The sequence below is a fragment of the Oncorhynchus masou genome, chromosome 12, assembly GCF_036934945.1.
Source record: "Oncorhynchus masou masou isolate Uvic2021 chromosome 12, UVic_Omas_1.1, whole genome shotgun sequence".
Taxonomy (NCBI): domain Eukaryota; kingdom Metazoa; phylum Chordata; class Actinopteri; order Salmoniformes; family Salmonidae; genus Oncorhynchus; species Oncorhynchus masou.
The window spans coordinates 84,166,978-84,311,156 of NC_088223.1; the positions used below are offsets into that span (position 1 = coordinate 84,166,978).

The 144,179-nt window shown below is 42.6% G+C and overlaps 2 protein-coding genes and 1 pseudogene across 6 annotated transcripts; all 3 read left to right on the top strand.

The window, feature by feature from the left end:
* Nucleotides 1-7,157: 7,157 nt before the first annotated feature.
* p4ha2 (procollagen-proline, 2-oxoglutarate 4-dioxygenase (proline 4-hydroxylase), alpha polypeptide 2) lies at nucleotides 7,158-49,439 on the top strand. Of its 2 annotated transcripts, none has more exons than XM_064982264.1 (15): nucleotides 7,158-7,247; nucleotides 18,526-18,625; nucleotides 23,605-23,701; nucleotides 24,072-24,223; nucleotides 26,361-26,498; nucleotides 27,261-27,500; nucleotides 30,072-30,271; nucleotides 37,199-37,375; nucleotides 37,561-37,631; nucleotides 37,726-37,825; nucleotides 38,362-38,415; nucleotides 39,766-39,819; nucleotides 47,529-47,597; nucleotides 47,825-47,921; nucleotides 48,869-49,439. In XM_064982264.1, the coding sequence occupies exons 2-15, from the start codon at nucleotides 18,544-18,546 to the stop codon at nucleotides 48,937-48,939; spliced, it is 1,602 nt and encodes a 533-aa protein (XP_064838336.1). In that variant the 5' UTR covers nucleotides 7,158-7,247; nucleotides 18,526-18,543; the 3' UTR covers nucleotides 48,940-49,439. The 2 variants fall into 2 exon arrangements, with proteins under 2 accessions (XP_064838336.1, XP_064838335.1); XM_064982263.1 differs by lacking the exon at nucleotides 39,766-39,819 and adding an exon at nucleotides 39,867-39,932.
* A 9,234-nt stretch (nucleotides 49,440-58,673) lies between these two features.
* On the top strand, nucleotides 58,674-98,395 carry jakmip2 (janus kinase and microtubule interacting protein 2). Of its 4 annotated transcripts, none has more exons than XM_064982267.1 (22): nucleotides 58,674-58,745; nucleotides 73,375-73,619; nucleotides 74,336-74,833; nucleotides 77,418-77,663; nucleotides 78,810-78,908; nucleotides 79,437-79,583; nucleotides 80,753-80,899; nucleotides 84,870-84,926; nucleotides 85,040-85,162; nucleotides 85,388-85,516; nucleotides 86,460-86,543; nucleotides 87,974-88,036; nucleotides 88,294-88,392; nucleotides 89,675-89,776; nucleotides 90,059-90,112; nucleotides 90,243-90,308; nucleotides 90,439-90,507; nucleotides 91,188-91,265; nucleotides 91,505-91,708; nucleotides 96,234-96,299; nucleotides 97,126-97,202; nucleotides 97,718-97,803. In XM_064982267.1, exons 2-21 carry the CDS (start codon nucleotides 73,491-73,493, stop codon nucleotides 97,174-97,176), a joined length of 2,511 nt encoding a protein of 836 aa, XP_064838339.1. In that variant the 5' UTR covers nucleotides 58,674-58,745; nucleotides 73,375-73,490; the 3' UTR covers nucleotides 97,177-97,202; nucleotides 97,718-97,803. The 4 variants fall into 4 exon arrangements, with proteins under 4 accessions (XP_064838339.1, XP_064838340.1, XP_064838337.1 ...); XM_064982268.1 differs by having other exon boundaries at nucleotides 77,418-77,627; XM_064982265.1 differs by lacking the exon at nucleotides 97,126-97,202 and having other exon boundaries at nucleotides 97,718-98,395.
* Nucleotides 98,396-132,146: 33,751 nt separating this feature from the next.
* LOC135550962 (dihydropyrimidinase-related protein 3-like) overlaps nucleotides 132,147-144,179 on the top strand; it is a 66,973-nt pseudogene continuing 54,940 nt past the window's right edge.

A 144,179-nucleotide genomic window follows, 5' to 3' on the forward strand; every position in this document is an offset into this window, starting at 1 on the left:
GATGTATTTCAAGGCATACCTTCGAAATTAGTGCCTCTTTGCTTGACATCATGGGATTATCAAAAGAAATCAGCCAAAACCTCAAGAAAATAAATTGTAGACCTCAACAAGTCTGGTTCATCCTTGGGAGCAATTTCCAAACGCCTGAAGGTACCACATTTATCTGTACAAACAATAGTACGCAAGTATAAACACCATGGGACGAGTCCTATATTGACATAACCTGAAAGTCCGCTCAGCAAGGAAGAAGTCACTGCTCCAAACCACCATAAAAAAAAGCCAGACTATGGTTTGCAACTGCCCGTGGGGACAAAGATAGTACTTTTTGGAGAAATGTCCTCTGGTCTGATGAAATAAAAATAGAACTGTTTAGCCACAATGACCATCGTTATTTTTGGAGGAAAAAGGGTGATGCTTGCAAGCCGAAGAACACCATCCCAACCTTGAAGCACGGGGGTGGCAGCATCATGTTGTGGGGGTGCTTTGCTGCAGGAGGGACTGGTGCACTTCACAAAATAAATGTCATCACGAGGCAGGAAAATTAAGTGGATATATTGAAGCAACAGCTCAAGACATCAGTCAGGAAGTTAAAACTTGGTCGCAAATGGGTCTTCCAAATGGACAATGACCCCAAGCATGTTTCCAAAGTTGTAGCAAAATGGCTTAAGGACAACAAAGTCAAGGTATTGGAGTGACCATCACAAAGCCCTGACCTCAATCCTATTGAAAATTTGTGGGCAGAACTGAAAAAGAGTGTGCGAGCAAGGAGGCCAACTAACCTGACTCAGTTACACCAGCTCTGTCAGGAGGAATGGGCCAAAATTCACCCAACTTAGTGTGGGAAGCTTGTGGAATGCTACCCGAAATGTTTGACCCAAGATAAACAATTTAAAGGCAATACTAACAAATACAATGCTACCCACTGGGTATGTGATGAAAGTCATTCTCTTTACTATTATTCTGACATTTCACATTCTTAAAATAAAGTGGTGATCCTAACTGACCCAAGTCAGTTAAGAACAAATTCTTATTTTCAATGACAGCGGGTTAACTGTCTGTTCAGGGGCAGAACAAATGATTTGTACCTTGTCAGCTCAGGGGTTTGAACTTATAACCTTCCAGTTACTAGTCCAATGCTCTAACCACTAGGCTACCCTGCCACCCCATCCAACAATCCATCTATCCATCAATCCATCCATCCATCAATGTATGTATGTATGTATGTATGTATGTATGTATGTATGTATGTATGTATGTATGTATGTATGTATGTATGTATGTATGTATATTTTTTTCTGCTTTAAATTTCCAACATTTTGGTAAGCTATTTGTTACTAAACTTGTCTATAATTAGAAACATGCAGCTTATCTTCTGTCATTATATGTTGCCCTAGAAGACTAAATAAACCCTTGCTCACCAGAATAATGTCATACATCGATAGAATGAATGCTTCAATCTAGTTAAAGTTCTTTGGGATCTCTGCTTCTTTCAAGGAGCAAAGACGTTTAAGGACCAGGGAGAAAATGCAATAACAAACAAAAAAAGTAATATTTTCTGTGCAAAATTTCCAAATGACATCATTCTGACCTGTTGTAAGGAAATAGGAATCAGTGAAAACAACCCAACATGTTTCTGATAAGATTTTAGTTTGGCTTGGATGCACATTTTATCTGGTGGAAATACTATCAGCTTTCATGATGCTGATAAAGATAGCACCTCTACAGATGATATCTAATTCTCTCAAGATGCTGAAAGAAAGAAATAATATTTCTCCATGTAGCCTATATTTGGTGTATCATGTTACTGCAAAAAAATGCTTAATTCTGCTGGAGTTCATATTAGGATATGTCAGAGATTATGGTCCTACAGTCAGTGTCCAGATTTCAGTTTCCATTTAACCCATCTGAACAGTCGGCAACAGTTCCCTTGAAGTGCCATAGGCCTATTTTAAGTCCCCGTCATGTGACTGTCAAATTTGTATAGTACCTCACTATCATCACACATAACATAGTCGGCACTGCTATCATCCTCTTATACCACAAACATTCCTTTTCTGTCCCTCCCTTCTCTTTATTTTCAACTCTCCATTTCACAGCTTTTGTCTTATTGAATTAAACTCTGACATTGTCCTTTTTCTGTGGATCGAAGGTAACTTGTTTTCCATGTGTTTGACACTATTCCATTCCTTCCTTTCCAATCATTATTATGAGCTGTCCTCACCTCAGCAGCCTCCACTGGCACACACACTTTTTAACTCTGCATTGTTGGGAAAGGGCTCGTAAGTAAGCATTTCATGGTAACATGTACACCCTTGTATTTGGTGCAAATTTGTAACAAATACAATTTGATTTGAGAAAAATTACTTAGTTGTGACTGTTGTTCACACCTGTATCTGCCCTCTCATTGGCTAGAATGGTCCCACCTGATCTGGCCTGCGTTCAATCATTAAGGACATTTCCATTCTTCGAGCAGTCACTCGGCTATCTTGTCAATATACTAGATAATCTTTGATTTCTCTCAAAAATAGAGTTTGACCCCTCAATTCCATGGTGAACTGTTGAAGAGTTGATTTACGTTCAGAAACAATACTGTGGTTCATAAAATAGAAAATAATGAAAATATAATATACTCATCAAAAAGTGGAGTTTGACGTATCCATAAATAAGGATAGTATTTGACAACAACCCTTTTTCAAAGGGTAAGTAGTTCAGGAGACAACATATCTTTAAATTCAGATTTAAATTATATATTAATTACATTCACATTTGAGTAATTTAGCAGACACTCTTATCCAGAGCCATTTACTCATCCCAAGTAAGTGTTTATAAGGAAATAACCTAACCTGCGCCAGAACCCTAAGCTTGGCAACACTTAATTTGAGTCTACTTTCAAATAATCTTTCTATAAACATTATAGTGTAGTTCATTTAATGCTTAATTAAATAAACATACATGCGTAAGGGCTATTGCTCATGATTAGTAGATGATTACAGGCTCTTGTAATTAATATTAACATGCGCAGAGCATGCGCAGACCAGCTGGCTGGTGTGTTTACGGAGATATTCAATCAATCCCTATACCAGTCTGCTGTTCACACATGCTTCAAGAGGGCCACCATTGTTCCTGTTCCCAAGAAAGCTAAGGTAACTGAGCTAAACGACTACCGCCCCGTAGCACTCACTTCCGTCATCATGAAGTGCTTTGAGAGACTAGTCAAGGACCATATCACCTCCACCCTACCTGACACCCTAGACCCACTCCAATTTGCTTACCGCCCAAATAGGTCCACAGACGATGCAATCTCAACCACACTGCACACTGCCCTAACCCATCTGGACAAGAGGAATACCTATGTGAGAATGCTGTTCATCGACTACAGCTCGGCATTTAACACCATAGTACCCTCCAAGCTCGTCATCAAGCTCGAGACCCTGGGTCTCGACCCCGCCCTGTGCAACTGGGTACTGGACTTCCTGACGGGCCGCCCCCAGGTGGTGAGGGTAGGTAACAACATCTCCTCCCCGCTGATCCTCAACACTGGGGCCCCACAAGGGTGTGTTCTGAGCCCTCTCCTGTACTCCCTGTTCACCCACGACTGCGTGGCCACGCACGCCTCCAACTCAATCATCAAGTTTGGTAGGCTTGATTACCAACAACGACGAGACGGCCTACAGGGAGGAGGTGAGGGCCCTCGGAGTGTGGTGTCAGGAAAATAACTTCACACTCAATGTCAACAAAACTAAGGAGATGATTGTGGACTTTGGAAACAGCAGAGGGAACACCCCCCTATCCACATCGATGGAACAGTAGTGGAGAGGGTAGTAAGTTTTATGTTCCTCGGCATACACATCACAGACAAACTGAATTGGTCCACCCACACAGACAGCATCGTGAAGAAGAGAAGGCGCAGCAGCGTCTCTTCAACCTCAGGAGGCTGAAGAAATTCGGCTTGTCACCAAAAGCACTCACAAACTTCTACAGATGCACAATCGAGAGCATCCTGGCGGGCTGTATCACCGCCTGGTACGGCAACTGCTCCGCCCACAACCATAATGCTCTCCAGAGGGTAGTGAGGTCTGCACAACGCATCACCGGGGGCAAACTACCTGCCCTCCAGGACACCTACACCACCCAATGTTACCGGAAGGCCATAAAGATCATCAAGGACAACAACCACCCGAGCCACTGCCTGTTCACCCCGCTATCATCCAGAAGGCGAGGTCAGTACAGGTGCATGAAAGCTGGGACGAGAGACTGAAAAACAGCTTCTATCTCAAGGCCATCGGACTGTTAAACAGCAACCACTAACATTGAGTGGCTGCTGCCAACACACTGACTCAACTCCAGCCACTTTAATAATGGGAATTGATGGGAAATGATGTAAAATATATCACTATAATGCTACCTAATATAATGTTTACATACCCTACATTATTCATCTCATATGTATACGTATATACTGTACTCTATATCATCTACTGCATCCTTATGTAATACATGTATCACTAGCCACTTTAACTATGCCACTTTGTTTACATACTCATCTCATATGTATATACTGTACTCGATACCATCTACTGTATCTTGCCTATGCTGCTCTGTACCATCACTCATTCATATATCTTTATGTACATATTCTTTATCCCCTTACACTTGTGTATAAGACAGTAGTTTTGGAATTGTTAGTTAGATTACTTGTTGGTTATTACTGCATTGTCGGAACTAGAAGCACAAGCATTTCGCTACACTCGAATTAACATCTGCTAACCATGTGTATGTGACAAATAAAATTTGATTTTTAACATATAGACCTATTTACTGATGTATAAGGCCTAATGTCAATATAATGAGTATGGAAACAGTCTACTAGTTTGTATGCAATTTATAGTTAGACAGATTATATGTAACAGTGTTGCATTTTCCTTTATGGTTTCATTCAAAATTGATCAATAGGCTTGTTTCTTGTAAGCATACAGGCTGTAGCTGCATGCACAAAACTGACCTCAAAATCGGAATCAGTTCTTTGTTACCTAATTGTTAACTTCATTACTGAGTGGCCAGCAATTAATCATGAATAACCAAATTACCTAAAAGATTGGCATTTTACAGGTCCAAAATGCAAACTAGGCCGGGTGAAGCAGGAGTTCTGGTGGAATGTCTTGAGTATCCAGAAAGATGTAGAACTTTAGTGCTTTAGAAAAAAAACTGGACTGTGTAAACGTGCAGCTGGGCATGTATTATATTACCGTAATTAATTGCTCGTTTTTGCGCATTTGTTTGCTTTACGTACCTTGTTGGCAACTGTTGCATAATGCAGCAAAAATGTAACATGACTTGCAGAGAAAGTTTTAAAAGTTTTAGCCAATATTGCAGAATGCCATTATAACTTCAGGTTTTTGAGGGGTAGGTAAACTATAGGTATTTATAACATTACATATACATTCACCTTTCTCTCAACATAAAAAATAGAGCGATTTCAGAACAATTTTACATTCACGAGACCCAGAAGTGTTCCAGTGACGGGGATTTCTAGAAAAGTCGGTGTCTTGGCTTACGTCACTGGCATTGTCACGGCGTGAAGTAGCAAGAAGATGTGATTTCCAGACGTTGAGACAGCCGGTCTGGGTTATTTTTGTTCTTATGCTGGGAAGTGTTATTGGATACGTTACTTTACTTTGATCCGTGAATCAATATATACACATATCTAATGTATCTGTTTAACAGGGAAACAATAGAAAGATCCGCAATAGGCTAAGTAGCCTAGTTATAAAGGTACTACAATGCATATTTGATATTGCCATAGGTGGAACCTCTTACTTTCACTACATCTTTGTGCATTCTGGCTGCAGATATGGCAAGCAGCCATGCAGGTTACAACTTTAGTGCTTTAGAAAAAAAAACTGGACTGTGTAAACGTGCAGCTGGGCATGTATTATATTACCGTAATTAACTTCAGTCCAGACAGCAGTATGAATGTTGGTTGCATCTGTAGCCTAGTCTATATCCCAAAATGTTTTTTCTCTTCCAAGACGTGTCGAACGGCTCGAACCAACTCATTATTTACATAACATTCCACTGGCTTCAGACATGTGCTGGAAAGTAGCCTACAAGAAGGAATTTTGACCATTCCACAGATGGCGTCATTTTGTGTAGGTTGTAGGTGTGCTACCTTTTTATAATGTATAATTTTGGTAATAAGGACCTTCCTTCCATTAAGTGCGCCATGGTATCCACAGCCCTTCTATGACGGTTTGTCATCAGTAGCCAACTATTCGAGTCTGATTTAATGCTAATACCACCGGTGGGTTAGAAGTGTCCCAGAATGAAGTGCGCATTTTGTAGGAGGTCTTTGACCTTCTCTAGGATGAGAGGAGGTTCTGTACGTGGCAGGGATAACGTCTCTGCTCGTCACACTACCGTTCTCCTGGCAGCAGGATATTATTGCTCGCATTATCATCGTGGATTATAAAAAGAACAAGAGTCCCCCTGCAAAGACATGTTAAACTTTGTAATATCACAATTGTTTTGCACTCTAGTGTAGTACAACTGTTTTTCACAGCATTGAAAACACATGAAACAATTTAAAAGGATAAATTGACGTATTTAAAAATATATATTGTAGTATTTATGCCAGCATTTGAACGTTTACTCAAATACTGGTATGTTGAAAGCTATTCTTTAATTTACATATATTTTTAAATACACTTTTAATCAAATACAAATATAAGGTATTTGAATTACTCAATAGAGTCTGCAAAATTTAAGGGGTCTCTTGTGCTGCGTAACGGCGTTAATACAGAGTACTGGTGACTCCTTAATCCACCCACTCCATTCACTTCAATACACAGTATACGAGATGCTTATTGGCTTGTAAAGAGATAACTATTCTACCTGCCTCAGCTAAAGTAGGGTGGGAAATACTCAGTAGGGTCTCTACTAACCAAATAGTTATTTTTGGAGGGGGACTGTGTCATACATACCCAGCAGCACTTCGTTCTCCACCACCCCTGTGGCCATTGATTAAAAAAGCCCTCCTAAAAATGTATACAAATTCAATATAATCTGAATGAGTTGCACTGTTTTGAAATGAGGGCGTTTTATTTTGAAGGTGTCATTATCACATAAAACTGACGTCATCATTTGTGCTGCTGCCAGAATACTCGTGCTAATCACCTATCCCGGGCAGTCTTGAATATATGTTCTGATGCGGTTAAAGGTGTAGGATAGTCTTGCAAGGGAAAGAAACGGTAAGATTTCATATACATTTTCATGTTCCAAATGCATACTGTCATGATATCTTACTTGATCTAATATCCACACAGAGGCGCGCATCATGTTATTACTTTAACATGCTGTGTATGGTTGTCAATAACAACTGCCCCGTTTTATGGGACATTCTTGATGCTAAACTTGGGATTTCTGCCGAATTATTTAATGAAATCGTGAATTGCTCGTTTTTGCGGATTTGTTTGCTTTACGTACCTTGTTGGCAACTGTTGCATAATGCAGCAAAAATTTAACATGACTTGCAGAGAAAGTTTTAAAAGTTTTAGCCAATATTGCAGAATGCCATTATAACTTCAGGTTTTTGAGGGGTAGGTAAACTATAGGTATTTATAACATTACATATACATTCACCTTTCTCTCAACATAAAAAATAGAGCGATTTCAGAACAATTTTACATTCACGAGACCCAGAAGTGTTCCAGTGACGGGGATTTCTAGAAAAGTCGGTGTCTTGGCTTACGTCACTGGCATTGTCACGGCGTGAAGTAGCAAGAAGATGTGATTTCCAGACGTTGAGACAGCCGGTCTGGGTTATTTTTGTCCTTATGCTGGGAAGTGTTATTGGATACGTTACTTTACTTTGATCCGTGAATCAATATATACACATATCTAATGTATCTGTTTAACAGGGAAACAATAGAAAGATCCGCAATAGGCTAAGTAGCCTAGTTATAAAGGTACTACAATGCATATTTGATATTGCCATAGGTGGAACCTCTTACTTTTAGTACATCTTTGTGCATTCTGGCTGCAGATATGGCAAGCAGCCATGCAGGTTACAGAACTGAGAAATGACATTGACAAGTCGTCATTGAAGTCATTTACTCCTCTATAACCCTACTGTCAGAGAGAACTGCTCAAATAAGACAAAGGAACAAAGTCATCATTCCCCAGAAACAAATTCGATTTAATTGAGGGAAGACATTTCTTATTTGCAATGTCAATGTGTACTTCCGGCGCCGACAGAGATGGCCGCCTCTCTTCACGTTCCTAGGAAACTATGCAGTTTTTTTTTTTTACGTGTTATTTCTTACATTAGTACCTCAGTTCATCTTAGGTTTCATTACATACAGTCGAGAAGAACTACTGTAAATAAGATCAGCGTCAACTCGCCATCAGTACGACCAAGAATATGTTTTTCGCGACGCGGATCCTGTGTTCTGCCTTACAAACAGGACAACGGAATGGATCGCATGCAGCGACCCAGAAAAAAAAAGACTCAGAAAAAGAGGGAAACGAGGCGGTCTTCTGGTCACTACGGAGACGGGCACATCGTGCCCCACTTCCTAGCATTCTTCTTGCCAATGTCCAGTCTCTTGACAACAAGGTTGATGAAATCAGAGCAAGGGTAGCATTCCAGAGGGACATCAGAGACTGTAACGTTCTGTGCTTCACGGAAACATGGCTCACTGGAGAAACGCTATCCAAAGCGGTGCAGCCAACGGGTTTCTCCACGCATCGCGCCGACAGAAACAAACACCTTTCTGGTAAGAAGAGGGGTGGGGGTGTATGCCTTATGGCTAACGAGGCATGGTGCGATGAAAGAAACATACAGGAACTCAAATCCTTCTGTTCACCTGATTTAGAATTCCTCACAATCAAATGTAGACCGCATTATCTACCAAGAGAATTCTCTTCGATTATAATCACAGCCGTATATACCCCCCCCCCCCAAGCAGACACATCGATGGCTCTGAACGAACTTTATTTAACTCTTTGCAAACTGGAAACCATTTATCCGGAGGCTGCATTCATTGTTGCTGGGGATTTTAACAAGGCTAATCTGAAAACAAGACTCCCTAAATTTTATCAGCATATCGATTGCGCAACCAGGGGTGGAAAAACCTTGGATCACTGTTACTCTAACTTCAGCGACGCATATAAGGCCCTGCCCCGCCCCCTTTCGGAAAAGCTGACCACGACTCCATTTTGCTGATACCTGCCTACAGACAAAAACTAAAAAAGAAGCTCCCACGCTGAGGTCTGTCCAACGCTGGTCCGACCAAGCTGACTCCACACTCCAAGACTGCTTCCATCACGTGGACTGGGACATGTTTCGTATTGCGTCAGATAACAACATTGACGAATACGCTGATTCGGTGTGCGAGTTCATTAGAACGTGCGTGGAAGATGTCGTTCCCATAGCAACGATTAAAACATTCCCTAACCAGAAACCGTGGATTGATGGCAGCATTCGCGTGAAACTGAAAGCGCGAACCACTGCTTTCAATCAGGGCAAGGTGTCTGGTAACATGACTGAATACAAACAGTGCAGCTATTCCCTCCGTAAGGCTATCAAACAAGCTAAGCGTCAGTACAGAGACAAAGTAGAATCTCAATTCAACGGCTCAGACACAAGAGGCATGTGGCAGGGTCTACAGTCAATCACGGACTACAGGAAGAAATCCAGCCCAGTCACGGACCATGATGTCTTGATCCCAGGCAGACTAAATAACTTTTTTGCCCGCTTTGAGGACAATACAGTGCCACTGACACGGCCTGCAACGGAAACATGCGGTCTCTCCTTCCCTGCAGCCGAGGTGAGTAAAACATTTAAACGTGTTAACCCTCGCAAGGCTGCAGGCCTAGACGGGTGCGGGTGCGTTCTGAGCCCTCTCCTGTACTCCCTGTTCACCCACGACTGCGTGGCCACGCACGCCTCCAACTCAATCATCAAGTTTGCGGACGACACAACAGTGGTAGGCTTGATTACCAACAACGACGAGACGGCCTACAGGGAGGAGGTGAGGGCCCTCGGAGTGTGGTGTCAGGAAAATAACCTCACACTCAACGTCAACAAAACTAAGGAGATGATTGTGGACTTTGGAAACAGCAGAGGGAACACCCCCCTATCCACATCGATGGAACAGTAGTGGAGAGGGTAGTAAGTTTTATGTTCCTCGGCATACACATCACAGACAAACTGAATTGGTCCACCCACACAGACAGCATCGTGAAGAAGGCGCAGCAGCGCCTCTTCAACCTCAGGAGGCTGAAGAAATTCGGCTTGTCACCAAAAGCACTCACAAACTTCTACAGATGCACAATCGAGAGCATCCTGGCGGGCTGTATCACCGCCTGGTACGGCAACTGCTCCGCCCTCAACCGTAAGGCTCTCCAGAGGGTAGTGAGGTCTGCACAACGCATCACCGGGGGCAAACTACCTGCCCTCCAGGACACCTACACCACCCGATGTTACAGGAAGGCCATAAAGATCATCAAGGACATCAACCACTCGAGCCACTGCCTGTTCACCCCGCTATCATCCAGAAGGCGAGGTCAGTACAGGTGCATCAAAGCTGGGACCGAGAGACTGAAAAACAGCTTCTATCTCAAGGCCATCAGACTGTTAAACAGCCACCACTAACATTGAGTGGCTGCTGCCAACACACTGACACTGACTCAACTCCAGCCACTTTAATAATGGGAATTGATGGGAAATGATGTAAATATATCACTAGCCACTTTAAACAATGCTACCTTATATAATGTTACTTACCCTACATTATTCATCTCATATGCATACGTATATACTGTACTCTATATCATCGACTGCATCCTTATGTAATACATGTATCACTAGCCACTTTAACTATTCCACTTTGTTTACATACTCATCTCATATGTATATACTGTACTCGATACCATCTACTGTATCTTGCCTATGCTGCTCTGTACCATCACTCATTCATATATCCTTATGTACATATTCTTTATCCCCTTACACTGTGTATAAGACAGTAGTTTAGGAATTGTTAGTTAGATTACTTGTTGGTTATTACTGCATTGTCGGAACTAGAAGCACAAGCATTTCGCTACACTCGCATTAACATCTGCTAACCATGTGTATGTGACAAATAAAATTTGATTTGATTATCTGTGCACAGATACTCTACTACAATGTAGGTTTACATCTCAATATTCTGTTTAAAGAACATCATTACTTGTGGGAGCGTGTGAGTTTGTGAGTCTGTGTGCGTGTGCGTACGTCTGTGTGTGGTGTTAGTGTTTGCAAATGTTACTGCAATATAACACCGGAATTATATGAGCCCATATGTGTACACAGCCAGGAGGGAGCTTGGTGTTAGATCAAGTTTGTGTAATGAGTGCCTGCACTGCTTGAGTCAAACTGTATAAACAGATATCCAGATAAATGCCAAAATAGAGGTGCGCTAGCAGTGACATCATGAGGCTCAATGCTGAACAGTGTTGCTGCGTCCTTGATTGGATGCTTTGCAGTTCATTGTGGAGCTCACGTCAAAGGTTGCTCAGGCTGACAAACAACAAACAGTTGCAGTAAGACCTGGACTGTATTGAGGATCTTGATCACTTAGCCCTGACCTTGTGTCAACTCTGAATCCTTATCAAACTTACTGGATCTCAGCTCATCATACATATTGGAGAGGTCTATTCTTGAACACATCTCCTTCTTTCAACTCAAGTAACACAGAGAAAACATTTTTTACTAGTGTGCTGCCGAGATGGAAGGGAGTGAGTGGGTTGGCCTCCTGTTCCCTCTAAGCTTTGCGGGGGCGTGCAGCTCCCTGGAGACTGCCGCCCAGAAGAATTATCAGCCTGCACAGAGAAGCACAATATTCAACTTTTCCCCCATAGGTAACACTATCAACATTTGCTTTACTGTCGGAATTGTAATCGAATCAATGCAATTTGAGCCGCTTTCAATGCAACATGCCCAAAACAACAATGCAAGACTTAGTATGCAAAATACATCGGAGTAGGTTTCTATTGCATTGACAGGCACGACTCAGGCTTGTACTCGACACAGACCGGTGCACCATAACCAATCAGAGCTGCAGCACGCCTATATGCAAATATAGATCTGTGCCATTCACTTTGAACTGGACTGTGTTAACAGTATGAGCGGTCGTGAGTGGATGTGCTTGAGCCTTCTAAACAGCTTCTACCCCCAAGCCATAAGACTCCTGAACAGCTAATCAAATGGCATCCCAGACCTGTTGTATTTGGCGCATGTGACAAATAAAATTTGATTTGATTAGAGATCAAAGCGAGAGCTGCATGTAGCCATGTGTGCACATTTGTTCATATCCTTTGCTAGTTTGTGAGTAATTAGCCCAGTTATAGATAATTTGCAGTCAGCAATGGGGGAGTGATTGCTTCTTACAAGAACACAAAACGTGTACATTTCTAGACAACTTTGAAAGGCAAGTGGGGTAAAGAGCTTGTTTTTGTCTTAAAGGGGCAGTGTTGAGTTTTGAGACAGGTTTGAAAAAGCTAAGTAGCCAATAGGCAGGGTTGCATGATTTGTCTGATTCTCTGTAATAATGGTATGGGAAATGTATAAACAGACCTGCATGTTTTTTTCAGTCTCATGGGATGTAGAACTACATTGAACACCACACATTGGCTGCTGCTTTAGGCTGAATGATTGAACAGCTATTTCCATGTTAAGGGATGCATTTTCTCCATTGTTTTTGATGGTAGGCCACTCTGGGAGGTCTACATTATTATCATCCACAGTAATCTACTTGACCACTGTCTGAAACAGTAAAGGGGGTACAGCCTCAGTTTTCACAGTAAACACACAGAATTTTCACAACGTTGCAGTTCGCTCAGCGCCCCAAAAAATTAGAGGAAAATTTTACTCCTGAGGTGAAAGGTGTTGTGGGATGAATGTTTTAGCAGTGTGTTGTGAGTAATGAGTTAATGTTAGGAAATGACATATATCTGGAAAGGTGAAGTCTGAGGCTTGGGTGGGTTGTCTCAGCATGTTCTCAGCCTGGGGAGGGTGTGTGTGTTTATGCTTGATCAGGTCATTTATCCAGATTAACTAGAGCATATCTATTTTTACACAGCAACAGTTTCACTGTGAGTTCATCCCAGCCTCTGGTCAATGTTAAGCAAAAATAAATATAATGTACAATCAGTCAGTAGCTAGATTGGAATACAAATTAGAGCCCTACCGATATGTTTTTTTTGGGGGTCCGATACCAATTCCGTTATTTGGGGGGGACAAAACTTACCCATGGTGATATTTTGTCATTATTTATTTTATTTAACCTTTATTTAACTAGGCAAGTCAGTTAAGAACAAATTCTTATTTACAATGACCGTATACCCCGGCCAAACCTGGACGACGCTGGGCCAATTGTGCTCCGTTCTATGGGACTCCCAATCACAGCCGGATGTGATACAACCTATATCACAGATATACAGTGCTTTTGGAAAATATTCAGACCCCTTGACTTTCCACATTTTGTTACGTTACAGCCTTATTCTAAAATGTATGAAATTGTTTTTTTCCCCCTCATAAATCTACACACAATACCCCATAATGACAAAGCACAACAGGTTTTTAGAAATGTTTGCTAGTAAAAAATAATAATAAACAGAAATATCACAGTTACATAAGTATTCAGACGCTTTACTCAGTACTTTGTTGATGCACCTTTGGCAGTGATTACAGCATCGAGTCTTCTTGGGTATGATGCTACAAGCTTGGCACACTGGTATTTGGTGAGTTTCTCCCAATCTTCTCTGCAGATCCTCTCAAGCTCTGTCAGGTTGGATGGGGAGTGTTGGTGCACAGGCATTTTCAGGTCTCTCCAGAGATGTTCGATTGGGTTCAAGTCCGGGCTCTTTCGGCCAATTAAGGACAATTCAGAGACTTTTCAAATCAAATCAAATTTTATTTGTCACATACACATGGTTAGCAGATGTTAATGCGAGTGTAGCGAAATGCTTGTGCTTCTAGTTCCGACAATGCAGTAATAACCAACAAGTAATCTAACTAACAATTCCAAAACTACTGTCTTATACACAAGTGTAAGGGGATAAAGAATATGTACATAAAGATATATGAATGAGTGATGGTACAGAGCAGCATAGGCAAGATACAGTAGATGGTATCGAGTACAGTATATACATATGAGATGAGTATGTAAACAAAGTGGCATAGTTAAAGTGGCTAGTGATACATGTATTACATAAGGATGCAGTAGATGATATAGAGTACAGTATATACGTATACATATGAGATGAATAATGTAGGGTATGTAAACATTATATTAGGTAGCATTATAGTGATATATTTTACATCATTTCCCATCAATTCCCATTATTAAAGTGGCTGGAGTTGAGTCAGTGTGTTGGCAGCAGCCACTCAATGTTAGTGGTTGCTGTTTAACAGTCCGATGGCCTTGAGATAGAAGCTGTTTTTCAGTCTCTCGGTCCCAGCTTTGATGCACCTGTACTGACCTCGCCTTCTGGATGATAGCGGGGTGAACAGGCAGTGGCTCGGGTGGTTGTTGTCCTTGATGATCTTTATGGCCTTCCGGGAACATCCGGGTGGTGTAGGTGTCCTGGAGTGCAGGTAGTTTGCCCCCGGTGATGTGTTGTGCAGACCTCACTACCCTCTGGAGAGCATTATGGTTGTGGGCGGAGCAGTTGCCGTACCAGGCGGTGATACAGCCCGCCAGGATGCTCTCGATTGTGCATCTGTAGAAGTTTGTGAGTGCTTTTGGTGACAAGCCGAATTTCTTCAGCCTCCTGAGGTTGAAGAGACGCTGCTGCGCCTTCTCTTCTTCACGATGCTGTCTGTGTGGGTGGACCAATTCAGTTTGTCTGTGATGTGTATGCCGAGGAACATAAAACTTACTACCCTCTCCACTACTGTTCCATCGATGTGGATAGGGGGGTGTTCCCTCTGCTGTTTCCAAAGTCCACAATCATCTCCTTAGTTTTGTTGACATTGAGTGTGAAGTTATTTTCCTGACACCACACTCCGAGGGCCCTCACCTCCTCCCTGTAGGCCGTCTCGTCGTTGTTGGTAATCAAGCCTACCAAACTTGATGATTGAGTTGGAGGCGTGCGTGGCCACGCAGTCGTGGGTGAACAGGGAGTACAGGAGAGGGCTCAGAACGCACCTTGTGGGGCCCCAGTGTTGAGGATCAGCGGGGAGGAGATGTTGTTGCCTACCCTCACCACCTGGGGGCGGCCCGTCAGGAAGTCCAGTACCCAGTTGCACAGGGCGGGGTCGAGACCCAGGGTCTTGAGCTTGATGACGAGCTTGGAGGGTACTATGGTGTTAAATGCCGAGCTGTAGTCGATGAACAGCATTCTCACATAGGTATTCCTCTTGTCCAGATGGGTTAGGGCAGTGTGCAGTGTGGTTGAGATTGCATCGTCTGTGGACCTATTTGGGCGGTAAGCAAATTGGAGTGGGTCTAGAGTGTCAGGTAGGGTGGAGGTGATATGGTCCTTGACTAGTCTCTCAAAGCACTTCATGATGACGGAAGTGAGTGCTACGGGGCGGTAGTCATTTAGCTCAGTTACCTTAGCTTTCTTGGGAACAGGAACAATGGTGGCCCTCTTGAAGCATGTGGGAATAGCAGACTGGTATAGGGATTGATTGAATATGTCCGTAAACACACCAGCCAGCTGGTCTGCGCATGCTCTGAGGGTGCGGCTGGGGATGCCGTCTGGGCCTGCAGCCTTGCGAGGGTTAACACGTTTAAATGTTTTACTCACCTCGGCTGCAGTGAAGGAGAGTCCGCATGTTTTCGTTGCAGGCCGTGTCAGTGGCACTGTATTGTCCTCAAAGCGGGCAAAAAAGTTATTTAGTCTGCCTGGGAGCAAGACATCCTGGTCCGTGACTGGGCTGGTTTTCTTTTTGTTGTCCGTGATTGACTGTAGACCATGCCACATACCTCTTGTGTCTGAGCCGTTGAATTGAGATTCTACTTTGTCTCTATACTGACGCTAAGCTTGTTTGATAGCCTTGCGGAGGGAATAGCTGCACTGTTTGTATTCGGTCATGTTTCCAGTCACCTTGCCCTGATTAAATGCAGTGGTTCGCGCTTTCAGTTTCACGCGCTTCCAGTTTCCCGAAGCCACTTCTGCGTTGTCTTGGCTGTGTGCTTAGGGTCGTTGTCCTGTTGGAAGGTGAACCTTCACCCCAGTCTGAGCACTCTGGAGCAAGTTTCCATCAAGGTTCTCTCTGTAATTTGCTTCATTCATCTTTGCCTCGTTCCTGACTAGTCTTCTAGTCCCTGCGACTGAAAAACATCCCCACAGCATGATGCTGCCACCACTATGTTTCATTGTAGGGATGGTGCTAGGTTTCCTCCAGACGTCCTTGGTATTCAGGCTAAGAGCTCAATCTTAAGAATTTGTTCTTAACTGACTTGCCTAGTTAAATTAATGTTAAATATTTTTTTTAATCGTGGTTTCGTCAGAACAAAGAATCTTGTTTCTCATGGTCTGAGAGTCTTTAGGTGCTTTTTGGCAAACTCCAAGTGGGCTGTAATGTGCCTTTTACTGAGGAGTGGCTTCTGACTGGCCACTCTACCATACAGGCCTGATTGGTCGAGTGCTGCAGAGATGGTTGTCCTTCTGGAACGTTCTCCCATCTCCACAGAGGAACTCTAGAGCTCTGTCAGAGTGACCATCAGGGTCGTTGTCACCTCTCTGACCAAGGACCTTCTCCCCCGGTTGCTCAATTTGGCCGGGCGGCCAGCTCTGGGAAGAGTTTAGGAGGTTCCAAACATCTTTCATTTAAGAATGATGGAGGCCACTGTGTTCTTGTGAACTTTCAATGCTGCAGAAACGTTTTGGTACCCTTCCCCAGATCTGTGCTTCAACACAACCCTGTCGACCTCATGGCTTGGTTTTTGCTCTGACATGCACTGTCAACTGTGGGACCTTATATATATCAGGATAAGGTAAGACCCAGATGCAGACCGTGTCGAAGTAACAATGTTTATTACAGCAACAGAGGCAAAGGTACAGGACGGCAGGCAGGCTCAGGGTCAAATTATTTCCACGATGTGGAAAAAGTCAAGGGGGTCAATACTTTCCGAAGGCACTGTAGGTAGTGCTTTAGCTCGAAGCCATCTCTGCTCCTCCACCTCTCCCTCTGCTCATAACATCACACAAATGATTATTGGACTCATCATCTGGAAAGACTCAAGGGATTGGTATAATGTTGATGAAAACAATTAACTGCAAAATGATGGCATATACTGTACATATAAATCTATCAATTCTGCCCTCCTTTTTCAGTGTTTCACTTTTAAAAATATAGCATAGTAATAAACAATTGGAAGCATAATGTAGGAATAGTCACAAATATTTAAGAATTTTAAATCCGTTGTCATAGCTTTCACGGTTCAATCAAAACTAGACACAAACAGTTATTGATTAAGCTAGTTTTTTTCCCACTCCATAGAACACCTTTAGCATGCTTCAGATTCATCAGCTCTGTTTGACAATTAGATATCACACTGTATTTTACTAGACGTTGTTGGTGGTGGTAATCCCAAATTTGAGCTGGATTAAGGAGAAGAAAGGGGTCCAGACAGTTTGGAGTGAGCTGGGATTTATTAGACAAACTGTCAGTAAACAGTCATAACAGGAATTATATGGTGAAGCAGCTGGAGAGAGTTTAGAAGCGCTCTGCTGGAAACTCTGGAAACTCTATCTCTCTCTCTGAAGTATATATTTTGTGTGTCTATGTCAACAGTATTTGGGGTTTTATATAGGAGAGAGAAAGTGGAAAATGTTGTTTTGTCTTTGGTCGAATGAGTACTTCTTTCAACCAAGTAATTCCTCTGTATTTGTTAGCCAGACAGGTTTTTGGGATTCTTAACCATTAGGGAAGCAAATGAAGCAGCAGTCTAGTACACTCTGCCTGTCCCCTAACCCCATGACCCCATGAACCCAAGTTCCAGACATACTGTAGTTGGTTACCAGACCTTTTAGCAGTCTTCTACTCCAAAGCTCCACTAGCTTCCCTCTGATGTGTTATAGGAGGCGAGGAGAGCATATATGATGAGTCAAGGGAAATTATTTTGAGATTCACTCTATTAGTCATCCTTTTTCATCAGGCACGTGACGGCCCAGCCCCAATGAAGGCCCTTGTTTTGCAGCCATTTTAGACTCAGATGACAAGACGCCAGACAGCACAGGGCCTACCAAGTAACAACTGGCCAGTAATGGCTCACATATTAGGAAAAGGCCTGTTGGAAACTATTAACACACAGTATTATTGCACAGACAACTTTGAAATAATGGAAACATTGCCACTTAAACAATTTTTCTCATATTGCGTCTCTGAAAGCCTAATGTAATTTGTTGTGTGGATAATGGAAAGGGTATGCCTGATTGACTAACTGACATGCCTTTCTTAATCACCCCTGAGGGGATACATAACGTTGAATTGAATTGAATGACTGACGTGATTGTGTGACGTCATTGCAGGTCTTGTCTACCAGTACAATGAGAAAATACCCGTCCCTCCTCTCCCTGGCTCTGGTCTGCTGCTGTTGTAGCATACAGGCTGAAGTCTTCACCTCTATAGGTAAGCCTATATGTACTGTATACCTATAGCATCACGCCTCTGTAGTGTATGCCTGTACCACTACAAGTCTATAAGTAGGCCTATAGCATTACGCCTCTGTAGTGTATGCCTGTACCACTACAAATCTATAAGTAGGCCTATAGCATTACGCCTCTGTAGTGTATGCCTGTACCACTACAAGTCTATAAGTAGGCCTATACCATTACGCCTCTGTAGTGTATGTCTGTACCACTACAAATCTATAAGTAGGCCTATAGCATTACGCCTCTGTAGTGTATGCCTGTACCACTACAAGTCTATAAGTAGGCCTATAGCATTACGCCTCTGTAGTGTATGCCTGTACCACTACAAATCTATAAGTAGGCCTATAGCATTACGCCTCTGTAGTGTATGCCTGTACCACTACAAATCTATAAGTAGGCCTATAGCATTACGCCTCTGTAGTGTATGCCTGTACCACTACAAGTCTATAAGTAGGCCTATACCATTACGCCTCTGTAGTGTATGTCTGTACCACTACAAATCTATAAGTAGGCCTATAGCATTACGCCTCTGTAGTGTATGCCTGTACCACTACAAATCTATAAGTAGGCCTATAGCATTACGCCTCTGTAGTGTATGTCTGTACCACTACAAATCTATAAGTAGGCCTATAGCATTACGCCTCTGTAGTGTATGCCTGTACCACTACAAGTCTATAAGTAGGCCTATAGCATTACGCCTCTGTAGTGTATGCCTGTACCACTACAAATCTATAAGTAGGCCTATAGCATTACGCCTCTGTAGTGTATGCCTGTACCACTACAAATCTATAAGTAGGCCTATAGCATTACGCCTCTGTAGTGTATGCCTGTACCACTACAAATCTATAAGTAGGCCTATAGCATTATTACCCTTATATGTATGACATAACATCAGGGTTTTGTGTGTAGAAAAGTATTGAGTGGGCTGCCTAAATGTTTTTTTCTGACCACCTAAGTCCAAACAATAAAATCAAAATGATAATACAACTTTTCCAGTGTAAACTTAAACAACTTAAACCAGATATAAAGTATGCAAAAAAGATAATGGTCCTATATAGTATTTAAATAAAGAATCTTTGAGAACTAACAATCACCAAATTAAAGCTAGACTGTCAGGGAGAATCTAAAATGCCAAAGATGATGCATTCAGGAGTATTTTGTCATGGCATGGGACCCACATTGATTTTGTTATAATGTTTGAGTCACTCAGATAGCATAAGAACATGGCATAAGTCAATAAAATAATTATCTCGATCACATTTTCGAAGTCTCTGAACTCTTCTCAAATCTGACCCGCATAAAAGCAGCATAAAAGCAGCAAAGCTATCAACGGAAGGAAACGCCTGCATCAGACAAAGCTTAGGAGAGTTTACATCGTTTAAAGCAGCAAAGCTATCAACGGAAGGAAACGCCTGCATCAGACAAAGCTTAGGAGAGTTTACATCGTTTAAAGCAGCAAAGCTATCAACGGAAGGAAACGCCTGCATCAGACAAAGCTTAGGAGAGTTTACATCGTTTAAAGCAGCAAAGCTATCAACGGAAGGAAACGCCTGCATCAGACAAAGCTTAGGAGAGTTTACATCGTTTAAAGCATCAGCAAAGCTTATCAAAAGCGGAAGGAAACGCCTGCATCAGACAAAGCTTAGGAGAGTTTACATCGTTTAAAGCAGCAAAGCTATCAACGGAAGGAAACGCCTGCATCAGACAAAGCTTAGGAGAGTTTACATCGTTTAAAGCAGCAAAGCTATCAACGAAGGAAACAAACAAAGCTTAGGAGAGTTTACATCGTTTAAAGCAGCAAAGCTATCATCGTTTAAAGCAGCAAAGCTATCAACGGAAGGAAACGCCTGCATCAGACAAAGCTTAGGAGAGTTTACATCGTTTAAAGCAGCAAAGCTATCAACGGAAGGAAACATCAGACAAAGCTTAGGAGAGTTTACATCGTTTAAAGCAGCAAAGCTATCAACGGAAGGAAACGCCTGCATCAGACAAAGCTTAGGAGAGTTTACATCGTTTAAAGCAGCAAAGCTATCAACGGAAGGAAACGCCTGCATCAGACAAAGCTTAGGAGAGTTTACATCGTTTAAAGCAGCAAAGCTATCAACGGAAGGAAACGCCTGCATCAGACAAAGCTTAGGAGAGTTTACATCGTTTAAAGCAGCAAAGCTATCAACGGAAGGAAACATCAGACAAAGCTTAGGAGAGTTTACATCGTTTAAAGCAGCAAAGCTATCAACGGAAGGAAACGCCTGCATCAGACAAAGCTTAGGAGAGTTTACATCGTTTAAAGCAGCAAAGCTATCAACGGAAGGAAACGCCTGCATCAGACAAAGCTTAGGAGAGTTTACATCGTTTAAAGCAGCAAAGCTATCAACGGAAGGAAACGCCTGCATCAGACAAAGCTTAGGAGAGTTTACATCGTTTAAAGCAGCAAAGCTATCAACGGAAGGAAACGCTATCAGACAAAGCTTAGGAGAGTTTACATCGTTTAAAGCAGCAAAGCTATCAACGGAAGGAAACGCCTGCATCAGACAAAGCTTAGGAGAGTTTACATCGTTTAAAGCAGCAAAGCTATCAACGGAAGGAAACGCCTGCATCAGACAAAGCTTAGGAGAGTTTACATCGTTTAAAGCAGCAAAGCTATCAACGGAAGGAAACGCCTGCATCAGACAAAGCTTAGGAGAGTTTACATCGCAAAGCAGCAAAGCTATCAACGGAAGGAAACGCCTGCATCAGACAAAGCTTAGGAGAGTTTACATCGTTTAAAGCAGCAAAGCTATCAACGGAAGGAAACGCCTGCATCAGACAAAGCTTAGGAGAGTTTACATCGTTTAAAGCAGCAAAGCTATCAACGGAAGGAAACGCCTGCATCATCAGACAAAGCTTAGGAGAGTTTACATCGTTTAAAGCAGCAAAGCTATCAACGGAAGGAAACAAAGCGGAGAGTTTACCTGCATCAACGGAAGGAAACGCCTGCAGACAAAGCTTAGGAGAGTTTACATCGTTTAAAGCAGCAAAGCTATCAACGGAAGGAAACGCCTGCATCAGACAAAGCTTAGGAGAGTTTACATCGTTTAAAGCAGCAAAGCTATCAACGGAAGGAAACGCCTGCATCAGACAAAGCTTAGGAGAGTTTACATCGTTTAAAGCAGCAAAGCTATCAACGGAAGGAAACGCCTGCATCAGACAAAGCTTAGGAGAGTTTACATCGTTTAAAGCAGCAAAGCTATCAACGGAAGGAAACGCCTGCATCAGACAAAGCTTAGGAGAGTTTACATCGTTTAAAAGGAAACGCCTGCATCAGACAAAGCTTAAACATCTAAAGCTATCAACGGAAGGAAACGCCTGCATCAGACAAAGCTTAGGAGAGTTTACATCGTTTAAAGCAGCAAAGCTATCAACGGAAGGAAACGCCTGCATCAGACAAAGCTTAGGAGAGTTTACATCGTTTAAAGCAGCAAAGCTATCAACGGAAGGAAACGCCTGCATCAGACAAAGCTTAGGAGAGTTTACATCGTTTAAAGCAGCAAAGCTATCAACGGAAGGAAACGCCTGCATCAGACAAAGCTTAGGAGAGTTTACATCGTTTAAAGCAGCAAAGCTATCAACGGAAGGAAACGCCTGCATCAGACAAAGCTTAGGAGAGTTTACATCGTTTAAAGCAGCAAAGCTATCAACGGAAGGAAACGCCTGCATCAGACAAAGCTTAGGAGAGTTTACATCGTTTAAAGCAGCAAAGCTATCAACGGAAGGAAACGCCTGCATCAGACAAAGCTTAGGAGAGTTTACATCGTTTAAAGCAGCAAAGCTATCAACGGAAGGAAACGCCTGCATCAGACAAAGCTTAGGAGAGTTTACATCGTTTAAAGCAGCAAAGCTATCAACGGAAGGAAACGCCTGCATCAGACAAAGCTTAGGAGAGTTTACATCGTTTAAAGCAGCAAAGCTATCAACGGAAGGAAACGCCTGCATCAGACAAAGCTTAGGAGAGTTTACATCGTTTAAAGCAGCAAAGCTATCAACGGAAGGAAACGCCTGCATCAGACAAAGCTTAGGAGAGTTTACATCGTTTAAAGCAGCAAAGCTATCAACGGAAGGAAACGCCTGCATCAGACAAAGCTTAGGAGAGTTTACATCGTTTAAAGCAGCAAAGCTATCAACGGAAGGAAACGCCTGCATCAGACAAAGCTTAGGAGAGTTTACATCGTTTAAAGCAGCAAAGCTATCAACGGAAGGAAACGCCTGCATCAGACAAAGCTTAGGAGAGTTTACATCGTTTAAAGCAGACTTATTAACAGATTTTCTCAATGCAACAAATATTAGTAACTAAGCAAGTAGAAGTTGTTCTTATTCAGTCCAATTTCTGAAATAACATTTTGAACTTAATTTCACTCCAAGGGGCACCAGCAGCCTGTATAATGTTAGTTGAAGTAGTAATTTACTTTACTTTGCTTAGTTTGGCAGCCATTAGACTAAGATACAAATGTGCCGTGAAGCTGTTTCACTGTCCTCCTGGCAACCGCATTGAGCTCACTCCTAACTGTCCAGCGTTGCTATGGAATTGTTTTCCGCATACATCGGCAGCCACACCCCCTTACCTCAAAGACACATGGGTATTTATAATGTGGTGTGGTTGGACACATAATACTACACAATCTCAGCAGAGGAGGCTACGTGTTGAGCATTTTTTTGCGTTTTCACTTACTAAAGTCTGTGTCGGAAACTGTTCAGAAAATAGCTTAAATATTTCACGGACCATTAAACCGAAGCACATTCTGCATCCACTTTCTCTCAGGAAATGATGATCATGGGAAATGACTCAACCTGGTTGCCTAACACGTTTATAACATAGGTGTACAGTAGTCTGTTATAACACAAAAGATTCAGGATATTGAATGAGTCGTCTTCAGTTTTCAACTTCACAGAATTGCTTTTTTCCCTTAAACCTTCTATTAGGTCAAATGACAGACCTGATATACACAGAGAAGGAGTTGGTTCAGTCCTTGAAAGAATACATCAAAGCAGAGGAATCCAAACTAGATGCTGTGAAAAGGTGAACACTACAATCTGTAACCATAGACTCTGTAACCATAGACTCTGTAACCATAGACTCTGTAACCATAGACTCTGTATCCATAGAATCTTTAACCATAGAACCTGTAACCATAGAACCTGTAACCATAGAACCTGTAACCATAGAACCTGTAACCATAGACTCTGTAACCATAGAATCTGTAACCATAGAATCTGTAACCATAGAATCCTTTTAGCTTTTTTTTCCCAATGATGTTCATTTGCCAGAATATGCCTAACTGACAGATGGAATAGGTCAGTTTGTGAGATGATCAATGATCGGATTGTAGCACGACTGGAGATACTTTTCTACTAGCCTGAACCTGACTCTTTCCCTCCATGTGCTGTAGCTGGGCCAACAAGCTGGACGTGCTGACGCGTGCCTCCACCTTAGACCCGGAGGGCTACCTGGCCCACCCCGTCAACGCCTACAAGCTGATGAAGAGGCTCAACACGGAGTGGTCCGAGCTGGAGAGCCTGGTGCTGCAGGACCCTTCAGACGGTACGATAGGGATGGAGGGAGGGAGAGGTTACAGCTTCTATATAGCTTCTCTTTGTGTGGGTGTGTGAAGGCTTATGGAGAAAGGGGTGTGGGGCCAATTGTGATCCATCCTGCTCCAACCCCACATCTGCAGAGTAGAGTGGAGCTGAGAGATAACACTGGCTGTGCAGCTGTATCTGTTTACATTGGTCACGTCTTCCGTGTGTGCGTGTGTGTAATTGTCTTCTGTCTTCTGTCTTACTTATATGTTTGTCTTTGCATGCTGTATGCACAGCCATGCTACTGAGCGTAAATGTGGACCCACCAACTTGGTGTTGTCAGATGTCTGGAAGGAGGCTAAATGGAAGGTCCAGTGTATTTGTTGATATTAGGGCTGGATCGTAACACACTGTGTGTTTGTTATCTAGCAATCACTAGAGGCAACAAAAATACCTGTAGATACCGTTATTATATCAGCTAGTCTCCCTTAGCCTATACGTCAGTGGTTCTCAAACCTCTCCTCAGTGACCCCAAGCCGTTCCATGTATTTGATATATTCCAGAGCTAGCACACCTGATTCATCTTGTCAACTAATCAGCAAACCCTTGATTAGGTGTATCAGGTGAGTCAACAAAATATTAAAATGTCTTGGGTTCCCTGAGGAGAGGTTTGAGAACCACTGCTATACGTGACTAGAACCACAGTGTACATTCTCTAGTTATCTGAACCTCACACACTAGATCACATATTATATCATTGCACACCAGGCAGCTCCACTGCAGATGTTCTGTGCTTGGTGCCTTTGACTATTTGTATGTATCCCAAATAGCACCTTATTATTGCTGAGCGATTAGTGCTGTTTGAGGTCGGTTCGGTTTCATTTCAAATTTACTTAAAATGTTTTTGATTTCAGTCATTCTTTTAGACAGTAAATGCACAATGCGTTATGTGGGGGAATGCTCTAACAACACAGAATAAAACAATTATAAAAGTCCCATGATGCTCGTGACTGCCCATTACTGCTTATCACTTATTAACCATGTCAGGATTTGGCCAGGGTTGTTCCGGGTTTTGGTCACTAGATGCCCCCATTGTGCTTTTTGACCTTATGTTTTTTCCCTTGTTCCCCATTATTATTTGCACCTGTGCCTCGTTTTCCCCTGATTGTATTTAAACCCTTAATTTCCCTCAGTTCTGTGCTCTGTGTTTGTATGTTAGCACCCAGCCCTAGTGTTCTGTGTATTCTTGTCAATTCCGGTGGATGCTCTTGTGGAATTCTGTTTTTGTTTTTGAGTATCTCTTAAGGCTTTTTTGTGCTATTCCTACCACCTTTTGGATTTGCCAATTTTGTATTGAAGGACTTCTCCTTTTTACTTTATTAAATACACCGTCTTAAGTACTGCTGTGTCTGCCTCATCTTCTGGGTTCTGCTGACTATTCGTGGCTCAGTTGGTTAAGTGACTGTTTCTCACTCCGGAGACCCAGGTTCGTAACCGGGTCCTGACAAACCATCATTTCTTCATATGACTTTACTTTAATAAAATATTTGTTTTATTTAATGACTTTATTCCAAGTCATCATCTCATCTCTATAGAGCTGCTGCCTATGCTGTCTGACAAAATAACATTTTTAGTCGTTGTTTTAAAGTAAATAAGGCATCATTTTATGATCGCTGAAGAGCAACTATCAATCACTTATATTTTCAGGTAGAGATACCTTGCGAAGCAACTGCTTTCTATCCCTCTCGCACATTCTCTCTTCTCTCCGTCTCCGTGTCTGCTCCACACAGAATGGACAAGTAAGCGGCCATGCAAAGGATTATGGTCATTGTAGTTAATTGTCGTGTTTTCTGCTCTAAACTATGTAGAATATTGGCCTGTTTGAAACTACAACTCCCTACTACATCACACAGTTCAGGCTTGATCTGATTTATTTCTACAGAAACTTTGTATTGAGCTCACTGTCAATGTTATTATTTATGTGCCCTGGTCAATTTGTTATTTATGTGCCCTGGTCAATTTGTTATTTATGTGCCCTGGTCAAAAGTAGTCCACTATAAAATGAATAGAGTGGTACTTGGGAGAAAGCTTTCTATGACTCAAGATTTGAATCATTTTAAACCGTTTCACTCTGTGTATATATCACTGTGGTTCCTCAGGGTTTATCTCCAACATGACAGTACACAGGCAGTACTTCCCTGACCAGGAGGATGAGAAAGGTGCTGCCAAGGCACTGATGCGTCTCCAGGACACGTACAAACTGGACTCTGAGAGTTTTGCCAGGGGAAAACTGCCAGGTAAAGAAGGAGTGTTGTTATTCTCTCTCTGACTCCCTGCAGACACCGATAAAATCACTCCAACGCTGCCAAGGAAGATTCTAGAAGTCTCCATATGTGTTATCACAGTATGTGAGCTGAGCGTATCTCAACCTGGCCCTTCCAGAACGCTTCGAACAAGCTAAGTGCTACTGCAGAGTGGTTTCTATTTCTTCCAGACAGATCTCTAACCTCTCCAGAAATGCAAGCTAAAACAGAACAGCCTTGACACCAAGAGCAGATGCTTTGGCCACACATTCACTGTGTATATTTGTTTTACGACAAATGTGCATCCTTTCTTAGTATTCTACACCACCAAGTCTGACAACTCTGTCAGAAAAAGGATAAAAAGCAAAGTGTTTTGATATTCTCCTCTTATTGTTGCAATAGAAACATAATCTACAGTATCACAGCACCATTATGTATTTATGGAGCAATTTTATTTAGTAAACCTCATAAACAGTTCATTAACTGGTTATAGATAGTCTTATTCATGGAAGTTGTTATGAAGTGCTAAGAACAGAATGGTGCATTAATACTATACTGTACTACACTATACTAAGGGTGGCAACATTTCCCCAAATTCCAATACTTTGCAGAAATCCTGTTTGGAGGATTCACGGATTTCCTGCGAATTCCCTCCGGATTCCAGGAATCTTCCAACTGGGAATTCTGGAAAACCTGGTAATTTTGGGAAAGTTACTGTAATTTTGCAACCCTAACTATACTATACTATAACTGCAGGGATGCACCACAACGCCATCCTGACAGTGGATGACTGTTACGACATGGGGAAGACGGCGTACAACGATGCAGACTACTACCACGCGGTGCTGTGGATGCAGCAGGCCCTCAGGCAGATGGATGCAGAGGAGGAGCACGTGGTGTCCAAGGCCGATGTCCTGGACTATCTCAGCTACTCCGTCTACCAGATGGGAGACCTGCCCCGCGCCATCGAGTTGACACGCCGCCTAGTGGCCATCGGTAGGACACACGCGACATACCACTGAAACATCTTCAGAACTTGTTTAATATCCAGGAGCTTATTTTTAGGGGTGTTTGAGAACACGAGAGACATCTTTCTCTCTCACTTTCTCAATCTCAACCTCTTATACTCTCACTATCTCAATCTCTTATTATCTTACTCTCTCTCACACAATGTCACTATCTCAATCTCTTATACTCTCACTCTCTGTTACAATTTCTCACTATCTCAATTACTTATACTCTCACTCTCCCTCACACATTCTCACTATCTCAATCTCTTATACTCTCACTCTCTCACACAGATTCCTCACATAATCTAATATTCTCATGCATTCTCACATAATCACCATCTTCCCAACTCTCATATACATCTTCCATAGTTCCAGGGTGGAACCAAGAGAGTGGTAATGGTTTACTATTTTGAACTGCATCAGTGATGTTGTGTGCTGAAGGCTGCAATTATGGCGATCTGGTTGCTTTGTTTGAATGTGAAGTTAAGTGGACCAAACCCAAAGGCGAACAGCTTGGAAAATCTACCAGCGCTGCCATATTTACCAAGGAAAGAATCAGATTTAAAAGAGTAACATTAGCTACTGTAGTTAGCTAGAATAACATATTGCCGGGTAGTTTTTCCTAGTTTTGGTATGTTTTTTTTGTGTTTGTGGCAGGAAAAGGGCAGGATAAGTGGCTGGAAAAGTGCTACTTTTAACCCTTTAAAGCGTTTGAAGTATATTAAGGGAAATACAGTACTAGGGAGTTGTCAGTAGATTGTTTTTGTCAAGGTAACTGTAACTGACCCAACTAAAATACAGTGCATTCGGAAAGTATTCAGACTCCTTGACTTTCTCCACATTTTGTTACGTTACAGCCTTATTCTAAAATTGATTCAAAAATTTTTTTCCCTCATCAATCTACACACAATACTGTATGGGGTGCATACTGGAGGCAGAGAAGTCAGGCACAGGAGAAGACCAGCTAGAAGACCGGTGACGTCGACCGCCGAACGCCACCCGAACAAGGAGAGGGGCCAACTTCAGCGGAAGTCGTGACAAATACCCCATAATGACAAATCAAAAACAGTTTTTTTTAATGTTTGCAAAAAAAACAGAAATACCTTATTTGCATAAGTATTCAGACGCTTTTCTATGAGACTGGAAATTGAGCTCAGGATGATCCTGTTTCCATTGATAATCCTTGAGATGTTTCTACAACTTGATTGGAGTCCACCTATTCAATTGATTGGACATGATTTGGAAAGACACACAACTGTCTATGTAAGGTCCCACAGTTAAAAGTGCATGTCAGAGCAAAAACCAAGTCAAAGGAATTGTCCGTAGAGCTCCGAGAATGGATTGTGTCGAGGCACAGATCTGGGGAAGGGTACCAAAACATTTCTGCAGTATTGAAGGTCCCCAAGAACACAGTGGCCTCCATCATTCTTAAATGGAAGAAGTTTGAAACCACTAAGATTCTTCCTAGAGCTAGCCGCCCGGCCAAAATGACCAATTGGGGGAGAAGGGCCTTGATCAGGGAGGTGACCAAGAACCCGATGATCACTCTGACAGAGCTCCAGAGTTCCTCTGTGGAGATGGTAGAACTTTTCAGAAGGACAATCATCTCTGTAGCACTCTACCAATCAGGTCTTTATGGTAGAGTTGCCAGACGGAAGCCACTCCTCAGTAAAAGGCACATGACAGCCCGCAAAAGGCACCTAAACGACTCTCAGACCATGAGAAACAAGATTCTCTGGTCTGATGAAACCAAGATTGAACTCTTTGGCCTGAATGCCAAGTGTCATGTCTGGAGGAAACCTGGCACCATCCCTATGGTGAAACATGGTGGTGGCAGCATCATGCTGTGGGGATGTTTTTCAGTGACAGGGACTAGGAGACTAGTAAGGAAAGATGAACGGAGTAGAGTACAGAGAGATCCTTGATGAAAACCCATTCCAGAGTGCTCAGGACCTCAGACTGGGGGGTGAAGGTTAATCTTCCAACAGGAGAACGACCCTAAGCGCATAGCCAAGACAAGTACTGAGTAAAGGGTCTTTACTGAGTAAAGGGTCTGAATACTTAAGTAAATGTGATATTTCAGTTTTTTTTGCTTTGTCATTATGCTGTATTGATGAGGAAAAAACAATTCAATTAATTTTAGAATAAGGCTGTAATGTAACAAAATGGAAAAAGTCAAGGGGTCTGAATACTTTCCGAATGCACTTTAACTGAATGCAATGTTGCCATATAATCCCTAGTATTGCCCCTCATCTCATAACACGTAATGGCAATTATGAAATAACTGCAGTTGACTGACTCTAAAGACCACAAGAGGGCATCTTATTTCAGACATTCAATGCAAGTGTTTTTATCCTTGAAAATAAAATGTAAAAAATACATGTTTTAGTAGCATGTAGAGAGAGACAGTTGTTATTCACTCAAACCAGTGATAAGAGTTACACATTGTCGAATTGTGCAATCACACAATTAATTAATGCTGACTCTAATATATTTCCCTCATATTCCCCATGTCCTGTTACTCTGCGTAACTGCATGACCCGTGGTGTCCTTACAGACTCTAGCCACCAGAGGGCAGGAGGAAACCTGCGTTACTTTGAGAAGCTGCTGTCCAAGCAGCTGAACGAGCTGAACCAGGAGGGCCAGGAGCCAGCCACCGAGGAGCCCATCCAGCTGGGGACCTACAACAGACCCAAAGACTACCTGCCTGAAAGGGAGATCTACGAGGCCCTGTGCAGGGGAGAGGGAGTCAAAATGGTAAGAGACAGATTGTCTAAGACACTTCTATGAAAGTTGATTAGGGGTAATGGCCAAAAGTTAGATTTACAATCTGTATGGCTATGCCTCGATAATGTCAATCTGGAGAGAGGCCCATGATGAATAAACGGTCAGAGTGGTGACATGAATGAGGGATTAGTGCTTAATTTGAGCTGGATCCTGCCGGACTGTTTTGTTCCGGAACCCATTTTCCAGGACCCGGTACCTCTCGTGGTATGAAAAATAATTTTCACTATGTGCAATGTACAAATTTCCAAAAAAGCAATCAGGGTTAATTCAATTTACCTCCTCTTTAATTATCCTGTCCCCTAAAAAACATAATGTGAAAACGTACCTGATATTCTAAGAATTGATACGTGTTGGGCCGGCCCGGGTTTATGGTTTGAGTAACATTGTAGCTTATAGACCAACGCGTGACCGTTGCTGTGGTAAGAGAAGCTTGCGCCTGTATCTCTCACAGAACTGGAATGAGATTCCCTTTCTATGATATCTCTCAGCTCTGATAGACATGAGCCTGCAACATTCATCTCTCCACCTTTGCATCTTCATCAACCCTTAGTAAACCCGTGATTGACTAGATACAATGCTATTTCACAGTGCTGATGTAAAAACGTGTGTGTTATGGCTTTACACCCCATGCTATAATGTGGATAAAGAGTTACTTGTCTAACAGAACACAGAGGGTGTTCTTTAATGGAAGCCTCTCAAATATAATCCAGTGAGAATCAAGAATTCCCCAGGTTAGCTGTTTAGGCCCCTTGCTTTTTAATTTTTTTACTAATGACATACCACTAACTTTAAAGCCAGAGTGTCTATGTACAGTGCCTTGCGAAAGTATTCGGCCCCCTTGAACTTTGCAACCTTTTGCCACATTTCAGGCTTCAAACATAAAGATATAAAACTGAATTTTTTTGTGAAGAATCAACAACAAGTGGGACACAATCATGAAGTGGAACGACAATTTATTGGATATTTCAAACTTTTTTAACAAATCAAAAACTGAAAAACTGGGCGTGCAAAATTATTCAGCCCCCTTAATTAAGTTAATACTTTGTAGCGCCACCTTTTGCTGCGATTACAGCTGTAAGTCGATTGGGGTATGTCTCTATCAGTTTTGCACATCGAGAGATTGAAATTTTTTCCCATTCCTCCTTGCAAAACAGCTCGAGCTCAGTGAGGTTGGATGGAGAGGATTTGTGAATAGCAGTTTTCAGTTCTTTCCACAGATTCTCGATTGGATTCAGGTCTGGACTTTGACTTGGCCATTCTAACACCTGGATATGTTTATTTTTGAACCATTACATTGTAGATTTTGATTTATGTTTTGGATCATTGTCTTGTTGGAAGACAAATCTCCGTCCCAGTCTCAGGTATTTTGCAGACTCCATCAGGTTTTCTTCCAGAATGGTCCTGTATTTGGCTCCATCCATCTTCCCATCAATTTTAACCATCTTCCCTGTCCCTGCTGAAGAAAAGCAGGCCCAAACCATGATGCTGCCACCACCATGTTTGACAGTGGGGATGGTGTGGTCAGGGTGATGAGCTGTGTTGCTTTTACGCCAAACATAACGTTTTGCATTGTTGCCAAAAAGTTCAATTTTGGTTTCATCTGACCAGAGCACCTTCTTCCACATGTTTGGTGTGTCTCCCAGGTGGCTTGTGGCAAACTTTAAACAACACTTTTTATGGATATCTTTAAGAATTGGCATTCTTCTTGCCACTCTTCCATAAAGGCCAGATTTGTGCAATATACGACTGATTGTTGTCCTATGGACAGAGTCTCCCACCTCAGCTGTAGATCTCTGCAGTTCATCCAGAGTGATCATGGGCCTCTTGGCTGCATCTCTGATCAGTCTTCTCCTTGTTTGAGCTGAAGGTTTAGAGGGACGGCCAGGTCTTGGTAGATTTGCAGTGGTCTGATACTCCTTCCATTTCAATATTATCGCTTGCACAGTGCTCCTTGGGATGTTTAAAGCTTGGGAAATCTTTTTGTATCCAAATCCGGCTTTAAACTTCTTCACAACAGTATCTCGGACCTGCCTGGTGTGTTCCTTGTTCTTCATGATGCTCTCTGCTCTTTAAACGGACCTCTGAGACTATCACAGTGCAGGTGCATTTATACGGAGACTTGATTACACACAGGTGGATTGTATTTATCATCATTAGTCATTTAGGTCAACATTGGATCATTCAGAGATCCTGGAGAGAGTTTGCTGCACTGAAAGTAAAGGGGCTGAATCATTTTGCATGCCCAATTTTTCAGTTTTTGATTTGTTAAAAATGTTTGAAATATCCAATAAATGTCGTTCCACTTCATGATTGTGTCCCACTTGTTGTTGATTCTTCACAAAAAAATACAGTTTTATATCTTTATGTTTGAAGCCTGAAATGTGGCAAAAGGTCGCAAAGTTCAAGGGGGCCGAATACTTTCGCAAGGCACTGTATGCGGATGACTCAACGCTATACACATCAGTTACTACAGCGACTGAAATGACTGCAACACTCAACAAAGAGCTGCAGTTAGTTTCAGAGTGGGTGGCAAGGAATAAGTTAGCCCTAAATATTTCTAAAACTAAAAGCATTGTATTTGGAACAAACACTCACTAAACCCTAAACCTCAACTAAATCTCGGAATAAATAATGTGGAAATTGTGCAAGTTGAGATGACTAAACTGCTTGGAGTAACACTAGATTGTAAACTGTCATGGCCAAAACATATTGATGCAGTAAAAGCTGAGATGGGGAGAAGTCTGTTTTTAATAAAGCGATACTCTGCCTTCTTAACAACACTATCAACAAGGCAGGTCCTACAGGCCCTAGTTTTGTCAAACCTTGGCTATTGTTCAGTCGTGTGGTCAGGTGCCACAAAAAAAGGACTTGCAATTGTCTCAGAACAGGGCAGCACAGCTGGACCTTGGATGTACACAGAGAGCTAATATTAATAATATGCATGTCAATCTCTCTTGGCTGAAAGTGAAGTAGGGATTGACTTCATCACTACTTTTATTTATGAGAGGTATTGACATGTTGAATGCACCGAGCTGTCTGTCTAAACTACTGGCACACAGCTCTGACACCCCTGCATTCCCCAAAAGACATGCCACCAGAGATCTCTTTACAGTCCCCAAGTCCAGAACAGACTATGGGAGGCACACAGTACTACATAGAGCCATGACTACATGGAACTCTATTCCACATCAAGTAATTCATGCCAGCAGTAAAATTAGATTTAAAAAACAGATTTGAAAAACACCTTCTGGAACAGCGGGGACTGTGACACAACACACACATTGGCACAGACACATGCACACACACACACACACACACACACACACACACACACACACACACACACACACACACACACACACACACACACACACACACACACACACACACACACACACACACACACACACACACACACACAATAACATACACAATAACATACACACTATACATACACATGAATTTAGTACTGTAGATATGTGGTCCAGTAGGGGCCCGAGGGCACACAGTGTGTTGTGAAATCTGTAAATGTATTGTAATATTTTGTAAAATTGTATAAAGTGCCTTCATTTTGCTGGACCCCAGGAAGAGTAGCTGTTGCTTTGGCAACAGCTAATGGGAACCATAATAAATGCAAATACAAGTAGAAACATACAGTGCCTTGAAAAAGTTTTCATCCCTCTTGGCGTTTTTCCTATTTTGTTGCATTACAACCTGTAATTTTTTTTTTTTTTTTTTTAGGATTTCATGTAATGGAAATACACAAAATAGTCCAAATTGGGGAAGTGGAATTTAAAAAATAACTTCTATTCTAAACGGAATAGTGGTGCGTGCATATGTATTTACCCACTTTCCTATGAAGCCCCCAAATAAGATCTGGTGCAACCAATTACTGTCAGAAGTCACATAATTAGTTAAATAAAGTCCACCTGTGTACGATCTGTCACATGATCTCAGTATATATACACCTGTTCTGAAAGGCCCCAGAGTCTGCAACACCACTAAGCAAGGGGCACCACCAAGCAAGCGGCACCATGAAGACCAAGGAGCTCTCCAAACATGTCAGGGACAAAGTTGTGGAGAAATACAGATCAGAGGGTTGGGTTATAAAAAAAGATCAGAAACTTTGAACATCCCACAGAGCACCATTAAATCCATTATTAAAAATGGAAAGAATATGGCACCACAAAAAAAACCTGTCAAAAGAGGGCTGCACACCAAAACTCACAGACCAAGCAAGGAGGGCATTAATCAGAGAGGAAACAAAGAGACCAAAGATAACCCTGAAGGAGCTGCAAAGCTCCATAGCGGGGATTGGAGTATCTGTCCATAGGACCACTTTATGCTGTACACTCCACAGAGCTGGGCTTTTACAGAAGAGTGGCCAGAAAAAAAGCCATTGCTTAAAGAAAAAAATAAGCAAACACATTTGGATGTTTGCCAAAAGGCATGTGGCAAACTTCCCAAACATATGACCATCTGGTCAGATGAGACTTAAATGAAGCTTTAAGGGCCTTGAAGGAAACGCAAGGTCTGGCGCAAACCCAACAACTCTCATCATCCCGAGAATACAATCCCTACAGTGAAGCATGGTGGGGGAAGCATCATGCTGTCGGATGTTTTTTATCGGTAGGGACTGGGAAACTGGTCAGAATTGAAGGAATGATGGAAGGCGCTAAATACAGGGAACTTCTTGAGGGAAACCTGTTTCAGTCTTCCAGAGATTTGATACTGGGACGGAGGTTCACCTTCCAGCAGGACATTGATCCGAAGCATACTGCTAAAGCAACACACACATGATTTAAGGGGACACATTTAAATGTCTTGGAATGACCTAGTCAACGGCCAGACCTAAATCCAATTGAGAATCTATGGTATGACTTAAATATTGCTGTAAACCAGCAGAACCCATCCAACTTGAAGGAGCTGGAGCAGTTTTCCCTTGAAGAATGGGAAAAAATCCCAGTGGGTAGATGTGCCAAGCTTATAGAGACATACCCCAAGAGAATTGCAGCTGTAATTGCTGCAAAAGGTGGCTCCACAAAGTGTTGACTTTGAGGGGGGTGAATAGTTATGCACACTCAAGTTTTCTGTTTATATCACAATAAAAAATATTTTGCATCTTCAAAGTGGTAGGCATGTTGTGTAAATCAAATGATACAAACCCCCCAAAAATCAATTTTAATTTCAGGTTGTAAGGCAACATAGTAGGAAAAATGCCAAGGGGGGATGAATACTTTCACAAGCCACTGTAGTTGCTGGAGTCAGTCGTGTAAAAAGTACCCAATTGTCATACTTGTAAAAGTTTAGATCCCTTCATAGAAAATGACTCAAGTAAAAGTGAGTCAACCAGTAAAATACTACTTTAGTAAAAGTCTAAAAGTATTTGGTTTTAAATATACTTAAGTATCAAAAGTAAAAGTATAAATCATTTCAAATTCCTTAAGCAAAACAGACGACATCATTTTCTTTTTTATTTAGGGATAGCCAGGGCCACACTCCAACACTTCGACATCATTTACAAACATAGAGTGTTTAGTGAATCCACCAGATCAGAAGCAATAGGAAGGACCAGGGATGTTCGCTTGATAAGTGTGTGAATTGGACCATTTTCCTGTTCTGCTAAGCATTCAAATGTAAAAAATACTTTTGCGTGTCTGGGAAAATGTATGGAGTAAAAAGTACATTGTTCTCTTTAGGATTGTAGTGATGTAAAATTTGTAAAGAAGGGAAATAATAAAGTAAAGTACAGATACCCAAAAAAACTACTTTAGTCATACTTTAAAGTATTTTTACTTCAGTACTTTACACCACTGGCTGGAGGTGCTTCAGCACCCCTGATACATTGAAATACATTTGCCAAAGTTATAGAATTACTGCTGTCTGTTCAGAAATAAATTAAATAATTCAGAATACTGCACCAGGAGCAGACCTATAATTTAGCCACAGAGGATCAACAATAGCTTGTAAAAAAATAGGCAATAAAACATTTTTTATTTTTTTGAAAATCTGTGGATTGTGTGTAGCCCAATCACAAGGCATGCCTACAGTCAGGAATGCACATTTCAGTGAACAGCATACAGCCGCCAAAACAAGCCTTTCGCAATATTTAGAATACAATCGCGGGAAAAACACAAGTTGGAAAGCAAATGGTTCCTGCTGAAAAGAGATGACGAATCTGACTGTAGGCTGCCAAATAGTTATCAACTTCCAAATAGGCCTATTGAGTGAAGAGAATTGTTTTAGAAAGTTAAACAAGAGTGATATAAGCTTTTGGCACGAGCGCATCGGCCATCGCCGGTGAGTGAGCTACACATCATTCGGTGAGTCAGTGAAACTGGAGAGCTTTTTTAGGACTATAATTTCCTCCTCATATTGTACATTATGTGTGTCTCCACACACCTAGGTCTAGGCTACAGATGGATTCAAGACAAGGACGTTTTTTATTGATCTCTGATTCTCAGTTTGTCAGTGTGAAAGTACCCTGTCATTTCAATCATATGTGATGTATTAAAAAAGATTCAGCTAAAGTTTCCAATTATCTAAAATTTGTAGAATTGTATGAAATGCATTCATAAATGGCCCAGTTTTTCTCAGACTCTAGGCTTACCCCCCATGTGTAAAAAAGTGCCTCCACTCTACTGCTCTATGCCAACACGCAAGAGCGATGATATGCATGCATTGTTTTATTATAAAGTTGTTTTTTTTCCTGGTGTTCTGGTACCTCAGAACCCCTCAGGTCACACCCCTCTTAGCTCCCTTTTCGTTCCGGCACCTCCCAATTTACAAATTAAGCACTGGAGAGGAGATGTGAGGTAACTTAAGAGTTTTGGAGAGGAGATGTGAATTCCACTTTAACTCACACTCCCAACCCATTCCACCCTCCACCCCATCCAGACCACTGAGAGGCGCAGCCGGCTGTACTGCCGCTACCATGACGGGAACAGGAACCCACGTCTACTGCTCCAGCCCATGAAGGAGGAGGATGAGTGGGACAGCCCACACATCGTCCGCTACCTCAACGCTCTGTCAGACCAGGAGATAGAGAAGATCAAGGAGCTGGCCAAGCCCAGGGTGAGAGGAGCAGCAAACTGGGCCAGTTCCAGTTCCACTATAACATTAGATTGTCTTTGTTAGTAGATGGAATACTATACCGCATGTCTCAGTGGTAGTATTGAAACATCTTATCATAAGAGAGAGAATGTCTTAGAAACACACTATGGTGTCAATATTAATTTATACTGTATGTCTTTGTATAGCTTGCAAGAGCTACTGTTAGAGACCCCATAACAGGCATTCTGACCACAGCAAACTACAGGGTATCCAAAAGGTGAGTCATTATGTAGATCATGTTTAGTCATGACTCATCTCTGGGTGAATGAGTCATGTTGTTGGGTTCAGTCAGTGGATGTCTTGTCCTTCAGTGCGTGGCTGGAGGGGGAAGAGGACCCTGTTATTGAACGCGTCAACCAAAGGATAGAGGACATCACAGGTCTGACAACGCAGACTGCCGAACTCCTCCAGGTACCGATCACATACATAATACATACAGTCTACCCATGGCCGTGGGAGGGGGGGGCTGGGGCGTTAATTTCAATTTATCAGATGGTGCTGCAATCCCCTCAGCACCCCTACTTCCTGCGGCGATGAGCCTACCTGGTAGACATAGATAACTATACATATAGTCGTGTTAGACAGGGGTATACTGTAGTTTACCTGTTACACTCATATCAACATTGGGCATCATGTTAGAATACCCCTCTTCACTTTGAAATTTAGCTGATCATTTAACAGTCATCCAGTTTTGTGTGAGTCGTTGTAAACTTCAGGCTTCAAAAGTTATCTGATCGGATTTCGGCAATCGGATTTGATTAAATGCATAGAAATAGAATGAATAGAACAGGCGTATCATTGACTTAAATGGGGACGCCCGTTCTGTTAATTATATTTCTCCGACTTTAATCCTATCCGATTCAAGAAATCCGATCAGTTAACTTCTGAAAAATGAGGCCCAGAGGTTGTCCAATAACTTAGCTTCTACTCTTTGTCTCACTAAACAGATTGCTAACTATGGGGTCGGAGGACAATACGAGCCACATTTTGATTTCTCCAGGGTAAGGGTAACCTCTAGACGGGGACCAAAGTGTGCTATCTGTTGCATCTGGGAAGGGATGCAACAGTCATGTAGTCGTTTATCCTGCTGTGATCTATAGAGAAGTACGTTTTCACACGTGTAGCCACACGCCACTTGCTTATGTTGTTTTTCTCCATTACAATGACAATATATGTTGACCTAAAAATAAATTAGAGCTGCACATTTGGCTGTCAACATGCAAGACAGTGTCAAAGGTCAATGTGGACCTGTAAAATTAGGGGGATTCTGGCTCTCACCGACTGCTAGAGTCTGCTTCCCAAACGGCAACCTATTCCTTAAGTAGTGCACTATAGAGTAAAGGGAATACAGTGTAATTTGTAGTGATAGAGTGGTGTGTATCCAAGAGGGGCCCTGAATTCTTAAATGGCAGATTGCCAAAGGAGACCTAGATGACAGTTCAACCACGGGCATATTCCTAGAAGGAGAATAACTCAGAGGGCATATTCCTAGTAGAGTAAGAATAGTTAGGAACAGTATGTATAGATATATTGGCAGCCTTGCATTTTACAATGGATTGCAACGGAGAAGAATGTTCTGTTTTCTCTATTCAAAACTGGTTGAATGGCTATTTTTACCCTGTAGGCACCTGCAACCGACCACAGGTGAAATAAACGACATCATAAACAAGAATCCTTACCTCCAACCAAATTCATTTGAATTTTGTAACATTTAGTCCAGGTAATTGTTTACTTTGAAGTGAAAAATCTCAATTTAAGTTTAGACAAATACATGTGTAAACAAATACACGTGCACACCAAAAGTTCTCAAGTTCAATTTACTTGAGAAGAAATAGTGAATCATGCAAAAAAAAAAGACATTCAACACAACGTCAGAAGCTGGTTTGAAGTTGTTGGCATGCAGATCACAGCATGATGAAGATTGCATTTTGAGCCTTGGGGACCTCAGGTTTTATATTCAGTGAGTATGTTTCTTCCGGAAGATTCAGGAAGATTTCAGACTGCACGCAAGATGCTCAGGTCCTCAACCCAGTGGTAGACAGTGGCTCTACTGATTCTTAGCGGCACCCAGTTGAAGTGCACAACGTACTGTATCAATTGGACTACATGAAAATATATCCACTGAATCTAATCTATAATCAAAAGATTCAATATTAGATTATATTTAATATACTAAATATTCAATTGTTGCTCATATTTTTGTGAAATTAGTCAATTTATCCCAATGATTTTCAATAACTAAATTAAGTCAAACATATATTAACAATCAATTTGGTCACAAAGGATTTCTTTAATGGCGGGATCCTAGAGACATTTTAGTCTGGGTTAAAAGTTATAAACATTTGTTGCAGCGTCCTCAGGACATCATGGTCGATGGAAATAGACTTGCTACCTTCCTGAACTACGTAAGTACATGTCCCTGTGTGTATTCAACTTGTGTTTTACTTCATAGAAAGAGGAACCTGATGCTTTCAAAACATTAGGCACTGGAAATCGTGTGGCTACTTTTTTAAATTATGTAAGTATGAGAATCCAGTTGCTGCTGTCAACTTACAGTAGCAGCTAATGATTTAGGGCTCTATTCAACATTACAGCGTGATTGAAATTTAAAGGCAATGTTCCCGCTTTAGCGGAGTCTGCATTCACGTTGAATGCTGCATATGTCGTCTCAATCGGCAATTACCTTAACAGATTGAATAGAGCCATTAGATTCTTCTTTGTGGCTCTCTGTTTTGCAAAATTGTTTTTCGCAGGTCCATGACCTCCATTTCAATATTGGACTTCAATTGATTGCCAAATGGTTGAGAAACATGGAATGTCAATCAATGTTACTGCATACTCATAAAATCACTGGCCGTGTCCGAATACACATACTAGTGTGCTACATACTTAAACTGCATACTATGTACTCGTCGTCGCCTACTATTTATCACGTACCGGTTAGTAAAAAGTATACAGCATGCCACGGACGCAATGACTCCTGACAGGCTGAGTAAGTGGGGCGGAACTGAGTGGGGGTGTATTTTTTTCAAATTCAACAGACATGCATCGCATTAACCAGCCTGATAATAGTTATTTTCTCTAAACTCTGAAAATAATAGGAATGGAGTTATAGGCCTACTCAGGCTGTTTATACCCACACCATCACATTATAGCCAGACTATCACAGCCAACTATACCGTAGTATAGAAACTGATCAGAGTTGTGGTGGTCATCATACTTGATCTTGCTATAACTGCTGGTTTGAGTTAGGGCTATCATGGTGGTGTCCATTAAAACACAGAGATGATGTCCCAAAAAGCAGCAGCTACTCTTCTTGGGGTCCACACAAAACATGAAACATTACATAATAAAGAACGCTAATAGACAAGAACAGCTCAAGGACAGAACTACATCAATTAAACGTTGTTTTTTTTAAAGACACATGTAGCCTACATATCAATACCAATACATACACAAACTATCTAGGTCAAATAAGGGAGAGGCATTGTGCCACGAGGTGTTAATTTATCTGTTTTTTGAAACCAGGTTTTCTGTTTATTTGAGAAATATGAGATGGAACAGAGTTCCATACAATAAGGGCTCTATATAATACTGTACACTTTCTTGAATTTGTCCTGGATTTGAGGACTGTGAAAAGACCCCTGGTGGCATGTCTGGTGGGGTAAGTGTGTGTGTCAGAGCTGTGTGTAAGTTGACTATGCAAACAATTTGGGAATTTCAACAATGTTTCTAATAAAATGATAAAGTGATGCAGTCAATCTCTCCTCAACTCTTAGCCAAGAAAGACTGACAAATATATTATTTATATCAACCCTCTGATTACAATGAAGAGCAAGACGTGCAGCTCTGTTCTGGGCCAACTGCAGCTTTATTATGTCTTTCCTTGCAGCACTCGACCACACGACTGGACAATAATGAAGATAAGACAAAAGGACTGCAGGGCTTTTTGGAATGTGGTGTTAAAAAAGCAGAGCATCTCTTTATTACGGACAGACCTCTCCCCATATTTACAACCATTGAATCTATATGTTTTTACTATGACAGTTTACAATCTAAGGTAACGCCAAGTAATTTAGTATCCTCAACTTGATCAACAGCCACAACATTCATTACCAGATTCAGCTGAGGTCTAGAACTTAGGGAATGATTTGTACCAAATGCAATGCTGTTAGTTTTAGAGATGTTCAGGACCAGTTTATTACTGGCCACCAATTCCAAAACAGACTGCAACTCTTTTTTTAAGGGTTTCAGTGACTTCATTAGCTGTGGATACTGATGTGTATGTGGTTGAATCATCAGCATACATGGACACACATGTTTTGTTTAATGCCAGTGGCAGATCATTAGTAAAAAATAGAAAAGAGTACAGGGCCTAGAGGTTTGCCCTGTGGTACACCACACTTTACATGTTTGGCATTAGAGAAGCTTCCATTAAAGAAAACCCTTTGAGTTCTATTAGATAGATAGCTCTGAATCCACAATATGGTAGTGGTTGAAAAGCCATAACACATACGTTTTTTTCAACAATAGGTTATGGTCAATAATATCAAAGGCTGCACTGAAATCTAACAGTACAGCTCTCATAATCTTCTTATTATCAATTTATTTCAAACAATCATCAGTAATTTGTGTAAGTATAGTACATGTTGAGTGCCCTTCTCTGTAAGCATTCTGAAAGTCTGTATTTGGTCAAACACAATTCTTCCCAACAGTTTGTTAAGAGCTGGCAGCAAACTTAAAGGTCTGCTGTTAGAACCAGTAAAGGCCGCTTTACCACTCTTGGGTAGCGGAATTACTTTGGCTTCCCTCCAGGACTGAGGACAATTACTTTCCTCTAGGCCCAGATTAAAGATATGACAGATGGAAGTGGCTATAGAGTCAGCTACCATCCTCAGTAGCTTTCCATCTAAATTGTAAATGCCAGGAGGTCTCTCATTATTGATTAACAATCTTTCCACTTTTTCCACACTAACTTTACAAAATTCAAACTCATTATTAGTGTTTTATGCATGAATATGATGGCTCACTGTTCGCATTTCCTGCCTAAGTTTGCCCACTTTGCCAATTAAGTGATCATTAATTGGCAACATCCAATGGTTTTGTGAGAAATAAGCCATCTGATTCGATAAAAGATGTAGTTTATTTTATCTTTCTGCCCATCATTTAATTTAACATTTTTCCATCATTCTTAATATCATTGATATTGGCTTAATAATACAAATTCTTCTTTTTTGTTATTGAGTTTGTATTTGTATTTATTATGGATCCTCATTAGTCAAAGCAGCAGCTACTCTTCCTGGGGTCCAGCAAAATTAAGGCAGTTTATACAATTTTAGAACATTGCAATACATTCACAGATTTCACAACACACTGTGCCCTCAGGCCCCTACTCCACCTCTACCACATATCTACATTACTAAATCCATGTGTATGTACAGTGCGTATGTTATCGTATGTGTGTGTGCATGTGTCAGTGCCAATGTTTGTGTTGCTTCACAGTCACCGCTATACCATAAGGTGTTTTATTAATCTGTTCTTTAAATCTAATTTTACTGCTTGCGTCAGTTACTTGATGTGGAATAGAGTTCCATGTAGTCATGGCTCTATGTAGTACTGTGTGCCTCCCATAGTCTGTTCTGGAATTGGGGACTGTGAAGAGACCTCTTGTGCCATGTCTTTTGGGGTATGCATGGGTGTCAGAGCTGTGTGCCAGTAGTTTAGACAGACAGCTCGGTGCATTCAACATGTCAATACCTCTCATAAATAAAAGTAGTGATGAAGTCAATCTCTCCTCCACTCAGCCAGAGATTGGCATGCATATAATTAATATTAGTTCTCTGTGTACATCCAAGGTCCAGCCGTGCTGCCCTGTTCTGAACCAATTGCAATTTTTCTAAGTCCTTTTTTGTGGCACCTGACCACACGACTGAACAGCAGTGACAAAACTAGGGCCTATAGGACCTGCCTTGTTGATAGTGTTGTTAAGAAGGCAGAGCATAACTTTATTATAGACAGACTTCTCCCCATCTTAGCTACTACTGAATCAATATGTTTTGACCATGACAGTTTACAATCTAGTGTTATGCCAAGCAGTTTAGTCATCTGAGCTTGCTCAATTTCCACACTATTTATTGTAAGTTTTAGTTGAGGTTTAGGGTTTAGTGAGTGTTTTGTTCCAAATACAATGCTTTTAGTTGTAGAAATATTTAGGGCTAACTTATTCCTTGCCACCCACTCTGAAACTAACTGCAGCTCTTTGTTGAGTGTTGCAGTCATTTCAGTCGCTGTCGTAGCTGACGTGTATAGTTTTGAGCCGTCCACATACATGGAAACTCTGGCTTTACTCAAATTCAGTGGCATGACGTTAGTAAAAATGTAAAAAAAGCAAGGGGCCTAAACAGCTACCCTGGGGAATTCCTGATTCTAACTGGATTATGTTTGATAGGCTTCCATTAAAGAACACCCTCTGTGTTCTGTTAGACAAGTAACTCTTTTGCCACATTATAGCAGGGGGTAAAGCCATAACACATACATTTTTCCAAGAGTAGACTCTGATCAATAATATCAAAAGCTGCACTGAAGTCTAACAAGACAGCCCCCACAATCGTTTTATCATCAATTTCTCTCAGCCAATCATCAGTCATTTGTGTAAGTGCTGTGCTTGTTGAATGTTCTTCCCTATAAGCATACTGGAATTCTGTTGTCAATTTGTTTACTGTGAAATAACATTGTATCTGGTCAAACACAATTTTTCCCAGAATTTTACTAAGGGTTGGTAACAGGCTGATTGGTTGGCTATTTGAGCCAGTAAATGGGGCTTTTCTTGGGTAGTGGAATGACTTTAGCTTCCCTCCAGGCCCGAGGGCTCTCTATTAGGCTTAAATTGAAGATGTGGCAAATAGGAGAAGCAAATATCGTCTGCTATTATCCGCAGTAATTTTCCATCTAGATTGTCAGACCCTGGTGTTTGGTTGATAGACAACAATATTATTTTCACCTCTTTCACGCTGACTTTACGGAATTCAAAAGTACAATTCTTGTCTTTCATAATTTGGTCCAATATACATGGATGTGTAGTGTCAGCGTTTGTTGCTGGCATGTCATCCCTAAGTTTGTTTATCTTGCCAATGAAAAAGTCATTAAAGTAGTTTGCAATATCAGTGGGCATTGTGATGAATGAGCCAACTGATTCAATAAATGAAGGAGCCGAGTTGCCTTTTTCCCAAAAATGTCATTTAAGGTGCCCCTAACCTTTTTACTATCATTCTTTATATAATTTATATTTGTTTCATAGTGTAGTTTATGTTAATTTAGTTTAGTCACATGATTTCTTAATTTGCAGTATGTTTGCTAATCAGTTGGGCTGTCAGACTTAATTGCCATACCTTTTGCCTCATCCTTCTCAACCATACAATTTTTCAATTCCTCATCAATCCAAGGGGATGTAACAGTTTTTACAATCATTTTCTTAATGGGTGCATGCTTATAAGTAACTGGAATAAGTAGTTTCATAAATGGGTCAAGTGCAGCGTCTGATTGCTCCTCATTACACACCACAGACCAGCAAATATACTTTACATCATCAACATATGAATCACTACAAAACTTCTTGTATGACATCTTATACACTATATTAGGTCCAGCCTTTGGAACTTTGTTTTTCCTAGATATCGCTATTATATTGTGATCACTACATCCTATGGATTTGGATACCGCTTTAAAGCAAATATCTGCAGCGTTAGTAAAAATGTGATCAATACATGTTAATGATTAGTCACATAACTTCTCAATTTGCATTAAGTCAGCTAGTCAGATGTGCAGCCATTTAGCCACTCTTTTTGCCCCATCTCTTTCAACCATACAGTTTTTTTCAATTTCTCATCTATCCATGGAGCCTTAAGAGTTCTAAGAATCAAAAAAGAAAAAAATGCCTGTAGCTCATTTACAGTGTGGTTATTGCGGCGCAGTTTGATGTTCAAAGGGCTGTTGTCCGGTTTATTATTTCAGTTGAATTGTTGAAGATCATGAAGATGGATAAGGTTGAGTATGTAAGAATGGGATGGTTAACAAGGACAGTTAACTAGGGAACAAAAACATACATGGTAGTGATTTAACATAAACAAGATAAACAAATATACTCATGAATTTCAATAACATATTAAATGAATATTACGGTGCAGAAACGTACACAATAGGTTTAAATATGAGTAAATGCTTAAAGGAAATGAATATATCAAACAGTAAATGTTCTAAATCAAATTATAGTATAAATTAAGAAATAATAACAAAATGACTTGTTCATATACATCCAAAATACACAAAGGAAAAGGTTACAAGAAAATTGGTGTCTTGTAACAAAACACTTGCAAACTGAAACGGTTAGGTCTGCCACACTGATTAGTGACAAGTGTGGGTATTTAAAGATGGTGAATGAGCTGGAGTCCTGCCTCTGCTGGAGGGGGATTGGACAGGGGATGGTGGTTGGTGATAAGGTGAGGGCTGTAGTCAGGGTAGGGGCAATTTACCACAGTAGTCCATATACAGCCCATCTATCCTATTTAAAAAGGACTGAAGACAGAAACTTGGTTCCATTTCAACATATGTATTAGTGAAACCAAAGTGCTGTAACATATATACATTTTATCAAATTGCCTAGTACACACACCAAAACTTTTCAAATTGTCTCTATTGTGGTTTGGTCAGGGTGTGATTTGAGTGGGCATTCTATGTTCTATTTTCTATGTTTTTGTATTTCTTTTTTATGCCCGGGTATGGTTCTCAATCAGGAACAGCTGTCTATCGTTGTCTCTGATTGGGAACCATACTTAGGCAGCCCTTTTTCCCACCTGTGATTGTGGGTAGTTAACTTTGTTTGACACTTTAGCCCTTAATCGTCACGGTTGTTTTGTATTGTTTTTGTTAGCGTCACCCAAATAAAAGGAATATGTACGCTCACCACGCTGCGCTTTGGTCCACTTCATTTGATGGCCGTGACACAAATGTTCAAATAAAATTGGCTATTGCACAGAAAAACTTAGACATTCCGGTGCATCGCAAATTCACAACCACTGGACAACAACATAATAAACTAAAGCACTGATAATTGGGAAGGAGATCAAAATGACTGCTAAGGCTTGATCCATAAATTAAATCATTAATAGGTACCCTAGCCTACAAAACTCAAACAATCCATACTGTATGTTCCTTATCAAAAGGCGGATTAACATGACATCTATAACGCAGCCACAACCCAAGTCCCTGGTGCTGACAGATTCAGAAATCAAAAGATGGTTTAGTATTTGGTTTAAAAGCTCTGAGAATGCATCATCTGCGATTGTGTTGTTTCCCACTATTCGTTGATTTATATAATTGATCAGCTGTTGTCAAAGCCGAAATGAGTACGATATTCGGGCATTTATAGTACACTGTATGCTCGATTTTCAAAATACTGCATACTATTAAACTTCATTTTTTCGCATGCCCAAACGGCCTACTATTTAGGATACAAGTATGGGTATTTGGACACGGCCACTAACATTGCTACAGTAGATGGTGGTGGGAAAAAAGGTTGTCAAACACTGGAAATTGACTGTTGGAGTCTGTCAGTTAATTTCCGTGTTGTACCCAATCAGACCCTCAAGGACTGGAATTGCCCTTCCCTGCCCTACAGTACACCATAACATGCTATCTCATTTATTGGCCCATGCTAATACTGTAAATATGATGTGAGTGTGTAAATAGAGGTAGAATGCCATGCTTTGCAGAACTACAGTGCTTTTGGATGACTACTTTTTATACTGCACTTTTGTCTAGTTGAATGACTGGTTATTATGGGTTTGGTGTTATGTTTAGTGTTATTAAACAATGTTGTCATAGTTTCAAGACTTCAAGACTTTCAAAACCCTTCTTCAGATCTTCAGTAAACTTTAGAATTGCTACAGATATATTTTTACAACTTGGAAACTATAATTTGTATGATTACGCCTGTTACATTTTTTTATGTAAATACAGAACACATCCCTTAGAGAAGCAGGCTACAGTAAATGGTATTAGGTGGAGTACTTCAGTGTATTAGTGAAGCCAGCTCACAAGGCAGTCTTTTCCCTGACAGATGAGTGATGTTGAAGCTGGAGGAGCCACTGTGTTCCCAGACTTTGGAGCAGCTATCTATCCCAAAAAGGTGAGATATAAACAATGTGACTGCTGTCAAGCACAGCCCTCAGCACTCGGGGCCAAGAAAAACTATTGGTCAGGTCACACGGTCAGAGAAATCTCCTAGCCGTAGCCATCATACAATGTTAGCCTTGGTTGAGAGGGCCCACACTATCTTATAGTGAGCTATTACGTTGATGCAGTGGTGACTTACATGTACTGAACAGGGTATGTCTTCTCAATGTGTGTCCACAGGGAACTGCAGTCTTCTGGTACAACCTCTTTAGGAGTGGAGAGGGAGACTACAGGACCAGACACGCTGCCTGTCCTGTGTTAGTAGGAAGTAAATGGGGTGAGTCAGGTGGAGAGTTTAATCTTAACACACAAGCAGCCTCTCTAATCTCAATATGTTTATCGGTGTCAGTCATTTGATGTGTTTCTTTGACTACTTCCTAGTCAGTCTTCCTTGTGTTTCTCTAATGTATCCCTCATGTAGGCTGCAATCAAACCTTCATAGCAATGTTACGGCAGTGTTTTTGTTTACAAACTTCTGATGGCACATACACTTACTTTGATAATAGGAAGCCTTTACCTGTGAGTGGAGTCTTTCTGGTAGTAGTATGTTTCAACAGAGCCCTTAACCCCATTTCCACTGGCACTTTGAATTAAGGCCAAATTAGTGATAAATTCGAGCTGGGTTGAGGCCCAGTTTCACAGCCCAGATTTACTAAGCAACTGCCAGCTAATCACCGCTGGATGCTGACACCACGTTTAGCTAGGTTGTCTGGGCTTGTTGCTGACTGTTAGCTATCACAATGACAAGCAGTACTGCAGTAGTCAGACATGACACGAATTACCACTATAGATGGATCCTTCATTTATATTTGCACTGCACAATACACTTTTATGAGAACAGTCAGCCCTCGAATGATAGCTAGCTAACGTTAGCTAACATTAGATTGCAAATCAAAGTTGAAACAAGTCTGCTAGCTAACATGAGCTAGCATTAATTTGATCTGGTGAGGTTGTATTGAAACCTGTCATCTGGTTTGCTTGGTTAGCTAGCTCTGTTCTTGTATCTATTTATCATGTGTTTTTGTTCTACTTTACTTTATAATACTATATATTGATTACTGCATTGTTGGGAAAAAAGTTTGCAAGAAAGGAATTTCACTGTAATCGTGCACGTGACAATAAAACGTTAAGCTTTGAGTCGTTCTGTTAGTAGTAGGTTTTAGTCTGGCACATTGGAGAGAATTGAGATTGGCAATGACATTTTATATTTCTCTCTGTTGCCAGTGTCCAACAAATGGATCCATGAGCGAGGTCAAGAGTTTAGGAGGCCATGTGGCCTGACAGAAGTGGACTGAACCAAAGCTCTCACCACTGAACTCAGACTGGAGGTGTACACTCTACCTACAGTGCCTGAACATTTTATTGATCTCTCTCTCTCTCTCTCTCTCTCTCTCTCTCTCTCACACACACATACACACACATACACACACATACACACACATACACACACACACACACACACCCTACTGTGGTATCCATTCTGGCTTTTAACATTGAGTTGAGTCTTGACTCTTCAGTACCTATGCAGATAAAAGGAGGTGGATATGTGAATATACTGTGGGTATATAGCGTTAAAGGCTCTAATTTCTTGTTTTGTTTAGCATTATGATTTTTTGTTTCAAAATATGACATGCATATTCACATACTGACAGCACAACCCAATGAGAACCCACTGTTTTAGGTCCACTACATTTGCATTTACAGACTGCTTAAATGATTACACCGTATGATTGTGAAATTTTTTTAAATGGAAAATGTGAACCACAATAAACAGTGTCTTTTATTAATGCCCCAATTCAGTCCTTTTCATTTTATTTTTCAATCATCACTTTGTCTACTAAATCTCAGTGTGCCTCCTTGGGCCACTGAAATGTTCAGTCCGACTGTGTTGGCGTGGTGATATAAATTTGAATATATTTACATACAGGTCTGATTGGTTGATAGAATCATCTAGAGTCCACCCCCTTACCCTTCAACAACAACAAAAACAAAGGCACATGGTATTCAACCTGTCAGTTGGAGCTGGACCCTGACAGACAAGTCTTCCACAGGTCTGAAGGCTACTTTGTTTTGTCATCAAAACAAAAGGCTTGCATCACTCATCTCAATTTGCTATATCATTGTGGTACTATTTTCTATAGGTCAGAATATGCAAAAGATGCAGGACGAGAAAGGATGAGAAATATGTAATGTGTGGAGCATTTAATTAAAAAATTGTAGGCTTAATATAGTCATTAAAAAAAACGTAATTTCCCCCCTCCCCCGGCTCACTCTCGGCGTGTCTCACTCCAGTTGTTACCAGTCACTTACCTAAGATGCAAGCAGAGATATGCACAATTATATATGTCTATGTCATGAGTTATTCAGACTCTGGGTAAATAGAAGGACTGCCTTCATTGCCAAAATCTTATCAGCCGTGTGTACACTGTATAGGCAACAGTCTCTTGGCGCTGCTGAGCAGCCAAATGGAGCAGCCAAATGCGGCACTAGGAAATAGGCAAACTGGTAACCACTCACCCAGAAGCAGGGCTAAGATTGAATCATACTACACCGCCTCTGACACTCATCTTATGTGGCAGGGCTTGGAAACTATTACAGACTACAAAGGGAAGCAAAGCCGCGAGCTGCCCAGTGACACGAGCCTACCAGACGAGCTAAATCACTTCGATGCTCGCTTCGAGGCAAGCAACACTGAGGCATGCATGAGAGCATCAGCTGTTCCGGGCGACTGTATGATCATGCTCTCCATAGCCGACGTGAGTAAGACCTTTAAACAGGTCAACATACACAAGGCTGCGGGGCCAGACGGATTACCAGGACGTGTGCTCCGGGCATGTGCTGACCAACTGGCAGGAGTCTTCATTGACATTTTCAACATGAGTTGAACATAATTGAGTCTGTAATACCAACATGTTTCAAGCAGACCACCATAGTCCCTGTGCCCAAGAACACAAAGGCAACCTGCCTAAATGACTACAGACCCGTAGCACTCACGTCCGTAGCCATGAAGTGCTTTGAAAGGTTGGTAATGGCTCACATCAACACCATTATCCCAGAAACCCTAGACTCACTCCAATTTGCATACCGCCCAAACAGATCCACAGATGATGCAATCTCCATTGCACTCCACACTGCCCTTTCCCACCTGGACAAAAGGAACACTTATGTGACAATGCTCTTCATTGACTACAGCTCAGCGCTCAACATCATAGTAACATCAAAGCTCATCACTAAGCTAAGGATCCTGGGACTAAACACCTCCCTCTGCAACTGAATCCTGGACTTCCTGACGGGCTGCCCCCTTGGTGGTGAGGATAGATAGCAACACATCTGCCACACTGATCCTCAACACTGGAGCTCCCCAGGGGTGCATGCTCAGTCCCCTCCTGTACTCCCTGATTACCCACAACTGCATGGACAGGCACAACTCTAACACCATCATTGTGTTTGCAGACGACACAACACCGACAACGACGAGACAGCCTATAGGGAGGAGGTCAGAGACCTGGCCGGGTAGTGCCAGAATAACAACTTATCCCTCAACGTAACCAAGACTAAGGAGATACAGGGGCTGTAGTGGAGCAGGTTGAGAGCTTCAAGTTCCTTGGTGTCCACATCAACAACAAACTAGAATGGTCCAAGCACACCAATACAGTCGTGAAGAGGGCACGACAAAGCCTATTCCCCCTCAGGAAACTAAAAAGATTTGGCATAGGTCCTGAGATCCTCAAAAGGTTCTACAGCTGCAACATCGAGAGCATCCTGACTGGTTGCATCACTGCCTGGTACGGCAATTGCTTGGCCTCCGACCGCAATGCACTACAGAGGGTAGTGCGTACGGCCCAGTACATCACTGGGGCTAAGCTGACTGCCATCCTGGACCTCTACAGCTGGCGGTGTCAGAGGAAGGCCCTAAAAACTGTCAAAGACCTCAGCCACAGACTGTTCTCTCTGCTACCGCATGGCAAGCGGTACCGGAGTGTCAAGTCTAGGACAAAAGGGCTTCTCAACAGTTTTTACCCCCAAGCCATAAGACTCCTGAACAGGTAATCAAATGGCTATCTGGACTATTTGCATTGTGTGCTCCCCCTCCCCCAACCCCTCTTTTTACACTTCTGCTACTCTCTGTTTATCATATATGCATAGTCACTTTAACTATACATTCATGTACATACTACCTCAATTGTGCCGACCAACCAGTGCTGCCGCACATTGGCTAACCGGGCTGTCTGCATTGCGTCCCGCCACCCACCACCTGACAACCTCTCTTTTACACTACTGCTACTCTCTGTTCATCATATATGCATAGTCACTTTAACCATATCTACATGTACATACTACCTTAATCAGCTTGACTAACCGGTGTCTGTATGTAGCCTCGCTAATTTTATAGCCTCGCTACTGTATATAGCCTGTCTTTTTACTGTTGTTTTATTTCTTTACCTACCTATTGTTTACCTAATACCTTTTTTGCACTATTGGTTAGAGCCTGTAAGTAAGCATGTCCCCACACTAAGGTCTACACATGTTGTATTCGGTGCAGGTGACAAATACACTTTGATTTGATTTGATTTGAAATTGAGCAGTTGCTATGGCTACTCACACCAGAGTAATGTGTGGAGCATTTAATAAAACATGTATTTAAAAAAGGTAGGTCTAATGTAGTTTACTTAGTAATCATTTGAACAAAAATATAAACACAACATGCAATGTGTTGGTCCCATGTTTCATGAGCTGAATTAAAAGATCCCAGAAATTGTCTATACGCACAAAAAGCTTATTTCTCTCAAATGTTATGCACAAATGTCTTTACATCCATGTTAGTGAGAATGTAGAGACAATACATGTACTGGTTTTGGTACCATGTTTCCATCCAATGAGACAAGTACAAAACATTAGACAGTTGTCTCCATGTCTGGTCTGCATCTGGTAGAGATGGGTTAAGGTCCCGCGGGGTTCTTCCTGTTTGCTGGGGGAGGGAGGAATAAGCCCCATTGGTCAAGTAAGGACAAACCCTAAAGCCACTGCTCACAGGCTATTAGCAGAGAGTCTACAAAGAACGTCATTGAACACTCAGTACAGAGTTCCAAAATTCCTCTGGAAGCAATGTCAGCACAATAACTGTTCGTCGGGAGCTTCATGAAATGGGTTTCCATGACCGAGCAGCCACCCACAAGCCTAAGATCACCATGCACAATGCCAAGCATTGTGTGGTGTGGTGTAAAGCTCGTCGTCATTGGACTCTGGAGCAGTGGAAACGCGAGTGATGAATCACACTTCACCATCTGGCAGTACGACGGACGAATCTGGGTTTGGCCAATGCCAGGAGAACGCTACCTGCCCTAATGCATAGTGCCAACTGTAAAGTTTGGTGGAGGAGGAATAATAGTCTGGGGGCTGTTTTTCATGGTTCAAGCTCGGCCCCCTAGTTCAAGTGAAGGGAAATGAATGCTACACTGGTAAACTTTTGGTTTTATTAATTTATTGCCACCGGGGCCCGCCAGTGTAACTGCTAAGCTGCTTGCTGCCCTTACACTGTACTGATTGTAGCAGGTTTATTAAGGTGTTCATTCTATTATCTATATTGACTTTGACATTAGCTAAGATGTCCACATACTTTTGGTCATGTAGTGTATGTTGCTGATACCAATCAATCAATCAATCAAATGTATTTATAAAGCCATTCTTACATCAGCTGATGTCACAAAGTGCTGTACAGAAACCCAGCCTAAAACCCCAAACAGCAAGCAATGCAGGTGTAGAAGTATGGTGGCTAGGAAAAACTCCCTAGAAAGGCCAGAACCTAGGAAGAAACATAGAGAGGAATCAGGCTATGAGGGGTGGCCAGTCCTCTTCTGGCTGTACCGGGTGGAGATAACAGAACATGGTCAAGATGTTCAAATGTTCATAAATGACCAGCAGGGTCAAATAATAATCACAGTGGTTGTTGAGGGTGCAACAGGTCAGCACCTCAGGAGTAAATGTCAGTTGGCTATTCATAGCCGATCATTCAGAGTATCTCTACCGCTCCTGCTGTCTCTAGAGAGTTGAAAACAGCAGGTCTGGGACAGGTAGTATGTCCGGTGAACAGGTCAGGGTTCCATAGTCACAGGCAGAACTGTTGAAAATGGAGCAGCAGCATGGCCAGGTGGACTGGGGACAGCAAGGAGTCAGCATGCCAGGTAGTCATGAGGCATGGTTCTAGGCCTCAGGTCCTCCGAGAGAAAGAAAGAGAGAGAGAAGTAGAGAGAGCATACTTACATTCACACAGGACACCGGATAAGACAGGAGAAATACTCCAGATATAACAGACTGACCCTAGCCCCCGACACATAAACTATTTCAGCATAAATACTGGAGGCTGAGACGGGAGGGGTCAGGAGACACTGTGGCCCCATCCACCCCGGACAGGGCCAAACAGGCAGGATATAACCTCACCCACTTTGCCAAAGCACAGCTCCTACACCACTAGAGGGATATCTTCAACCACCAACTTACCATCCTGAGACAAGGCCGAGTATAGCCCACAAAGATCTTCGCCACGGCACAACCCAAGGGGTGGCCGCAAACCCAAAGTTTATTTTGGGATATTCAAGGTTTTATTTACAATGTAAAGAACATACAAATACATTTAGTCAAAGAGTACATTTTACAAATAGGCATCCACTTCTAAAATGATCCAAGGTGTTGATTTACTTACTAATCTCTGTGGAGCCCAGAACCAAATCTTGTGTACACTGACCATCTAGCATTTACTTTGTGTTAACAGTATGTCACAAGAGAAAATTCACTTACCGACTAAACAAAACACAAGATAACTTGTGGACACACAGTATCTGGAGAACTGGTTGACACACATTATCTGGAGAACTGGTTGACACACATTATCTGGAGAACTGGTGGACACACAGTATCTGGAGAACTGGTGGACACACAGTATCTGGAGAACTGGTGGACACAGTATCTGGAGAACTGGTGGACACAGTATCTGGAGAACTGGTGGACACACAGTATCTGGAGAACTGGTTGACACACATTATCTGGAGAACTGGTGGACACAGTATCTGGAGAACTGGTGGACACACAGTATCTGGAGAACTGGTGGAGAACTGGTGGACACACAGTGTCTGGAGAACTGGTGGACACACAGTATCTGGAGAACTGGTGGACACACAGTATCTGGAGAACTGGTGGACACACAGTATCTGGAGAACTGGTTGACACACAGTATCTGGAGAACTGGAGGCTGAGACAGGAGGGGTCGGGAGACACTGTGGCCCTGTCGGACGATACCCCCGGACAGGACCAAACAGGCAGGATATAACCTCACCCACTTTGCCAAAGCAAAGCCCCCACACCACTAGAGTGATATCTTCAACCACCAAACAAGACAAGGCAGAGTATAGCCCACAAAGATCAGGGGGGGGGGGGCGCCAACCAGGACAGGAAGATCACGTCAGGGACTCAACCCACTCAAGTGACGCAACCCTCCTAGAGACGGCATGGAAGTGCCCCAGTGTAATTGTGTGTGCGTGTGGGCATTTCAAATGATTAATGTTCAGATATTTTTACCGTCCCCATAATCTTTTTCTGTAACCTGACGTCCCCGTAGAATTTAGTACAGCCATGGTTTTGGAGCTGTCTCGGAAGAGCTGTCCGTCTGTAAGGAGTTTGTCCACAACTCTGTAGTTGTTTTAAAGTCACCATTGGTGTCATGGTGAAATCCCTGAGTTGTTTCCTTCCTCTCCGGCACCTGTATCTTTGTCATAGGCATGTGTATAGGTGGCAAGGATGTCAGGGCGCAAGAGAATTTATCTTGGTAAAATGGAGTTGTTTAATAATGTAAAAACATATCTCCAAAACCATGAAAAAATACAGAAAACAAAGTGGTTACGAGGACCTCACGCGCACCAATACAAACACAAAAATAATAACAAACAATCTCTAACAAAGACATGAGGGGAAACAAAGGGTTAAATTCACAACAGGTAATGAATGGGATTGGGAACCACGTGTGTAGGAAGACAAGACAAAGCCAATGGAAAATGGATCAATGATGGCAAGAAGACCGGTGACGTCGACCGCCGAGCACCGCCCGAACAAGGAGAGGCGTCGACATCGGCAGAAGTCACTGACAATCTTTGTAGTGACTGGGTGTATTGATACACTATCCAAAGTGTTATTAATATCTTCACCATGCTCAAAGAGATATTCAATGTCTGCTTTTTTTTACCCATCTACCAATAGGTGCCCTTCTTTGCAAGGCATTGGAAAACCTCCCTGGTGTTTGTGGTTGAATCTGTGTTTGAAATTCACTGCTCGACTGAGGGACCTTACAGATAATTGTATGTGTGGCGTACAGAGATGAGCTAGTCATTAAACAAATATGTTAACTAACACTATTAGTGCAGACAGGCAACTTAATATGACTTGTTAAGCACATTTTTACACCTGAACATATTCAGGCTTGCCATAACAAAGGGGTTGAATACTTATTGACTGAAGATATTTCATTTTTTATTCATGGGTAAAAATTTGGAAAAACATAATTCCACTTTGACATTATGGGGTATTGTGTGGAGGCCAATGAAACAAATGTTCTATTTAATCAATTCTAAATTCAGGCTTTAACACAACTGAATGTGGAAAAAGTCAAGGGCTGTGAAGGCACTGTATGAAGTTGCAGTCCCGGAAATCCACTCCAAACGCCAAGAAACCCACAAATGAGGACAAACCTATGCACCAGGGTGGGAATGAGTTTATGGATCACTTGCATGGTGGGTTCAGTTGTTTGATTAGTAACATTGTTTCACATCATCACATTTATGTGTTCCATTGGCTCTTTTTTTGTGTGTCTCTTCTTGATATAATATATGCATTTGTACATCGAATCTTGTGTTTGTTTATTCACTTATCATAGGAGGCATAGGCCCTTGCAGCAACATCCACAATGTAAATTGAAAATAATTATAATTAAGAATGAATTAAAGCAAATGAAGACACTTATTTGATGCAGGACAAAAAAATAAAAAGGGAAGAGTATAAACTAAGTGTGTAAATTGTCATGAAAATTGTACCTGTAACCCCCCTCCCAACAAAAGAAAAATGGCAAAGGAAATAAAAACGTAAAGATGGGGGAGGGACATCCTGTCTATAACGCAAGGCTATATACATGCACATAGAACCCAATATTTGTAATTGGGTTCCCGCGCATACACACAACATTATAGCCTAAACATTAGCTGCTCAGCAGGACCTTGATAGGCGTTTCAGGGTTGGATCAAAAGCCTGCACTCCCAGTAGCTCTCTAGATGGAGGATTGACCACGTGTTTTATGCAGTAGCCTAACAGTGCAGTTATTTTACTTTGTAGGGGGTTAAGTGTCTTGATCAAGGGCACAATGGCAGGAGATAGTAGACCAGCAGCCTTCTCGCATCAATACCACATTTATCTGGGCATTTTCATGTAGGCTACATAGAGACACCACCAATTATTGGTAATGGAAATTTGTTTAAAAGTCATGGAAAAGTCATGAAATTCCATCTGTCAAAATGTGTATGAACCATTAACAGTGAATAATAAGAAGTCTCTATAGCATAATGTCATTTGGGATTTGCTGTGAAAAAAGACTCATGTGCCTCTTTCATCCCAAATCCAGCACTGGTAACATGTGAGATTTCAGATTTCCTGCAGCCTAATTGGAGTGGACTATCAGCTGTTCAGAAAGCTGCCATGGGGTGGCAGTCCGTTGTCATTGGGGGTCTGTTGATCTCTCCCTCTGTAGTGTTACAGTCACTGATGAATCTACCCATATCCTCATTATTACAGATACAGATTGGTGGTATTGACAGTGCTTTACCATGTTGACATTTTTTGGACATATTTACATTTTTCAATGTTGTTTACACATCGTTTTAATTAAATAACTGAATAAAATTACAAAAAGGACGGAACCAGCACACTGCTCTTAATAGTATCACTGCTCTTTAATAAGCTTTACGTATCAGCATCACAGCCTTCGTCAGAGCTTGAAAAGCAGTGACCAGTGTGCTGGTTCCTTTTTTCTCTAATTTTATTCAACTGTTACCATGCACCTGCAAAGAAAGATAGCTCAAATGTGCGACTGCCTGTTGAATTTCGAATTAAATAACTGAACCAACGTGGAATTGATGACTGTGCCCAGTGGGATGTTGAGGAGCATACAGTACAGTAGGCTACATCTGTGTCTTGACTAGGCTCCATAACCCATCATGACTTCTTGTGAATCATTACTAAATCAATGTCATATTTAGTTCATCATTGTAGGGGGAAACTCTCACATGTTCCCAGAATGTTAGGTTTTTAGCAGAATAGCAGCATACCACCCACTAGGCACAGACTTCAATTCAATGTCTGTTCCACCTTGGTTCAACAATGACGTGGAAACAACTTGGACTCAACCAGTGTGTAGCCAGTTGGGCATCTACATGTAACTCTGACACTGAATAATTTATGTTGTTACATTTTTTTTTAAAGTAACTTTGAGCCACTTTTAGCATATTATATTTTACAGGTAGGTGGGATATTTATATTGTATGGCCAAGCAGGCCTATTAGGCTATCTATGTAGTGAACGCAAGGCAGTGTCTTCATCCTCAATAAATGGCCTAGCCTTGCCATTTATATTGTTTATTTGCCTAACGCCCTATCTGAAAGCGACAGTGATGGCTGACTCCACTGCGACTAAAGGGCTTCTGGCTGCTTGTCATCCTTTTGTCTATGAGCGGTTGACACCGTTTCCGCGATAGAGAGGAGGTAAAGAAGAAAGAAACTGAGACTAGGTCCGTGTATATCTTGTGTACAAGCTTCCTCTTCGGGTATGGCAAATAACCCACAGAACGGGGGTTTAGAAATGGTGGAGTTACATACATTGCAGTTCCCGGGTGCTGAAGTCCGTGAGCTCGTTCTCGCTGCACGGGAAGGAGGGCGGGGTCTCGTAGCATCATCGCTCTCGATTCATTGTAAGGCTGCTGATGCTGATCAGCAGCGGAGGAAAAACCAAGGGCCATGGAGACGGGTATAAAAACCTTAGGCCTTAATACATTGTGGAGATTAATTACACGGTAAGAACGCTTGGTTTCTATTAAAATGTTAAGTTGTTATTTTAAATGTTGGACCAGCTATAAATAAGAGAGGGCGATAGGAGAGAGATATGTTTTTACAGCAGGTTGATAGGAATCCTCAGGAAGAGCAAGCGTCATGTTTGTGTTATTACTGTCGTTATCGTCAAGCGTATGTCAGGACATTGCATTGCGTCAATGTATTATTAGGCATATGTCATCTTATGCTTTTCACAATTAATGTATTGGATAATTGTTAAGTATTTAAACGTATCTGTCGGAAGCACTGAGGTTTGTGACGGTCGGAAGGAACTGTATGGTCGGGAAGAAACAATCTTGGCCTGTGCATTAGGACGCATACACATACAGCCCTTCAAATATTACGAGGAAATTGCTGTTGGCTGGCATGTTATGGTCAGGGCCATTTTAAAATATGAATTTAGACAATGCGTTGGCAACACCTGTCTTTCTGTTAGCTACTGTGACTGATATCTGCCAATGGACATATGTTAGATAAATCCTCATCGGTTGTTGAAAAACCAGCTGTGAATTGCTATTTTTCACTAGCAATAGCATAGTGCTAACTGTTAGTGCTGTTGTCGCCATCATTTACCTGTCCCGGGCCATCTGGTATGCTTATTGTTGTGTTTGATATTCATAGTCCAGCACATAGGCCCATATTCAACATAGTGTTAACATAGTGTGTAATAGCCATAAGAACAATTAGTTACCATAAAAAAACACCATCTAACAGCAAAACTGAAACCAAACATGTGTCTTGCTTATTTCTCTAATCTGACTGAAGACGTTTATAATAACTGTGTCAACTCTTTACACACAACACACCAATATGACAAGGTGGGCCTACCAGAGGGCATGCTTGGAGGCCTAGGTGTATTATTACAAACCATCAATTGGGTTATTGGGAAGTGAGCTTTCAACCAGAGGGGTGCTGGTATTAAATGCTAGATGCCATTGTCTGCACTTTAAAACATTTATTGAGATTCGGTCAAAATTAATCATTTTACTTGCCCATGTCAACTAAATTGTTGAGTTAACAAAATGTTTTAAGTTGAATTGACTTCAACTCACTCAAAATGTCAAAACATATTAAATCAAATTGATTTAGCAAAAAACGATGTGTTTTCTCAACTTAGAAATTCACAACAATAAAGTCAGATCAACTGAAGCAACATATCAGTTGTGTTGACAAAAAAATCGCTTTAGATAACTACAACATATCAAATTGTCTTAACTTATGAAATCAAGTTGAATCAGCTAAGATCTACATGGTTACTCAACTCAAGAAATTCACAACCAAGAAGTCAAACAAACTATAGCAACTGAAAATGTCAAATTCAGATGATTTCAATTTATTTTGGGGGTGAAACTCATTGGAATAATATCATGTTTTACAACCATACATTTTTTTACATTTACATTTTGGTAATTTAGCATACAATTTTCTCCAGAGTGACTTCAGTTAGTGCATTCAATGAAGATAGATGAACAACCAAATGTAAAAAGTAAAGTGTTTCTGTAACCGTTAGCGAGAATTTAGTTGTAGTTAAAGTGGTCTGTTGGTTGGTTGCTGAGTTCACTGACAGTTTTGAAACTGGTGTAAAAGCTAAAACATGAGCAAGAGAGAGAGAGGGGAGCATAATGAAATCTTTATTTTATCATTTCAAGGACTTACTCAGTTCTGAAATGTGTAATTGTCAATGTAGTTGTTTCAACTGTATAGGAAGTTGACAGAATTTGAAATATTAAGGCGTCCAGGTTACAAACTTTGGGAAGTTAAAACAACTAAAAGCTTTGGTTTTCTGACTGTCACATACTTTGGTAATTTGTCAAATTAACTTTTAACAAGGCACACCTGTTAATTGAAATGCATTCCAGGTGACTACCTCATGAAGCTGGTTGAGAGAATGCCAAGAGTGTGTAAAGCTGTCATCAAGGCAAAGGGTGGATACTTTGAAGAATCTAAAATCTAAAATATATTTTGATTTGTTTAACACTTTTTTGGTTACTACATGATTCCATATGTGTTATTTCATAGTTTTGATGTCTTCACTATTATTCTACAATGTAGAAAATAGCAAAAATAAAGAAAAACCCTGGAATAGGTAGGTCTGTCCAAACTTTTGACTGGTACTGTAAGTATTCAGACCCTTTACTCAGTACTTTGTTGAAGCACCTTTGGCAGCGATTACAGCCTCAAGTCTTCTTGGGTATGACGCTACAAGCTTGGCACACCTGTGTTTGGGGAGTTTCTCCCATTTTTCTCTGCAGATCCTCTCAAGCTCTGTCAGGTTGAATGGGGAGCGTAGCGACACAGCTATTTTCAGGTCTCTCCAGAGATGTTCGATTGGGTTCAAGTCCAGGCTTTGGCTGGGCCATTTAAGGACATTTAGAGGCTTTTCCTCAAGTTTGTATTGTCTTGGCTGTGTGCTTAGGGTCGTTCTCCTGTTGGAGGTGAAACTTTGCCCCAGTCTAAGGTCCTGAGCGCTCTGGAGCAGGTTTTCATCAAGGATCGCTCTGTACTTTGCACTGTTCATCTTTCCCTTGATCTTGACTAGTCTCCCAGTCCCTGCCGTTGAAAAACATCTCCACACCATGATGGGGATTGTGCCTAGACACAATTCCTTCGACCTCATGGCTTTGCTTTTTGCTCTTTATTTTTTCTATATATTTTTTTATTTATTTCACCTTTATTTAACCAGGTCGGCCAGTTGAGAACAAGTTCTCATTTACAACTGCATCCTGGCCAAGATAAAGCATAGCAGTGCGACAAAAACATCAACACAGAGTTACACATAAACAAACGTAGTCAATAACACAAAAGAAAAGATAAATAGAAAGATGTATGTACAGTCAGGAAGGATAACGTTCACTGCCATGCAGAGTGATTAAACCCCAGGTCCTCTGGCATAGCCAGCACTGAAATCAGGTCCTCTGGCAAAGCCAGCACTGAAATCAGGTCCTCTGGCAAAGCCAGCACTGAAATCAGGTCCTCTGGCAAAGCCAGCACTGAAATCAGGTCCTCTGGCATAGCCAGCACTGAAATCAGGTCCTCTGGCATAGCCAGCACTGAAATCAGGTCCTCTGGCATAGCCAGCACTGAAATCAGGTCCTCTGGCATAGCCAGCACTGAAATCAGGTCCTCTGGCATAGCCAGCACTGAAATCAGGTCCTCTGGCATAGCCAGCACTGAAATCAGGTCCTCTGGCAAAGCCAGCACTGAAATCAGGTCCTCTGGCATAGCCAGCACTGGAATCAAATGCCAGCACCAGGTCCTCTGGCATAGCCAGCACTAATGTCCTCTGGCATAGCCAGCACTTTGAATCCTCCCAAATGGCACCATATTCCCTATAATGTGCACTACTTTTGACCTATAATGTGCACTACTTTTTTGGCTCATGGGGAATAGGATGCCAGTGCCATTTGGGACGCAGAGTGGCCCAACTGCACCATCTGCAAAGATTGGTGCAGTTTTATTTATATTTATTTTATATTTATTTATATTTATTTTACCAGTCATTCCTTTGAAGTTGGTTTGGTGGAGGCATGGGCAACTGGGAGTTTCCACCATGTTTATTTTACCAGTCACTCCTTTGAAGTTGGTTTGGTGGAGGCATGGGCAACTGGGAGTTTCCACCATATTTATTTTACCAGTCATTCCTTTGAAGTTGGTTTGGTGGAGGCATGGGCAACTGGGAGTTTCCACCATATTTATTTTACCAGTCATTCCTTTGAAGTTGGTTTGGTGGAGGCATGGGCAACTGGGAGTTTCCACCATGTTTATTTTACCAGTCACTCCTTTTAAGTCAGAGATGAAATGTGAACAAGTGCACACTTTGGGAGGAAGGATAAATAATTGGGACAAACCCCATGTATATGAAAAAAACGCTTTTGGATTATGTCTCAGCACCAAATGTGGAACGGGTCAATAATCAGATTTATACAGTGCCTTGCGAAAGTATTCGGCCCCCTTGAACCTTGCAACCTTTTGCCACATTTCAGGCTTCAAACATAAAGATATAAAACTGTATTTTTTTGTGAAGAATCAACAACAAGTGGGACACAATCATGAAGTGGAACGACATTTATTGGATATTTCAAACTTTTTCAACAAATCAAAAACGGAAACATTGGGCGTGCAAAATTATTCAGCCCCTTTACTTTCAGTGCAGCAAACTCTCTCCAGAAGTTCAGTGAGGATCTCTGAATGATCCAATGTTGACCTAAATGACTAATGATGATAAATACAATCCACCTGTGTGTAATCAAGTCTCCGTATAAATGCACCTGCACTGTGATAGTCTCAGATGTCCGTTAAAAGCGCAGAGAGCATCAGGAAGAACAAGGAACACACCAGGCAGGTCCGAGATACTGTTGTGAAGAAGTTTAAAGCCGGATTTGGATACAAAAAGATTTCGCAAGCTTTAAACATCCCAAGGAGCACTGTGCAAGCGATAATATTGAAATGGAAGGAGTGTCAGACCACTGCAAATCTACCAAGACCTGGCCGTCCCTCTAAACTTTCAGCTCATACAAGGAGAAGACTGATCAGAGATGCAGCCAAGAGGCCCATGATCACTCTGGATGAACTGCAGAGATCTACAGCTGAGGTGGGAGACTCTGTCCATAGGACAACAATCAGTCGTATATTGCACAAATCTGGCCTTTATGGAAGAGTGGCAAGAAGAAAGCCATTTCTTAAAGATATCCATAAAAAGTGTCGTTTAAAGTTTGCCACAAGCCACCTGGGAGACACACCAAACATGTGGAAGAAGGTGCTCTGGTCAGATGAAACCAAAATTGAACTTTTTGGCAACAATGCAAAACGTTATGTTTGGCGTAAAAGCAACACAGCTCATCACCCTGAACACACCCTATACCCACTGTCAAACATGGTGGTGGCAGCATCATGGTTTGGGCCTGCTTTTCTTCAGCAGGGACAGGGAAGATGGTTCAAATTGATGGGAAGATGGATGGAGCCAAATACAGGACCATTCTGGAAGAAAACCTGATGGAGTCTGCAAAAAGACCTGAGACTGGGACGGAGATTTGTCTTCCAACAAGACAATGATCCAAAACATAAAGCAAAATCTACAATGGAATGGTTCAAAAATAAACATATCCAGGTGTTAGAATGGCCAAGTCAAAGTCCAGACCTGAATCCAATCGAGAATCTGTGGAAAGAACTGAAAACTGCTGTTTCCAAATGCTCTCCATCCAACCTCACTGAGCTCGAGCTGTTTTGCAAGGAGGAATGGGATTTTGTTTTATATCTTTATGTTTGAAGCCTGAAATGTGGCAAAAGGTCGCAAAGTTCAAGGGGGCCGAATACTTTCGCAAGGCACTGTATGTAGCCTACAGCTTAATGTAACCCCGCCCCTGGTTCTGGCCGATTGCAGTCTACCGCAGCATCCCTCTAACATGGGCAGTTTCTGGGTTAATACCGCATTAGTGCTCATGTATAGTGTAGTGTAACAGGAGAGACAGCTGTGTCCAGTTGTAGTCTGCTAGTGCATGGGCTGTAGTAGTACCCACCATCATCCCAACATGTGCCAGATCTTGGTCACAGCATGGACCAGTCCATGGGGAATATTTATGGATTAACAACTATATAGATTGATTTCCATGAGGTCCACTGAAAATAATGTTGAACGTCCAATCCCCCAGTACAATTTGAAGCCAGTGGCCTTGATTCTGACTCTGGTGCAGGGAAAACGTTGAATACAACCTTGGCAACAAAAAAAAGGCTGACTAAATAGTTGATTGAAGTTATTAACTAGCAATTTCCATAGACAGCTTCTTGTCAGCTAAATTCCAGAACCAACGTCATATGAACTGCTATCAATCCCTTGAAATAATATCAACAATAAGTAATGATGTATGAATGTTCTTTAATTAAGTATGAAAGATGAACTCAGTTTAAATTAATAAGTATAAATTGGCTTCTACGAACGTTATATTATATTATTGCAGTATATATAATTTACTCTTCAGCATGCCAGTCATTTTCCAATACCATAAAGTAAATATTGTACAATTGTATTTGATACCTAGGGCAAGTTGAGGTTTTGGCCTTATTATCATGTCTCATCCTCAATTCATCCATAGTGAAGAGCGCTGCCACTGTGGCATATTTAACAGCTGTACTGTACAGCTCATTGTTGTGTTGGTGAGAACAGGATAACTCTGATGCCATAACTCCTCCTTCCAGATTACTTATTAAGGCTATCCTCCACACAACTGGGTTTGTAAGGCAGGGAGGGAGGGAGGAAGGAGGTAGGAGGGCTGGGAGACAGGGAGAAAGGGAGAAGGACTGAGAAGGCAGGAGGGAAGTAAGAGTACTGGGAGAAAATGAGGGAGGTAGGAGGACTGGGAGACAAGGAGAGAGGGACAGGAGGAAGGGGGTACATTTGGAGCAGTGGGCAGGCTGAAAGATATACTGTACCTGCTCAGAGTGTGTGTACTAAAAGTTGTTTTTTTTAACTCTGTGTTTTGACATAAGGGTTATTTTTTACACAGTATGGGCAGTTTCATATGAGGGATGGTTTGCTGTTATGTTTGAGTTGGTTTGTTGAAGGTTTCTGTGATCTCTGACCTTCTGTAGATTGCACAATGTTGCCTGTTGATACATAGTCCAGTATTGTTACCTAAGAGCCTGGATGTCATCCAAACAAAACAGCACAGCTAAACAAAAGACTCTAATAACAAATGATGTTACACAAAAGACTCTAATAACAAATGATGTTACACAAAACACTCTAATAACAAATGATGTTACACAAAACACTCTAATAACAAATTATGTTACACAAAACACTCTAATAACAAATGATGTTACACAAAACTCTCTAATAACAAATTTTGTTACACAAAACACTCTAACAACATATTATGTTACACAAAACACTCTAATAACAAATGATGTTACACAAAACACTCTAATAACAAATGATGTTACACAAAACACTCTAATAACAAATCATGTTACACAAGACACTCTAATAGTACTACCATTGCCACAATGACATAATAGGAATTGATGTCACTTTATCATCTATCTGCCAAGTAGGCCTAAACAAAGTAGATTTTTGTGCAGTACTGTATACAATTTGCCTGTCAAACAATAAAAACAAATTATTGTGTTAATTCCAGGATTGCTGTGATTAATCACGATTAATTCAGAATTTGCTCAAATTGAGCTGTAATTTGCAACAAACTATACAAAAAGCAACAAGAATATTGACATAATGGATAGCAAAATCAGTAATGGATAGCAAAATCAGTAATGGATAGCAAAATCAGTAAAGGATAGCAAAATCAGTAAGGGGTAGCAAAATCAGTAAAGGATAGCAAAATCAGTAATGGATAGCCAAATGGATAGCAAAATCAGTAATGGATAGCAAAATCAGTAATGGATAGCAAAATCAGTAATGGATAGCAAAACAAATGGATGGATAAATAGCAAAATAATAAATAGCAAAATCAGTAATGGATAGCAAAATCAGTAATGGATAGCAAAATCAGTAAAGGATAGCTAAATTAGTAAAGGATAGCAAAATCAGTAATGTATAGCAAAATCAGTAAGGGGTAGCAAAATCAGTAAAGGATAGCAAAATCAGTAATGGATAGCAAAATCAGTAATGGATAGCAAAATCAGTAAAGGATAGCTAAATTAGTAATGGATAGCAAAATCAGTCATGTATAGCAAAATCAGTCATGTAAAGCAAAATCAGTAATGGATCGCAAAATCAGTAATGGATAGAAAAATGGATATCAAAATCAGTAATGGATAGCAAAAATCAGTAATAAATAGCTAAATCAGTAAAGGATAGCAAAAATCAGTAATAAATAGCTAAATCAGTAAAGGATAGCAAAATCAGTAAAGGATAGCAAAATCAGTAATGGATAGAAAAGTGGATAGCAAAATCAGTAATGGATTGCAAAATCAGTAAAGGATAGCAAAATCAGTAATGGATAGAAAAGTGGATAGCAAAATCAGTAATGGATAGCAAAATCAGTAAAGGATAGCAAAATCAGTAATGGATAGAAAATCAGTGGATAGCAAAATCAGTAATGGTTTGCAAAATCAGTAAAGGATAGCAAAATCAGTAATGGATAGTAAAACTGGATAGCAAAATCAGTAATGGATTGCAAAATCAGTAAAGGATAGCAAAATCAGTAATGGATAGAAAAGTGGATAGCAAAATCAGTAATGGATAGCAAAATCAGTAAAGGATAGCAAAATCAGTAATGGATAGAAAAGTGGATAGCAAAATCAGTAATGGATAGCAAAATCAGTAAAGGATAGCAAAATCAGTAATGGATAGCAAAATCAGTAATGGATAGCAAAATAAGTAATGGATAGCAAAATCAGTAATGATAGCAAAACAAGTAATGGATAGCAAAATCAGTAATGGATAGTAATGGATAGCAAAATCAGTAAAGGATATAGCAAAATCAGTAATGGATAGAAAAGTGGATAGCAAAATCAGTAATGGATAGCAAAATCAGTAATGGATAGCAAAATCAGTAATGGATAGCAAAATCAGTAATGGATAGCAAAATCAGTAATGGATAGCAAAATCAGTAATGGATAGCAAAATCAGTAAAGGATAGCAAAATCAGTAATGGATAGCAAAATCAGTAATGGATAGCAAAATAAGTAATGGATAGCAAAATCAGTAATGGATAGCAAAATCAGTAAAGGATAGCAAAATCAGTAATGGATAGAAAAGTGGATAGCAAAATCAGTAATGGATAGCAAAATGACTAATGGATAGCAAAATCACTAATGGATAGCAAAATCAGGTAAAGCAAACTATCTTTAACCTCAATGTCAATTTGTTTTGACATCGCGTTGTTGTTTTTAGCCATGTAGATTATTTATTTTGGATGTTTTCAGTGAATTTTGAACAATTTCAGACTAATCACGATAAAAAAAAATTGCACAAAAACGGCACTTGAGTTAACTGCTCTAATATCTCTTATAAAATTAGATTCCATTCTATTCTTCAAACCAGCGCTTATCAAATTAAATTGGTGCTTGATGTGTCGGTGTCTATTTCTAGTAAACACAAAATGTTGATTCCTCTAGAGAGGTTCCAGAGGAGGATACGGCTTACACTCAACATCTTTTAGTAAGGCCTGGTTGCCCTGTGCTACTGTGATCTGAGGGTCCTTTGAGTGGATTTAACCCCTCTACCCTCCCGTCCAATCCTAATGACCTTTCCTTATCAAAGACTGCCACGAAAGCACCCCCTGCATGGGTTAATTTGGCTTTTTGAGGAAGGGTGAGAAGGAGGACGAGGGTATTGGGACCGGGTGAAGGGGGGAGTGTCTGCCTGAGCCATGTTCCATGTCTTCTGGTGCTTCACAGACAGCAGCAGGCCCTCCGGACACTGCCTGAAAAGCCTGGCCCTTACATCTCAATTGGCGTGACGACACAAAGGGGTACTTGTGCAAGCTCCAGAGGAGTATTGTGGGATTTAGAGCATTTAGGAACAGCCCTGATCAAACCTCATGCTCCTCCCACCACCACCACTTCACCATGTCACACACACACATTCTTAGGCGTACACGCGAACGAACACAAGCACACACACCATGACCACCATCCCCATCATCACAACACATAACACCACAGGACCAGCAACACTGAAGGAATCTGTCAGATTCAAAGACGACCAGTCCCAAGAGTTGAGCAGGCCTTTGACGAGCACAAAACACGGCCTCTTAAGATTTAAATCCTCTTTCCTTAGTTTTTAGTGTTTGATTGTGGATTACCTTAGGCTAACACATTTTTACACATTGTTGTGATATTGATTGTCACCTAAAAACCTATAAATCGTTTTCAATTCAGTCGATGTGACCAAAACCATGTTATTTAATTACACCAAATGTGTATTATGCAAATGTTACAAATGTTGATGTGTTAAATATAGTTAAATAAAGGTTAAATACAAAAATAAAAATACATTTAAATCTGGAGTTTGTATAAGAGTGTCACTGATGGCATTGAAGCCAGACAGCCCTTCACAGACAGACTGTCTATATGTATTTATCCAGGCACAGTACAATTGGACATTGTAGTGTCTGTCAACGTTAATTTCAATACCATTTCGTTGAGCGTCATTGCATTAGTTTTGCATTTCAGTATTGAATGAGACTAGTTCTCTGTGATTTTCCACTATCATGAGTTTGTTAGGTAGGAGTGGTCCGTTCAGTGTCACTATGCTCTGTGAGTAACCTGTTCATCACTCATGTCCATTGCTTTCCTGCCCTCATCCAGAAGTGCTATGAAGAAACAGTGCCCATGAATCTATGGGTGCGTTCTTAAATTCACTCTGGCTATCTACTCTGATTTCAGAGTATTTTTGTCTGAGTGTGCCAGAGCACAGAATAACTGATGAATTTACAAACACGCAATACCCATTGAATATGACCGGTGTCATATTCAACAGCAAAAAAACGAGCAAAAAATGAAAGACAAATAAAACATAATTAAATCCTTGCCAGCAGCACAGTTACAATCACCAACGCTCTAGACAACATGAAAACAGCCGAACTACCCCTGCTAGGGTGAGTAAAATGGTCAGAGTGAGATGTTATCTCATTTGTATCTGGAAGTAGATAGCAAGCTAGCCAAATTTAGCCAGTTATCTTGGGTGCTTGACTGCCATTGTGATGTCAGAATTCTTGGATCGACCCTACTCCTTGGCCAGAGCATCCAGTGTGCGCTCTAAACGATCCAAGAGCCAAATGCTCTGAATTTACTTCTTTACTTCTTCACGGTGGGTTAACTGCCTTGTTCATAGGCAGAACGACAGATTTTTACATTGTCAGCTCAGGGATTCAATCTTGTAACCTTACGGTTAACTAGTCCAACGCTCTATCCACTTGCCTCACGAGGAGCCTGCCTGTTACGCAAATGCAGTAAGAAGACAAGGTAAGTTGCTAGCTAGCATTAAACTTCTCTTATAAAAAACAATCAATCAATCATAATCACTAGTTATAACTACACACGGTTGATGAGATTACTAGTTTAACTTGCGTGTCCTGCTTTGAATATAATCGATGCTGTGCGCATTCGCGAAAAAGGACTGTCGTTGCTCCAACGTGTACCTAACCATAAACATCAATGCCTTTCTTAAAATTAATACACAGAAGTATATATTTTTAAACCTGCCTATTTAGCTAAAAGAAAGGTTGGCAGGCAATATTAACCAGGTGAAATTGTGTCACTTCTCTTTCGTTCATTGAGTCAGGGTATATGCAAAAGTTTGAGCCGCCTGGCTCATTGCGAACGAATTTGGCAGAATTTCACTTCATTATGACATAACATTGAAGGTTGAGCTATGTAACAGCAATATTTAGACTTAGGGATGCCACCCGTTAGATAAAACATGGAACAGTTCCGTATTTCACTGAAAGAATAAACGTTTTGTTTTCAAAATGATAGTTTCCGGATTCAACATATTAATGACCTAAGGCTCGTATTTCTGTGTGTTATTATGTTATAATTAAGTCTATGATTTGATAGAGTAGTCTGACTGAGCGATGGTAGGTGTAATGGATTGGAAACGACTAGCTAGTTAGCGGTGGTGCGCACTAAATAGCGTTTCAATCGGTGACGTCACTTGCTCTGAGACCTTGAAGTAGTGGTTCCCCTTGCTCTGCAAGGGCTGCGGCTTTTGTGGAGCGATGGGTAGCGATGCTTCATGGGTGACTGTTGTTAATGTGTGCAGAGGGTCCCTGGTTTGCGCCCGGGTATGGGCGAGGGGACGGTCTAAAGTTATACTGTTACATAGGCACCAGCAAGCTCGTAAGCATTCATTCAAACAGCACTTTCGTGCGTTTTGTCAGCAGCTCTTCGTAATGCTTCAAGCATTGCACTGTTTATGACTTCAAGCCTATCAACTCCAGAGATTAGGCTGGTATAACCAATGTTAAATGGCTAGCTAGTTAGCGGGGTGCGTGCTAATAGCGTTTCAAATGTCACTCGCTCTGAGACTTGGGATGGTTGTTCCCCTTGCTCTGCATGGGTAACGCTGCTTCAAGGGTGGCTGTTGTTGATGTGTTCCTGGTTCGAGCCCAGGTAGAGGCGAGGAGAGGGACAGAAGCTATACTGTTACACTGGCAATACTAAAGAGCCTATAAGAACATCCAGTAGTCCAAGGTTAATGAAATACAAATCGTATAGAGAGAAATAGTCCTATAATTCCTATAATAACTACAACCTAAAACTTCTTACCTGGGAATATTGAAGACTCATGTTAAAAGGAACCACCAGCGTTCTCATGTTCTGAGCACGGAACTTAAATATTAGCTTTATTACATGGTACATATTGCACTTTTACTTCCTTCTCCAACACTTTGTTTTTGCATTATTTAAACCAAATTGAACATGTTTCATTATTTATTTGAGGCTAAATTGATTTTATTGATGTATTATATTAAGTTAAAATAAGTGTTCATTCAGTATTGTTGTAATTGTCATGATTACAAATACATTTGTAAAAATCGGCCGATTAATCGGTATCGTCTTTTTTTGGTCCTCCAATAATCGGTATCGGCATTGAAAAATCATAATCGATCGACCTCTAGTCCAGACCAGAAAGAGCCATACCAGACTAACTTGCTATGAGAAAGGTCATAAAGACTCCAGAGAGTGGTTTAGGTTGCTTTTCTTTTGAATGGTGGATGAGCCCTATTCTCTTGCGATTTCGTCTGCATATTCACACGAAGATATGAACTGTAGCCTATTTCTACAAAGCAGCCATGGTCCATGGACAGCGACCACAAGCAACACTTCACTGAGTGAAAGCACTTAAAAAGCCTAGCGAGGCCTCCTGGGTGGCGCAGTGGTTAAGGGTGCTGTACTGCAGCATCAGCTGCGCCATCACTCTGGGTTCGCACCCAGACTCTATCGTAAACGGCCGCAACCAGGAGGTCTGGGTTAGGGAGGGCTTGGTCGGTCGGTAGGGATGTCCTTGCCTCATCGCGCACCAGCGACTCCTGTGGCGGGCCGGGCACAGTGCGCGCCAACCAAGGTTGCCAGGTGCACAGTGTTTCCTCCGACACATTGGTGCAGCTGGCTTCCAGGTTGGATGCACGCTGTATTAAGAAGCAGTGCAGCTTGGTTGGGTTTTGTATCACATGACTTTCAACCTTCGTCTCCCCCGAGCCCATACGGGAGTTGTAGCGATGAGACAAGATAGTAGCTACTAAAAAACAATTGGATACCATGAAATTGGGGAGAAAAATGGGTAAAAATTCTACAAAAAAATAAATAAAAAGCCTGATAAGTGCAGGTGGAAGAAACATGACTACTATCTTCATCTGAAATCTTAGTGTTTTAATCATCATTAACCTGCCTCTGATAATGAAGATATTTTATTCAAGGAGGCTATTGCAGTGTGTGAACAGTGGCTGAAATTACAGAGCATGGGTTCTACAGTCTTCGTAAGAGACTGCTGCTAAGTTCGGGGCCATGGTCTAGTGGTAACATTTGTGACTCCCCGTTGGGAGAGTGGGATTCAATCCCTGTGTCTCTTCACCTCTCTCTCACTATTTCTTATCTGTCAATAAAGCATCCCAAAAAATATGAGAGGGATTCTCCAACTTCCTTAACAAAGAGAGACTGCTGCTAGTGAGTCAGAGGCTAGTCTTTAATATTTCTCCCGTTGTGGGGGAGGTTCTTCTGTCTCCTCTCTTTGGCTTGATGTGCGTAGGAGATTGCTGTAGTTCACAAACATGTTGCTAGGTTACGCCTGGCCATTCTTTCAATGGATGCCCAGGACTGCCTCCAAACTCCAACATCTCCCTCTGTCATGGTCTTTAGCCTCAGCCAATCATATCAGACCACTGTCATATCTCCTTATGCAAACACACAGCAGCACAATGCTGTGCCCCACTGTATTCTGCCCTTCCCCCTATACCCATAGGAAGATGTTTGGGGGTGGGGATGCTGCGATGATTTTTTTGGCCCGCACTACAGACAGCTATATTGGCCCAAAAGTACAGGATTAGTAAAGGCCCACTGCACTACATTTGTGAAGAAAAAAACAAAATGATAATTTTTAAAATTATATTATGTCTGATTTTTCAGGGGGTGGCTATGCCTCCCCACGCTCTACTCTAACACCTGCCAACAAAACCCTTTCTCTTACCTAACAACATGTATACAGTAACATGTGCACAGTACTTCAAATTGGGATGAGTAAGTCTTTGGCAGGATTCTTTAACCAACATCTCCAATCTCGTCTTATTGATTGGACTCCAGGTTCGCTGACTCCTGACTCCGACTAGCTTTTGGAGATGTCATTAGGGGTTCACATACTTTTTCCAACCTACACTGTGAATGTTTAAATTATGTATTCAATATAGACAAGAAAAATACAATACTTTGTGTGTTATTAGTTTAAGCAGACTGTGTTTGTCTGTTGTTGTGACTTGGATGAAGCTCGGATCTAATTTTTGCAGAAATCAAGATAATTCCAAAGGGTTCACATACTTTTTCTTGCTACAGTATGTAAACACTTAAGTTGAGGTTATCTTCCTGATCCCTCAGTGACAGTTGTCTAAAATGTTTCTTATTCCTCTCCACACTTAGCTCTTCTGTCTACTAAGATCATGAGGAAGAGGAAGAACTGGAAACCACAGGAGGGCCTCTGTTCGTTTCTATGAATTCTCAATGAAAGCATTGGAGCAGCTGTAATATTTGACTCAATGGCAAAGAAGGGACGCACCAAGGGCGAGAAGCCCGAAGCGCTCATCTCTGCTTTACAGGCAGCTAACGAAGATCTCAGGTCCAAACTGACTGACATTCAAATAGAACTTCATCAAGAGAAATGCAAGGTAGGCCACATTGGAACACTACATTACATGTAAATCTTCCCTTCTTAAATACACCTACACTGAGTGTACAAAACATTATGTATGCCTGATCTTCCCATGAGATAAACTGACCAGGTGAATCCAGGTCGAAAGCTATTATCCTTTATTGATGTCAGTTGTTATATCCACTTCAATCCGTGTAGATAAAGGGGAAGAGACAGGTTAAAGAAGGATTTTTAAGCGTTGAGACAGTTGAGACATGGATTGTGTATGTGTGCCTTTCAGAGGGTAAATGGCCAAGACAAAATATTTAAGTGCCTTTGAATGGGGTATGGTAGTAGGTGCCAGGCACACCAGTTTGTGCCAAGAACTGCAATGCTGTTGGGTTTTTCACACTCAACAGTTTCCCGTGTATATCTAAAATGGAATGTGTTCCTAATGTTTTGTACACTCAGTGTATAACAGTGTCTTCAACTGCAGATAGCACATGCTTTTTGTTGGTAATGAGTTGCTTGACAAAGTCCAACAATTTAAGAAGGATCTATTTGAAATTATGACTTTACCACTTGGGTCAAAATTGACCCCTGTCGGTGATTATAGGGTTAATCACTTTATCAACTTAACCAGTGCTAGATCAAGATAATTGCCTCCGGGCTGTATGTAGTCCTCTCTCTGACATGCCTTTGTAGTGTAACCCAGTTCTCTTTGTCTCCTATTCCTCTCTCCCTGGGGGCTAGGTGAGTAAGTTGGAGCGTGAGAAGGTGCAGGAGTGCAAGCGCATCCGGGAGCAGGAGCAGTACCGGCACACGGCCACGCTGACAGAGCAGCGAGCCAAATGGCATGAGGAGAAGCAGAAGGAGCTCCAGGCGCTCAGAGAGAACCTGGTCCGCCAGCATGAGCAGGAGCAGGCCCGCACCACCAAGATCAAGGACCAGGAGAACCAGCGGCTCAAGGCGGCGCTGAGCGCTATGCGTGACGGCAGCGGAGAGAAGGTGCGCACAGCATTGACCCTGGAGGCCAAAGAAGAGGCGCGCCGCTTCTTCGACGTGGAGAGGGTCAAGCTGCTGCAGGAGATCTCCGAGCTCAAGCAGACCAAGAAGCAGACAGACGAGGCGCTCAGCACCATGATCCAAGCAGATAAGATGAAGGCTGGGGACCTGCGCTCCGAGCACCAGATTCACCAAGAGCAGATTTCCAAGATCAAGTGGGACAGCGAGAGGGACATCCGCAGACTGGTGAATACTAGCTGAGGGTCTGCAGACGGTCGAATCTCCAGATTACATGTCTGGCTGAACACAAGATGTAGCCTCAGCCTCAGCTTTCTCATTGCTCCATTAATTAATTTTTATTTGTTTAAAACCTCTTGCGACGAGCAATCCCGTATCCGGGATCGTAATTATAGTCCATAACGCAACGTTAACTATTCAAATAAAATCATTTACCTTTGAAGAACTTCAGATGTTTTCAATGAGGAGACTCTCAGTTAGATAGCAAATGTTCAGTTTTTCCAAAAAGATTATTTGTGTAGGAGAAATCGCTCCGTTTTGCTCATCACGTTTGGCTAAGAAAAAAACCTGTATCCAGGAGTGTAATTATAGCCTCAAGCTCATTAGCATAACGCAACGTTAACTATTCATGAAAATCGCAAATGAAATGAAAGAAATATATTAGCTCTCAAGCTTAGCCTTTTGTTAACAACACTGTCATCTCAGATTTTCAAAATATGCTTTTGAACCGTAGCTAAATAAGCATTTGTGTAAGAGTATTGATAGCTAGCATAGCATTAAGCCTAGAATTCAGCAGGCAACATTTTCACAAAAACAAGAAAAGCATTCAAATAAAATCATTTACCTTTGAAGAACTTCAGATGTTTTCAATGAGGAGACTCTCAGTTAGATAGCAAATGTTCAGTTTTTCCAAAAAGATTATTTGTGTAGGAAGAAATCGCTCCGTTTTGTTCATCACGTTTGGCTAAGAAAAAACCTTGAAAATTCAGTCAATACAACGCAAACTTTTTTTCCAAATTAACTCCATAATATCGACAGAAACATGGCAAACGTTGTTTAGAATCAATCCTCAAGGTGTTTTTCACATATCTATCGATGATAAATCTTTCGTGGCAGTTGACTTTCTCTTCTGAATCAAATGGAAACGCGCATGCAGCTGGAGATTACGCAATAATTTCGACGGAGGACACCAGGCGGACACCTGGTAAATGTAGTCTCTTATGGTCAATCTTCCAATGATATACCTACAAATACGTCACAATGCTGCAGACACCTTGGGGAAACGACAGAAAGTGTAGGCTCATTCCTGGCGCATTCACAGACATATAAGGAGACATTGGAACACAGCGCATTCAAAATCTGGGCCATTTCCTGTATGAAATTTCATCTTGGTTTCACCTGTAGCATTAGTTCTGGGGCACTCACAGATAATATCTTTGCAGTTTTGGAAACGTCAGAGTGTTTTCTTTCCAAAGCTGTCAATTATATGCATAGTCGAGCATCTTTTCGTGACAAAATATCTTGTTTAAAATGGGAACGTTTTTCATCCAAAAATGAAATACTGCCCCCAGAGTTCCAAGAGGTTAACGAGGCAAGTCAGTTAAGAACAAATTCTTATTTACAGTGATGGCACACCAAAAGGCAAAAGGCCTCCTGCGGGTATGGGGGCGGGGATTAAAACAAAAAATATAAAATATATATAAATAGAGGACAAAACACACATCACGACAAGAGTGACAACATAACACTACATAAAGAGAGACCTAAGACAACAACAGAACAAGGCAGCAACACATGAAAGTACAGCATGGTAGCAACATAACATGACAACAACATGGTAGCAACACAATATAGTTGCAGCACAAAACATGGTACAAACATTATTGGGCACAGACACCAGCACCAAGGGCAAGGTAGAGACGACAATACATCCCGCAAAACCCAAAAGGAAAATGACAACTTATATGTGATCCCCAATCAGAGACAACAATAGACAGCTGCCTCTGATTGGGAACCACACACACACACACACACACGGCCAAAACAAAGAAATAGGAAACATAGACTTTCCCACCCGAGTCACACCCTGACCTAACCAAACATAGAGAATAAAAAGGATCTCTACGGTCAGGGCGTGACAACCCTTACCTGCATTTTTCTATAAATTATGTCTCAAATTTTGCCAAGGTAATGACTTTGTTCCAAAGCAATCAATTAGCAAGGAGTAGCCCTTTTACCTTGGCAAAGGTCAGACTCTGTCACGTTCTTTCCAGGCAGACTTTCACATGATACAATTTGATATATACTATCATGTTTCAGGGAAGACTCAGATGCAGACAGTGTCAAAGTAACAAACGTTTATTACTAGAACAGGGGGCAGGCAAAACAACAGGTCAAGGTCAGGCAGAGGTCAATAATCCAGGGTGGCGTGACAAAGTACAGAACAGCAGGCAGGCTCAGGATCAGGGCAGGCAGAATGGTCAAAACCAGGAATACTAAGAAACAGGAACTAGAAAAAGACACGAGCAAGGGGAAAAACGCTGTTAGGCTTGACGAACAAAATGAACTGGCAACATACAAATAGAGAACACAGGTATAAATACACTGGGGATAATGGGGAATATGAGCGACACCTGGAGAGGGGTGGAGACAAGCAAAAAGACAGGTGAAACAGATCAGGGTGTGATACATACAATATGATACATCATACCTTCAAATTATACTTTTAGAACTGTGCACATGTCTGTCGTTCCGTCTGTCCTGTCCGCCTCTCTGAGTCACCGAGTTTCCTGTTTCCTATTCCTTCCTTCAGGTGGATGAGATCAAGTCTAAAGAGCGCACCATCTTCTCTCTGGAGAAGGAGTTGGAGAATGCCATTGGCTTGTTGCAGAAGCTGCAGATGCAGAAGGATGCCCTGGACGACCAGCTGTTCCTGGTCAAGGAGGCAGAGTGTAACCTGGGCAGCCCCAAGAGAGAGATCCCTGGACGGGCTGGGGACGGGGCAGAACACTGTGGCAGCCCGGTACGACATAGAAAGGCAGAGGGGAACTTGGAAATGGTACAAATGCAGTCTGTAGATTATAGAAATGTAATAATGAAGCCAGTCCAAAATAAATGACTTTGAAATTAATCTGACAATTAACCCACAATGGGAAGACTCAAAATAGGCCTACACTAGTTTATGTACAGTATAGCCAATTGCCACACTCCAATTACCTATTGCCTACTGTATAGGCTATGTATAGAAGCAGCCTGTGTAGTTTATGCGGAAAAAAACAGAGACAAATGACATAAACAAGTGGTCATAAAAAAATATGAAATAACTCTGGAATTGTAATACCATCATCCACATGCGGAAACATGGTCTTTGCTCAATACAGGACAATTATCAAGCTGCTTTCACACAGTCAAGCAAACACAGTTTGGGTGTGGCCATTCTTTATATGGAGATTTGGTGACTCAGATAATACCACATAATACCACCATTTTAAGACCAAAAATATTGAAACGTTTTTAAAGCCCCACTCCATAGTGCCCCACCAACAAAATGTTAGTAATAGGGCAAGTGCATCCCATCATACAGTATCTTCTAATGCAAATATCACTTTTTATGCTCAATGAATTACTTGCTATGATGGTAATATTACTTTTTAAACATGACAAAGTAGTACTAGGTAATATGTCAAAAGAAAAACACAAAAACAATCTTCAAAAAAAGTACCTACCAATTTACTACACAATAAATCAAGATCCTACCTGGTATTGAACGGAAAACTGAAGGGATCTGAAGGCCGTTGTATCTGAAGATAGCTGGTCAGTCAAGAAGCCTGCTAGTCAGTTAAGAAGTCTGTGAGGTTTTAATGGAGTCTCACATTCTGGATTAGTCATGATCTGCTTGAAAATCACCACATGACAGAAAACTATTTGTCTTTGGCTTTTTTTTCTGAAGAGATGTGTCACTGATACGTCTAAATAATTACCTTATAAGTAAACTCCAGAAATGAATGTCCTATAAATTAGTATTTTCCGAACAAATCTGTCCCCAACATGTATGTCATTGAAATAATTTATATTATACAACTATTCACAATAATGCATTTGTGTATAATTCACAATAATCCATATAATTCACCTTAATGCATTTTTGTCGTATAGTGAATGTAGTGTGTCGTAACACACCATGCGTTCTGTTTCAACATCCCAGGACATGCGCAGGAACCAGAGGCGCATGGCTGACCTCAACTCCACCATCCGCAAGCTGGAGGACCGCAACTCACTGCTGGTGGATGAGAGGAATGAACTGGTATGATCTGGTCACTCTGAATTCCCCCTACCTGGCAGAGAGCCTAGCAATGAATCACATCTCGGGGCATTCCAAATGGCTCCCTATTTAGTTCTGACCAGGACCCAGAAGGGTGTAGGCAATAGGCTTCCATTTGGAATGCAGCCTTGGTCCTCTGTCACTGAAGGATAACAATCCTCTTTAATCTGGATTCATTAAACATACACTGAATGTACCTGGCAAAACACCTGTAAATAATTTATAAATACAGTACCTAGTCTAGACCCCTGCCATGTTGACACACTGGACTGAGCGAAACTCTTCATCCCTCCATCTCCCTTTGTTCCCCTTCTATTCTATCTTCATTTGTATCTATCGCTCCCTGTCGCTATCTCACTCTGTCTGTCTCTCTGTCTGTCTCCTCTCTCTCCCTCTCCTCTCTCATCCTTTCGCTCTCTCTTTTCTCTTTCTCTCTGTCTGTCTTTCTGTCTCCTCTCTCTCTATTTTCTCTATCTCTTTCTCTCTTTTCTCTCTCTCTCATCCTCTCAGCTGAAGCGTGTGCGGGAGTCTGAGAAGCAGTGCAAGCCCATGCTGGAAAAGAACAAGGTGCTGAATAAGAGGAATGATGACCTCAGCCAGACCCTGCAGCGCATGGAAGAGAAACTCAAAGGCCTGGCCAAGGAGAACCTGGAGATGGTGAGTGGCATAGAAATAGAACTACAGACCATTGTCTTAAATTGGGAATCTCCATTCTAGTAATTATATTTATATGGTGAGTGGAATCATCGCACAGATCTCAACACAATTAGGGCTCCAATAGTTTAGAGTTGAGTTCTCATTTAAAACTGCGACCTGGCCAAGATAAAGCAAAGCAGTGCGACAAAATCAATAACATAGAGTTACACAAACAAACGTACAGTCAATAAAACAAAATAAAAGGTAAATAGAAAATATATGTACAGTGTGTGCAAATGTAGAAGAGTAGGGAGGTAGGCAATAAATAGGCCCTAGAGGCAAAAATAATTACAATTTAGCATTAATACTGGAGTGATAGATGTGCAGATGATGATGTGCAAGTAGAGATACTGGGGTGCAAAAGAGCAAGAGGGTAAGTAATAATATGGGGATGAGGTAGTTGGGTGTGCTATTTACAGATTGGCTGTGTACAGGTACAGTGATCGGTAAGCTGCTCTGATAGCTGATGCTTAAAGCTAGAGAGTGAGATATAAGACTCCAGCTTCAGAGATTTTTGCAATTCGTTCCAGTCATTGGCAGCAGAGAACTGGAAGGAAAGGAGGCCAAAGTAAGTGTTGGCTTTGGGGATGACCAGTGCAATATACCTGCTGGAGCGCGTGCTACGGGTGGGTGTTTCTATTGTGACCAGTGAGCTGAGATAAGATGGGGCTTCATCAAGCAAAGACTTATAGGTGACCTGGAGCCAGTGGGTTTGACGACAGATATGTAGTGAGGGCCAGCCAACGAGAGCATACAGGTCGCAGTGGTGGGTAGAATATGGGACTTTGGTGGTAAAACAGATGGCACTGTGATAGACTACATCCAGTTTGCCAAGTAGAGTGTTGGGGGCTATTTTGTAAATGACAATAATAATACAAGCATGCCACAATAGCTCAGTGTTTATGAAGACTGTCTGCAACACATTGGCTATGATTACAGTCCTTATCAAAGTACAGTCTGCATTAGTCTTGTGGATTTAGAAATCCATGATCTTGCAGCTTTTGCCTCAGTGCCCTAACAACCACCACAAATTGACTTTACTAATTACGAGCCCATACTGAGCAATATAGAGTGTTGTTTAACTCAACCACAACTCGCTCAACTCACAAAGGTCTTTTTTGTTTCTGTAGAAGGAGAAGATCAGCTCCCACCTGCCACTGAAGAAAGCCAACTGTAAGTCTCTGAATGATCTGGACCAGGCGCATGATGACCAGGAGATTGAGTTTCTCAAGCTGCAGGTGCTGGAGCAACAAAGCATGATCGACGAGCTGACAAGAGTGAGTTCTCCTTTTACAAATTTGAAGTCCCCAATGTGTATTTTTTTAATCAAATCAAACCAAATGTATTTATATAGCCCTTCTTACATCAGCTTATATAGTGCTGTACAGAAACACAGCCTAAAACCCCAAACAGCAAGCAATGCAGATGTAGAAGCATGGTGGCTAGGAAAAACTCCCTAGAAAGGCCAAAACCTAGGAATAAACCTAGAGAGGAACCAGGCAATGAGGGGTGGCCAGTCCTCTTCTGGCTGTGCCGGGTGGAGATTATAACAGAACATGGCCAAGATGTTCAAATGTTCATAAATGACCAGCATGGTCAAATAATAATAATCACAGTAGTTGTCGAGGGTGCAACAGGTTAGCACCTCAGGAGTAAATGTCAGTTGGCTTTTCATAGCCAATCATTGAGAGTATCTCTACCGCTCCTGCTGTCTCTATAGAGAGTTGAAAACAGCAGGTATGGGACAGGTAGCACGTCCGGTGAACAGGTCAGGGTTCCATAGCCGCAGGCAGAACAGTTGAAACTGGAGCAGCAGCACGGCCAGGTGGACTGGGGACAGCAAGGAGTCATCATGCCAGGTAGTCCTGAGGCATGGTCCTAGGGCTCAGGCCCTCCGAGAGAGAGAGAGAGAGAGAGAAAGAGAGAAAGAAAGAAAGAAAGAAAGAAAGAAAGAAAGAGAGAATTAGAGAGAGCATACTAACATTCACACAGGACACCAGATAAGACAGGAGAAATACTCCAGATTTAACATACTGACTCTAGCCCCCCGACATATAAACTACTGCAGCATAAATACTGGAGGCTGAGACAGGAGGGGTCAGGAGACACTGTGGCCCCATCCGATGATAATCCCGGACAGGGCCAAACAGGCAGGATATAACCCCACCCACTTTGCCGAAGCACAGCTCCCACACCACTAGAGGGATATCTTCAACCACCAACTTACCATCCTGAGACAAGGCCGAGTATAGCCCACAAAGATCTTCGCCATGGCACAACCCAAGGGGTGGCCGCAAAGCCAAAGATGATTTTGGGATATTCAAGGTTTTATTTACAATGTAAAGAACATACAAATACATTTAGTCAAAGAGTACATTTTACAAGTAGGCATCCACTTCTAAAATGATCCAAGGTGTTGATTTACTTACTAATCTCTGTGGAGCCCAGAACCAAATCTTGTGGTCACTGACCATCTAGCATTTACTTTGTGTTAACAGTATGTCACACGAGACAATTCACTTACTGACTAAACAAAACACAAGATAACTTGTGGACACACAGTATCTGGAGAACTGGTTGACACACAGTATCTGGAGAACTGGTTGACACACATTATCTGGAGAACTGGTGGACACACAGTATCTGGAGAACTATCTGGAGAACTGGACACACAGTATCTGGAGAACTGGTGGACACACAGTATCTGGAGAACTGGTATCTGGAGAACTGGTGGACACACATTATCTGGAGAACTGGTGGACACACAGTATCTGGAGAACTGGTGGACACACAGTATCTGGAGAACTGGTGGACACACATATCTGGAGAACTGGTGGACACACATATATCTGGAGAACTGGTGGACACACATTATCTGGAGAACTGGTGGACACACAGTATCTGGACAAACTGGAAAACTGGTGGACACAGTATCTGGAGAACTGGTGGACACACAGTATCTGGAGAACTGGTGGACACACATTATCTGGAGAACTGGTGGACACACAGTATCTGGAGAACTGGTGGACACAGTGTCTGGAGAACTGGTGGACATACAGTATCTGGAGAACTGGTGGACACACAGTATCTGGAGAACTGTTGGACACAGTATCAGGAGAACTGTTGGACACAGTATCTGGAGAACTGGTAGACACAGTATCTGGAGAACTGGTGGACACACAGTATCTGGAGAACTGGTGGACACAGTATCTGGAGAACTGGTGGACACACAGTATCTGGAGAACTGGTTGACACACATTATCTGGAGAACTGGTTGACACACATTATCTGGAGAACTGGTGGACACACAGTATCTGGAGAACTGGTGGACACACAGTATCTGGAGAACTGGTGGACACATATGATCTGAAGAACTGGTTGACACACATTATCTGGAGAACTGGTGGACACACAGTATCTGGAGAACTGGTGGACACAGTATCTGGATAACTGGTGGACACACTGGAGTATCTGGAGAACTGGTGGACACACAGTATCTGGAGAACTGGTGGACACAGTATCTGGAGAACTGGTGGACACACACACAGTATCTGGAGAACTGGTGGACACACAGTATCTGGAGAACTGGTGGACACATGGGAGAACTGAACTGGTGGACACACAGTATCTGGAGAACTGGTGGACACACATTATCTGGAGAACTGGTGGACACACAGTATCTGGAGAACTGGTGGACACACAGTATCTGGAGAACTGGTGGACACAGTATCTGGAGAACTGGTGGACACACAGTATCTGGAGAACTGGTGGACACACATTATCTGGAGAACTGGTGGACACACAGTATCTGGAGAACTGGTGGACACAGTGTCTGGAGAACTGGTGGACATACAGTATCTGGAGAACTGGTGGACACACAGTATCTGGAGAACTGTTGGACACAGTATCTGGAGAACTGGTGGACACACAGTATCTGGAGAACTGGTGGACACAACTGGTGGACACACAGTATCTGGAGAACTGGTGGACACAGTATCTGGAGAACTGGTGGACACACAGTATCTGGAGAACTGGTGGACACACAGTATCTGGAGAACTGGTGGACACACAGTATCTGGAGAACTGGTGGACACACAGTATCTGGAGAACTGGTGGACACACATTATCTGGAGAACTGGTGGACACACATTATCTGGAGAACTGGTGGACACACAGTATCTGGAGAACTGGTGGACACACAGTATCTGGAGAACTGGTTGACACACAGTATCTGGAGAACTGGTGGACACACAGTATCTGGAGAACTGGTGGACACAGTATCTGGAGAACTGGTGGACACACTGGAGAACTGGTGGACACACAGTAGAACTGGTGGACATCTGGAGAACTGGTGGACACACATTCTGGAGAACTGGTGGACACACATTATCTGGAGAACTGGTGGACAAAGTATCTGGAGAACTGGTGGACACACAGTATCTGGAGAACTGGTTGACACACAGTATCTGGAGAACTGGTGGACACACAGTATCTGGAGAACTGGTGGACACACAGTATCTGGAGAACTGGTGGACACACAGTATCTGGAGAACTGGTGGACACACAGTATCTGGAGAACTGGTGGACACACAGTATCTGGAGAACTGGTGGACACACAGTATCTGGAGAACTGGTGGACACACAGTATCTGGAGAACTGGTGGACACACAGTATCTGGAGAACTGGTGGAAACACAGTATCTGGAGAACTGGTGGACACACAGTGTCTGGAGAACTGGTGGACACACAGTATCTGGAGAACTGGTGGACACACAGTAACTGGAGAACTGGTTAACACACATTATCTGGAGAACTGGTTGACACACAGTATCTGGAGAACTGGTGGAAACACAGTATCTGGAGAACTGGTTGACACACAGTATCTGGAGAACTGGTGGAAACACAGTATCTGGAGAACTGGTGGACACACAGTATCTGACTCTGTTGCTCTTTGACAGGTACAATTGGCTGATCTCAGGAAATGTATCCATGGTTGCTGAAGTTGTATGTTTATTTGTTGGTAGTTCTTAAATTGAAAAGTCTAAATGGTGTCCTTGGGACACTCTGACATGACCCCATTGAAGTTTACATTTAGAAAGGGTTAAGGGTTAAGGTTAGGGTTAAGGTTAGGTAAGGGTAATAGTTAGAGTTCGGTTTAGGGTAGGGGTTAAGGCTAGGGTTTATGGTAGGGAGGTCCCAAGGATTCCCGGATAGCTCTAACTGTTCTGACATTCTTGATATGTTTCAGGATAGGGAAAAACTATTGCGGAAGAAGAGGCATAAACGAAGCAACAGACCAATAAAGGTAGAGTTTTTTCTTCCCATGACAACACAATAAAAAACATCAGTACAATAATACATTCATCTGCCTTGGGAAATATATATTTCCCCACAATCCTGTGATCTCTCTCTACACAGAGACACATTGTAGTGGACACCTTCTTTGGATACGATGAGGAATCCATGGACTCGGAGACGTCCTCCGTGGCTTCGTTTCGCATGGACCGCACTCCAGCCACTCCTGATGAAGACCTGGATGAGGTGAGACCTGTTCACGTTACAGGCAATCGACACAGTCCCTGGGTGGGGAAGAAACTTTATTTATGATAAGTGATCAATAACCTTTGCACAAGCACCAGCAGCACATCAGCATCTACTTTCCCTGAACCAATGTGTTTCTAATCTCTCTATGGGAGCAGGTGTGACACTTCCTGGCTTTCCTCCCAATGTCTTCTCTCTAACCCTGGGCTCTGTTCTTGGTCACAGGGACTGGTCAATGAGGAGTCGGAGCTGCGCTTCAGGCAGCTGACCAGAGAGTACCAGGCCTTACAGAGGGCATACGCCCTGCTGCAGGAACATCAAGGGGGCCTTCTGGACGCTGAGATAGAAGCTAAGGTACAGTGCCACTGCCATTAATGTTACCTTAAATGTCACTGCCATTAACGTTAACTTAAATGTCACTGCCATTAACGTTAACTTAAATGTCACTGCCATTAATGTTACCTTAAATGTCACTGCCATTAATGTTACCTTAAATGTCACTGCCATTAATGTTACCTTAAATATCACTGCCATTAATGTTACCTTAAATATCACTGCCATTAATGTTACCTTAAATGTCACTGCCATTAATGTTACCTTAAATGTCACTGCCATTAATGTTACCTTAAATATCACTGCCATTAATGTTAACTTAAATATCACTGCCATTAATGTTACCTGTGTAGGCTGTCATTGTAAATAAGAATTTGTTTTTAACTAACTTGCCTAGTTAAATAAAGGCTAAATTAAATTAAATATATTTTTTTTACATAAATATCACTGCCATTAATATTCAGTTAAATATCAGTGCCATTAAAGCTGGAATGTGGTCTTGGTGAAACTGCCTCGTCCGGTTGTGATATTACAACAACAAAGTAGGTACTTCAAACAGCGAACACCGTTTTCCCCTCGAGCGCCAGAACAGCAGACTATCTACTGCAGATGATTATTTTACCACGATGCTGGATGCTCCTCTCCTCCGTTTCATCAACAAAACAAAGACAATTAAAAATGAGCTGGGGTGAACAGTGGCTTTAATGCTCAGTAAAATATCACCCACATAAGATTGTATTTGGCCATCCTCTCCGACAATAGGGATGGGGTCATGCCAGATTGGTTTCTGTATTCAGTCAAATGCTGATAAGACTGCATATGCATTCTAGATTCTACAAAATATTAAGAACATATACCCCAGCACAACTACAGCACTGCTCATGAGTTCTAAAACAACACCAACCAGTCACATTCAGCTGTATCCAGTGGATGATGTTAATGTGAATAATGTTGTGTGTCCCAGGCTCAGGAGCAGCTACATGCAGACATTCTCAGGTACAAGGCCAAGATAGAAGACCTGGAGAAGGAGCTCGCCCACAAAGGACAGGTAAATGACATTACCCCCAATACAGACCAATGACATTACCCCCAATACAGACCAATGACATTACCCCCAATACAGACCAATGACATTACTCCAAATACAGACCAATGACATTACCCCCAATACAGACCAATGACATTACCCCCAATACAGACCAATGACATTACCCCCAATACAGACCAATGACATTACCCCCAATACAGACCAATGACATTACCCCCAATACAGACCAATGACATTACCCCAATACAGACCAATGACATTACTCCCAATACAGACCAACGACATTACCCCCAATACAGACCAATGACATTACCCCCAATACAGACCAATGACATTACCCCCAATACAGACCAATGACATTACCCCCAATACAGACCAATGACATTACCCCCAATACAGACCAATGACATTACCCCCAATACAGACCAATGACATTACCCCCAATACAGACCAATGACATTACCCCCAATACAGACAATTTACCCCCAATACAGACCAATGACATTACCCCCAATACAGACCAATGACCAATGACATTACCCCCAATACAGACCAATGACATTACCCCCAATACAGACCAATGACATTACACCCAATACAGACCAATGACATTACCCCCAATACAGACCAATGACATTACTCCCAATACAGACCAATGACATTACCCCCAATACAGACCAATGACATTACTCCCAATACAGACCAATGACATTACCCCCAATACAGACCAATGACATTACTCCCAATACAGACCAATGACATTACCCCCAATACAGACCAACACTAAGACATGAGCTGCTTCCCAAATGGAACCCTTGTTTCCTATATTGTGTACTACTCTTGAACAGAGTCCAGGGCTCTGTTTGGTCAGTGTAGAACACTATAAAAGGAAATGGCTGCCATTTGGGATGGGTCCTACGACATAGAGAAAGGCTATACACAATGTCCCAGTCGTGTCAAGAACTGCAACGCTGCATCATTGGTACACACAGTTTCCTGTGTGTACCAAGGATGGTCCACCACCCAAAGGGCATTCAGCCAACTTGACACAACTGTGGGAGGCATTAGACTCAACATGAACCAGCATTCCTGTGGAACGCTTTTGACACTTTGTATAGTCCATGCCAAGAGTAGTTGAGGCTGTTCTGAGGGCGAAAGGGTGGGGGTGCAACTTAATATTAGGAAGATGTTCCTAATGTTTTGTACACTCAGTGTATGATATCGATCTACGGGAGCATATATACATTATATAATGTTATAATATATTGTTATTATATATAGATGTTAGATATTTCATAAGACAAGCCTCATCAGTACGTTGTAACCAGAGAAATAGACTGGTAAACTATTGGTACACTCACTCTAATTCCATGGTTATGAGTAACAGAAGACAATGTTTCCCTCATTGAAACTGGGTTCTCTTCTGGCAGGACTCCAAGTGGGTAGAGGAGAAACAGCTGTTCTTCAGGAGGAATCAGGAGCTGCTGGAAAAGGTCTGTCCTTCTATGATATCATTGATGTTATAAAAGTATTGCATTTACACCATTCATCATCACACGGAAGCACTTTACTTTCTGCAGTAAAGTCAACTCACCTCGCCCTCCACTAATGTCCACTTCTGAGAAGGGTGATGCATGGTAGCCATTTTGGATCTGAACATTCACTATGCACCACTTGATATTGCAGAGGTATGGAAGTCCATGCAACTGGCAGGCTCTGACCTTCATGCTATACATCTGGTCTTCTGCAGGTGGAGAAGTTAGATGCAAAATGTGGTCGACAGCAACAGGAGCTGCAAGACTCCAAGGACCAGAATGAGCTCTTGGAATTCAGAATACTGGAACTAGAGGTGGGCCTGGTTATGACAGGTTAATGAAGCATACTGTACATTTAAATGGAATCACAGCTGTTTACTTAAATAAAATTGTCTAAGATCAGTGGTGGACTAGATAAATATATAAAATGGGTTTGTAATATTCCCATCAATAGATGTTTTACTAAATTGACAAGAACAGAGAGGGACACATTAAACACTTTACTTCAGGCTTGTTTGGGGAACCTTTGTATTCAGTGTTACAGTCTCTCAGCTCAGTGTTTCTCAGCCCCAACACACACACACACACACACACACACACACACACACACACACACACACACACACACACACACACACACACACACACACACACACACACACACACACACACACACACACACACACACGAACACAAACACTTGGCAGGCTATTTTCTCTGTTCCGAGCACATCTAGGCCCTGGCCGTGCGGAGCATGATAATTCCTGCCCCAAGACCTACAGCCCAGCCCAGCACTGCTTGCTGCTTCTGCCAACATGCTAATCAATTGCAGTTTTTTTTCATGGCCAGGCTGAGACAGGCTCAGAACACAGGGCTTTGTGCATTCTGTGCTGCAGTGCAGATACTGCAATAAGTCTCCAAAAGGATGGTGCTTCCATCTACTGGATAAAGAATAGAACAACAGAAAATATCCCTGCACTGAATCCCTCCACAGTCTTCTTTGTCCAATCATAAAAATATATATACAGTACCAGTCAAAAGTTTGGACACACCTACTCATTCCAGGATTTTTCTTTATTTTTGCTATTGTCTACATTGTAAAATAATAGTGAAGACATCAAAACTATGAAATAACACATATGGAATTATGTAGTAACCCAAAAAAATATTAACCAACTCAAATCATGTTATTTTTGAGATTCTTCAAAGTAGCCACCCTTGATGACAGTTTTGCACACTCTTGGCATTCTGTATAACAGCTTCATGAGGAATGCTTTTCCAACAGTCTTGAAGGAGTTCCCACATATGCTGAGCATTTGTTTGCTTCTTTTCAAAATAAAGAAAAAACATTTTAATGAGTAGGGGTGTCCAAACTTTTAACTGGTACCGTATATATGTTTTATTGTCACATACAACAGATATATGAAGGGAAATGTGTTGTTTCACAGGGTCAGCCATAGTAGTACGGCGCCCCTGGAGCAAATTAGGGTTAAGTGCCTTGCTCAAGGGCACATCAACAAATGTTTCACCTCGTCGGTTCCATCCTTTTAACCAATGCTTTTAACTGATTAAATAAATGTAATTTTCCTCCTGTAGGAGCGTGAGCGAAAGTCCCCTCCGTTTAATCATCTCCGCATGCATCCGTTCTCCGAGGGTGTCAGCGCCCTACAGATCTACTGTATGAAGGAAGGAGTGAAGGTATAACCCATCTCAATAATATCTGATTGCGTTGTAACATTTGACATTTTAGTCATTTAGCAGACGCTCTTATCCAGAGCTACTTACAGTTAGTGCCTTCATCTTAAAATAGCTTGGTGAGACAACAACACATCACAATCGTATCAAGCACATTTTTCCTCAGCAAAGTATTTTTTCAGCAAAGTCGGTTCTTTTTTTTTTACAACTTGTGATATTTTGTCTTCCTGCTAAACAATGTCAGGCGAAATAGGATGCTGATTGTTTATTTCAATCCTTTCCCAGGATGTCTGTGTACCTGACCTGATCAAGCTCCTAGACATTCTGGGTGATAATGGGGTAAGTCTGTTGGAATGGGCTCTATAATATGTTGTTACTGATGTTTTGCCAATGTTATCCAATCACTCCTTCTTTGCCAAATTATTAAAAATCAAGATTGTTTTACCTTATTTTTATTTTATTTATTCAGAACTTGCGAAATGAGGAGCAAGTGGCCATTATTCAAGCTAGCACTGTCCTCTCTCTTGCTGAAAAGGTATGCCAATACAAAACAAATATTGTTGCTTAGTTCAAAGTTACTTGTAAGCAATGTCATAGCCATTCATATAGTATTGTTACTTATCAAAGTCATTGTTGTGCATTGTGCTGTCTTTGTCTCCCCCTAGTGGATACAACAGATTGAGGGAACAGAGGCAGCGCTGCACCAGAAGATGATTGACCTGGAGCTCGAGATGGTGAGTTCCTTCTCCATTCACATCCCTCACTCACTGTCACATCACGCTAGCTCGGCTTGACTTGAGTAGTTTTTACTGCGTTTCATGGAATTAAAATGTCATATTGCAGCTTATATGGTTTATGGGCGGCAGGTAGCCTAGTGATTAAGAGAGTTGGGCCAGTAACTAACTGAAAGGTCGCTGGTTTGAATCCCCGAGCCAACTAGGTGAAAAATCTGCCGATGTGCCCTTGGGCAAGGCACTTGACACCAATTGCTTCTGTATGTCGCTCTGGATAAGAGCCTCTGCTCAATGACGTAAATGAAGAGTGTATGTGCACAAGATATTTACTCTCCCGTGTTCCTGGTTTCCTCCTAGTCTTGTCAATATCGCTGAGGCTGTTTCCACTATTCCAGGTTTGTAACTGTGACATAAGCAGGACGTTTGTTGTATGTTGTTATCGCGCAGAAGCAGACGAGTGTGTCTCTGAATATTGCCTACAGTATTACAAGCCTGGCACATGTTGTGTAATATATCATGTTTGTGTGGAAGAGATGCTCAAATGACTATAAGGTGTAAAGACAACACTACCTGTATCACTACCTGTTGATGTGATGTTAGGAACTGTTGAGGATGGTACTGACTTCTTCAGTCACAGTATTGAGATCAAAACACTGACCCGAGAGCACTGTCCCCCACAGGAGATGTTCTGTAAGCAGAAAGGCTATCTGGAGGAGGAGCTGGACTACAGGAAGTCAGCCCTGGATCAGGCCTACACGGTAACTGTTGCATTCCCCCTCATTCAACCTCCTGCCTTTAAATACACAATTGCTTTTTCATTGGCCACAAACGTGTTCCATTTCAAGTGAACTTTGAACATACTGTAAGTGTAACATCGATTGTTGTGTGCAATGCATACACCTCTCCCCTAGCCAGTACCGACTTGTAGATGATGGCTGTCTACATACATTATATTATTGTCACTTTGGCTAACTACCCCCTCAACTTCCACCCACAGCAAATCCAGGAGCTGGAGGCTACTCTCTACAACGCGCTGCAGCAGGACAAGGTGATCGGGTACGGTGAGCCTCTGAGTGACATGCAGAAGGACGAGCTACGTACGTCTGTGGAGAAGCTACGCAGACAGATGCTGAGGAAGAGCAGAGAGTTCGACTGTCAGGTTCTGGCTGAGAGGATGGAGCTGCTCCACCAGGCCCATCAGGTACAATATACAGCCACACAATATATTCCATTCAGCTGAGGCTTTTGTCCAAAGTCACTTACAGTGTATTCATACATGTACATTTTCATGGGTGGCCCCAGTGGAAATCAAAACCCATTATCCATTCAAATGTATTATAAGTACACTCCCTTTGATGACTCAACATGAGACATGACTCAACAGATGAGGACTGTCTGTTGGAATTGCAGCTGAAACTATGTTTTCTCTATGAGTCGCCTTGTCTGAGACTTTAGACCTGAAGCTTTGTGCTAGTGGACACATATCTTAGTCACACAGACAACCCAGGGTCTATACCTGTTGGTTAGACCAGGGTATTCTAATGTCTAATTCTATGGTGGTTACACCAAGGTATTCTAATGTCTAATTCTATGGTGGTTACACCAAGGTATTCTAGTGTCTAATTCTATGGTGGTTACACCAGGGTATTCTAATGTCTAATTCTATGGTGGTTACATCAAGGTATTCTAATGTCTAATTCTATGGTGGTTACACCAAGGTATTCTAGTGTCTAATTCTATGGTGGTTACACCAAGGTATTCTAGTGTCTAATTCTATGGTGGTTACACCAAGGTATTCTAATGTCTAATTCTATGGTGGTTAGTGTCTAATTCTATGGGTTACACCAGGGTATTCTAAATTCTATGGTGGTTAGACCAGGGTATTCTAATGTAATTCTATGGTGGTTACACCAAGGTATTCTAGTGTCTAATTCTATGGTGGTTAGACCAGGGTATTCTAATGTCTAATTCTATGGTGGTTACACCAAGGTATTCTAGTGTCTAATTCTATGGTGGTTACACCAAGGTATTCTAATGTCTAATTCTATGGTGGTTACACCAAGGTATTCTAATGTCTAATTCTATGGTGGTTACATCAAGGTATTCTAATGTCTAATTCTATGGTGTGTCTAATTCTATGGTGGTTACACCAAGGTATTCTAGTGTCTAATTCTATGGTGGTTACACCAAGGTATTCTAGTGTCTAATTCTATGGTGGTTAGACCAGGGTATTCTAATGTCTAATTCTATGGTGGTTACACCAAGGTATTCTAGTGTCTAATTCTATGGTGGTTACACCAAGGTATTCTAGTGTCTAATTCTATGGTGGTTACTCAAGGTATTCTAGTGTCTAATTCTATGGTGGTTACACCAAGGTATTCTAATGTCTAATTCTATGGTGGTTACACCAAGGTATTCTAATGTCTAATTCTATGGTGGTTACACCAAGGTATTCTAATGTCTAATTCTATGGTGGTTACACCAAGGTATTCTAATGTCTAATTCTATGGTGGTTACACCAAGGTATTCTAGTGTCTAATTCTATGGTGGTTAGGTATTCTAGTGTCTAATTCTATGGTGGTTACATCAAGGTATTCTAATGTCTAATTCTATGGTGGTTACACCAAGGTATTCTAGGTCTAATTCTATGGTGGTTACACCAAGGTATTCTAGTGTCTAATTCTATGGTGGTTAGACCAGGGTATTCTAATGTCTAATTCATGGTGGTTACACCAAGGTATTCTAGTGTCTAATTCTATGGTGGTTACATCAAGGTATTCTAATGTCTAATTCTATGGTGGTTACACCAAGGTATTCTAGTGTCTAATTCTATGGTGGTTACATCAATTCTATGGTGGTTACACCAAGGTATTCTAGTGTCTAATTCTATGGTGGTTACACCAGGGTATTCTAGGTATTCTATGGTGTTAGACTAACACCAAGGTATTCTAGTGTCTAATTCTATGGTGGTTACACCAGGGTATTCTAATGTCTAATTCTATGGTGGTTACACCAAGGTATTCTAGTGTCTAATTCTATGGTGGTTACACCAAGGTATTCTAATGTCTAATTCTATGGTGGTTACACCAAGGTATTCTAGTGTCTAATTCTATGGTGGTTACACCAAGGTATTCTAGTGTCTAATTCTATGGTGGTTACACCAAGGTATTCTAATGTCTAATTCTATGGTGGTTACACCAAGGTATTCTAATGTCTAATTCTATGGTGGTTACACCAAGGTATTCTAGTGTCTAATTCTATGGTGGTTACACCAAGGTATTCTAGTGTCTAATTCTATGGTGGTTACACCAAGGTATTCTAATGTCTAATTCTATGGTGGTTACACCAAGGTATTCTAATGTCTAATTCTATGGTGGTTACACCAAGGTATTCTAGTGTCTAATTCTATGGTGGTGGTTAGTGTCTAATTCCATCAAGGTATTCTAATGTCTAATTCTATGGTGGTTACACCAGGGTATTCTAATGTCTAATTCTATGGTGGTTACATCAAGGTATTCTAATGTCTAATTCTATGGTGGTTACACCAAGGTATTCTAGTGTCTAATTCTATGGTTACACCAGGTTAGTGTCTAATTCCCAAGGGTATTTCTAGTGTCTAATTCTATGGTGGTTAGACCAGGGTATTCTAATGTCTAATTCTATGGTGGTTACACCAAGGTATTCTAGTGTCTAATTCTATGGTGGTTACATCAAGTTATTCTAGTGTCTAATTCTATGGTGGTTACATCAAGTTATTCTAGTGTCTAATTCTATGGTGGTTACATCAAGGTATTCTAGTGTCTAATTCTATGGTGGTTACTTCAAGGTATTCTAGTGTCTAATTCTATGGTGGTTACACCAAGGTATTCTAGTGTCTAATTCTATGGTGGTTACACCAAGGTATTCTAGTGTCTAATTCTATGGTGGTTACACCAAGGTATTCTAGTGTCTAATTCTATGGTGGTTACACCAAGGTATTACAATGTCTAATTCTATGGTGGTTATATTCTAGTGTCTAATTCTATGGTGGTTACACCAAGGTATTCTAGTGTCTAATTCTATGGTGGTTACACCAAGGTATTCTAATGTCTAATTCTATGGTGGTTACACCAAGGTAAGTGTCTAATTCTATGGTGGTTACACCAAGGTATTCTAATGTCTAATTCTATGGTGGTTACACCAAGGTATTCTAATGTCTAATTCTATGGTGGTTACACCAAGGTATTCTAGTGTCTAATTCTATGGTGGTTACACCAAGGTATTCTAATGTCTAATTCTATGGTGGTTACACCAAGGTATTCTAATGTCTAATTCTATGGTGGTTACACCAAGGTATTCTAATGTCTAATTCTATGGTGGTTACACCAAGGTATTCTAATGTCTAATTCTATGGTGGTTAGACCAGGGTATTCTAGTGTCTAATTCTATGGTGGTTAGACCAGGGTATTCTAATGTCTAATTCTATGGTGGTTAGACCAGGGTATTCTAGTGTCTAATTCTATGGTGGTTAGACCAGGGTATTCTAATGTCTAATTCTATGGTGGTTAGACCAGGGTATTCTAGTGTCTAATTCTATGGTGGTTACACCAAGGTATTCTAATGTCTAATTCTATGGTGGTTACACCAAGGTATTCTAGTGTCTAATTCTATGGTGGTTACACCAGGGTATTCTAATGTCTAATTCTATGGTGGTTACACCAAGGTATTCTAATGTCTAATTCTATGGTGGTTAGACCAGGGTATTCTAGTGTCTAATTCTATGGTGGTTAGACCAGGGTATTCTAGTGTCTAATTCTATGGTGGTTACACCAAGGTATTCTAATGTCTAATTCTATGGTGGTTACACCAAGGTATTCTAATGTCTATTCTATGGTGGTTAAATCAAGGACAAGGCAGACAGTCACACCAGTAGAACCCTGATGCACCTGCATTGGAGTCAACATCTGGCATTCACTTAACATGAGGAATTCACACGTGTACCCACTTTGATGAAAGAAAGATCAATAAAATACAGTATGTCTAGAAAGAACAGAAGGATAGCTTTCACAGATCCTCAGTACTAACATCAGTTCAATACTTAGTATGCAACACTTACACCTGACATCAACTTTATATTGTTACTCTAAGCAGTTACAACATTTAACAGAACAGCATATGTTTTCTGGAATGAACAAGAGATTGTTCAACCCGAATTGTAATTTACTGTAACGTGGAACAAAGATGATGCAGCTGCTGCAGTTCCTAAATGCTACTGTAGAGGGCGATGTTCCATTGATTTACAGTTTACACTGGCTGATCCACTCCAGAGGGTAGCAGCATCGTGTGGCAGCCTCTCACACACAAGCAGCTGCTGAACCCCTTACCAGGCTACTCCAAGGGCAGAGCTGTCAGCATACCTGGCTCACCCATGGTTTTACAGAAAGCATTTAATGTTTCAATAAACCATGCCACAGGCCAATGAAACCCCAAATGTATCTAAATAATTTTTACTGACACACCAAAACTGTAATACTGATGTTTACCTGACTGTACAATACATATATGTTTTCTTAACGTTTGTTGTAATGTTTATTTATTTTTCCAGCAGTGATTCTAAAGTGTATGTAAAATATAGATTTATGGAGCATATTTGTGTTGGCTTGGCATAAAGTTAATTCAGCTATTGCATGCAATGTTACTGTTGAATAGATTGGACATAGTCACTAAGGGAACAACAATGTTTTCAGAGAATCCGAGACCTGGAGGATAAGACAGACATCCAGAGGAGACAGATTAAGGATCTGGAGGAGAAGGTAAGATGGCCGTCAGAGTTATTTACCATCACACTGGTTTCTCTCTCTGCTCCCTGTCGGCTATAAACTGACTATGACTGTGTCCCAAATGCCATCCTATTTCCTATCTAGTCCTATGGACCCTAGTTAAAAGTAGTGCACTATATAGGAAATAGGAACTCAGCCCCTGTGATGCTTCTGTGACCTGAAGGGGCCTGTTAAAATATTAAATATAATGTGTTGTTATCCCTAAGGCTTTCCACTTGACTGACATTCAGTCTGTCTTCTCCTCATAGTATCTTACAGTCAAGCATCAGGCAGACCTTTGTCCCACTGAACCCCACATCACTGACTAGTTAATGAACCAAACATAATGAGGCGTGGCCAGAAGTTCTGATTCCATTGTTGCACGATACAGAGGGGGATGTGCGGTTTGGTCAGGTCAGCGCATATAGTCAGGACCTCGGCCCTGTTAGAGTTAAAGTCCTGAGTGGCTCCCGAGTAGTGCAGTGGTCTCTCAGTGCTAAAGGCGTCACTACAGACTCTGGTTCGATTCCAGGTATCACATCCGGCTGTGATTGGGAATCCCATACCAGCGCACAATTGGCCCAGTGTTGTTAGGGTTTGGCTGGGGCAGGCTGTCATTTCGCATAAGAATTTGTTCTTAACTGACTTTGATAGTTCCCCACCTAGTAGAACAGTGTTTCTTAAGCATCCTCTGTTTCTGCTTGTAACTAACATGTCTTCTGTTTTTCCGACTCTCTCCTCTCTTTTTCTCTCACTTTTTCTCTCTCACTCTCACTTTTTCTCTCTCTCTTTCTCTCGCTGTCTCTCTCACTCTCTGTAGTTTTTGTTTCTGTTCTTATTCTTTTCTCTTGCCTTTATCCTTTGGCCTTGATGTCTGTGACATCTCCTGCAGCAGAGGTGAGTCTGGCCTGGTCAATAAACCCAAGAGAATTTTCTCATCTTCCTTTCTAGACTCATCTGTTTCCCCTGTTGTTCTTCATCTCCCTAGCGACCATCAGGACCTGTGATCGTCTTTGTAGTGTAGCCAACGTGTCTTTCCACAGTTGTGATTCATGAAGTTCCATTGTTTAGGGAATCATGCTATATGTAACTAATACTTTTCCTTTTCATTGAAGCCAACCCATTTTTCCTTCACAGTTATGAAGAAGAGCATTATTTAGTGCTAACCTTTGTCAGACTGGGACGTTGTGTTCTTGGCATGTAAGCTTTGTTTGGTCTGCCGGCTGCTCGGCCGCTTCTTAGTCCTCCGTATGGATAATGCTGTAATGTACACACAACCATTGTTGGATTGATCTCATACTCTTCTATCGTTGTCTCTTTCTTCTTAGTCCTCCGTATGGATAATGCTGTAATGTACACACAACCATTGTTGGATTGATCTCATACTCTTCTATGTTCTTCTCTGTTTGCAGACAACGTGGAAACCTGGAGATTGTGTTTGTGACTGCAGTGGGTTTCATTTTGGGGAGAAGAGAGTTGACTTTGTGACTCATATTGTAACAGTGAGTGGATATGGAACTGTTGTGTGTTGGACATGGCTGGGAATTCACACCTGTTTGATTTGGGACCTCACTCTGGGGATATACATTATGTATGCTGCACTGCACTGGACTGGACTGATCCTTGGACCGTGGAACTTCTCTCAACTCAGTGGGATAACTGGAACAGAACCCTCAGTCGGAAAACACACACACACACACACACGTGTAAACAGTCATATACACTGTACACGCTGATACAAACATACTGGAAACACACACACACACGCATGTACACACACACATCAACCCACTTTTAAAGACAAAGGAAACCAAAGTCTAGGAGATCTTATCTCTGCCATGCAGGGGAACGCTACACCATCCATCTACTCCAAGACTACACCCTGGCTACATACCGGCTACCCCCAGACTACCCCCCGACTACACCCAGAGTACCCCCCGACTACCCTAGCCTACCTCCAGAGTACCCCCGACTACCCCAGCCTACCCCCAGAGTACCCCCAGACCACCCCCCTTGACTACCCCCAGAGTACCCCCCGACTACCCTAGCCTACCTCCAGAGTACCCCAGCCTAGCCTACCCCCAGAGTACCCCCAGACCACCACCCTTGACTACCCCCCGACTACACACAGAAGAGGACAGGAAAGACTGCTGTAGGCTACATCAACAGGCCTCACCAGACCACAGTCCTTCCAACTCTCTCCCTCTCCTCTCTTTCTCTTATAAACCTGATCGGACGCTCTTATGTGTGAATGCACCCCTTCACTGGAGTGACGAGACATGATCAGGGCCTGTGAGTGTGGTGACTGACTGACTAATCTGATGGTGACTGAATGACTGATCTGATGGTGACTGTCTGATCTGATGGTGACGGACTGACTTTTCTGATGGTGACTGACTGACTGTTCTGTTGGTGACTGACTGACTGTTCTGATGGTGACTGACTGACTGTTCTGATGGTGACTGTTCTGATGGTGACTGACTGACTGTTCTGATGGTGACTGTTCTGATGGGGACTGTTCTGATGGGGACTGACTGACTGTTCTGATGGTGACTGTTCTGATGGTGACTGACTGACTGTTCTGATGGTGACTGTTCTGATGGTGACTGACTGACTGTTCTGATGGTGACTGTTCTGATGGTGACTGACTGACTGTTCTGATGGTGTGACTGTTCTGATGGTGACTGACTGACTGTTCTGATGGTGACTGACTGACTGTTCTGATGGTGACTGACTGACTGTTCTGATGGTGACTGACTGACTGTTCTGATGGTGACTGTTCTGATGGTGACTGACTGACTGTTCTGATTGTGACTGTTCTGATGGTGACTGACTGACTGTTCTGATGGTGACTGTTCTGATGGGGACTGACTGACAGTTCTGATGGTGACTGTCTGATCTGATGGTGACGGACTGACTGACTGTTCTGATGGTGACTGTTCTGATGGGGACTGACTGACTGTTCTGATGGTGACTGACTGACTGTTCTGATGGTGACTGACTGACTGTTCTGATGGGGACTGACTGACTGACTGTTCTGATGCGGACTGACTGACTGTTCTGATGGGGACTCACTGACTGTTCTGATGGTGACGGACTGACTGACTGTTCTGATGGTGACTGTTCTGATGGTGACGGACTGACTGTTCTGATGGTGACGGACTGACTGACTGTTCTGATGGTGACTGTTCTGATGGTGACGGACTGACTGTTCTGATGGTGACTGTTCTGATGGTGACTGACTGACTGTTCTGATGGGGACTGACTGACTGACTGTTCTGATGTGGACTGACTGACTGTTCTGATGGGGACTGACTGACTGTTCTGATGGTGACTGACTGACTGTTCTGATGGGGACTGACTGACTGTTCTGATGGGGACTGACTGACTGTTCTGATGGTGACTGACTGACTGTTCTGATGGGGACTGACTGACTGTTCTGATGGTGACTGACTGACTGTTCTGATGGTGACTGTTCTGATGGTGACTGACTGACTGACTGTTCTGATGGTGACTGTTCTGATGGTGACTGACTGACTGTTCTGATGGTGACTGACTGACTGTTCTGATGGTGACTGTTCTGATGGTGACTGACTGACTGTTCTGATGGTGACTGTTCTGATGGGGACTGACTGACTGTTCTGATGGTGACTGTTCTGATGGTGACTGACTGACTGTTCTGATGGTGACTGTTCTGATGGGGACTGACTGACTGTTCTGATGGTGACTGTTCTGATGGGGACTGACTGACTGTTCTGATGGTGACTGTTCTGATGGTGACTGACTGACTGTTCTGATGGTGACTGTTCTGATGGTGACTGTTCTGATGGGGACTGTTCTGATGGTGACTGTTCTGATGGTGACTGACTGACTGTTCTGATGGGGACTGTTCTGATGGGGACTGACTGACTGTTCTGATGGTGACTGTTCTGATGGTGACTGACTGACTGTTCTGATGGTGACTGTTCTGATGGTGACTGACTGACTGTTCTGATGGTGACTGTTCTGATGGGGACTGACTGACTGTTCTGATGGTGACTGTTCTGATGGTGACTGACTGACTGTTCTGATGGTGACTGTTCTGATGGGGACTGTTCTGATGGTGGCTGTTCTGATGGTGACTGACTGACTGTTCTGATGGTGACTGTTCTGATGGTGACTGTTCTGATGGTGACTGACTGACTGTTCTGATGGGGACTGTTCTGATGGGGACTGTTCTGATGGGGACTGACTGACTGTTCTGATGGGGACTGTTCTGATGGGGACTGACTGACTGTTCTGATGGGGACTGTTCTGATGGGGACTGACTGACTGTTCTGATGGTGACTGACTGACTGTTCTGATGGTGACTGTTCTGATTGGGACTGACTGACTGTTCTGATTGGGACTGACTGACTGTTCTGATGGTGACTGACTGACTGTTCTGATGGCGACTGTCTGATCTGATGGTGACCCACTGACTGTTCTGATTGGGATGGACTGTTCTACTTGTGACTGAATGTTTGAATTGTGACTGACTGACTGTTCTGTGACCAGGAGACACAGGACATGGGACATGGGACACCCAGGATAATGTGTCTCCTCTGGTCTCAGACCAGCTGAAACTCAGGTGATGGCAGAGATAGAGAAGTACGGGAGAGAGGATCCACTATGTGCTCACACACGGACCCACCAGATATCCTTTTCAACAGAAGACCAAGGATTCTGTTTGGAGACTTTAACTGTCATTTTTTAAACCAGCAGACAGAATGGAATTAGGTCTCTGGTTCTACTTCCTTTCCTTTTTTAATAAACCCTAATTCCCAGTCGATCCCCATGTACCAAGATTTCCACAGAAAAAAGGAAGACCCTCTATATGGCTGTGTAATATATAGATTTGTTGATATGTACATGTGTCTTGATGATTTCTGTAGTCTATTTTCTTCTTTCTGTGAATATGACCTCTTTCTCCTCTGCAGCTTGAACAGTAAAACTACTCAGCCATTTCTAAATACTCCAACGTATGAAACACTCTGTTTATTGTGGTGACAGCTGCAAATGAACTTTACTTCCTCAATTGTACTGAACTTAAAATAATTGGAATATCGATATTCTCCTCCACTCTTTTTCCTTTCACATTCCCTCTCTTTTGTACTCTTTCAAGATGGTCAATTGTAGCCTACCAGCAGGAGTTTCATGGTTTATACTGAATGACGATTACCACTCCCTTTAAATGAACAGTTAACACTATGTCCCAGCTACCTACCTGCATCCTAAACAGCTTTGGCTGATTCTGGTCATTGTCTTCTCAGCAAATCGATCAGGAATTCTGTAAAATGAAAAGGAATACTGTACCTCTTTCAGCAATGACATGCCTTTTTGCTCTACTGTATTTGACTAACACCTCTTTCAGCACCATGGACACCACAGGGGTTGGTTCTAACCTTCCTAACCCACCATCCCCATCTCCCAACTGAAATAGGAGAAAGTTGACGAAATGTCTGCTGGTTCTGCTTCTCTCCTTTCACCCTGACTATGTCCTGGTCTTGCAATATTAACTACATGTCCCTGTCCAACCCTCACCCACCCACCCACCCACGCTAGCTTCCCCACCCGGCCCAATTACTGGCCTAGGAACCCAAAGCATCCCATTACATACCTGTACATGTCCCACTTCTCTTACATTACACTGCAGGAGAATGATTGACACTATTTTGGAACAAACTCAGCCAACTAGCGATTGCCTTAAATGCGCTTTCCCCATCAATTTGTAAGTTATTTTTAATGATTATGTTTTTGATCAGTTAGTATGATTATGTAATGTTGTACATTTCTTTTCACCGAGGACATTGATTTGTATATCTTTACCCTCCTGTCTTCCAATGAGAATTTAACCCCCTCCTCTTCTTTCAAGTATATTAAACAAACAAAAAGGGATGATGATGAAAATAAAAGTTCATGGCTTGCAGTTTTAAGTGTCAGTATTTTTGTGACATCTTATTTCCAAATCTCATTTGTGGTTGTGACTGACTTTTCCAGAACCTGTTGTTACAGCGTGTCTCAGTTGCTCCAGAACCTGTTGTTACAGCGTGTCTCAGTTGCTCCAGAACCTGTTGTTACAGCGTGTTTCTGTTGCTCCAGAACCTGTTGTTACAGCACGTTTCTGTTGCTCCAGAACCTGTTGTTACAGCGCGTCCAGAACCTGTTGTTACAGCGTGTCTCTGTTGCTCCAGAACCTGTTGTTACAGCGTGTTTCAGTTGCTCCAGAACCTGTTGTTACAGCACGTTTCTGTTGCTCCAGAACCTGTTGTTACAGCACGTTTCTGTTGCTCCAGAACCTGTTGTTACAGCGTGTCTCAGTTGCTCCAGAACCTGTTGTTACAGCACGTTTCTGTTGCTCCAGAACCTGTTGTTACAGCACGTTTCTGTTGCTCCAGAACCTGTTGTTACAGCGTGTCTCAGTTGCTCCAGAACCTGTTGTTACAGCACGTTTCTGTTGCTCCAGAACCTGTTGTTACAGCGTGTTTCAGTTGCTCCAGAACCTGTTGTTACAGCACGTCTCAGTTGCTCCAGAACCTGTTGTTACAGCGTGTTTCAGTTGCTCCAGAACCTGTTGTTACAGCACGTCTCAGCTGCTCCAGAACCTGTTGTTACAGCACGTTTCTGTTGCTCCAGAACCTGTTGTTACAGCACGTCTCAGTTGCTCCAGAACCTGTTGTTACAGCGTGTCTCAGTTGCTCCAGAACCTGTTGTTACAGCACGTTTCTGTTGCTCCAGAACCTGTTGTTACAGCGTGTTTCAGTTGCTCCAGAACCTGTTGTTACAGCACGTCTCAGTTGCTCCAGAACCTGTTGTTACAGCGTGTCTCAGTTGCTCCAGAACCTGTTGTTACAGCGTGTCTCAGTTGCTCCAGAACCTGTTGTTACAGCACGTCTCAGTTGCTACAGCTCCACTAATGGAACTAATGGAATCACACGGTGCTCTGCTGACTGAGGTGGGGAAGGGAAATAGGGTCTGGTCATGGTTGTTAAGGGATATTACTGTGTGAGGTGAGGAAGGGAAATAGGGTCTGGTCATGGTTGTTTAGGGATATTACTGTGTGATATTACTGTTGTTAAGGGATATTACTGTGTGAGGTGGGGAAGGGAAATAGGGTCTGGTCATGGTTGTTTAGGGATATTACTGTGTGAGGTGAGGAAGGGAAATAGGGTCTGGTCATGGTTGTTATGGGATATTACTGTGTGAGGTGGGGAAAGGAAATAGGGTCTGGTCATGGTTGTTATGGGATATTACTGTGTGAGGTGAGGAAGTGAAATAGGGTCTGGTCATGGTTGTTAAGGGATATTACTGTGTGATATTACTGTTGTTAAGGGATATTACTGTGTGAGGTGAGGAAGTGAAATATGGTCTGGTCATGGTTGTTAAGGGATATTACTGTGTGAGGTGGGGAAGGGAAATATGGTCTGGTCATGGTTGTTAAGGGATATTACTGTGTGATATTACTGTTGTTAAGGGATATTACTGTGTGAGGTGGGGAAAGGAAATATGGTCTGGTCATGGTTGTTAAGGGATATTACTGTGTGATATTACTGTTGTTAAGGGATATTACTGTGTGAGGTGAGGAAGTGAAATATGGTCTGGTCATGGTTGTTTAGGGATATTACTGTGTGAGGTGAGGAAGTGAAATAGGGTCTGGTCATGGTTGTTAAGGGATATTACTGTGTGATATTACTGTTGTTAAGGGATATTACTGTGTGATATTACTGTTGTTAAGGGATATTACTGTGTGAGGTGGGGAAGGAAATAGGGTCTGGTCATGGTTGTTTAGGGATATTACTGTGTGAGGTGGGGAAGGGAAATAGGGTCTGGTCATGGTTGTTAAGGGATATTACTGTGTGAGGTGGGGAAAGGAAATAGGGTCTGGTCATGGTTGTTAAGGGATATTACTGTGTGATATTTCTGTTGTTAAGGGATATTACTGTGTGAGGTGAGGAAGTGAAATATGGTCTGGTCATGGTTGTTTAGGGATATTACTGTGTGAGGTGGGGAAAGGAAATAGGGTCTGGTCATGGTTGTTAAGGGATATTACTGTGTGAGGTGGGGAAGGGAAATATGGTCTGGTCATGGTTGTTAAGGGATATTACTGCGTGATATTACTGTTGTTAAGGGATATTACTGTGTGAGGTGGGGAAGGGAAATATGGTCTGGTCATGGTTGTTTAGGGATATTACTGTGTGATATTACTGTTGTTAAGGGATATTACTGTGTGAGGTGAGGAAGTGAAATATGGTCTGGTCATGGTTGTTTAGGGATATTACTGTGTGAGGTGGGGAAGGGAAATAGGGTCTGGTCATGGTTGTTTAGGGATATTACTGTGTGAGGTGGGGAAGGGAAATAGGGTCTGGTCATGGTTGTTTAGGGATATTACTGTGTGAGGTGGGGAAAGGAAATAGGGTCTGTGTCACGTCTAATCAAGGTGGGTGGAATCAGGCACAGAGAGCAGATAGCAATATAAAGTTTATTCTCCGGTGAAACAAAAACAAACAACGGTCAACCCAAATACAGACAGGGTGAAATATCCAACACAGGATAAAGACTAACCGGAGAATAACAAACAGCAAACACCGACAGACAAAACGAAAATGACAAAATAAACAATCCCGCACAAAACAAGGGCGGGACAACCTACATTAAATACAGACACTAATTAACTAAACAACACACAGGTGAAACCAATTAGACAAAACCAACAGATACACGAAAAAGGGATCAGTAGTGGCTAATAGGACGGATGACGACGACCGCGAGCACCGCCCGAATGGGCAGGAGAGCCAACTTCGGCGGAAGTCGTGACAGTACCCCCCTGACGCGCGGCTCCCGCAGCGCGCCGCCACCGTCCTCGAGGGCGACCCGGAGGATGAGGTGCTGGGCGATCCGGGTGGAGGCGGTGGAAATCTCTCAGGAGGGAAGGGTCCAAAATATCCCTCACCGGAACCCAGCATCTCTCCTCCGGGCCGTACCCCTCCCAGTCCACGAGGTACTGTAGGCCCCCCGTCTCGAATCCAGAATGCCTCGAACTGTATACGCCGGGGACCCCTCAATGTCCAGAGGGGGCGGAGGGACCTCAGGCACCTCACCTTCTTGCAGGGGACCAGCCACCACCGGCCTAAGGAGAGACACATGAAACGAGGGGTTAATACGGTAATACCTAGGAAGTTGTAACCTATAACACACCTCGTTTATTCTCCTCAGGACTTTGAACGGCCCTACACACTGCGGCCCCAGCTTCCGACAGGGCAGGCGGAGAGACAGATTTCGGGTCGAGAGCCAGACCCTGTCCCCCGGTGCAAACACGGGGGTCTCACTGCGGTGCTGGTCAGCGCTCCTCTTCTGCCGTTCTCCCATTAACCGTAATGAGTCCTGAACGGCTTTCCAGGTGTCCTTGGAGCGCTGTACCCATTCCTCCACCGCAGGAGCCTCGGTCTGACTCTGATGCCATGGACCGGACTGGTAACCTAACACACACTCAAAAGGCGACAAGTTAGTAGAGGAGTGGCGTAAGGAGTTCTGGGCTAGTTCGGCCCATGGAACATACCTTGCCCACTCACCAGGCCGGTCCCGACAATAGGACCGCAGAAACCTGCCCACATCCTGGTTAACGCGCTCCACCTGCCCATTACTCTCGGGATGAAAACCTGAGGTTAAGCTAACCAAGACCCCCAGTCTCTCCATAAACGCCCTCCACACTCTTGACGTGAATTGGGGACCCCGATCAGAGACGATATCCTCAGTCACCCCATAGTGCCGGAAGACATGGGTAAACAAAGCCTCAGCAGTCTGCAGGGCCGTAGGAAGACCGGGCAACGGAATGAGACGACAGGACTTAGAAAACCGATCCACAACGACCAGGATCGTAGTACTTCTCTGGGATGGGGGAAGGTTGGTAAGAAAATCCACCGATAAATGTGTCCACGGCCGTTGTGGAACGGGGAGAGGTTGTAATTTCCCTCTAGGCAGGTGCCGAGGAGCCTTGCTCTGAGCACACACTGAGCAGGAGGAGACATAAAATCTCACGTCTTTAGCCAGTGTGGGCCACCAGTATCTCCCTCTCAGAATCTGCACTGTCCTCTTGATACCAGGATGACCTGAGGAGGGAAGAGTATGAGCCCACCTAATCAGCTTGTCCCGGACCACCTCGGCACGTACTTGGTCCCAACTGGACAGTTAGGAGGAGCCAGCTCTGACCGTGAGGCCCTCTCTATCTCAGCGTCCACCTCCCATATCACCGGTGCCACGAGACATGACGGTGGAATGATGGGAGTTGGCTCTACTGACCGTTCCTCGGTATCATAGAGGCGATACAGTGCGTCAGCTTTAGTGTTTTGGGAGCCTGGCCGATATGTGAGGGTAAACTGGAACCTAGTAAAAAACATGGCCCATCTAGCCTGACGTGGATTTAGTCTCTTAGCTGCCCGGATGTACTCGAGGATTACGATGGTCAGTCCAGATGAGAAAAGGGTATTTAGCCCCCTCAAGCCAATGTCTCCACACCTTCAGAGCCTTGACTACAGCTAACAACTCCCGGTCCCCCACATCATAGTTTCGCTCCGCTGGGCTGAGCTTGCTTGAAAAGAAAGCACACGGGCGGAGTTTGGATGGCACGCCCGAGCGTTGGGACAGCACGGCTCCAACCCCAGCCTCGGACGCATCCACCTCCACTATGAACGCTAAAGAGGGGTCCGGATGCGCCAACACGGGCACATTGGTGAACAGCTCTTCAGACGACTGAAAGCTCTGCTGACCAGCGCAAGCGCACCGGTCCTCCCTTCAGCAGTGAGGTGATGGGAGCAGCCACCTGACCAAAACCCCGGATAAACCTCCGGTAGTAATTGGCAAACCCTAAAAACCGCTGCACTTCTTTCACCGTGGTCGGAGTCGGCCAATTACGCACGGCTGTAACTCGATCATCCTCCATCACCACCCCGGAGGTGGAAATACGATACCCCAGGAAGGAAACGGACTGTTTGAAAAACTCACATTTCTCCGCCTTGCAATACAGGTCATGTTCCAGTAGTCGCCCAAGTACCTTACGCACCAAAGACACATGCTCCGCGTGGGCAGAATAGATCAAAATGTCATCAATGTACACTACCACTCCCTGCCTGAGCAGGTCTCGGAGAATCTCATCTACGAAAGATTGAAAAACGGCTGGAGCATTCTTCAACCCGTATGGCATGACGCAGTACTCATAATGACCAGAAGTAGTACTAAATGCGGTTTTCCACTCATCTCCTTCCCGGATACGTACCAGATTATACGCGATCAGGTCCAGTTTTGTGAAGAATCGCGCCCCGTGAAATGATTCCATTGCCGTAGCGATGAGAGGTAGTGGGTAACTAAACCCCACTGTGATGGAATTTAGACCTCTATAATCAATACACGGACGCAGACCTCCATCCTTCTTCTTCACAAAAAGAAGCTTGAGGAGACGGTGATATGGAGGGCTGAATGTACCCCTGTCCCAGCGATTCGGAAACATATGTTTCCATCGCAACTGTCTCCTCCTGGGACAATGGATACACGTGACTCCTAGGAAGTGCAGCGTTTTCCAGAAGGTTTATCGCACAGTCCTCTCGACGATGAGGTGGTAATTGGGTCCCTTTACTGAAAACGATAGCCAAATCGGCATAATCAGAGGGAATGCGCACAGTGGAAACTTGGTCTGGACTCTCCACCGTAGTTTACCAACGGCAACTCCTATGCACCTACCTGAACACTCCTCTGACCACCCCTTAAGAGCCCCCTGTCGCCAGAAAATCACCGGGTTGTGTTGAGCTAACCAGGGAACCCCCAACACCACTGGAAACGCAGGTGAATCTATAAGGAACAGGCTAATCTGCTCCTTATGATCACCCTGCGTTACCATGTCCAGCAGCACCGTATTCCCTAATTACTCCTGACCCTAATGGTCGGCTATCTAAGGAGTGCACGGGGAAAGGTCGATCTAACGACACCAGGGAATCCCTAGCCTTAACGCAAGCCCACGATCCATAAAATTCCCAGCTGCGCCTGAATCGACTAGCGCCTTATGCTGTAGAGATGGGGAAAACCAGGGAAAGAAATCAATACAAACACATGACCGACAGGAAGCTCTGAATGAGTTTGGTGCTTACTCACCTGGGATGATCGTCCTGTCCTCCCGACTCCTAGACGAGTTCCTCCAGCACCCTAAGGGACCACAACTGGTGCAGGAGGACACTCCTCCTCCAGTCCCCCTGAAGCCGTACTTCCTAATTCCTAATTAACTAAACAACACACAGGTGAAACCAATTAGACAAAACCAACAGATACACGAAAAAGGGATCAGTAGTGGCTAATAGGACGGTGACGACGACCGCGAGCACCGCCCGAATGGGCAGGAGAGCCAACTTCGGCGGAAGTTGTGACAGTCTGGTCATGGTTGTTAAGGGATATTACTGTGTGAGGTGGGGAAGGGAAATAGGGTCTGGTCATGGTTGTTAAGGGATATTACTGTGTGTGATGTTCTACTTGGCCATCAATTGGAAACGACATCCAAAACAGTACTCATACTGTAGCCATTACCTACCTATGTAGGATCGTAATTTGATCACTCTTTTGTTGCTGAGAATTTTCCTGCGCAGCAGGCAATGCAAACTTGTAGTGTATTTCAGTTTTTTAAAGGCTTCAAAAGTTTGTAATTTCCACTTTGAAAATTCAAACATTTTTGCCAATGAAAAATGTATCAACCCTCTTAAACATGTCCATTCATTATAATCCACATAATAATTCACATTCCCTGTTGCTGCAGGATTATTGTCCTGTTGTAACAAACTGGCTCAAATTAAGATGCTACATCTGTACCAGCAAGTTAGGGACATGAATTATGTTTTCTTTTTTGCTGTACATTACCTATCATACACTGGTTTGAATGATGTTCATTTTGTATTCTGACCATTTTCTTTGTACAATAGGTAATCCATTGACATAATACTGTATGTTTGTGTTATGGAACCCAGTTGACCTGGTCGCTGAAAGCTCCTCTACATTTTGGGAATCCTACAGTAAGTGCTTTTTGGCATTTCACCCAGGCAGAGCTAAAGGTCCCTGTTCTCTGACTAATAGAAAAAGGAGATGTTTCAGAACAAAGTCAATCCAGGCGAAGAGTCTGTCTTTTCACTTATCCCCTCTGTCCCAACTCTGTCAGAATAGAATGGACCCATTGAGAACTCTGGTACACCTCTGCCATGAGTAGGCTTTCATCTCTCAATCCATCCACCTTTCACCATGTGGTCTAATGACAGAAAGGTCATTCCCAAGGAGACAGAGCTGGTACAGTTAAACAATCTGTTTTTCTAAAATGCCTGTCTACAAATGTACTTTATTTTCGAAATAAAATTAAGAGTGACAGTAGAGAAAATAGCATGGCTTAATTCTGCACAGTTGTGGTCTAGTCAAAACAACATCTTAGGTGACATATTGCTGTGTGTAAACACGTTTTTGTCAGCTGCTCACTTGGGAAAATAGAACCTTTTCAATCAGCACTCGTACTCTGACACATATGGCTTCTGAGCTACAGCTCATGCTATGAATCAACAAGGATGTGTTTCATAGAAAGGCCATCTCCATACCAGACTCTCCTCCTGGTTTTCTACCAGAACAGTGACAGCGTCTGGGAGTCTCTCACAGTATGTCATTACTATTACTAACTGGATTTCTGTCCCAGCAGCTCGGGAGGCTCTCCCATTACAAATGGATGCAGCTGGGCAGATCTAACTGCAGCATCATATAAATGAATATAAATCAATGGCCTGTATTTGTTGTTCTCCACCCAGGTTATAACGGTGTGTCAGCACATGCATCAGTCATCCCCACCCCAACCAATTCACCAGGTGAGGGAGGACTGTGGCTTAGATAGGATGAAGAAGCTGATGGATAGACACTGATCAATTCCTGTAAAGTGGGGGCCCTATTTTAATGGATTTGTTTGTGAAAAATAATCAACCATTTTATCCTGCAGGAATGATCATTTGTTACTTATATGTTTTCTAAGTGTGACGGTTTCTGAGCCAAGAGGCATGAAGAGGATAGACTGTGTATTGTGTCTAGGCATTATAAGGGATGGTTGTATCATGCCTGACTGAGACCTGTTGTCTTTTTTAGGGGCATTCATTTCAAAGTTCTCCATAGATTTGTTTTTATAGTATGATGTCTGATAATCCTCCCTGTGCTCCGATGTGGGTCAGAATAGAATAGAATACCATAGAATAGAATAGCATCCTGTAGGCATAATCACCTTGTCCTTGAATCCAAACGGAATTCTGCGCGTCACAAGGTTTAGTTTAAAGCTTAAAAGTACAATATAAAGGTCAGATACTACAACTCCCAGCGACAAAGAGGAATCTCATCATTCACGTGGGAAAATCTGACTAAATCAGAGGAATGGTTGTTATTAGTCTTACACATATCTCCTGAGTGGTGCAGTGGTCAAAGGCACTGCATCTCAGTGCAAGAGGCATCACTACAGTCCCTGGTTAGAATCCAGGCTGCATCACATCCGGCCGTGATTGGGAATTCGGTAGGGCAGCGTACTATTGGTCCAGCGTCGTCAGGGTTTGGCCGGGGTAGGCCATCATGGTAAATAAGAATTTGTTCTTAACTAACTTTCCAGGTGAAATAAAATATCCATTGCAATGGGGCTTCAGCATCCTATATGCTTCAGGGTTATGTGTACTGCACATAATCAGAACCATTTTTTAGAATTCATTCTGATGTGCATGAATGTCCAGTACCATTCATTTTTATCTGCTTGCACTGCAGCCATGAGATCACACTAACTATACTATAACTAACATCATACTATACCTCCCAGAAACAAAATGACCTAATAGCTTATACTTGGTGTACCAGTCAGGCCTAGAAATCAGCCTCTCAGGCAGTATGAGAGAGAAGAGTGCAATCAAAATAGGAGGATAATTGTATATTTGGCATCTCTATAAGCTTCATTCCTTAGTCACATGCATGTGAGAGAAATACACTGTCATTCTTACACGTCGATGTGCTAAATGTCATCTTTTAGCTAGACTTACTGTGATAGCCAGAGGATTTTGTCATTTTCCTTGAAGAATGTTTGAAAATAGACTTCCAACAATTGTGGGCAAATTTGCAACTGAGCTGGGGAACATTTGCAAGTTGAATAAGAAGAAACATGTGGCATTCATTTGAAAGGATGGAAATGATCCAAGGCTGTGAAGCATTTCATCTGTTGTCTTGTGTTGTTTAGCATTCTCATGTGATGAATGTAGTTGAATGTCGGTGGTTACATTTGTTGCTGCTCGGTAGTCAGATAACTTGATATGCCATGGGAACCACTCAAATGGGCTTCATTCAGTGGATCATCTTTTGATCCTAAAATCCAAGTGTGTTTACACTGTAACTATTAGGACATGAGAGAGTGGTCCGTCCCTTGAAGAGCAGCCAGGCCTTATTCCTTTGACTGCTTAGTGTCAGATAATAAGCCTGATGAGACTGGACATTAAACCAAGTTTATTTCGAAGTAGGTCAATTCCAATTTACGGCACCCAAACAGACTTTATGAGAAGGAGCTGTTTGTTTGTTAAAGGCGCAGTGCAATCAAAAAAAATGTTGCCTGTTTTTTATATCATATTGTACAACAGCTGATGAAACTAGCAATGTAAAAAAATGTGTTTTTTTATCAGTGTTATTTCCTGATAGTTCCTGGATGTAAATACTATCTACACAGGACCTTCTAATCAGCAGGTTTCCATGGACGGAAGTTTCAGCTTTCCATGGTCACATCAACATGCGGTATATTGGTTAATAGACCAATAACAAAGAGAGTTCTAAACCTCTCTGCCAATAACAGCGAGTTTTCAGTTTTCCCCTCCCACTCAGACCACTCTCAGACAGTTCTAGCAAAATTCTTGAGAAGTATCCAGCTGCAGACTATGCTCGCTGAAGCCGCCTGGTCTGCGAATCACAAAGCGCATGCATCGCAGATGGTATTTTTGTGTTTCAGTTGGTATGTGCGCGCACAACCTGAACTTGCGATGTTGCCCAGGGCATCAGTGTGCAACGCACATACAATTGAAGTCGGAAGTTTACATACACTTAGGTTGGAGTCATTAAAACTCGTTTTTCAACCACTTCACAAATTTCTTGTCACAAACTATAGTTTTGGCATAGTTTTTTCTACTTTGTGCATGACACAAGTCATTTTTCCAACAATTGTTTACATACAGATTATTTCACTTATAATTCACTGTATCACAATTTCAGTGGGTCAGAAGTTTACATACACTAAGTTGACTGTGCCTTTAAACAGCTTTGAAAATTCCAGAAATACCAGAAATTCTGATAGGCTATTTGACATAATTTGAGTCAATTGGAGGTGTACCTGTGGATGTATTTCAAGGCCTACCTTCAAACTCAGTGCCTCTTTGCTTGACATCATGGGATTATCAAAATAAATCAGCCAAGACCTCAGAAAAAGAATTGTAGACCTCAACAAGTCTGGTTCATCCTTGGGAGCAATTTCCAAACACCTGAAGTTACCACGTTCATGTGTACAAACAATAGTACGCAAGTATAAACACCATGGGACGAGTACTATATCGACATAACCTGAAAGGCCGCTCAGCAAGGAAGAAGTCATTGCTCCAAAACTGCCACAAAAAAAGCCAGACTACGGTTTACAACTGCCCATGGGGACAAAGATTGTACTTTTTGGAGAAATGTCCTCTGGTCTGATGAAATAAAAATAGAACCGTTTAGCCATAATGATTATTGTTATGTTTGGAGGAAAAGGGGATGCTTGCAAGCCGAGGAACACCATCCCAACCGTGAAGCACGGTGGTGGCAGCATCATGTTGTGGGGGTGTTTTGTTGCAGGAGGGACTGGTGCACTTCATAAAATAGATGGCATCATGAGGAAGAACAATTATGTGGATATATTGAAGCAACATCTCAAGACATCAATCAGTAAGGAAGTTAAAGCTTGGTTGCAAATGGGTCTCCCAAATGGACAATGACCCCAAGCATACTTCCAAAGTTGTGGCAAAATGGCTTAAGGACAAAGTCATGGTATTGGAGTGGCCATCACAAAGCCCTGACCTCAATACTGTAGAACATTTGTGGGTAGAACTGAAAAAGCGTGTGCGAGCAAGGAGGCCTACAAACCTGACTCAATTACAGCTCTGTCAGGAGGAATGGGCCAAAAGTCACCCAACTTATTGTGGGAAGCTTGTGGAAGGCTACCCGAAACGTTTGACTCAAGTTAAACAATTTAAAGGCAATGCTACCAAATACTAATTGAGTGTACGTAAACTTCTGGCCCACTGGGAATGTGATGAAATAAATAAAAGCTGAAATGAATCATTCTCTCTACTATTATTCTGACGTTTCACATCCTTAAAGTAAAGTGATGATCTTAACTTTACTAGGATTAAATGTCAGGAATTGTGAAAACTGTAACGGTTTTCGTCATCTGAAGAAGAGGAATCGGACCAAAGCGCAGCGTGGTAAGTTTTCATGCTTTTTATTGAAACTGAACACTATAACAAAATAACAAAGAGAATAAACGAAATCGAAACAGTCCTGTCAGGTGCAGAAAACACTAAACAGAAAATAACTACCGACAAAAACCATGTGGTAAAAGGCTACCTAAGTATGGTTCCCAATCAGAGACAACGATAGACAGCTGTCCCTGATTGAGAACCATACCTGGTCAAAACAAAGAAATACAAAAACATAGAAAAAGGAACATAGAATGCCCACCCAAATCATGTTCTGTCTTGCACCATGTCATCACTCTGGAGGACAGCCTGCCTGGAAAGCATGTTCTGCCTGTACCATGTCATCACTCTGGAGGGCAGCCTGCCTGGAAAGCATGTTCTGCCTGTACCATGTCATCACTCTGGAGGGCAGCCTGCCTGGAAAGCATGTTCTGCCTGCACCATGCAGGCAGTCAGTAGTTTGATTGATTGCAGTAACAGTTACATGTGTAATTATACTGTAGCAAGTATTGTAATTAACTGTAATAACTCATAGTTACAGTGTAATAACATGTAACTGATAGCAATTGCAGTCTGTAATTACAGAAGTGTAACAACGAATGCTTGTTACTATGCTTGTTACAAATGGGTAGGTTTCCACAAAATTCACCAACTTATTTTTGTTGTTACTTCTCAGCTGTATCTCATTCATTAACTGTGACAAAGGTTGGGTTGTGAATGTGCTGGGTGTCTGAGAGATTATAGCCTATGCTGAATAGGCTTGAATTACTTAACCATGAATGTGCACTGTTCAAAATCTATCTCCTACCAATGTTGTTGCTAGAACTTGCCCCAAAATAATGCGTACCATCTGAGTTAACTTGGTTGAGTTTACAAAAACAGGTCTAATACAAGTGTTATCCCAGATGAAGAATAAGCCACTAAGTACTCATTACATTTCGAATGCTTAGCAGGACAGGAAAATGGTCCAATTCACACTTATCAAGAGAACATCCCTGGTCATCCCCAACTGCCTCTTGTCTGGCGGACTCACTAAACACAAATACTTTGTTTGTAAATTATGTCTGAGTGTGCCCCAGATTATCCATCATATTTTTCATAGTTTTTATTTGTGGCGTCTAGTTTGCTTAATATAAGGAATGTGAAATGATTTATACTTAATAAAACCAAGTACGTTCAGACTTTTACTCAAGGAGTATTTTACTGGGCGACTTACACTTTTACTTTAGTCATTTTCTATTAAGGTATCTTTACTTTTACTCAAATATGACAATTGGGTACTTTTTCCACCACTGGCTATCGGTACACTATAATTACAAGTGCCCCTCAAGACAAACTTCACTATAACTAGCCAAATCCTGTGTAACACCTACAGTACATTGTACTTATGCAGGTATTACATGTACTTTGTGGTGTACTAGTGTGTTTATTCTCCCACTTGCTTTTCACTTCCACATGGTTTAAAATGAGGGCCAGGTTGTCAGGATGGGCAATGTACTGTATGAGCACACATTAGTTACAAGTAAGTATCCCTCAAGATACACTTCATTTTAGTGCACATTCATGGCCAGACTATAATCTCTCAGACACCCAGCACATCCACAAGGGATCAAAACCTTTGTCACAATTGTTAATGTGTCAGATGCAGCTGAGAAGAAGCGAAACACTAAGTTGGTGAATTTAGTGGAAAACTGCCCATTTGTAACAAGCATCTGTTGTTACACTTCTGTAATTACAGACCGCAACTACTACCAGGTACATGTTGTTATTACATTGTAGCTATGAGTCATTACAGTTAAATACGATACTTGTTACAGTGTAATTACACTGTAATAGGACCCTCTTAAAAGAAAGTGTTACCTAGATCGCTAAATTGTATTTTATATGGATAATTGTAGGCCTACTTTTTTTTTTGCCAGGCAAAACTGGAGGAAAATAGTTATTTGGGGGGGGGGGGGGTCAGCAATCCCGTAGAGGTTACTAAAAAGCTATTTTCCCATTATAATGGGAATCTATTACAGTAAGGTACTTAATTGTTACCCAAAACTAAAAAAAAACATAGCTGATATGGCTGACTTGCTTAAACAAATGTGGTTTCTACTGACAATTGAGATGTACTGACTATGGCATAAGGGGACGACAAGTGGATAAGAGGCAATCCGTAATTTCAATTAAGACCATTAATGAGCAAGCTAAGACGGACATAGTCAATATAACTATTTGTTCAGCACTTTTGAAATGTATAGCCACAGAATTCAGATCATGGGCCGTTCTTACAGTGTTCTCCATTTACAGAACCAAGTCAGAACCATAGTGTCACGCCTTGGTCTTAGTATTTTGTGTTTTAGATAATTAGTTGGTCAGGCCAGGGTGTGACATGGGTTTATCTTATTGTGTTGTTGTATTGGGGTTTTTGTAGGCATTGGGATTGTGGTTGATTAGGGGTGTGTTTAGTACAGGTTTGGCTGCCTGAGGCGGTTCTCAATCAGAGTCAGGGGATTCTCGTTGTCTCTGATTGGGAACCGTATTTAGGTAGCCTGGGTTTCACTTTGTATTTCGTGGGTGATTGTTCCTGTCTCTGTGTTAGTGTTCACCAGACAGGCTGTATAGGTTTTTCACGTTCCGTTTGTTGTTTTTGTATTTATAAGTTATTTCATGTATCGTCATTTGTTTCATTAAAGACATGAGTAACCAACACGCTGCATTTCGGTCCGACCACAAACGAAGAACGCCGTTACAGAATCACCCACCACACACGGACCAGGCAGCGTGTTAACAGGCAGCTGGAACAGCGAAGGGAGGACGTTATGAACAGCAGAGGCTTGGAGTATACGACGTGGGAAGAAATAGACAGGTGGGCGGCCGACCCAGAGAGAGTGCCGGAGCCCGCCTGGGATTCGCTGGAGCAGTGCGAGGAGGGCTATAGGAGAATGGAGTCGAAAAGAAAGACACGGCGGCGCAGAGCGAAACCCAAAAATCAGTCCCAAAAATTTCTTGGGGGGGGGGCTCAGAGGGAGAGTGGCTGAGTCAGGAGACAGACCTGAGCCAACTCTCCCTGTTTATCATGAGGAGCCAAGGAGGAGACCAGAACCGGTGTTGGAGGTGAGCGAAACAGTGACTGTGAAGGAGATAATGGGGAAATTGGAGGAGAGAGTAATGAGGGAGTTGCTAGTTTGGTGCTTTAGGTACAAGATTCGTCCGACGGCGCGTGTCAGGGATTTAATGGCACCTGAGTCAGCGCTCCATACTAGTAGTCCTGAGGTGCGTGTTAGTCGGCTGGTGAAAAATGTGCCAGCCTCACGCACTAGGCCTCCTGTGTACCTACCTAGCCTTGCATGTCCTGTGCCAGTCCTGCTCTCAGGCTCTCCAGTACACCTTCACGGTTCAGTCCATCCTGTGACACCTTCACACACCAGTCCTCCGGTAGCAGCTCCCCGCACCAGGCTTCCTGTACGTGTCCTCAATCCTGTAGCACCAGTTCCAGCACCACGCACCAGGCCTTCAGTGCGCCTCACCTGTTCAGCGCAGCCAGCGCTTTTCTCCTCTCCTGCGCTGCTGGAGTCTCCCGCCTGTTTAGCGCAGCCAGAGCCTTTCTCCTCTACTGCGTTGCCGGAATCTCCCGCCTGCCCAGCGCCGCCAGTGCCGCCAGTCTGCCCAGCGCCGCCTGTCTGCCCAGTGCCGCCTGTCTGCCCAGCGCCTCCAGTCTGCCCAGCGTCGCCAGTCTGCCCAGCATCGCCAGTCTGCCCAGCGTCGCCAGTCTGCCCAGCGTCGCCAGTCTGCATGGAGCAGCCAGAGCTGCCAGTCTGCATGGAGCAGCCAGAGCTGCCAGTCTGCATGGAGCAGCCGGAGCTGCCAGTCTGCATGGAGCTTCCAGTCTGCAAGGAGCTGCCAGTCTGCAAGGAGCTGCCAGTCTGCATGGAGCAGCCAGAGCTGCCAGTCTGCATGGAGCAGCTAGAGCTGCCAGTCTGCATGGAGCTGCCAGTCTGCAAGGAGCTGCCAGTCTGCAAGGAGCTGCCAGTCTGCATGGAGCAGCTAGAGCTGCCAGTCTGCATGGAGCAGCCAGAGCTGTCAGTCTGCTTGGAGCAGCCAGAGCTGCCAGTCTGCATGGAGCTGCCAGTCTGCAAGGAGCTGCCAGTCTGCAAGGAGCTGCCAGTCTGCAAGGAGTTGCCAGTCTGCAAGGAGCTGCCAGTCGACAAGGAGCTGCCAAAGCTGTTAGTCTGCATGGAACAGTCAGAGCTGTCAATCTGCAAGAAGCCGCCAGAGCTGTCAATCTGCATGGAGCAGCCAGAGACGCCAGTCAGCATGGAGCAGCCAGAGCCGTCAGTCTGCCAGGATCCGCCAGTCAGCCAGACTCTTCCAGATCTGCCAGTCAACCAGACTCTTCCAGATCCGCCAGTCAGCCAGACTCTTCCAGATCCGCTAGTCAGCCAGACTCTTCCAGATCTGCCAGTCAGCCAGACTCTTCCAGATCTGCCAGTCAGCCAGACTCTTCCAGATCTGCCAGTCAGCCAGACTCTTCCTGATCTGCCAGTCAGCCAGACTCTACCATATCTGCCAGTTAGCCAGACTCTTCCAGAACTGCCAGTCAGCCAGACTCTTTCAGATCTGCCAGTCAACCAGACTCTTCCAGATCCGCTAGTCAGCCAGACTCTTCCAGATCCGCCAGTCAGCCAGACTCTTCCAGATCTGCCAGTCAGCCAGACTCTTCCAGATCTGCCAGTCAGCCAGACTCTTCCAGATCTGCCAGTCAGCCAGACTCTTCCAGATCTGCCAGTCAGCCAGACTCTTTCAGATCTGCCAGTCAACCAGACTCTTCCAGATCCGCTAGTCAACCAGACTCTTCCAGATCCTCTAGTCAACCAGACTCTTCCAGATCCGCCAGTCAGCCAGGATCTGCCGGATTCAACTGCCTGGCTGGGCTTCATCTCAGTACTGGGCTTCCTCTCAGTACTGGGCTTCCTCTCAGTACTGGGCTTCCTCTCAGTGCTGGGCTTTCTCTCAGTCCCGAGCTGCCCCCCAGTCCCGAGCTGCCCCTCAGTCCCGAGCTGCCCCTCAGTCCCGAGCTGCCCCTCAGTCCCGAGCTTCCCCTCAGTCCCGAACTGCCCCTCAGTCACGAGCTGCTCCTCAGTTCAGTGGGGTTCTGGGTGAGGACTATTAGGCCATGGTCGGCGGCAAGGGTGGATCATCCCAGGACGCGAAGGGGAGGAACTATGACATTTATGGAGTGGGGTCCACGTCCCGAGCCGGAACCGCCACCATGGACAGACGCCCACCCGGACCCTCCCTATGGTTTTGAGGTGCGTCTGGGAGTCCGCACCTTAGGGGGGGGGGGGGTTCTGTCACGCCTTGGTCTTAGTATTTTGTGTTTTAGATAATTAGTTGGTCAGGCCAGGGTGTGACATGGGTTTATGTTATTGTGTTGTTGTATTGGGGGTTTTGTAGGCATTGGGATTGTGGTTGATTAGGGGTGTGTTTAGTACAGGTTTGGCTGCCTGAGGCGGTTCTCAATCAGTCAGGTGATTCTCGTTGTCTCTGATTGGGAACCGTATTTAGGTAGCCTGGATTTCACTTTGTATTTCGTGGGTGATTGTTCCTGTCTCTGTGTTAGTGTTCACCAGACAGGCTGTATAGGTTTTTCACGTTCCGTTTGTTGTTTTTGTATTTATAAGTTATTTCATGTATCGTCATTTGTTTCATTAAAGACATGAGTAACCAACACGCTGCATTTCGGTCCGACTTTCTTGCGACAAACGAAGAACGCCGTTACACATAGGATAAATAAAGGGGGCATATAAGCAGACAATGAAAGCTCTTACAATATTCGATGATTACATCTCTCAAAAACAGGTTATAGGCTACACGTGCACCACCAAGTCAGAACAGTAGGTGAAATGAAGAGGTGAAAATAGACCAAATTATTAATGTGAGGCACATGGGCTACTAACAGCTTACTACACAACATACACTTAGTATTATTAGTATTCCTTTCTTAGCTACAGTATACATATCTGCCTGGCATATTACATAATTAATGCAGCAGCATACAAGACATTTTTGGACTCATCTTGTTCTGCTGTGCTCACTTGAACAGGAAGGTGGCGAGGCAGGCCTTCGTGGGCAAATTTTGTCATCAAACTTTGTCATCAAAGTTTGGCATTCTCTGGATTTATGGTGCTTTCAAGACAACTGGGAACTCTGATATAAGGTTGAATGATGATGACGTCAGTGATCTTCAGGTCGTAGCTCTAGAAAGAGGTCAGAGTTCCCGATTTACAATTCCGAGTTGGATGAAATTTCAAAATGTATTATCCCAGTCGTAGCTCATTTTCCCAATTTCCCAGTTGTCTTGAACTCAGAAGTCAGATGTTGCAGTTCCAAGTTAACAGTTGTTTTGAGCAAGCAAAAATCTTGCTTCATTGACAACATGGACAATGTGCAATGTTTATTTTAAACTAGGAAAAGAGACTCTTGATCTAAGACTTGGGACCACTCGGCTACTCCATTGAATAGCAGACTAATGATTGCTTTGCAATGCTTGCAGTTAGCCACTGATTCCTTCCAAACCACTAATTGTTGAATTTGCGATTTCCAACTTGTTGTGTAATGTTTATGTCCAATGGCCGATGAGCACCGATACAATTTATCTATAATTTCTCTTCATTATTTCTCTTCATATGACAACGATTAAAAAGGATTTGCCAGTAGATTGTCAACTTTATTCATGATGATGACTACTAGCTAAGATTTTGAAAGTATCAGTTTGACATGATCAGTCCAATCAAAGCTACTGTAGATTTAATGTGATTTGACGTCATTTTATCTGTGGCCAATGACGAGCCTTCTTGGATGGGCACTTCTGAACAGTGGGTTAACACACTGTTCCTAGGCCGTCATTGAAAATAAGAATTTGTTCTTAACTGACTTGCCTAGTTAAATAAAGGTAAAATAAATAAAACTTCTAATGTAACTCTTTGACAGCACCCAAGGGGCTTAAATTTTCCAGTTCTACTCTTAGACTGGGCGATGACGTAGTGTCCCCATGAGTGACAGAACACTGAGCCAACACTCTGTATTTTCTGTTGGCTTGTCTCACTATTATAGAACGTGCTGAGCTAGGCTGAAACACCCTGCATTTTGGAGCTGCCTTACTCAAGAAAACAAAAAAGAGGCCATGTTTGTATGCAGCTTTATTAACTCAATGAATTCTGTGGCTGTACATTTCAAAAGTGCTGAACAAATATATATATATATATATATATATATATATATATATATATATATATATATATATATATATATATATATATATATATATATATATATATTATATATATATTTTTTACATTGTTTGCAAACTGTTATGTGACATGGATTAATTCCAAAATAACGTGAAAAACAGGCACCCCCCAAAACAAATATAATTAAAAAAAAAAAATTAAATTCGCCCCTGGCGACGAGGACAACCACAGGTACTTTCATAACATGTGTGTCACTGAAAGGACAGCGCCGAAGATGGGCGTGGCCGAAACACGTGCATAGAGAGCAAAAAACAAGTTTACATGTATACATTTGTTTATCCCTTACAAAACAATAATACTTTTTAGGCCTATTTAGATGATATGACAGTTAGCCTCTAACACCATAATTTCAGGTGCAGTTTTTTAATCATTGAAACATTCAAGATGGTCGGTGCATTCGTGTTAAGCCATGTTTTACAATTACATTTTATGCTGTGTAATGATGAAACTCTAAAACGTGTGACTGAACAGCTGGATTGCGTAAAAAGGGCTTGTGCTGCGTAGGTATCACTTTGTTGTCATCCGACCCAGGGCAACACTGCCACCACTGGTCTTGAAACTCTAGTTTACTTCATCTGCCTTGCACGGCGCAGCTACACACTAGAACAGTTGCAGGACTACTTTCGCCCTCTTTCCTCTCATTACTATCACTATGGCAGAGCGTAAACGGAATTGGGACAAGGAGGAGAATGATGACTTACCGGTGTATCTCGCAATTCCCGGAACGGCCGATCAGGTACCCCGACAAAAATACGGAGGTATGTTCTGCAACGTCGAGGGAGCATACGAGAGCAAAACAATTGATTTCGATGCTCTGAGTGTCGGTCAGAGGGGGAACCAAACCCCTAGGACTGCCAAACGGGAGACCGCGCAGGAGGCGAGGAACCCTATAAATCAGAGCTCTCCATGTAAAGAAAGTGACACTTGTTACGACAAGAACTATTCTGGCATAGAGATAAAAACTACCAAAGGCAAGGAAGTCCTACAAAATCTAGGTGATGAGAAGGTAAATTCTCCTCTTGCGTGCATGCTACAGATGTCTGCAGTAATGAACTGCACCTCACAGTACCTGACCGTTTTAATAATGGTGATCTGAATAGAATATTACCACAAAACATGCACAGTTGGCACTCAGAAAAGACTCTCACAACCTATATTCAGAGGGGCATACAGATGAAAGTGTGTCATGGCAACTACAATTTGACAAATGCTATTCTGTACATATTAAAGGGGTCCTTGAGAAACTTGCCTTCCTGAGAGTCTTGGGTTTATGCCAACCACATGGTAAGTGCATCCATGAATTATGTAAGGAAGAGTCTGAGTGGATCAGGTGGAGCTGCAGCCTGACACCCTAAACACCTCAATACAGCACAGAAGACAATCCAATTCATTTCAAAAGATTCAATCAAACGTTCCTCCCACTTGTTTGGGCTTGACTATCAATTGCCTATCTAATAATCTTTCTTCAATGATTGGTTGTCATCCAGGAAAATGAAGAAAACTTAAACTGTACATCACATCATGTAAACAATCTTCCATTTCTCATCCATAAGTGGCATGATGGTAATGTTGTACTGTTACAATTGTGTGTGTGTGTGTGTGTTGCCTCTCAACAGGCTTGTGGAATGTTATCAAAAAAAGTGGAACTTATACAGTATCCACCTGTACGTTATAAAACAACAAATATAGACAAAAAATTCAGGAATAAAATCCCCTTTTCGACCAATGAAACTGGTTTGGGATGCAGAGGTATCTGAATGACAAAGAAAGGCTATGAATTCTGCATTTTGATGCAGGCTGCATTATACATTTGATTGCGTTAGATTAGATTGGACTGTGGCTCTGGATCACCTGAGAGACATTCCATCTGGTGATGTGAGTTATAATTGAATCCATCCTGTCTCTGAATAATACAGTTTATGACCCTAAAAATGGTCAAAGACTCCAGCCACCCTAGCCATGGACTGTTCTCTCTGCTACCGCAGGGCAAACGGTACTGGAGCGCCAAGTCTAGGACCAAAAGGCTTCTTAACAGCTTCTACCCCCAAGCCATAAGACTCCTGAACAGCTAATCAAAGGGCTACCCAGACCCCTCTTTTACACTACTGCTACTCTCTGTTTATTATCTATGCGTAGTCACTCTAACTCTACCTACATGTACATATCACCTGCCCCCCCCCCCCCACATTGACTCTGTACCGGTACCCCCTGTATACAGCCTCGCTATTGTTATTTTACTGCTGCTGTTTAATTATTTGTTACTTTTATTATCTATTTTTTACTTAACACTTTTTTTCTTAAACCATATTAAAGCATTATTGGTTAAGGGTTTGTAAGTAAGCATTTCACTGTAAGGTCTAAACCTGTTGTATTCGGTGCATGTGATGAATACAATTTGATTTGATTTGACTTGTCCTTTAAACCATGGTTGAATTGAAGTTTTTGGGTTCTGTCATATATATATATAGCTTCTGAATGTCTCAATTTGGAACTGACCTCAGCTAAGCTTGTGGGCAACAAAGCGATGATTCACTATTCCAAATGGCCCCCTATTCCCACTATAGTACACTACTTTTGACCAGAGCCTTTAGGGCTCAAAAAGTAGTGCACTACAAAGGGAATAAGGTACCATTTGGTACAGAGACATGGTGTCCTGCCCTGCTATACTGCAATCCCTCTGTCTCAGAGATGACAAAGTCCATTAGGTTGAATGAGGATGATTACTGTGTGGAACAGAGACACTGTGTCCTGCCCTGCTATACTGTAATCCCTCTGTCTCAGAGATGACAAAGTCCATTAGGTTGAATGAGGATGATTACTGTTTGGGACAGAGACACTGTGTCCTGCCCTGCTATACTGTAATCCCTCTGTCTCAGAGATGACAAAGTCCATTAGGTTGAGTGAGGATGATTACTGTGTGGAACAGAGACACTGTGTCCTGCCCTGCTATACTGTAATCCCTCCGTCTCAGAGATGAGAAAGTATTTTAGGTTGAATGAGGATGATTACTGTGTGGAACAGAGACACTGTGTCCTGCCCTGCTATACTGTAATCCCTCCGTCTCAGAGATGACAAAGTCCATTAGGTTGAGTGAGGATGATTACTGTGTGGAACAGAGACACTGTGTCCTGCCCTGCTATACTGTAATCCCTTCGTCTCAGAGATGACAAAGTCCATTAGGTTGAATGAGGATGATTACTGTGTGGAACAGAGACACTGTGTTCTGCCCTGCTATACTGTAATCCCTCCGTCTCAGAGATGAGAAAGTATTTTAGGTTGAATGAGGATGATTACTGTTTGGGACAGAGACACTGTGTCCTGCCCTGCTATACTGTAATCCCTCTGTCTCAGAGATGACAAAGTCCATTAGGTTGAATGAGGATGATTACTGTGTGGAACAGAGACACTGTGTCCTGCCCTGCTATACTGTAATCCCTCTGTCTCAGAGATGAGAAAGTATTTTAGGTTGAATGAGGATGATTACTGTGTGGAACAGAGACACTGTGTCCTGCCCTGTGTCCTATACTGCAATCCCTCTGTCTCAGAGATGATAAAGTCCATTAGGTTGAGTGAGGATGATTACTGTGTGGAACAGAGACACTGTGTTCTGCCCTGCTATACTGTAATCCCTCTGTCTCAGAGATGACAGAAAGTCCATTAGGTTGAATGAGGATGATTACTGTGTGGAACAGAGACACTGTGTTCTGCCCTGCTATACTGTAATCCCTCCGTCTCAGAGATGAGAAAGTATTTTAGGTTGAATGAGGATGATTACTGTTTGGAACAGAGACACTGTGTCCTGCCCTGCTATACTGTAATCCCTCTGTCTCAGAGATGACAAAGTCCATTAGGTTGAATGAGGATGATTACTGTTTGGGACAGAGACACTGTGTCCTGCCCTGCTATACTGTAATCCCTTCGTCTCAGAGATGACAAAGTCCATTCGGTTGAATGAGGATAATTACTGTTTAGTCATAGCTGTCCCGGTCATTCCCAGATACACAACCAAACGAAGCACAGTCTGGATGGTACACAAGTAAAGGGACAGGCCAAGCAAAAAAGAGGTCACTACACTCCACGCAACAAAGATTCACCGCAGTGAAGAGTCCTCGCTCTCTGTCCGTTTGTGCTGTGAGGGCAGATTGTCTCTTGATGCGTAATAAATAAAGGGGCCATTTCCATCCAGGAATCACAGGGAGGAACCTGTGGTGTGACATCATGGGCTGATGTAGCTGTGGCGGCAGGTTGCCTAGTGGTTAGAGCGTTGGACTAGTAACCGAAAGGTTGCAAGATGGAATCCCCGAGCTGACAAGGTAAAATTGTGTCGTTCTGCCCCTGAACAAGGCAGTTAACCCACTGTTCCTAGGCCGTCATTGAAAATAAGAATTTGTTCTGAACTGACTTGCCTAGTTAAATAAAGTTTTTTTTAAAAGGTACTATAGCTCTTGTGGCAGCCATGATCCCCATGTGGACAGCTGTGAGACTGCAGTGCTGCAGCCCTGATCTGACTCAGCGAAACATGGAAGGAGTCTGTTGTTGTGTTCTGTCTGTGTTGCCCCAATCTTGTGGTGGTGACATATCAGACTGACACATAATGCCAGCCCAATTATGCCTGGGAGCTTCCCTCTGTTGTGTCCTCTTATGCAAGTGAATGCCAAACATAACTCTGGCTGAAACATCTAGCTAATGCAAGTTCTGTTTCACACAAATGTGCACTTCTGTCAGCACTGTGTGTAGTTAGTGTTTGATGATAAGGTTATAATCATGCCCTTGAAAAAGAAAAGGAAAGCCTCACACTCTAGCAGCTCAGATGCAATAGTTGAATAACCAATGTTTGGACAGACAAGCTGTATCCATCAGGGTATAATGACCAACGCTGCAGGTCACTAGCCAGGTTATGAAGCCTCACAATGCAATACTTATGAAGATAGCCTATTTCAGAATGTAAAACCATGTGCTTCCATCTTCATTCAAGTTGATGTTTTTCAGCAGTCTCCTGTGACACGCCTCAGCTTTACATCAGCACACTGGGAATGTATCCCCTCTCTCTCCTCCATTAAAAACACTGATTTGTGCAGCAACAACAACCGCTAAGATTGTGCCTCAGTGATACGGTATGTATTTCTCCATAGAAACAACCAGTAGCCCTGCTCTACCCTGCCTTAGATTCAGGGAGGTGGCCAGAACAGGGGAGGGTCTCTCTCTCTTTGTCCTCTGCTCATCTGGGTACGCCCCAGCAGGGAAGGACTTTCTCTCCACACGCCCCCTGCATCCATGGAATTCCTGTCTGGTGGTAATGGGGTAGGGGCTTGGCCCGGGGGAGGGGGGGTAGGGGTAGGGGGGTTAATCCCCTTTGGAAGCTGTCTGGCCTGTACATCAAATCAAGTTGTAGTGGTCACATATACATATTTAGCAGATGATATTGCGGGTGTAGCGAAATGCTATATATATATATATATATATATATATATATATATATATATATATATATATATATATATATATATATATTATATATATATATATATATATATATATATATATATATATATATATATATATATATATATATATATATATATATATATATATATATATATATATATATATATATTTATATATTTATTTATTTTTGTTTAATAAGTTCTTTCCGGCTGTATGTAATGACACAAAGTACGTTCTGGGCTAATAGTGTAAGAAATAACACACACACAAAAATACTGCAAAGTTGTTAGGAGCTAGAAGCAGAGCTGCCATGTCTGTCGGCTCCATCTTGCTGGTTCATGTACAGGAACATAATAAGCAGTTCTTGTACCTGATGCCCAGCTTCCTCTACATGATACCCAGCTTCCTGTACATGATACCCAGCTTCTTGTACATGATACCCAGCTTCTTGTACCTGATGCCCAGCTTCCTCTACATGATACCCAGCTTCCTGTACATGATACCCAGCTTCTTGTACATGATACCCAGCTTCCTGTACATGATACCCAGCTTCCTGTACATGATACCCAGCTTCCTCTACATGATACCCAGCTTCCTCTACATGATACCCAGCTTCTTGTACATGATACCCAGCTTCTTGTACATGATACCCAGCTTCTTGTACATGATACCCAGCTTCTTGTACATGATACCCAGCTTCTTGTACCTGATGCCCAGCTTCCTCTACATGATACCCAGCTTCTTGTACATGATACCCAGCTTCCTGTACATGTGAGCAGTGTGCTGTTAGGAATCCCCTTATCATTCCTCACTAAATTACTTCCTCCACTAATGTTTTCTTGTTTATATTGTACAGCCATTTACGAACCAGATGTACAGCATCTCTCCTAAACCCTTTTAAACCCATGATAAACAATTGAAACTTTTGGTACTTACATACAATTGGTACTTACATACACCATAATCACACACACACACACACACACACACACACACACACACACACACACACACACACACACACACACACACACACACACACACACACACACACACACACACACACACACACACACACACACACACACACACACACACACACAATGTTGTTTAATAATTAGAGAACGTCATTATGGGTGCATTAGGGCAGGGTCTGGGGTGGGGGGGGGGGGTATGGGAGGGAGGGAGGCCTGCTCTGCTGAGACCCAGACAATAGAGACTCATGGCAGGGTGGGGTCAGGGTCAGGCTCCACCCACTTTGTTCATAATAATACCAGGCAGACCAGTCTAATAACTACCATCATCATGGATACAGATTTCAGCTCTCCCGGAAATACTGTATATCAATATTTTGCAGCCATTATAAAATGGAAAAAAAGGGAAATGCTAATCATGCTTGCTAGTTATCACATGATAAAGCCAAGTCATGCATTGAGGCTACAATAAATTATCCTTGAATTGTGGATTGTGGATACACTCAGGAAGTATTCTATTATGTATAAATAATGATTTGTATTGGGTCTGAAGGCTAGACCAGTCCCAGTAAAACAACAGGACTGGTAGGCCTATTTGAGCCTTTCAACTGGAGTCTAGCTGGAAAATAAGGTCCCTGGACAAACACTGAGTGGACAAAACCCCAAAACATCAGAACACCTGCTCTTTCCATGGCATAGACTGACCAGGTGAATCCAGATAAAAGCTATAATCCCTTATTGATATCACGTGTTAATTAAATCCACTTCAATCAGTGTAGATGAAAGGAGGAGACAGATTAAATAAGGATTTTTAAGCCTTCAGACAATTGAGACATGGATTGTGCATGTGTGCTATTCAGAGACTGAATGGGCAAGACAAAATATTTAAGAGCCTTTAAACGGGGTTTGGTAATAGGTGCCAGGCATACCGGTTTGTGTCAAGAACTTCAACACTGCTGGGTTTTTCACACTCAACAGTTTCTCGTGTGTATTAAGAATGGTCCACCACCCAGCCAACTTGACACAACTGCGGGAAGCATTGGTGTCGACATGGGCCAGCATCCCTGTGGAACGCGATCGACACCTTTACTCCGATTAATTGAGGCTCTTCTGAGGGTGGGGAGGGGGGTTAGGGGTTCAACTTAATATTAGGAACATGCTCCTAAAGCTTTGTACACTCAGTATTGCATTACAGTAGAAGTATCAACCTACTAGAAAAAAACGTTGTGTTTGTCACTAGCAGGTCTTAGAACTAGGACTAGCCTACACAGGTGAAGCGGACAGGACCTGTTCCATCCCAAGCGGACACATCGATGGCCCTGAACAAACTTTATTTGACTCTATGTAAACTGGAAACCACATATCCTGAGGCTGCATTCATTGTAGCTGGGGATTTTAACAAGGCTAATCTGAAAACAAGACCCCCTAAATTCTATTAGCATATCGATTGTGCAACTAGGGCTGGTAAAACCCTGTATCATTTTTATTCTAACTTCAGCGACGCATATAAGGCCCTCCCCTGCCCTCCTTTCAGAAAAGCTGACGTCGACTCCATTTTGTTGCTTCCAGCTTACAGACAGAAACTAAAACAAGAAGCTCCCGCGCTCAGGTCTATTCAACGCTGGTCCGACCAATCTGATTCCATGCTTCAAGACTGCTTCGATCACGTGGATTGCGTCCAACAACAACATTGACGAATACGCTGATTCGGTGAGCGAGGTTATTAGTAAGTGCATCAGCGATGTCGTACCCACGGCAACGATTAAAACATTCCCAAACCAGAAACTGCGTATTGATGGCAGCATTCGCGCAAAACTGAAAGCGCGAACCACAGCATTTAACCAGGGCAAGGTGACCGGAAACATGACCAAATACAAACAGTGTAGCTATTCCTGCCCCAAGGCAATCAAACAAGCTAAGCGTCAGTATAGAGACAAAGTAGGCTCAGACAAAAGAGGTATGTGGCAGGGTCTACAGTCAATCACGGATTACAAAAAGAAAACCAGCCCTGCCGCGGACCAGGATGTCTTGCTCCCACAGACTGAATAACTTCTTTGCTCGCTTTGAGAACAATACAGTGCCACTGACACGGCCCGCTACCAAAACCTATGGACGCTTCTTCACTGCAGCCGACGTGAGTAAAACATTTAAACGTGTTAACCCTCGCAAGGCTGCAGGCCCAGACTGCATCCCTAGCCGCGTCCTCAGAGCATGCGCAGACCAGCTGGCTGGCATGTTTACGGACATATACAATCAATCCTTATCCCAGTCTGCTGTTCCCACATGCTTAATGAGGGCCACCATTGTTACTGTTCCCAAGAAGGCTAAGGTAACTGAGCAAAACGACTAACGCCCCGTAGCACTCACTTCCGTCATCATGAAGTGCTTTGAGAGATGAGTCAAGGACCATATCACCTCCACCCTACCTGACACCCTAGACCCACTCCAATTTGCATACCGCCCCAATAGGTCCACAGACGACGCAATCGCAACCACACTGCACACTGCCCTAACCCATCTGGACAAGAGGAATACCTATGTGAGAATGCTGTTCATCAACTACAGCTAAGCATTTAACACCATAGTACCCTCCAAACTCGCCATCAAGCTTGAGACCCTGGGTCTCGACCCCGCCCTGTGCAACTAGGTACTGGACTTCCTGACGGGCCGCCCCCAGGTGGTGAGAGTAGGTAACAACATCTCCACCCCGCTGATCCTCAACACTGGGGCCCCACAAGGGTGCGTTCTGAGCCCTCTCCTGTACTCCCTGTTCACCCACGACTGCGTGGCCATGCACGCCTCCAACTCAATCATCAAGTTTGCAGACGACACTACAGTGGTAGGCTTGATTACCAACAACGATGAGACGGCCTACAGGGAGGAGGTGAGGAACCTCGGTGTGTGGTGTCAGGAAAATAACCTCACACTCAACGTCAACAAAACAAAGGAGATGATTGTGGACTTCAGGAAACAACAGAGGGAGCACCTCCCTATCCACATCGACGGGACAATAGTGGAGAGAGTAGTAAGTTTTAAGTTCCTCGGCGTACACATCACGGAAAAACTGAATTGGTCCACCCACAAATACAGCGTTGTGAAGAAGGCGCAGCAGCGCCTCTTCAACCTCAGGAGGCTGAAGAAATTTGTCTTGTCACCAAAAGCACTCACAAACTTCTACAGATGCACAATCGAGAGCATCCTGTCGGGCTGTATCACTGCCTGTTACGGCAACTGCTCCGCCCACAACCGTAAGGCTCTCCAGAGGGTAGTGAGGTCTGCACAACGCATCACCGGGGGCAAACTACCTGCCCTCCAGGACACCTACACCACCCGATGTCACAGGAAGGCCATAAAGATCATCAAGAACAACAACCACCCGAGCCACTGCCTGTTCACCCCGCTATCATCCAGAAGGCGAGGTCAGTACAGGTGCATCAAAGCAGGGACCGAGAGACTGAAAAACAGCTTCTATCATCTCAAGGCCATCAGACTGTTAAACAGCCACCACTAACATTGAGTGGCTGCTGCCAACATACTGACTCAACTCCAGCCACTTTAATAATGGACATTTATGTAAAAAAAATTATCACTAGCCACTTTAAACAATGCCACTTAATATAATGTTTACATACCCTACATTACTCATCTCATATGTATATACTGTACTCTATATCATCTACTGCATTTTGCCATCTTTATGTAATACATGTATCACTAGCCACTTTAAACTGTGCCACTTTATGTTTCATACCCTACATTACTCACCTCATATGTATATACTGTACTATTTACCATCCACTGCATTTTGCTACACTCACATTAACATCTGCTAACCATGTGTATGTGACAAATAAAATTTGATTTGATCCCTACACTAACATCCTCCTTTAGCTCCTCAGAAACAAGGCAGCTGCAGCCGAAACTGTCAGGGCCACGCCCCTCTTGTCCGCTCCACAGCATATAGGCCTAGTCTACAACGTGGTAGCCTACCTTCTACTCCTCTGCCCATTGGCTATCCACGGCCGCACTTGTCCTTATGATGTGTAGGGCCTATGCCTGCTGGGATCTAATAGCGTTGCACGCGTAGCATGTTGAACACATCAGTGAGTCTACACAAGACTGCTGCAAAGAAGCCTACTAATATGGGGCACTGCATCTCAGTGCAAGAGATATCACTACAGTCCCTGGTTCGAATCACAATGGCCATGATTGGGGCAGCGCACAATGGCCCCAGCATCGTCCTGGTTAGGGTTTGGCCTAATTGTAAATAAGAATTAGCAAAATGTTACACAGCATCATCTGGATATGTGTGCAATAAATGTTAAACATTCACCTTCTGCTACTATTGCTGTTAAGCCGTCTATAAATCCAATATCCACGGTGTTATCGGGGTACAAATGTTGCAGAGTCATTACACTGTTTCTATTTCAGTGCAATTCTGTACAGTACACTGTTGTAGTCGCCTACACCTGCTGTTGAGCGTCCTCCTGTGGGAGGATTTGAGCATTGCAGCTGTAGGCTACCAATGAGGCTATTGAGGGAGGAGTCCGTCGGTGGATCAGAGTTGACGCTCTAGCTCACTTCGAAGCACTTTACATTGCACAGAGGGAGGCGACCATTCCCTAATTTTCCCATCCAGCCAGTAGCCGCAGAACCACCCAGAGGGGAATATTTCAAAGCTTTGTTCAGAGGTGGAATCAGTTTTCGACCAGTCGCAATTATGTCTGGGCATTCTTATCAAGGCAAAAAGAATATTCCAAAAATCACAGTAAGTAGAAATATTAATATCTGCCTTAGTGGCTTTTAAAACTTGCATGCCTGATTGTCTAAAATCAGTGCATTGCTTTTGTCTTGGCTAATTCCTATTTTATTTTACCGCTATTCAAGAATGTGCCAATAGCAATTAATGTATGCATACAGGCCTTTTCCCATCCGTGTGGGATATTTTCCTTTCCATTATGATAGTCAATTGAACATAGAAACAAATACAGTAGTGCAGAATGAAGGTGGCATGATTGGCTACCATAGTGACAGTCGGAGAGACAGAACGAGGCGTTTTCTTAAAGGTAACTTGCATCTTCTTTGTTGAGGATGGCATGATACCCGTGCGCAGTGCATGTGGCTCGTTTGAAAGATAAATATATAAAATAAATAAATTAATAAAATAATCTTCACACTGGGCTGTTATAATGTAGTTCTAACTTTATATGTTGGCATCTTGAATGTGGCATCTTGAATGTGGCATCTTGAATGTGGCATCTTGAATGCTTGGGGAAAGATAGATGAAATGATGTAGATGAAATGATGTAGATGAAATGATGTAGATGAAATGATGTAGATGAAATGATGTAGATGAAATGATGTAGATGAAATGATGTAGATGAAATGATGTAGATGAAATGCACATCCTTTTTATAAATAATAAACAACATTATCGCGTTTTGGATTCGTTTTTGTAGCCTACAGGGCCACACATGATGGAAAGTCAGCCTCCTATTATAAGAAAAAAACGAATACAAAGTAATAAATCAGTTATAGCTGTGTGAATCGAGGAAATATATGGCATATTCGTTTTCCATATTCAATATCCTGTGGTTGAATTATGTACCATAATAAACGCCTGTTGTATACTCCCATTCTGTTAAATAAAGATGTATTTGTCCAGATATAGGCTATCTGAGCGTCTGGACTGGTGATGCAGGGAGAGAGAAAACATCTCCCACGCCCATGTGTATGATCAGATGTTATAGCCCGCCCGTAAAATAGAGCATTTCGAATTCAGGATTACTAGAACGCAATGTAATAGAATTCACCGGTGCGGTGCTTTGCCTCACCGGGTTGGAGTTAAAATCGGGGCAAGCAACGTGTTGGCGGGGATGGTTGCTGCTGCTGCACAGCTCTAGGGTCTGTTTGAAATGGCTGCGTGTTCATTGTTGCGGCTCACCGTGGTGTTATATTCCAGGAGAGACGCCCTTTGTCTCGTCTGATATCACTGACGGATTGGGGGTGGAGGCAGGCTGACCCGCAAGGGTTTTCTCCTAGAATATCAGCGACGCACTAGAATGTTTTAGGGGAAGTTGTGTGTGTAAATATTTTTGTAGACATTTTATTTTTTTGTAGAGGCTTTGAACATGTTTGGCCTGTACAGGGAATACACCTGCTGCTCAGTCTAGGGACCTCGCACTATTTTATGCTTCATCGTCAATTCTACATATCAGCCTCCTTATAGGCCTACTCTACTCTACTGTGAAACTTGAAATTATGGAGAATCTAATATCCTTTAAACAAGTTAGACAGTTTATTACAGTGTAATTGCATGTACACAAATGCTGGGTTGCTTGGTTGATCCAACTGGGTTGCAGGCATTTTTTTTCATTGGGTCACTTAGTTGGGTTGTTTTTCTTTAAAAACTGCTGGGTTATTGATGCTGGGTTATTGATGCTGGGTTATTGAGATACTGTATGATCCAGTGGGACAGATCAAAAGACTGGAGGGGTGAATTTAAGATAGATCTTTTTAGCCACCCATGAGAGTAAATGTCATTCCTGTTAATCTATTGTGTTGTATAGTTATCACTTGTTAAGGTTGAACATTGACACTTTAGTAGCTTTAGTGAGGCTCACAGAAGTGTACGAGTTCCCTAAAAGCCCAATGTTGGGATACAATAAGGTGGTATACCTTATTATAATATGTAATAAATAATCTTAACATTATAGAAGAATGAAGGAGAATTAGAATTTGCAGTATGTAAACTGAATGTGATGAACAATAATACATTTACTCTCACGGGTGGCCAATAAGATCTAGCTGAAAGCCATGCCCCTAATAAGCCACGCCTCTTGAAAATACCCTACTGCCTGGTCATTGCCAACTGATGGTTAAATTAACCCATGTTTGAGTAATCCCAACAACCCAATTTGTTGGGTTATTCACACAACCTGTCCAATATTCTGTCCAATAATATACCAAATAACCCAAATTTGGTTATTTTTAACCCAGCATTCTTTTGTGTGTAGACTATAGCCTGACAATCTGAGAAATGTATTTATTGGGAATGATTTTCCTAGTTTATTTCTACCCCCTATATCCCAGCTGTTTCCCTATGTCTGTCTGGGAGCAGGAGCGCAATGTCAGATTTCTAGGTGTGGTTTTCCTTTTCCCATGTTCTCACAGTATCCTACTGTAGTGCCGTGCATGTCATCATTCATCCCCTCCAGCTGGAACCTGCATATGTGGGCATGACAGGCTTTTACCCAGGAAAGAAACCTTTTGCCCCAAATGGCGCCACAAAACAAGGCTTCACCGTCCCTACACTGTCTTCAAAGTGGGCCTAACTGCAAGCAAAGTGTGTGGTCATACACACTTCCTTAAAAACGTTGGCGCTGGGCTAGTAAAGAATACCTGTAAAGAATAGGAAGGCCTCCACCTGTTTATGCTCCCAATTCACCACTTTATTTACCACGTTTCAGACCTTCCTAACTGTAAAACATCATGCTGTGACCACCCAGCTATTGCCATCCACTCTCCATGACCACCAGCATACTATTGAGAAGTAGAAAATACTACCTTGGTTACCCTTGTCTCCCTGCCTCTAGCCTCTGACATGAGGCCGTTTTACCACCCTGGATGGAGATTGCGGTCAGGCCCAATCAGAACCAGATTTGAGTGTTGGGCTGCCTTGGAAACGGTGCCACTTTGGCCTATCACAAGATCACGCTGCTTGAGACTGGCCTCTATGATGTGGCGGCTAGGCAACTTATTTAGATTGATACAGCCTATTGTTTTGACTTTTCCACAGAAAAAAATGTAATGTGCTTTTGAGTGAATAGTAAATATTTTTGTCACTAGGCAACAGCAGAGGCCCCTGGCTCCCATGCGGCAGGATGACTTTCCCCTTCCATTGGTCTCAGCCTGCCCGCCCGCCTCACACATAAGGGTCTCACAGTTAATAGACTCCTCTGGAATATCGTCTTGGCTCGGTGTGTTTTATCTGCTATGTTTTCTCTGTTAGCAACAACACACAGAGGCCCTGTTCCCAGTCAAACTCTCTACAGATGTCCTTAAGAACTGCCTGTTGCAAATGTTTCTGTTACTATAATGTGTGCTCTTATCATTTTGGTCTATGCAGGAAAAATCCTTCACAAACCTTCACAATTCAGCATGCAGTACTTCCTTTAGACTATCTTTAGTCTTTTCTGGCCTTTATAATAGTGAAAGAGAGAGTTTCCGGTAGGAAGATCTCTAGTTGTACTATTTTTTTAAGCTCGATCAACAGTCAAATCTTGTAACATAAGGACTTATTTTGTTATTTCCAATGTCAAATTGCAGCAAATCACTGTTACTGTAGGCCTTTCTGACCTTGTGAGGAGATCTTATCACAAGCATGTCTCAAACTCTTAACCCTTAAATTGTTTCATTTTGTATCAGCTTAAAACTATAAACCAAATCCTGTGATCTGTAACATGGCAACAACAAATCTCCCCACCCCCCAGTATCAGTCTGTGAGCCACGCCAGTCCTGTGGAAGGGCTCTACATAGAGTCAGTGTTCCAAATCACACGCTATTCCCTATTTAGTAACATGCGCCCTGGTTAAAAGTAGTGATACTTTTACTTTTCTCCAAACGGGTTCCTCCAAATGTCCCCATAGAAGAACCCTTTTTGGTTCCAGGAAGAACCCTCTTTGGTTCCAGGTAGAACCCTTTTGGGTTCCATGAAGAACCCTTTTGGGTTCCATGAAGAACCCTCTGTGGAAAGGGTTCTACATGTAACTCAAAAGGGATCCACCTGGAACCAAAAAGGGTTCTTCAAAGGGTTCTCCTATGGGGACAGCCGAATAACTATTTTAGGTGCTAGATAGCACTTTTGTTTGATTTATTCCTAAGAGTGTATACTGTATAGGCTATTGGGTGTGATTTGGGACGTGACCATATAGACTACCCATTAAGCTCTTTTTGTTCTGTTTTACTGTAACTGTCTGCAGCCTGGTTGATTGACAGGCGTGGGTAGGCTTTATGGCACGTTACTTAGTCAAGGTCAGCATAAGTGATCAGGGCGAGGGTTTGATGCCGACCAAAGTGGACAGCAGCACTAAACCAATTGCACAACACACACTCATCTCAGTTACTGTGGAAAGTAAAAGGAGACATTCGAAAATACACGCAGGATACTACTTCTGTACGTTAGCATTTGAATTGGAATAAAATGTTATTGGACAAAGAGTCAGCGAGGAAGACATTGTTATGTCAGAAATGTCCTTACAAATGGTATGGCTATAGTACTCTCTGTGGGGTTTCCATGACCATTTGTTTCATGGAATGGGATTTTAGTAGTACTTTAATGATACAGGAAGAACATATATTTAGAGGGTATTCATTTCAGCTGGTTCCATCCCTATCCTCAAACTCTGCATGTCTTGTGGTTGCACTGATGGGACGGTTTGACTTGTTTATGAGTTTAACCGTGAACAATATTTTACAATCCATGTCATGACCCATCTGCAAATCCACCAGCATGGACCAACACCTCAAGGATTGTGGCTGGTCTCATATCAACACTACTGCAACTACTGGATTCTGTCAAAGCATTTAACCACAGAACATTTGGGGAATGCTAAGCCAAAGTCACATTTTTGATTTGTGTGTCCAAGTATGCGTGTGTTGCAACAGAATTCAAACTGCAGATTGCCGTATCATTTTACTCTTTTAAGTTCTGTCATATTTACGCTGTAACAAAAACATGGAGGACTCTGTCTTTCTCTTCCCTCATTGTTTTTAGCAGGGTTTCTCCAGATGTATGTATCTGAGAGTCGGCTTTCCTTACTGAACCCAGTGAAATCACTGGATTACTTTGGATATATTGTGATAGTTTGCTAAGCGGAGACCACTGCTCTATGATAATAACAGTGCATTCAATCAAACTCCTCTGAATAGTCACAAAATCACAACTCTGATTAAAATTACCTCCACAACTATTTGCTTTCTGTCATTTATCGAGGAATTTATTCTGCCGTTTTAATTCACGGACAAATTTAGATTGTGGCGAGAAGCCTAGCTGGTTAAATCTGACATGATGCATATTGCTTGGCGCCTACTGCTGTGAATGGCCAGGGCTGAGCTAAGTGTATAGATGTAGGATCTTAATTTGATCACCCTGTTGCAGGAGAACTGCAATGCAGGACATTTTAAACTTGCACTGTATGAGGTTTAAAAAGGCTTCTTAAATTTGTATTTGCCATTTTTGGACATTTCAGATGCATTATAATCCACATTAGAATTGCTAGTATTGCTGTAGGATTATTTTCCTGCTGTAGCAAACTGCCTCATATTAAGATCTTACATCTGTATTTGAAGCTTTGCTACAGGGTCCAATATAAAAATCACTTGGGTATGATTACAGCAGGATCTTGAATGATGAGGTATTATTGAGACGTAATAAAGTAACATATCTGTATACTATTTGGGAGTGTCTGCAGTGTCTGCTAGTGTTAGTAAAGCAGTAGAGTACGAGGAACTTAATCAGATATGATGACATTCGACAGTCCTGATCCTGCGTGTGATTGGTGATGACAGGCCTAGAGTTGCAAAGGGAGGGTATATTACTGGAAACTTTCTAAGTTTACCAGTAAAATATCAGAATTTTGGTATCTTTCAAGGATTTGATGTAATCTATCACAAGACATCTAGTGGCCCTTTTTGGGAATTTTAGATTATCACACGTCTGTAATTATCTCTGGCCCTATCACGTGTGGCATTGTCACATGTAAAAAATAATAATTCATGATTTAAAAATTCCAAATAGAATGGCTAATCTGTTAAACATGATCCTAAATTAAATCATCAACATAGTGAATACCATTGATGTTTAATATAAGGTTTCTGCATTATTATTTATGTTATTTACGTTAATTTATTTTACTATGTCAACAGGTATTTGTTGTCAACGTTTTGGCGTCAAACTGGTGACAGTTGTGAACAAAGTCAATAGTTGGACGAGTTGCAGAGTGACAGTAATTTAAAATAATGTAATTGTTGATTAGAATGTTTTTTTTAAAATTAATTAGGCTATTTTGTTTTGAACCATTTGTTCTATCTACTAAAATCAAATCAACGTTTATTTGTCACGTGCGCTGAATACAACAGGTGTAGACCTTACAGTGAAATGCTTACTTACAGGCTCTAAGGCTATAACAGTAGTGAGGCTATAACAGTAGTGAGGCTATATACAGTAGTGAGGCTATAACAGTAGTGAGGCTATAACAGTAGTGAAGCTATAACAGTAGTGAGTCTATATACAGTAGCGAGGCTATATACAGTAGTGAGGCTATATACAGTAGTGAGGCTGTATACAGTGGCGAGGCTATATACAGTAGTGAGGCTATATACAGTAGCGAGGCTATATACAGTAGTGAGGCTATATACAGTAGCGAGACTATATACAGCAGCAAGGCTATAACAGTAGTGAGGCTATATACAGTCGTGAGGCTATAACAGTAGTGAGGCTATAACAGTAGTGAGGCTATATACAGTAGTGAGGCTATAACAGTAGTGAGGCTATATACAGTAGTGAGGCTATATACAGTAGCGAGGCTATATACAGTAGCGAGGCTATAACAGTAGTGAGGCTATAACAGTAGTGAGGCTATAACAGTAGTGAAGCTTTAATATAATATAATAATATATCCCATTTAGCAGACGCTTTTGTCCAAAGCGACTTACAAGTCGGCTGGGGCCACTACTTTTGCATATGGGTGGCCCCAGTGGGAATCGAATCCACGACGCTTGGCGTTGCAAGCGCCATGCTCTACCGACTGGGTGTAATGGTCCTGTGTGTTGCTGGTGTAGAGAGTCAGGCGCAGGACAGCAGATATGAGTAATCAATGTACTTTAGTCAAAAATACAAAAATACAAAGCAACATAGCGAGCCCACAAAAAAACGGACCGAAGTACGATGAACAATCACTCACAAACAAAACATGGGGAACAGAGGGTTAAATAATAAACAAGTAATTGGTTGAGTGAAGCCAGGTGTGTAAGACAAAGACAGAACAAATGGAAAATGAAAGGTGGATCGGCGATGGCTAGAAGGCCGGCGACGTCGACCGCCGAACGCCGCCCGAACAAGGTGAGGGACCGACTTCGGCGGAAATCGTGACACCGGGTAGCCATTTGATTACCTGTTCAGGAGTCTTACGGGTTGGGGTAAAAACTGTTGAGAAGCCTTTTTGTCCTAGACTTGGCACTCCCTTACCGCTCATGAACCATATGTTCTATCTACTAAAACTCATACACCATATGTTCTATCTACTAAAACTCATACACCATATGTTCTATCTACTAAAACTCATACACCATATGTTCTATCTACTAAAACTCATACACCATATGTTCTATCTACTAAAACTCATACACCATATGTTCTATTTACTAAAACTCATACACCATATGTTCTATCTACTAAAACTCATACACCATATGTTCTCTCTACTAAAACTCATACACCATATGTTCTATCTACTAAAACTCATGGACAATATGGACACAGATATACCAAAATAACAATACCATAATGTAGTATACAGTGTATTCAGAAAGTATTCAGACCCCTTCATTTTTTCCACATTTTGTTACATTACATCCTTATTTTAAAATCGATTCAACTGTATTTTTATTCATCAATCTACACACAATACCCCATAATGAAAAATCAAAAACAGGTTTTTAGATTTTTTTTACAAATTTCAAAGAAAAAAACGGAAATATCACTTTTACATAAGTACTCAGACCCTTTACTCAGTACTTTGTTGAAGCACCTTTGGCAGTGATTACAGCCTCGAGTCCTCTTGGGTATGACGCTACAAGCTTGGCACACCGTTATTTTGGGAGTTTCTCCCTTTCTTCTCTGCAGATCCTCTCAAGCTCTGCCAGGTTGGATGGGGAGCATCGCTACACAGCTATTTTCAGGTCTCTCCAGAGATGTTTGATCGGGTTCTAGTCCGGGCTTTGGCTGGGCCACTGAAGGACATTCAGAGACTTGTCCCAAGGTCACTACTGCATTGTTTTGGCTGTGTGCTTAGGGTTGTTGACCTGTTGTAAAGTGAACCTTTGCCCCATTCTGAGTACCTAATGGCTCTGGAGCAGGTTTTCATTAAGGATCTCGCTGTACTTTGCTCCGTTCATCTTTCCCCTCGATCCTGACTAGTCTCCCAGTCCCTGCCGCTGAAAAACATCCCCACAGCATGAAGCTGCCATCACAATGCTTTATCATGGGGATGGTATTGGCCAGGAGATGAGCGTTTGGCATTCAGGCCAAAGAGTTCAGTCTTGATTTCATCAGACCAGAGAATCTTGTTTCTCATGGTCAGAGAGTCCTTTAGGTGCCTTTTGGCAAACTCCAACCGGGCTGTCATGTGCCTTTTACTGAGAAGTGGCTTCCATCTGGCCACTCTAGTATAGAGTCCCAATTGGTGGAGTGCTGCAGAGATGGTTATCCTTCTGTAAGGTTCTCCCATCTCCACAGATGAACTTTGGAGGTCTGTCAGAGTGACCACTTCGTCACATCCCAGACGAAGGCCTGATTGCTCAGTTTGGCCTGGCGGCCAGCTCTAGTAAGAGTCTTGGTGGTTCCAAACTTCTTCCATTTAATAATGATGGCGGCCCCTGTGTTCCTGGGGGACCTTCAATGCTGCATCATTTTTTGGTACCCTTCCCAAGATCTATGCCTCGATACAATCCTTTCTCGGAGCTCTACAGGCAATTCCTTCGACCTCATGGTTTGGTTTTTGCTCTGACATGCACTGTCAACTGTGGGACCTTATATAGACAGGTGTGTGCCTTTCCAAATCATATCCAATCAATTGAATTTACCACAGGTAGACCAATCAAGTTGTAGAAACATCTCAAGGATGATCAATGGAAACAGGATGCACCTGAGCTCAAGTCTCATGGTGAAGGTTCTGAATACTTATGTAAATAAGACATTTCTGTTTTACATTTTTTATACATTTGAAAACATTTCTAAAAAACTGTTTTTGCTCCTTCGTTATGGGATGTTGTGTGTAGATTTATGATGGAAAACCATTTTAGAATAAGCCTGTAACGTAGCAAAATGTGGAAATAGGGAAGGGGTCTGAATGCTTTACAAATACACTGTATGAATCCATTTAAAAGAAGTTATTATAAATGACCAAAGTTAGGATAGATTGACAAATATTTTCTGTTAATTACCAAAATTACTGAAGATTCCGATAACTGGTAAATTACTGGTAGCTTTGCAAACCTAGACAGGACTGAGGCTTGAGGGAAGACACTGATAGATTGTGGCGGGTGTTCAGGCACACACACACTGCAGTAAGCATGTCTTTACTGCAGCAGATTATAGCCCATGGACCTGGGCCTCGACCATATAGGGATCATTTTAGGAAGATAATAGGCTTCCCCATGCTCTTAGGGCTGGTGTTCAGTACGCTCTTCCCTTAGGTAGCCACACTAAAATTGAGAACATTCTTATGCAATACCATCTGCGGACATACTATCAATTTGAAACATATTCAGATACAAAACCAGATATCCCCTGAAGGTAGTGGAAGGGTATGGATTAGGGGACTGTGTAGTGTGTAGATGATAGAGGCCATTCTGTAAACCAGCATGTACAGTATGTGCTCTCTCTCCTTCTCTCTCTTTCTCTCTCTCTCTCAATTCAATTCAAGGGGCTTTATTGGCATGGCAAACATATGTTAACATTGCCAAAGCAAGTGAAGTAGATAATATACAAAAGTGAAATAAACAATGAAATGTATAGTAAACATTACACTCACTGAAGTTCCAAAAGAATAAAGACATTACAAATGTCAGATTATGTATATATACAATGTTGTAACGATGTACAAATGGTTCAAGTACAAAAGTGGAAATAAATAAGCATAAGTATGGATTGCATTTACAATAGTGTTTGTTCTTCACTGGTTGACCTTTTCTTGTGGCAACAGGTCACACTCTCTCTTTCTCTTGCGCTCTTTCTCTCTCTTTCTCTCTCTCTTGTGCTCTCTCTCTCTTGCACTCTGTCTCTCTCTCTCTCTCTCCCCGTCTTCTCTCTCTCTCTTGCGCTCTCTCTCTCTTGCGCTCTCTCTCTCTCTTGCGCTCTCTCTCTGCTTTACACAGTGCTGCTCCAGGCAGGGTGGGGTCGCCTGCATGGCTCAGAAGAGAAGACTGTTGGTTCTCTCTCTGTTTCTCTGCTTAATCAGCATCAGAACCCACCCAGTCTCCGTCCCTCCCTCCCACCCACTCCCTCCCTCCCTCCCACCCCCCCGCCATCCATCACACACCTACCCTCTCTCCCTCCCACCCACTCCCTCCCTTCCTCCATCCATTTCACACACCTACCCTCTCTCCCTCCCACCGACTCCCTCCCTCCCTCCTACTCCCTCCCTCCATCCATTTCACACACCAACCCTCTCTCCCTCCCACCCCCTCCATCCATCCCTCCATCCATTTCACCCTCCCTCCCTCCCTCCCTCCCTCCCTCCCTCCCTCCCTCCCTCCCTCCCCCTCCCTCCCTCCCTCCCCCTCCCTCCCCCTCCCTCCCTCCCTCCCTCCCTCCCTCCCAGTCACCCCCATCCATCCCTCCCACCCCACACTGCCTGGAAGACTAGCCAGTGTTTGTTGTGTGAGCAGATGCCAGGGATGCATCGCTAAGGCTACGTATATTTTTCATTTAAACCGGTAGAGAGGGGTGGGGTTTGTACTGACAAAGCGCCAGCCGGGCTCCACAGCCAAGACAGTAAATCACTAATCACACCACACCATGTGCTGACGAGAAACTACGGAACCCTCCCATTCCGTTTACCTTACAGGGCAGTGAACTGAACCTAGGCATTTTACACAGTGTGATAATGGATACCTACCATTGTAACACTCGTCGGAAAAGTGGACCAAGGTGCAGCGTGGTACAAGTTCATGATACTTTATTTAATCTGAACACCAAACAAAACAACAAAAGACCAACGAATGTCACGTTCTGAAGGCTACACAGAGCTAACAAAAACCAACATCCCACAACCTAAGGTGGCAAAACCTGCTGCCTAAATATGATTCCCAATCAGAGACAACGATAGACTAGATGGTTCCGCCCGGCAAATGCAGGGTGCTAGCACAGGACGCACTGGGCTGTGCAGACGCACCGGAGACACAGTGCGCAGAGCCGGCACAGGATATCCTGGGCTGTAGAGACGCACTGGAGGCCAGGAGTGCTGAGCCGGCACCATCCGTCCTGGCTGGATATCCACTCTAGCCCGGCCGATGCGGGGCTGTGAACGAGCACTGGAGACACCGTGCACTCCACCGCATAACACGGTGCCTGACCAGTACCACGCTCCCCACGGTAAGCACGGGGAGTTGGCTCAGGTCTATAACCTGACTCCGCCAATCTCCCCGTATGCCCCACCCCAAAAAATTGGGGGGCTGCTTCTAGTGCTTGCTTTGTTACCGTTACTCCTGGTATCATTGTCGTTCCTCCCTCGCTACTTCTGCCTGTTTCCATGGCAGGGTCTTGTCCCCTGCCATAATCTGCTCCCATGTCCAAGATGTCCTCCGCTCTCTCTTCTCCCGGGCCCAGGATCCCTGCTCTTCCTG

What these genes read in the sequence shown, in the direction of transcription:
- p4ha2 (XM_064982263.1), top strand. Translation starts at nt 18,544, where the DNA reads ATGAGAAAATACCCGTCCCTCCTCTCCCTGGCTCTGGTCTGCTGCTGT. An exon ending in CACATTTTGATTTCTCCAGG is followed by an intron (nt 38,416 to 39,866) that starts GTAAGGGTAACC and finishes TTTACTTCATAG; the next exon opens with AAAGAGGAACCTGATGCTTT. An exon ending in TGGCTACTTTTTTAAATTAT is followed by an intron (nt 39,933 to 47,528) that starts GTAAGTATGAGA and finishes TTTCCCTGACAG; the next exon opens with ATGAGTGATGTTGAAGCTGG.
- jakmip2 (XM_064982265.1), top strand. Translation starts at nt 73,491, where the DNA reads ATGGCAAAGAAGGGACGCACCAAGGGCGAGAAGCCCGAAGCGCTCATC. An exon ending in AGAGGGACATCCGCAGACTG is followed by an intron (nt 74,834 to 77,417) that starts GTGAATACTAGC and finishes TCCTTCCTTCAG; the next exon opens with GTGGATGAGATCAAGTCTAA. An exon ending in CCCTGGATCAGGCCTACACG is followed by an intron (nt 91,266 to 91,504) that starts GTAACTGTTGCA and finishes TTCCACCCACAG; the next exon opens with CAAATCCAGGAGCTGGAGGC.